This window comes from Leuciscus leuciscus (genome assembly GCF_965113295.1).
Source record: "Leuciscus leuciscus genome assembly, chromosome: 7".
NCBI classification, from domain to species: Eukaryota; Metazoa; Chordata; class Actinopteri; order Cypriniformes; family Leuciscidae; genus Leuciscus; species Leuciscus leuciscus.
The window spans coordinates 37665834-37808453 of NC_138731.1; the positions used below are offsets into that span (position 1 = coordinate 37665834).

Genomic DNA, 142620 nt, shown 5'->3' on the forward strand with positions numbered 1-142620 from the left:
GTGTAATGTATGTTACGTGTGTTTAGTGTTTTGCAAATCACTGTGTGTAGAGTTTTGCAACAAGTGTGAGGTTGACAATGTGCTTATAGTTGTGCAAATATGGGCTGATGTTTTGCTTCTTGAGTGTAAGGTTTTGCTAATAGTGTACTACTTTTAATTTTAGTGTGTAAGCAATCCAAAAAAACTGTAAATGGATAGTTCACCCAAAAATGAAAATTCTGTTTAAAGACTCTACTAAAGTTTGGAATGACATGAGGCTGAGTAATTAATGACAGAATTTTAATTTTTGGGTGAAATAACCCTTTAACCAAGATGACAATGATAAGTCTAGCAATAGAAGGTGAAAGTGCTGGGTGCTTGCTTGTAGCAGACATGCCCACAGGGGGTCAGTGGTGATCATGCTGGGAAAAGGATGCAGTTGTGTGTGGTTCTGCAGTTTATGAGTAGAAGGATGATGAGTCAGATGTGTTGCTCCTTCATTACTGGTTTTTCGCTTTCTATAGTTGTTCCCCCCTTGAAATGTACACTTCATTTTCATTCACCTTAAAAGCCTTTATATGCTGAAATTGTTCTTTGTGTTACAGTTATTTAGTCTCGCCTTTTTGTGTGTGTGTGGTGTGTGTGTGGTGTGTGTGTGGTGTGTGTGTGGTGTGTGTGTGGTGTGTGTGTGGTGTGTGGTGTGTGGTGTGTGTGTGGTGTGTGGTGTGTGTGTGGTGTGTGGTGTGTGTGTGGTGTGTGGTGTGTGTGTGGTGTGTGTGTGGTGTGTGTGTGGTGTGTGTGGTGTGTGTGTGGTGTGTGTGTGGTGTGTGTGTGTGGTGTGTGTGTGGTGTGTGTGTGTGTGGTGTGTGGTGTGTGGTGTGTGTGTGGTGTGTGGTGTGTGTGTGGTGTGTGGTGTGTGTGTGGTGTGTGGTGTGTGTGTGGTGTGTGTGTGGTGTGTGTGTGGTGTGTGTGGTGTGTGTGTGGTGTGTGTGTGGTGTGTGTGTGGTGTGTGTGTGGTGTGTGTGTGTGGTGTGTGTGTGGTGTGTGTGTGGTGTGTGTGTGGTGTGTGTGTGTGGTGTGTGTGTGTGCTTGTTTTTTCTATCCCAGTGGGGACTTCAACCTGAATGCACACTGATTCATGGGGACTCGTCGTGTGTGTGTGTGTGTGTGTGTGTGTGTGTGTGTGTGTGTGTGTGTGTGTGTGTGTGTGTGTGTGTGTGTGTGTGTGTGTGTGTGTGTGTGTGTGTGTGTGTGTGTGTGTGTGTGTGTGTGTGTGTGTGTGTGTGTGTGTGTGTGGAGAACTGGACCAGATGCTGTCTTATGTACTTCTGTGCTCACAATGCACATTTCATTGAAGCTTGTCAAACTACATCCTGAAAGATCGGTGTCAGTTGCCTCACCAGTGCTCAATAGAAGGGCCCTGCATTCCACTATTAGCTCAACTACAAATCTTGTCTGCTTAAATGGTCCAATTACGGCAATTTAAACAGTTTAGCGTCAGGGTTGCATCATTTGTTTTGTCTAATGCATGAGAAATGTCAAGAATGTGAGTGAGCCAAGAGTTTCATGGTGTAAACAGTGTTTCTATGAGTTTCTGAAAAGCAGACTGATTTTAGCTTTTTAGTAATTTGTCATATTGTTCTGTTCTTTCTTTGCAGTGCTTTACAACTAGATAATCACTCCTTATCACCATTAAAACTTTGATAGTTGTGTATGTGTCACTGACAGCCACATGTCTGTTAAAATCACTATGCCACCTCATCAATACTGTATTTTATTTTAGACGTGTATCAATACAGACTTATGGAAGCCTGTTTCCACGACTTCATATATATTTATTTATTTATTTATTCATTTATTTTTCTTGTATTTGATATTTCGCAATGTGACATTAATCCCAATGTGACTTTATATCTCACAAATGCTTTATTTCTCATAATTCACTTTCTCATAATACAACTTGATCACAATTTCAACTTTATTTCTCGTAATAGTGATTTTTATCTCAAAATATGCCCTTTTTTAAAATCTCACATTCACTAGTTTTAGAAACGATACAAACTATAACTTTAGCATTTAAAACTAATTTAAAGAGATTTAAGGGAGTTTTCCTTAATGCAGTTCTAAGTAGAGCTATATAATGTCCAATACAGTGATGTCACGCCATATTTGCTTACTATTTTACATTGTGTACTCTTGGTTTTCAATGCCAGTCTTGCATCCTGAATCTCCAGTATTGTTTCTGAAAAAACAATTGACTGGTGTGTAGGTGTAGTTTTCCAGTTTCTCAGTGTAATTTGGTGTTTGTGCAACTGCCAGAGCCCTTTGTAGGCAGCTTGCACAATAAAGATTTAAGCCATGTGTTTGTGCATCAGAAGCCTCACTGATGGAAATCATGCTCTGGAAACAGGATTCTAATAAGCAGGCAGAGAAAATGAGGGCTGTTTGATAAACGATGCTCCTTAATGCAAAATTAAACGTTATCTTGTTTCTTCATCACTTTTTCAATACAAAACAAATCATTATTAGTATTATAATCAGAAGAGCCATTATTACCACAAGGATTTTAAGGATCTAAGTAAAAACAGCATCTCTGAAACAGCATTAATTCATTCTGTGCTTTCTATTTTTACCTTTTTTGTTTGTTTGTATGTTTAAGAGAGATTTCAACATCCGTTAGTTGAAAACATTTACAAGGTATTTCTTAGCTTTTGGAAAAATGTAGTAGTACAATACATTTTTCATGCATATATCTACGTTAGCAAGTATATATACAGTATTAATATTACATTGTGGAGCTTGACAGTCCCAGTCCCTTTTGACTTTTATTATGTGTATTTATGAGTGGCACACAGAAGAAAGTCTAGCAGGTTTAGAATGAAATAATGACATCATTTTCATTTGTTGCAATTGTTAATGTAGACGACTATTGTTTTAAATGTACATGACATGTAGCTCCTTATGTTTTTGTGTTTGCATCTATTTCAGTATTGTTAGTGATTTAAAGCTACACTGTGTGATATTTTCCCCCATCTAGCGGTGAAATTGTATATGACTACCCAGTGAATATTAGTTTCTGTTCCTTTCAATTTCGAGGGCGTTTTAACTCCAACAGTGGCCGTATTATTCCAAGATTAACATGGCTTCCAGTTCGACTTCGTCCAATTGCGCCTTTAAAACTATCACCTGTGATCCGTCGCAGCACAGATTTATGTTACAAGGTAAACAATACTTTTTCACCATTGACGTGAGGAAAAGTAACGCAAGTTATATTAGAGGTCATTCTGGCGTTATGCACAACCATGCTATGGTTAGACAAGCAACTATAAAACTTCGAATTTACACAAATAGGCTGAATTACCTGTCGAGAAGAAAGCAGGCAACTTCGGCGTCCGTTTTAAAATCTTTGCTCCTCATGAGCTCTTTCCATCTGGGAAAAGTTACTCCAGTATTGATTTTGGTCTTGCTGATTTGCCTGTCGCGTTGACGTTTTAATTCTCTCTTTCGCTTCCTTGGCGACTATGCTACATGTCCTCGAAAATAGGCGTGATCCTCCATCAGCAATCTTTCAAATCTGCCGGCAGTCGCGAGTAATCTCCCCCTCGCATTCGTCTCTGTGTCACTGAGTGTAAAGCGCGAAAGGCGAAGCTTGAATTTACAGGTATGTCCCTCTTTGGCTAATGTAGTTTTAAGATGGAGGGGCAACATGGCGACCGGCATTCGAACCCCTCACCCGTATGTACTTTCAATGGCAGATTATAAACTTACGAGAATACTTTATTACTTGAAAGAAGTAAATATACATTAATGAGCACATATATTTTTGAAAGAACTAGGTGTTTTTTGCTAAGAATCAACTAAAAAAATCACACAGTGTAGCTTTAAGAAGATCCGTTGGTCTGTAAATAATGTGTCTGAGTGGCACATAATAGAATACAACCGCAAAAATCTCATATCCTTGAGTATAAACCATAAAATCGATAATTTAATTATATTATTACCCTGTAACTTTCATGATAACCAGAAATCCCTTCGTGCAGTATTTCTGTGCTCTATTTTGTTCTTTCAGTTTACAATACATCTACATCGTGTTCCTCTGATAAAGTTTCCTAGCCAAAAATTTGCATGCTTCCTCATAAGCAGTGAATGATTCCCATGATGGACGGGAGACACTGACCACATATGTATCTCCCAGACAGAACAAAAGTCCTTCAAGTGCTTTTAGCTACATTTCCTGTACTTGAACATGGTGAACTTTATACAGTCATTTGCTCAACATAGGATCAGAACAGTCTGTGAATGTCTCAATGAATTATAGTGACGGCTACTTTACCACAATGTGATATGCCAGCAAGAATGACTAACGATGTCTACGGGAAGTAATCAGTTTGGTTTAATCATAAAAGGAAGTCACAAATGTGCATGTATTACAGTAGAAACATTTTCCATCTCCATGTTAAACCAGTAGCCTTTCACTTTTCTGTATTGTTTGTGAATGATACCTCAAATTGTGTGGCATGTTGAGGAGAAGTAAGCCATTATTTTTCAAAGTGATCAGACTTACTTTTCTCTCCTGATGGATGTAAAGCAGGTGAAAAAAATCCTACAGACTTACATTGAAGGAGGGACCCGAGTCACATTGTGAACGTGAATTCACCTAGCACAACATGTTCCTGGATCAATATCTTTGTTGATCCTTGAACAACATTCCAATCAACCAATCATATTTGAGGGACAAGTTTACGCTTTATGTCAAGTTTAGACTTACAACCAGGGTTAGGTGCTTCTACATTAGTGTTTTTCACCTATCATTTCCCTCTGATTTTAAGGATAAGCTATGGGTAAGTTTTGGTTTAGGGGTAGGGATATGGTTAAGAATAAAGTTCCGGACAAGAATGGTTTTCCAGGATCAACAAAATATGTCTTACTTGGCAAAATCACAGTGGCCGATTACATTGATAGTTCATAAAATCAGACTAGGGGCTGGACATTTTCAACTAGCAGCCAAATAGCAGAATGATAGGAACGTCTTTGAAACCTCACAGCAAATATGTAAAGATCATGTTAAAACTGCAAACTGTAAAAAGCCGAACCCTCTCAGGGAAGCTCAGTGAAGATGTAGTTTAAGAACAGCCTTGTCATAGTTGCTGAAAGAGGCAAATTATGTGATTTATTTCCCTTGAGCATAACTGAGATGCAGTTATAGTCTGACATTTTTAGAGCAAGCTAAGACAAGCATTCATTCATTTTTCATTTGTTAGATACCATTACACACATTTATCATGGCCACAAATGAATTCAATCATGATTTACTGACGCATCCACTCCTATTTAGAAGGAATACTTCATGCACAGATTTTATCTGAAATGTTCCATATGTTCTTGTTGCCATTTAAAGCCCTGTATTGATTTGATCTGTTGTTTGATTATATAACTGTTACATAGCAGATGGAAAACAGCTTTGAGTTGCAGCTCACTCAACTTTTGTTATGTAATTTAAGGTCTTTATAAATACATTTTCATCTCTTTTCACAGAATTATCCTATTCAAACTCACACACACAGATATCATCACAAGTGAGTGGTATTTTACCATATGATTGCCACAATTAATGTCTTTATGATGTGCAAGAATGTCTAGAGTGCACAATCCAGCCGGTTAAGAGCCTGCAATGCTTTGTCTTATTGTATCATTCTCTATTCAGTTCTTTTCATTTGACAGCAGCCACATCTTCCTATTAACAATGCTGTTTGTTTCGAGTTAAAACCCCTCTTTGAAAGGCAGATTCTGACAGATTGTGTGGGCATTCAAAAAAAGTGCTTGAATATTTCCCCGGATTCTGATAAATACCACCTTCCCCATGTGAAGGGGAGAATCAAAAGAGAGACTGCATTGTAACAACCGACAAATAAGGCAAACCAACAGAGGAGGAGGAAGAGGTAAAGTGAACATCTAATTAGGATAATCAGTTGGATTTGTGAAATGGCTTTTGGCGATATCAAATATAAATAAATGGCGATTATCAAATTTTATAACAAAACAAAAATAGCTTAATTTTAATAAATGTGTTTTTACACTTGAGCAGCTCATTGCATGTGCATTTGGGAACGCAGTGTAAGACTGAAAATATTGGTTGAGGCCTGATTTATGGGACAAAAGGGCCCTGCTGGCTGATTAACATTTGACCTCCCCCAATACAGTCTTTCTTCCTTTCAGAAACTAGGAACTCACACAAGAACATGGTTTAATGTGAATATTCAACATTGACTGTTTTGTTTTTGGTGTCATTTGAAATGTCTCAAAGTGAGTGGTACAGATATCTCATATCCAGATAGATAAAATAAAAGGAAATAAGGTTTATAGAAGTTCATAGAAAACTGGTTTAGAGATAAGGCAACCCCCCTTCTGTGGGATAGAAGCCATTTGAGGGTGGCCTTCCCCATCCCCCTTGTCACCTGGTCAGAGGATAAAGGAAGGTGTTCTGACTCTCTCTGTCTCTTTTCTTCTTGGCTGGGTACGAATGGAGTAGGTGGTCTCTCTTTCTCTCTCTCTCTCTCTCTCTTTCCCTTTCTCTCTCTCTCTCTCTCTATCTCAGGTAGGCTACAAGCTGGGTAAGATTCTTTGGTGTAACCAATGTATAACCATGTTCTAGATATTTGAATTGATTGTGGAATTGATCTCTGATATCTGAAATATTAAATTGTTACATATGATTATTATAACTGATTTTGACATTGTTCATTTAATGGTTAAAGGAATAGTCAAACATTCGTTCACTTTTAGTGAGGCAGATTATTAAAACCTTTAATTTATGGAGTCAGATGAATTAACGAGTGAGTACATGATTAATGTATTGCAAATTTAACCAACCAATACTTTGCATGAGTGAGGACAGAACACGTGACAACCTTCCCCGTGTATTGGCGAACCGGCAGATTGGGCCAATATAGCGGGCCTTACAGCAGCATGCACCAAAATGTTCCCATACTTAAAAAGCGTTTATCAACAGTTTTTTTTCTTTTTCTGTCATAATAAAAGTATGAGGGTTTAGCGTTTGAAAATGAAGAAATTAAGACCGTAATTTTAGACTTGTAATGTAAAATCAATTTATAATTAAATTATTTTTCCTCAATACTCGTATTTTTCTTATTTTGTTGTTATATATTTGTATTTTATTATATTCGTATTTAGTAATAATAATAATAATAATTATTATTATTATATAGCCCTATTGATAAATAATCACAAAATATTGGCCAAAATTTGTACAAACAAGCACAGCAAACTAAACAAAAAAAAAAAAAAAAAAAATTTGTTTTATTGCAATTGCAATTTTTATCAGGAAAAATCACAAATTTCCCCCCCAAATCGTGCAGCCCTATAGTTACTACTCTTAAAGGGACATGGTGATGGGGACATGGTGATGGAGAATGGATATTCTAGATATTCAGTGCTTTTGCATTCTCTCGCAAATGTTTTGCGTTCCCCAGTTAAGCTTTGCATTCCCTCGCAAAATGTATATGCTTTCCCTTGTGAAACTTTTTTTTTCTCGGGGGAACGCAAAAGTTTTGCGAGAGAACAGAAGCATTGAAATTTGCTTCTTTGCTCCCTTTTAATATTTTTCCCATCACCATGTTGTCCCTTTAGTGGCTCTATAAGTTACAGTGCAGTTGTGTGCAAATATAGCAATAATAGATCATTTAAGTTATGAACATCTGAGGTTTAAAAGTGGACATGAGGAGATGAAACTGACAGATTTTTTTAACTGGACTCAACCAGCAGACTAAACTTGATGGGATTCATATGTGCAGACTTTTTGGTATTTATGAGATCTCCAGTTTCTTAATTTTGGATATTCAAGATTTATGGTCATGAATGTGTAAAATAGTGTTTCAGCTTCTTCTTAAGCGAAGTTATATGAAAAGTTATATGCATTATATGTTGTTTTTGTGGTTGCATAGCTTAGTAGTCTTTGATGAAAGTGTTTATTAGAACTTATAATCAAAGTGTGTATGCCATAGTTTGGGAGATACTCCATATCAATTCTCAAATATTTTGTTTTCCTTTAAAACCGTCAGAGTTGTCAGACAAGGAAAGCTGCATAGGGAGGCAGGGTGCCCTTTTATATTCAAAAGTGTCTATTTCCCTCTGTTTTTAGATTAGAAAATGAGTCAGACCAGATCTTTGTTTATTTGTATTTACTTTGAAATCAATCGTTTTTCCTGTCCCCTTTAGGTAGATGATGTTTTGTTTGCAATATTGGCTGTTCCCTCTCCTGAAGTCTTGCTGTTCCATCACTAATTTTGTTTTCATTAGATAATAAATATTATTTGACTTGGAAAAACTGACTGCTCTGGGACTGGAGGAAGGAAACTCCACAATAATTTATTACTCCTCAGCCACAGAATAGGGAGTATGTAATGGCTTAACTCTCCAATGGGATGCTTGGTTTAATTCTTTTTATTTTAAACAAGTTTTGGTGCTTGGATTTATGGATCTGACAGCTCAGAGTTCTTACACTCACCCTCACACTGGCCCCTCTCTTCTACTGGCAAAACACATTTACTGTATGCTGGCAAATGCTGAGAGCTTGTAGTTGGAGGTCTGGGTTTTATTTAGGTCATGTCCAAGACTCCTACATGTGCCTACGCAACTTGAACAGACTCAATAAGACTGTCACTGCTGCCACTATTTATCCTTTTTTCTATAACCACTGACACTCATCCCTTATTGGTTTGTGAAACTGTCAGCCTATTCTAAAGGCTTTTATACAACAGTTATTTCTGGCTTTTTGATTGGCAGTGGCACTAGTTTCTGTAAAGCTCTTTTGAAACTGTCAAAAGTATTACATAAATAAACTGACTTGACTGTTCCCAACCTCTCTAACACTTCAATGTTTTTAATATAGGCTATTAAAATTAATCATATTTATATGTATATATACAGTACACACTCAGCCCTTCAAAAGTTTAGGTTGTAAGAATTTAAAACTTTTTGAAGCCTCTTATGCACAATAAAAATAGTAATATTGTAAAAAAAATCTGCTTTCTTTTTGTGCCTCTGGCAAAGCTGAATTTTCAGCATCATTACTTCAGTCTTCAGTGTCACATGATCCTTCAGAAATCACTTTTGGCTGTACTATACAATCCTGTCGGTAAGTAAATGACAAAGTGAAACCTAGCATGTAAAGAACCTGTAAATTAAATATTTATAAATATTTTACCGGCTGTTCAGTCTTGACATTTAGAGTTATGCTCCAGGAATGCTTGGCTATAGGGTTATGTAATAAAACATACATATATATAAACATACATTTATCTCTGACATATGTTTTGTTGTGCTGTAATTGCGTTCCTCCCAAAGGTCCAAAACGTCATTTTTGTCTCTTGAGTTTTGACATTGACTGCTTGATTCTCAGTATTTAATGTCATGGAAGCAATTTTAAAACTGTAGGTTGTGAGCGACATGTTTCTCATAACATAAAGTAGTTACATTACTGCCAGTAAAACATTTTTCAGTTGTAATCTACACTAAAAGCTTCTAAACAAAAATAGATAGTACCTCCTTAAAAAGCTTCAATGTAGTTTTTAAAAATACATGTGTCAGATAATGAAATGTAATTTTTGCAAGCAGAGCGGTATTAATTAATGTGTCTCAAAACTGGGGATTTCAGATAGCATTAAAAAAGAAGGTGCACAATGACTGCAGTGTGTTGTATCATTTGTATGTTGTCTAGTTAGTATTGGTTTAATACTTGTTTGGGGCAATTCTCAGTATTAAATACTTGCTTATTAGCATGCGTATTACTAGGATATTGCTGTTTATTAGTTCTTATAAAGCACATTTGAATGCTTTATTCTGCATGACCATATTCTACATCCCGTAATCATTCCCAATACCTAAACTTAACAAACTAATATGTTACTAACTATTAATAAGCAGTAAATTAGAAGTTTTATTCAGGCAAAAGTTATAGTTAATAGTGAATACAGTATGTGTTCCCCAAACTAAAGTGTGACCTTAATGTTTATATGTTGATATAAATATTGATCAGTAGTGACTGGTTAGATGTCCTTCATCGAGTGTTGGGAGATGGTCTTTAGGCAAACAGGAAGATGATGCTAATTCCACCCCTCTCATGCTAACTGGGCATTCACCAGGACAATGGCAGGAAACAAGGCAGATGAAATTTGGTTTATGGAGCTCTCCTTTCTATCATGGGAACAACTTCTAAAATGAGCAAGAAGTGTCAATACATTGAATTGGGAGAGACAGTCACTGGCCTTTAATTGACCACATTGACCTCTTGGTTACTTTTAGAGCTGGGAGATCCTCCAGCTGTTACTATGATTCTTGGTCCTTTGGCATTATCCAGTCTTATAATTCACTGATTCCCAACCAAATGTTTCCACAAAAATATTAAGCGGCGCAACTGTTTACAATATTGATAAAAATAAGAAATGTTTCTTGAGCACCAAATCAGCATTAGAATGATTTCTGAAGGATCATGTGACACTGAAGACTGGAGTAATGATGTTGAAAATTCAGCTTTTCATCACAGGAATAAATTGCATTTTAAATAGTAAAATAGTAAAAAAAAAAAACTAACAGAAAACAGTTATTTTAAATAGTAATGATATTTCACAATATTTCACAATATTGATCAAATAAATGCAGTCTTGGTTAGCATAAGATACTTTTTTTGAAAAATCTTAATGACAGTAAGATTGAATGAACAGTAGTGCAAATATATATATATATATATATATATTATATATATATGAAGAGTTCAGATGCAAAAGCCTCTAAATGCCATCTGAAATTTTCTTCTAGAATGATCCTTTTTATCAAGCTCGTATATTTAAATTGTATAATTTCACTTAAATGGCAATGAAGATTACCTATTAATTGTCATTTAAGTGAAATTACTGAATTTAAATACACAAGCTTGATAAAAATGATCATTCTAGAAGAAAATTTCAGATGGCATTTAGAGGCTTTTGCATCTGAACTCTTCATATATACAGTATGTATATGTATATTAGATGTGTGTGTATGTGTATATATATTAGTAGGCCTGTGTGTGTGTGTGTGTGTGTGTGTGTGTGTGTGTGTGTGTGTGTGTGTGTGTGTGTGTGTGTGTGTGTGTGTGTGTGTGTGTGTGTGTGTGTGTGTGTGTGTGTGTGTGTGTGTGTGTGTGTGTGTGTGTGTGTGTGTGTGTGTGTGTGTGTGTGTGTGTGTGTGTGTGTGTGTGTGTGTGTGTGTTAAAAGCAAGTTCATTTCATATGATGCACTTTTAAGTTGTGCCAGAAAATGTTTTTCAGAATGCTACAGTAATCACCCAACACATGAAGGGGAGTATCGTTAAATGTTTTGATCTATAAAATCCATTAAATAGTCATTCCCTATAGCAAATATAAAAGCTCTCTAGAATAGCTTTTTGGCTTATCCTGTAATAATGGGATTACTGTCACTTCATCATTCTTAACTCTTGCATTGATTGACTGCATTGACGTCACATGTTGTAATGGGAGAACTGAATTGCCGCCGTGGTATGATTCCGTCACGCCACGATTCCTTCAGCACCATCCAACTGCAGATCTCCACTGCTTCTTTGCAAGAGCCTGACGCCCCTTTCCTGTTGAGGCCAAGGAGTTCTTTTGTTGTTCACACAGTGCAAAAAATTCAGAACTGGTCTGACTAATGAGTATGTTTATCAATATTGCTGTTTTTCAAAAAACTTCTGTTTAGGCTTACGGTTGATTACATTGCTCTTTAAAGTACCCCTTTATGCTTTTTTAAAGGTTCCTGGTTTTGTTTTGGAGGTCTCCATGGTTTATGTGTGTTCAAGGTCAAAAAACACTTCTCATAATATACATTGCAGCTTCACCTCTTTTCTCACAGTGTCTGAAACGCATATGGTCTCTCTAAACTCCTCCTTTCCGAGAGCCCATACTCTCCTCTGATTGGTCAGATGGCTCAGTCTCAGTCAGAAATGAAACCAAGTTCTAAATCTGAATTTCAGCTCCGGAAGCGTCCTCTGCACTTGTACACATATCCTCATCCTTTGGAAGTACATGCAAAGTAGATTTGCTTTCGCAGCGCAGAAAACAATGTCTCCTTAACGTCGACAATACGAACCAAACTTTTCCATGCCTCCGCTACAACTGCAGTGTTTGAGGGTCAAAGTAGAAGTTGTTCACAGGCAACTAATGAAGACCAAGGCTGTCATTATACTTTTTTTTTTTTACAACCAAATAGGTTCGAGCAGAAAGTAAGACAGTTCAGAATCGGTTCTTTCTTTTGGGAGACAATAATGCAATTTTTTTGTGCACTTTGATCTTTGAAACTTTGCTGACATTTTACATTCACAAATAGCTATATTACACACTATGTGAAAGGTGATATCCGAAAAAGCATATAAGGGCAATTTTACAGAGCTTTAGTGGCAATTACAGCTTTGGCAGAAGAATCCTTCTGGTGGTAGCGTTCGCATTATCTGCGTCAGACTAAGATGGAAGCATGTGATACTTGAGCAAGCTCATCATTGCATGCCTCACTGTCATCAAGGCATCAAGTCACCATGGATACAAACACACCGCAACTAAATACAGTTGTCACTGTATGAGTCCTGAGTCCTTGTCTGTACACACAGAGTTCGCCGTAGGTCACGAGTGAAAGTTGCATTCTAGAACCAAACTCACTTTTAAAAACGATTAATTTACTTTAAATGTGCCATTTTTTTCAATATTGTATGAAGTGCCAGGAAATCTGTAAAGGTTTACAAATAAATATATAAATATAAATAAAAAAGCAGACGTATCAGTCTAGCTAGTATTTGTGTCATCAACACCAAATTCTGTCACTCATAAATAATAAATAAATTAAAAAGAGTAAGCAATAAATATTTAAATATGAACACACACACACACACACACACACACACACACACACACACACACACACACACACACACACACACATACACAGCCTATAGGTACATTACTTTTTTTGCACTGCACATTATAATGTAGTGAAATTCACTTGTAGCATTTAAATATTTTAACATTTATTAGTTATTGGCTATAACATTAAAATAATTGTCTTAAATTTGTCTCCCTCGTTTTAATTGCAGTTGTCACTTTTGAATCTTTGCAGTGTGTTTGTGGCCCATGAGACTCGGTCTGTTTCCAGGTTGTCATCAAACGAGGAGTGTTTGACAGTGATTGATTGTGTCCTTACAACAGGTGAATCAAAACAAGCTTTCAAGGCATGTAATACCCTGTCATTCGGATCTCATTATTTGGCTGCTGTAGATGTCACTGCTGTCTGAAATCCTTGGAGAGCTTTGTAACTTGCTGTGGTATTCCAGAAGAAATAAGTGATGACATCTGGAACTTTTGATAAATATTGACTCTAAAGGTTGTATCAGTGATTTCAGGCCCAAACATAAATGATCACATTCATCTAATCTTTCCTAACGATCCGCTAGCTGCCCGCCCCATAAGCAGGCCGTCAAAAAAACGCGTCTCTGTAGGCAGCCTAGGCTCTGAGATCTGCACACAAAAACAATTGGTTTCACCAACCACTCAAAACCAAAATAAATAGTGTTCCAACCAATTACCGACAGGGGGTGGGTGTTGTGAGGTTTTGCGCTCGTGCACGGCTGCATGCGAAGTCGGAGCTGAAGAAGAAGCCAGCGTCTATCAACGAACAAGAGAAATTGAACATGGCTGAGTCAATCCCCAAGAGGAGGAGGAGGATTAGGGCGAGGGAATACCATCGTGTTTATTCCAAGACACAAATAGTTATCGGGAAGGCTTTTGAAAGGAGGAGAGAACTTCAGCTCCGACTTCGCGTGCAGCCGTGCACGAGCGCAAAACCTCACAACACCCTCCCCCTGTCGGTGATTGGTTGGAACACTATTTATTTTGGTTTTGAGTGGTTGGTGAAACCAATTGTTTTTGTGTGCAGATCTCAGAGCCTAGGCTGCCTACAGAGACGCGTTTTTTTGACGGCCTGCTTATGGGGCGGGCAGCTAGCGGATCGTTAGGAAAGATTAGATGAATGTGATCATTTATGTTTGGGCCTTTTTTGGGCCTGAAATCGCTGATACAACCTTCAATTGTTGCGCATGTTCTGTTTTATTGTTCTAGCTTGTGTGGCCAAACAATGTAATTCTTGGCTGAGGTTAGATTTTGTGCTTTCAAAGCTGGAACCGCAACAGTGACATTTGCAGAGATTAATCTAATTGGACTGGTTATGATGAGCAGAATTAAAATAAAGGTCAGTGTGGTGCATTGACAAAACAGTGGGATTTACAGTCAAGTGGCTTCTCTTCTATGTGTCAAAACCGAAGCTTTGTCATCAAAATGACATAATTAAAAGCTTACTCTAGACAAGGGTCTTGTTTACATAATTTGCATAAATCAGGCTGTTACATAAATTGTTTGCCATGCCCTAATGTAAGGTGCAGACAATAACAATTTTACATATTAACATTGATCAGCGAACATAAGCTCAACCGAACCTGCTTGACGTGCGAGAACAAACCTCGTTGGTTCTTACAGAAGCTCAAACGTGCAGCGTAACACGAGAATGAACCTCATTGGTTCTCACAGAAGCTCAAACGTGCTACACGAGAATGAACCTCATTGGTTCTTTTGTTTACCATAACTGATGTGTGAGTTGATAAATGTTAATATGTGAATAAAAGCCTAAATTCAATCTGCACAGCATATAAAGTGATTGAGTCTCTTCAGGAAATTTTGACTAAAGCACTCAATTCATATTATGGATTATTTTTACGATCTCTTTATGAACTTTTTTAAGTGTCAAGCAATGGAGGGACGGAAATCGAAATCATTAAAAAGAGCTTAATTTGTGTTCTGAAGATGAACGAAAGTCTTAGGTTTGGAACGACATGAGAGTGAGTAATTAATGACAGAATTTTCATTTTTGGGTGAACTAACACTTTAATTTTGAAGCCAAACTAACATACAGTCAGGTCCAAAAAGTTTAAGATCACTAGTAAAAAATTATTATATTAAAGTAAAAATAATTGTAAAAACATAACATTTTTGATGAATTTTTTTTGTTTATTTTTTTATACACTGTACTATCCAATCATGGAAGTTTGATTTAAAAGTTGCACTGAAAATTAGAAATTATGAATTTCTTAATTATTTTTGTAAAATCTATAAAAGGTGTAGATTTTATTTATTTATTATTTAACGTTGTAACTTTTCTTTGTTTAAACTTCATTTCCAGGAGTAGATGAAAAAATGGTCTCAGACTTTGGACGCCACTGTAACGGTATAGAGCTATTGTTCATGTACTGTAGGCTGAGCTACATATTTTTTTCTAGACTCTTCAAACTAAACCCACATGTGTCCAGCCACGAGGCTTCAAGTGTTTTTAGAGGCTATGTTAGTCACTGCTGCTGTGATTCATCCTCTTCACAATGCATCACATGTACTAACCCCTCTTATGCATAATAAGACCAAACATTAATGGACTTGAACACCCACCTGAGGAAAAATTTCACAGGTTTAGTACCAATACACGCACACACCCGTTTGTGTGTGTGTGTGTGTGTGTGTGTGTGTGTGTGTGTGTTCTTTACTTTGTCGAAAATATAAATCTATCTATCCATCTATCCTCTATCATCTATCATCTATCAAATCTATCTATCCTCTCTCTAATCTAAGTCACTTCATTTCTGTCGAACTGTCTCACATCACTATTTACGTTTGCACAACAGTTAGTTCAACCTCCACAACATTTAGTCATTTGTGCACATCATAGTAGCAGTTTCTCATTCCTTCCAACAAATTGCATAAGCTTTTGGACATGCATCAGTTGCTTTCATACAACTCTCTGCTGTTTTATAACATTATCATTTGCTTATGTCATGTCAGTCAAAATTAACTATACTTGTGAATGCTGAATAGTCATTCCATATATAACTAATAGTCCTCATTTCATTGCTTGAGTTATTACATACAAAAATGTTGAACTTGTCAAAATCTGTCAAGCAAATTAAAAAAAAAAAATCACAGCTTTTTTTTTGTGAAAATGTCTGCTAAATTGAACAATTTCTCTCAGGTGAATCTCAGCTTTCACTGATGAGAAGGGGTGTGTGAAGCATTAGTTGCAACCAATGATCTGGATGTGCATGAATGATTACAGTACTATGTATGTTGTATGTTCAGTTCCAATATGTACTGCAATATTGTTTCCAGTTGTGCACAGCTCTACCCAAAGGGAGTTTATGTTTGTTGTAAATAAGGGTGTATTTTTTCTTTTGCACAATGCTGTGAACAAATTAGAATTGCAAAGAGCATATGCAGTAAAAATGTGAAACATACATATTCAGTGTCTTGTACTCAGTTACCTCACTAAATACAGTAATGTGTAACTTTACTGTATTTTTCAAATGGCTGTGCAAATAGTATATAGTGCTGTCTTGAGTATTTTCAGGTAGTGTCACCAAGATCTGACTTTTTTGCATTGGAAAACATTTACAGAGTAAACTGTCATAATGTAAACATGACAAAGCCATTTGACTATCTTGTTCATAAACAATGGTGTCAGGACTTTTCATCTTGATGACACTGACACTTTCATTGACATGAATACTTGCTTTTGAGGAATGAGCTATCCATTTTGAGCAAGTGACACGCTTTTGCAGGTTATCAACTAGGTTTTGCAGTTTGTACTAATTGTTTTGAGAACTGCATTAACTGTTGTGCAAATGTAAATAGTGATGTGAGAAATGCACCAAAGCGATTGAGAAAAAACTGTAATAGTTGCTAGGTAGCAAATGTTCTGGGAAGTTTTTTTTTTCTTTTCTTATAAAGTCCCCTTGTGTCCTTATGCTCTTTTTCCATTTATAATTTTTGGAAATTAGCCAAAATGACATGCATTCCCATGAACACATTTCCACCACAGTTGATGACTGGAAAAATGATCAAAGAACCAAAGCAATATTAAAAGAAAATAAGAATGGAATGGAATGATTTTCTTACCAAAAGGGAACATGAGGTATACTAAATATGCTCTACTTCCCTCTGGCGTGAATGTGTAGACAGCTGTGCACTTTGCTCATTGCTCAACTCTAGGGAATTTGATGTGACTCTCATGCATAATTAATCAAAAACCTTTTAATTAAACTTCATTATTCTGCTTACCAACTATAGTTTATCCAAATATAACCAGGCAATTAGTCCCACTGGATTTGCTTTGTTTGGATTTGGGTTTGCTTTTTGTTATTGCAAGAACATCCTCCCATATCCTCCATCCTCCATAGTAGTCAACATTTGAAGTGGATCAAAACCTTTCAGCAAAGTTATACATGAATTTTGAACAATTTCCGTTCTTGTCTTTGGAAAACTTTGATAAATTTTTTTTGCTCCACTTCAAATGTTTTATATAAAGATAAACTAAGCATTGGCGTTCAACGTGGTTTACTTAATCAAAAAAACTTGTCACCATTATTTTGTCTTATTATAGTAAATGCTGAATGCTCAGTAGGAATCTTCTCTGGAGGGGGTTGTGATGCTTTCTGAAACCCTCAATCAACACAAGTAGGTAAAAAATGTCCTTGCTGGTGATTTTACACAATCACAGGAAAACTGCAATGCCTTTTTCTTTCTGACTACAGACTGAACTGGACAGAAGTTTCCTCTTTCTTGATATGGACCCCCTTCGTATGAAAGACTCTTAGGTAAAAACAAGAAGTGATCACCATACAATACCATGGCAAATATCTTTAAACTGTCTGTACCGTTCCATTTGTAGGATTTGCTAATGTGTGTTATAGGGTTGTTTTTTTAGTGTGTGGTCAAAAGACGCAATCTATGATCAATTACGTGACATGGGTTGTCTTTAAGTTCATTAGGTGCCACTGAAATAACAATCCTTCTATTCAAGGAAGTGAAGTGTTCAACACAACACATTAAGGTTGGCAAAGTCATTCAACAGTATTGTCTAAGCAGATGCTTGTTTACTAAGAAAACTATAGCATAAGAAGGAGTGCAACAGTTGGTATTTTCTCCCATTTATTTTCTCCAGAGACGTATGCCAAACCAACCAGATTACGTCCAGATTACATTAAATTCAACACAAATTCATTTACTAAACGTACTTTTTTTAAATCATAGTCGCGAAATAATTGCTTATTCAAAATAAGTCCTACCTACTCAAGAGAGTATGCGATTTTGGATGCAGCCTAAGTGTTACTGTATGTTTTCAGTAAGGCGAAAGACATGTTAGCGTTAATTGTTCAGTTATGCTGGACATTTGGAAGAGTTTCTGTAATGTTTTAGAATTTTTTGAGTAAAAATGGCGCTTGTGCTTAGGCTGTCGGTAGCTATATAGTTTTGAGTATAATTGCTTCACTCAGTGTGTAATAACTATACTAATGTCAGTATTAACACCAGTCTATTCTTATTTGTTTATTGTATACATTGCATATAATGATGAAAGAAACTGCATTAGCAATAGTGCATGGCAGAATGCTAAAGACATCTGGTTAGTATGGGGCAGGAACCTTAATTTATTAAAGGGACAGTTCACCCCAAAAAGAAAATTCTGTCATCATTTATTCAACCCTCAAGTTGTTCCAAACTTGTTTGAATTTCTTTCTTCTGCTGAACACAAAAGATATTTTGAAGAATATTGACTTGACTTCCATTGTATGGAAAGAAAATACTTCATTAAAATATTTTTAATAATTTAAAAATAAATGACTAAATAATCTGTTGTTCTAGAAAATGGGATTTCTACTATCTAAATCCTGAAAGGGTAGATCTGAAGATAAATCTAAAGTAAGACGTCTTGAAGTAGACCAGAGCGCTAACAACTGCAAATGTGGTGCTGCTACTCAGGGCCAGAAAAGGGAATTCAGGGCATCTGACTGTTTTATAAATATAAAATGTAGTAATTGTTGTAAGGTCTTCTGTACAAGAATTTCCCCTCCTTTTACCCCACTAGGGTCCCAGCTAATACTATCGAAACATAGGTCAAATCACAGAGGACAAGTCATTAAAAATGAGTGTATTCAAGAATTCATGTACTAATCTAGAGCACATCTCTTAGACTTCTGTTTCATTCACCATGTAGGAGAAAAGAAAGAAAGAGAGAGCACTCAAATGTACTTGACAGCTCTCCAGCTCTGTTATGCAAGGATCCCCACAGGCATCCCATTTCTCGCCTCAGCATCCAGACACTGATGTGCATTACGGTCTGAGCAACTAGAGACTATGGCTTAGCTCAGAGAAGCGGCAAAAATCTGATTGTTTTGGCTGATCCGACTCAGATCCATTTGGGTGTTTGTTGTCTAGTGAATCGCGAACAAGTCATTCTTCTGAACCAGTTCTTTTAAATGATTCACATGAACCGATTCGCAATTGCAAAGTGTTCCAAAACAAACCAAACAAAAGGACAATAAGATTCTGAAAGATTCTTTTACTGTTTGAAGGTGCCATAATATTATTACTTTATAGTAACTATAATATTTTGGTGGAAATGTATGGTTATCATTGAAGAAGAGTGACATTGGAACCATAAACTACTCAGCAGTTCACATAATCTTTATCATTTACTCAAAATGTAGGGTGACCATATTCCAGGACATGTCCGGCCGGGATTTCGAGATCGCCCAAAATATCCGGGATACGGCTTTTGCTTTCTCGTCGCCATTCTTTTTGTTTACATGCACACCTTTTGATTCAGTAGGACTGAATTAATTCCGATTGGTGAATCGGAATGTTGTCTTTACATGAACGCTAAACAAGTGATCGGTTGATGTGCGTTCTAGCATTACTAAGAAAATTCCTGTGTTTTCGTCTCGATCGGGATCCGTGTGAAGCAGAATGCATGACATACCATGCAAAGCTGGCACGTACGTGTCAGTGTCAAATAATGTAAAAATGTAAACATAATGAATGGTGACTGTAGAAAGCAAAAGCCGAATCCCGGGCATTTTGGGCGATCTCGAAATCCTGGCCAGATATGTCCTGGTTAAACAGGACGTATGGTCACCCTATCAAAACGGCTATACAATTAAAACAACAATTGACTACAGAAATTAGATGTAAAATGCGAACTGGTATGTAATGAATAATGAATGATAAAATATAATTCTAACAAATCTGTGAATTGGTTATTTTAAACCAGTTCTTTGAGATGAATTGATCTTGATCTTTTCACTGTTAGTCCATACAGGGGATATCAGGATTTTTTTCCTCTCATTGGGATATGACAGCCCATAACGTCATTTGCATAGCATAGCGCAGTACTGTATGCTGTGTCTCATTTTCTCTCGCACTATATTGAATGGTGAATAAGTAACCGGTTTCGGACATAGAGTACTGTATTTATAAATGTGTCAATTTTACAGTAATGCCCCTGCTGCTTATGTTTTCTGAAGGATGATGAGTTCAACGCCGTCATGAGAAGACGTATCATTTCAGTTTTCAATCCTCTTCCTCAATGACTGCTTCCCTCATGTCTCTTGCTGTCACTTATTTCATTACTATGGCAACCGGTGCTGATATACGGGATATTAACCACACCATCTGAACAAGGATCTGAGTTCATCACTTGCAAAATGACAGTGCGGACAGTCACTCTGATTCTAAAGATCTGATTTGATCAGATTTACATCCATTATGAACAAACCCAGAGATGCACTATGATTAAACCAGGAATTTCAAGGTGCTTTTGAATACACTGTCTATGTTAGTAATGCACATTTTTAATGGATTTACTTTGCAGGAAGCATTGGTATGAGTTCATCTCAGTGGGTGGTTGACTGGTTTATTTTCGAGTCAGTGAGGACACATTAATGTAGCTCAGGCTACTCTCAAGGACCTTACAGAAGACTGTTCTTCCTGTGTCTGTTTCCCACAAGCCTTTTAAATGCACAAGGGCATTATAATGTACCTCCTGCACAAAGGCTTCAGGAGCCACACTGAATCTCACATATGAGAGAAGCTCTGGTTACACACACCCAGAGCTATGTGCTGGCTATATCCCGGGATTCTCACTTCCCGTTAGAGAGTGTCAAATACGATACACCTAGCTCTACGCGGGGTCTAACCCCAGCAATCGTCACCAAGCTCGCTGTCTGACGCATGTTGACACCTGTAATAGAACGACTTTCCATATAAATTTGACCGCTGAATGACCCCATCTGCATTACCATTAATGTATAGCTAGGTTTGGTATGAACTGCTATTTATGATACTAAATCTTACTTTTGTGAGATTTCATAAGCATTTAAGAATTTCATGAACATGTATCTATTTACTTATTTACAGTATTTATTCTAAATGTAATCATCTACAGGAGGTGAACAATGAAACTAATAACACAATAGTTTATTAGTATAGTGTAGGGCTCCTTTCGCGGCCAATACAGCATCAGTTCGTCTTGAGAATGACAGATACAAGTCCTGCTCAGTGGCCAGAGGGATTTTGAGCCTTTCAGTATATGATGCTGTTTTCTGACTCGCTCCTCCAAAATACACCAAAGTGGCTCAAAAATGTTAAGTTCTGGTGACTGTGCAGGCCATGGGAGATGTTCAACTTACTTTCATGTTCATCAAACCATTCTGTCACAAGTCTTTCTGTGTGTATTGGTGCATTATCATGCGGATACACGGCACCGCTTCAGGGTACAATGCTTGAACCAGTAGGTGCGCATGGTCCTCCAGAATGGCTCGGTAGTCATTGGTTGTAATGCGCCCATTAAGAACAGTAGAGCCCAAACCATCACTGATCCCCTCCCATGTTTCACTCTGGGCATGCAACAGCTGGGTTGGTAAGCCTATTTGGGGCTTCTCCACACCTTAACTCCCAAGGAGGGGACTCATGAGATAAAATACATGTTTCACATTGTCCACAGCCCAAGCTTTGCATGGTTGGCACCATTGAAACCGACATTTTGCATTGGCACGGGTGATCAAAGGTTTGGCTATAGCAGCCCGACCATGAATTTTGACCCTGCGGAGCTCCAGACGAAAGTTTTGTTGGAAACAGGAGAGTTGAGGTGTGCATTTAATTCTGCAGTGATTTGGGAAGCTGTAGTTTTATGTTTTTTGGATATAATCTGAGTTAGTACCTGGACATCCCTTTCAGATTGGATGTGGTTCGTCCTGTGGTGGTATGCCGATATTACCCTGGATACCGTGGCTCTTGATACACCACAAAGACTTGCTGTCCTGGTCACAGATGAGACGCACACCAACAATTTGTCCTCTTTTGACCTCTGATATGCCTCTCATTATGTTGTGTGGATTAATTCAACCTTTACAGTGCTCTTACTGATGGAATTTCCACTCAGTGAAGATTGGCCAGCAGGCTGCGCATGAATAAGTGTGAAATCTCCAACACTGTTTTGGCCAGTGTTTCAGTTTCATTGTCCAATCCCTGTGTATATTTATATTAATAATTAATTAATTCTCTTCTTTTTTTTTTTACATTCATTAAAAACATTAGCATGGCACAAGTAGTTTTGCTGACCCAATGCAATTGTTTTTGGTTGACCCAGGATTTTCAATGCAATGGATCTGTAATATTGCTAACATTCAGGCTGTCTGAGTTTAATTTGGCTCATGCTGCGCCCAGACAACTACGACAGGATGTTCCCAGAGGCATATGGAATGCTCACTGGGCTCTTTCCCTAACAGCTGTGGCCTAAACACCCCATGGCTCTCCGATAACAGCACCTGTCCTTGTTGTGTCCACTATGGACTCTCCTGGGAAGTGTGTGAGAGAGGCATGATTTCTCAGAATGCATAGGTCAAACATCTGACAACAGCATGAACTCTGTGTTTATTACTTTCAGACTAAACTGGGGGCACAAACGTGGGGCGAACAGTTGTGGATTAATAACACCTCCAGCTCGGTTGCTGTGGGACCCAGTTTCAGTCACATTGAAAATGGCTGAGGTTTAATAATGTGCACTGTCCATGTCTGACGCATTTTCACATCTCTTGACGTCAGCTGTGAAATTACCGTGCCGCACCTCTTATATTTCATCTGTTCATTTGGAAATAGGATCATTTGTGGCAGGTCAGAAAATAGGACTCTCCAAACTGGCATTCTTGTACTCGTGCTGCATTTAGTGTGCATTTGACATGTGTTTGTATTGCAGTAATGTGTACATTGTACATCTCTGCATAATCTCAATTTTGCATTCCCTGACTGAAGATCTCTTGTTGTACCATTTGAAAAGTGTTAAAATTGAGCAGATCACCCAACAGGCAAGGATAAAAACTAATTGAAATTAAAGCTGCAAGCAGCATTTAGCGGGGTTCAAGCATTTAGGGTCTTTAAGCACATAAGGCAGTTTAGTGAGTTGTCTGAGTTTTTGTTTAGGATTTACAGGCTTTTGAGTGTTTTTTGCCATACCCATTTTCTAAATGATCCTGTTATGGCTACCCAATGGGTAAAGTTAAAGTTTTTTATATAATTAATAATCTAGAGCTTCCAGAGAATTGTACTGCACTGGTATATTTCCGATCGGGCGAAAAACCTAGGACTAGTTCGCAAAAGTAGGTTTTTAACATAATCGCAAGTATTTAATGAACAAATTGATTGACAGCAGTAGTTCTTGAGGCAAAGTTGTTCTGTATGAGGAGATCTATCAAATGATATGCATCACGTGATTACATAGCCGTAAAACCTGTTAGCGTCAACTAGTGGCTGATTTTTCAAAATTCTTACAGACCTCTAGGGCCACGAGTCGAACATGCCCACCGAGTTTCGTTCTGATCGGCCTCCGTTAAGAGCAAACTAACAGCTTTGAATTAAAATGGTGAGGTATCCTGTTGTAAACATCAACCATGCCTGTTGACAGTTCTCTTTTGTGGGAAAGGAATGAAAAGTTCTCAAATCCGCAGCACAGCCTCAGACATAACATTTATATCCATGATCTGCCATTTTCACTATTGTCCTTGCTTGCTTCTTCACAATACCTGCAGATCTTCTGCTGATTCGGCTGTGCAGGTCTACATTAACACTGCCTGGCCTAGAACATGGACTGGAAAATGCAAATTTGGGGGGTATAAATACTAGCAATTATGTGAAGTGTCAGTGCAAATGAAGTGATAAACACTGACAAAATATGATTGTGTTATAATAGTTATTGTAATATAAGTGTGTTCCATGTTAACTCAATAATGCATGCTTACACACACACACACACACACACACACACACACACACACACACACACACACACACACACACACACATATACAAATATGTTTTCAACGTCTTTAGGATGTGTTATTGTGAAAAAAATATTTTAATGGTCTAACCATTTCATATATTTCATTGTGATCTATATTATCAGTCAAAAAAAAAATAGCTTTAACCATTTGTTTGTTGACCAAAGCTGAAAGCTGATAAAAAGATTAATACTATGTCTAATACTGCTGCTCCCTCTAGTTGACAACAGTGGAATTACAGCCTCCATCTTACAGTTGAAGTGTTTGAATGAATGAATGGGAATTTGGTTTTTCACTTATATCTCGGGAACCAGAAGGCGAAAAATTCTGAAATTCAGAGCATAGATAGTTCTTGAGGAGCCCTGTTGAATGAGACCATCGCGGTGTTTTTGGGCGATTGGAGCCCGGAAATATGACCGTTCAAAGGCATATCTATTGGGGCTTTTATCTCTGGAATGCCCAGGGCAAATTACACCACATTTGAATCGAAGCTAGCCAAGAACTGGCCCTTTCCAACGAGCTCTCACACAAGGTTCGGGGTGGTCTGGGTCGGGAGTTTCGGCCGTTCAAAATCGGGGGTCCCACGAATTTGCGATTCGTGGGGGGCGCGCTCCCGAGGCCCGCGATGACACGTTTCGATCAAGAGCCCGGAGAGGACCTTACCATCAAAATTTGAGCGCGCAACGACTTTCCGTTTTCGAGTTATGAATGAATTTGTACTGGGGGGGCGTGGCCTAAATGCCGTTTTACTTTCGTTTTCAATTTCCATATCTCAGACAGACAGTGTGACACAATTGTCAATAATAATACTCCAATAGATGAGTTTTGACAAAATGTGATTGTAAATGTTAAAATAATGATTTTATAAAGTCTAAATATGAATGATATAACAATATTAGGAAGTAGTATGATGAAATGGCAGCAGGGGGCAGTAAAATACCACTTATTGGCTTAATATGCCAATGTTATTCATTTTCTTTTTTAACTGTTATTTTTTATACTTTTTCTGATAATTATTGATCTATAGAGTCCAGAGATTTGTACTGCACTGGTTTTTAACATTATTTTATAAACATTATATGATATATATATAGGTTATAGGAAATATATGGTTTTAAAGCTTTTTGACAGTTATAGCGCCACCTATGGTCCGATCTCCATAAAAATTTCCATGCTTCTTTAGCTTGTTATGTCACATATGCTCATCAATTTTTGTGAAGTTCTGAGTTTTCATTTAGGATTTATAGGCTTTTTAGTGTATTCTGCCACGCCCATTTTCTAAATGACCCCATTACAGCCATCCAAATGCAAAATTTCAACTTTTTTTCGATAATTATTGATCTAGAGAGTCCAGGGAATTGTCCTAGACTGGTCTGGTTCTGATTGGGCGAAAAACCAGGGACTAGTTCGCAAAAGTAGGTTTTTAACATGTTTGCGAATATTTAATGAACAGTTTGATTGACAGTAGTGGTTCTTGAGGCAAAGTTGTTCATCATGAGCAGATCTATCAAATGATAGGCATAATGTGACAATAAGTTTAACACCACGTGATTACAGAGCCATAAAACTCGTTAGCGCCAACTAGTGGCCGATTTCTTTCAAAATTCTTACAGACCTCTAGGGCCATGAGTTGAACATGCCCATCGAGTTTTGTTCCGATCGGCCTCCGTTAACCTTGTCTAATAGGTGCTCAACTTCATTGGCCGATGGCGGCCATGTTTTTTTAGATACGCCAATGTCCTCATAGATATACATGGCACCCTGGACCAAGAGACTGCATGCCAATTTTCAAGTCAATTGGACTAACGGTCAGGTGGTTATAGCCCTTTTCATGTATTTTTCATGTTATAACGCCACCTAGTGTTCAATCGTCGCAATTTTTTTACTGTGACCCCAGATTGAACTCATACACATGTGTTCCGAGTTTGGTGAAAATATCTAATTTCGTTCATGAATTATAACCATTTTAGTAAACTGGCTCCGCCTCCTGCGAACGTTTTGACGCCCCTTAGCAACCGTAGATCGAAATTTCAACTTTTTTTCGATAATTATTGATAATCAGACTCCAGAGAACATTTCTGCACTGGTTTGGTTCCGATTGGCCAAAAAAAACCTCTACTAGTTCGCAAAAGTAGGTTTTGGACAAAATTCAAAATGGCGGAAAAATTTGCATACCGGAAATGAAATTGAAGATATACATTTTGTCCGTCTTGAGACAAGGATTACAGTGATATAAGACACTTGAGTCTGTGACAAAGGGTTAAGGAGATTTAAGCAAAACCGTGATTTTTTTTGGTTTTTGGCACTATAGCGCCACCTATGGGCCAATCGGGGTCATACTCTCTGAACCTCTCCTCGATTTTTGTACTACCTTCTGGCCAAGTTTCAAGTCTCTAGCACTTACGGTTTGGGCTGCACGATGCGTTTTACGGCAGAAGAATAATAATAATTAAAGCTGCAAGCAGCATTTAGCGGGGTTCAAGCATTTAGGGTCTTTAAGCACATAAGGCAGTTTAGTGAGTTGTCTGAGTTTTTGTTTAGGATTTACAGGCTTTTGAGTGTTTTTTGCCATACCCATTTTCTAAATGATCCTGTTATGGCTACCCAATGGGTAAAGTTAAAGTTTTTTATATAATTAATAATCTAAAGCTTCCAGAGAATTGTACTGCACTGGTATATTTCCGATCGGGCGAAAAACCTAGGACTAGTTCGCAAAAGTAGGTTTTTAACATAATCGCAAGTATTTAATGAACAAATTGATTGACAGCAGTAGTTCTTGAGGCAAAGTTGTTCTGTATGAGGAGATCTATCAAATGATATGCATCACGTGATTACATAGCCGTAAAACCTGTTAGCGTCAACTAGTGGCTGATTTTTCAAAATTCTTACAGACCTCTAGGGCCACGAGTCGAACATGCCCACCGAGTTTCGTTCTGATCGGCCTCCGTTAAGAGCAAACTAACAGCTTTGAATTAAAATGGTGAGGTATCCTGTTGTAAACATCAACCATGCCTGTTGACAGTTCTCTTTTGTGGGAAAGGAATGAAAAGTTCTCAAATCCGCAGCACAGCCTCAGACATAGCATTTATATCCATGATCTGCCATTTTCACTATTGTCCTTGCTTGCTTCTTCACAATACCTGCAGATGTTCTGCTGATTCGGCTGTGCAGGTCCACATTAACACTGCCTGGCCTAGAACATGGACTGGAAAATGCAAATTTGGGGGGTATAAATACTAGCAATTATGTGAAGTGTCAGTGCAAATGAAGTGATAAACACTGACAAAATATGATTGTGTTATAATAGTTATTGTAATATAAGTGTGTTCCATGTTAACTCAATAATGCATGCTTACACACACACACACACACACACACACACACACACACACACACACACACACACACACACACATACATATACAAATATGTTTTCAATGTCTTTAGGATGTGTTATTGTGAAAAAAATATTTTAATGGTCTAACCATTTCATATATTTCATTGTGATCTATATTATCAGTCAAAAAAAAAAATAGCTTTAACCATTTGTTTGTTGGCCAAAGCTGAAAGCTGATAAAAAGATCAATACTATATCTAATACTGCTGCTCCCTCTAGTTGACAACAGTGGAATTGCAGCCTCCATCTTACAGTTGAAGTGTTTGAATGAATGAATGGGAATTTGGTTTTTCACTTATATCTCGGGAATGCCCAGGGCAAATTACACCACATTTGAATCGAAGCTAGCAGAGAACGGGCCCTTTCCAACGAGCTCTCACACAAGGTTCGGGGTGGTTTGGGTCGGGAGTTGCGGTCGTTCAAAGTCGGCGGTCCGCGGGCTTGCGATGCGCGGGGGGGCGCGCTCCCGAGGCCCGCGATGACACGTTTCGATCAAGAGCGTGGAGAGGACCTTACCATCAAAATTTGAGCACGAAACGACTTTCCGTTTTCAAGTTATGAGTGAATTTGTACTGGGGGGCGTGGCCTAAATGCCGTTTTACTTTCGTTTTCATGTTAAATGTTAAAATAATGATTTTATAAAGTCTAAATATGAATTATATAACAATATTACGGAGTAGTATGATGAAATGACAGCAGGGGGCAGTAAAATACCACTTATTGGCTTAATATGTCATGGTATTCATTTTAAGGCTACGTATTGAAGTGACCCTATTATAGCCATCCAAATGAAGAAGTTATACTTTTTCTGATAATTATTTATCTAGAGAGTCCAGAGAATTGCACTGCACTGGTTTTGAACATTATTATATGAACATTATATGTTCATAGATGGAAAACACTATTTACAGCCAATACAGGCAATTTACCATAGGAAATATATGGTTTTAAAGCCTTTTAACAGTTATAGCGCCACCTATGGTCCGATCTCCATAAAATGTTGCATGCTTGTTAATGATGTTATGTCACATATGCTCATCAATTTTTGTGAAGTTCTGAGTTTTCGTTTAGGATTTATAGGCTTTTTAGTGCATTTTGCCACGCCCATTTTCTTTATGACCCAATATACCCATGCGAAAAATGCAAAAGTTCAACTTTTTTTTGATAATTATTGATCTAGAGAGTCCAGAGAATTGTCCTAGACTGGTCTGGTTCCGATCGGGCGAAAAACCAGGGACAAGTTCGCAAAAGTAGGTTTTTAACATATTCATGAATAATTAATTAATGGTTTGATTGACATTAGTGGTTCTTGAGGCAAAGTTGTTGAGCATGAGCAGATCTATCAAATGATATGCATTTTATGACGATAAGTGTAACACCACGTGATTACAGAGCCAAAAAAACTCGTTAGCGCCAACTAGTGGCCGATTTCTTTCAAAATTCTTACAGACCTCTAGGGCCATGAGTCGAACATGCCCATCGAGTTTCGTTCCGATCGACGTCCGTTAACCTTGTCTTATAGGTGCTCAAACTTCATTGGCCGATGGCGGCCATGTTTTTTGAGATACACCAATGTCCTCATAGGCATACATGGCACCTTGGACCAAGACACTGCATACCAATTTTCAAGTCAATCGGACTAACGGTCAGGTGGTTATGGGCTGTTTTATGTTTTTTTCATGTTATAGCGCTACCATGTGGCCATTCGCCGCGGTTTTTTTACTGTGACCTCAAATTGACCTCTTACACATTTGTACCGAGTTTGGTGAAGATACCTCATTTACTTCTGGAGTTATAGCCGTTTTAGTAAAATAGGCTCCTCCCACAACATACATTTGGGCGCCCCTTAGCGACCGTGAATGGAAATTTCAACTTTTTTTCGATAATTATTGATATTCAGACTCCAGAGAACATTTCTGCACTGGTTTGGTTCCGATCGGGCAAAAAACCAGGGACTAGTTCGCAAAAGTAGGTTTTTGACAAAATTCAAAATGGCGGAAAATCTATCATGGCGGAAATGAAATCGGAGATATACGTTTTGTTCGTCAGGCATCCAGCTTTCCAATGATATAAGACACTTGAGTCTATGACATACGGTCTAGGAGTTATGAGCAGTTTCGCGCTTTTGGTCGCTATAGCGCCACCTATGGGCCATTCGAGGTCATAATTTGATAACCTCTCCTCGATTTTTGTACTACCATATGGCAAAGTTTCAAAGTTCCAGCTCTTACGGTTTGGGCTGCACGATGCGTTTTACGGCAGAAGAAAAATAATAATAAAAATCAGGACAATTACAATAGGGTTTCAGCACTTCGTGCTTGAACCCCTAATAATAAAAATCAGCACAATTACAATAGGGTTTCAGCATTTCATGCTTGAACCCCTAATCACACATCCCCCTGGGAGCCATTCACTTTTTTTCCCCTCTGTAGGGGACATCTGTCTTTTTTCTGAATGTCTTAGAGGGTTTGCCAAGATAACTTCTTAGCGTCCTCTTTTTTGTGGGGTTCCACAATAATGGGAAAATTATTTATTTAAATTTTTTCAAATGTAAAATTATAATCATTATTGTTTATAGCAATGTTATATGATATCCTGTTTATATTGCCTGTATTGCATTGCCTTATTTTTATTAAATAACTGAGTCCGGATCATAACTGAATGTGACGAGAAAAGAAACGTTATGAGTTTTGGACATATTAAGGCCTGTTCACACCAACAACGATGACTATAGGCTATATATATGACTATGATGACAAAGATAATAACGAAAACTATATTAGGGTCCACACCAGCAAATTATATTATTCTGTTTATTCTAAGCTTTTGCCTGTCAGTCACTTTAAATGCTTGAGGTCATTACAGCAGAATGATTGGCTGTCAATGTTTTTATCGTTCAACAGCTGGATAAAATCATTCTGAAAGTGATTCCAATGATATCGTTTCTCTGTGCCGTTATCGTTATAGCTGTGGTGTTATCTCTGCTATTCTTTAATATTGAGAATGATTTTTAGAACAACCGGAATATCGTATCATTATCTTTATAGTTATCGTCCTCAGTGTGAATGGGCCTTTAGACATACAAATAAGAGTGAATGTGTGAATAAATTTTTTTTTATTATAAAATATTATTTGCAAATCATTTAAACTTCACAACTAGGCTACAATAAGACCTAGAACTTGTTTTTACCGTTTTTCTTTTCTTTTCTTTTCTTTTCTTTTCTTTTCTTTTCTTTTCTTTTCTTTTCTTTTCTTTTCTTTTCTTTTCTTTTCTTTTCTTTATTCCCTTCAATCCCTTTTAATCCTTTAATTAATTAATTTATCTAAATATAAAGACCAATAGTACCCCCCAACTTTGGTCCCCCCAATGTTAAAGACATGGTTATGACCTTGTTACAATTGAGTGCAAAGAACATTCCAAACACTTTGTTTGGGGCCTATTTGAGGATATCAGATTAGCATTGCTTGAAAACAGCGTGTTTTTTGAAGCTGAGCAAGTGATATAACTCTACATTATCACATCAAATGCACCACAGTCCATTATTCTCTTGGAAGGATGTCTTAATCAAATGTCTTGTTTACTTTACAGATAACTGGAAATTGTACAAGTAAATAGTCGACTCCCTTGAAATCCTGGAAGCATTCCTGAAGGGGGACCGGTGCCATCTGGAGGGTCTTTAGTGATTGTTTTCATTGAGTAAAGACCCTCCCGTCTGCCCATTTCCTCTGCTATCCGTCTGCCCATTTCCTCTGCTATTAAAGACAGGGCTCGATTAGATAGAACAAACACACGTTTGGCGCCTTTGTTTCTGGAATGGATTTGTGATGCCCTGGTCAATATGCCACAGCAGGTCACAGGCTACGGTAGGCTTCAGGGACCTCAGTGTATGTAATGTGGAGTCAAACATTTTGTCAGAGTTCAGGAGTGACCCTGAATTATTTATACATTTTTGAAAGATTTGTCATGTTTTCTCCTGAAATGGAGTACCACCTACCAATATGAATACGGCTTTTTTTCTTCTTCTTTTTTTTCATTCCTCGGATGTAATTCTCATACAGTTTCTGTATGTTTCTCATGAAGTCGTATATTTAGCTCGGCCATACAGCATGTCAGCAGGTTAATGCAAGCTCAAAGTTTAAAAGTGCAGCTAAATTGCAATTTCCTATGAATGTTCTCACTGTGTCTCTTCAGGGTCTTGTTGGAGTCTCGATGTCTAGTAAAGTGAAAGTTATGGCCTCGATCATATTATTGCCCAATTTTATCCTATGGAAATTAAATAAAGCTTATTTGCACATAAAACACGTAAACTTATTTGCATTTCATTTACCCGTGCATGTTGTTTGGGCAGTCATGATCGTTTTAGGTAAATGTGCTGTCATTTCAACAATATAATCATTTTTGGTGATGTAAGAACTATGTGCAATTAGTAAAATAAACAAATGGAAGAATAGGCTTTTTTATGTGTGTGTTCCATTCGCTGTGCTTCAGTCATGTCTTTCCCTATAGGCACATGAGTGTGTGAGTATGAGAGAGAGTGTTATTCATCCATCTGTGAATTGTAATAAAGCATGTTTTCATCAGATTTTGAAGCTAAATGCAGGTGACACTGGCCTTGGGCAGCCTCCACCCTGTGTTATATTCCATTAGTGTGGCCTTCCTGCTATGTAGGTCATTTGTTCTTGAAACATGGATGTTAATGTTGTTGCCTCTCCATTGTGTGAGATTCAAATAATTTATATCAAGACAACTGAATAGTTTAATTAAGGCGAAAACAGATGAACCCATTTAGAGGTGAGAAATGTTAACTGGAATATATTCACAGGGGGAGCAAAGATGAGTTACTTCAAAGTATGGATTGAAAGCTTTAAGGTGCTTACAAACACTGAAAACACTCTTTTCAGTGTAGCTTGTGTGGATGTTGCTTTACTGTAATGTAGTTTTCTGTTTAATAGGATATTTAATATTTCCATTTATTTGAATTTGTCCTGACAGTGTTAAAAGGAATCCAAGGTAACTTACATGAAGCCAGCTTTACAACACTGCTTCTGGCATATAAAGATATTGACAGGGTAGAGATCAGTGGAAGATACTGTATAGGTCACTTTATATATATATATACATGTGTGTGTGTGTGTGTGTGTGTGTGTGTGTGTGTGTGTGTGTGTGTGTGTGTGTGTGTGTGTGTGTGTGTGTGTGTCAAGGCTTGTGCTAAATGTTCAATTACAAAAGAGAAATCATCAAGCACTGTTAATAAAGAAATTCATATTTCAGCAGCATTCCTTCAGATTTTAACCACTTTTATTCTAAGGCAATGAAGATATTTTAAAAAATTGTAAAAAATAAAATAAAATAAAAAATTATTCTTGAAAAATTAATTCATGCTATATATTCTATAAGTTTAATTGGTGAATCTCACAAAAACATATCTAAAGGTCTATAGAATTATAAAATAATGTCTATTTAATTTATTTTAAATAAATCATAAATAATAAATTATAAAATTATGCCCTTAAAATATATTTTCTAGGTCTATAAAAAATCTTTGCGTTATTTAAAAATATCATGACATTTAAAAACATTTTCCACAAAATTACCATTACCAAAATCATACCAAAATGTCTCTAGATGTATTTATTGCATTGCATAGAAAATACTGCAATACAATGATTTTTTAAAAATCCAACCCATTCATTTATAATTATTTTTTCTTGTCTTGACATTAATTAGAATGAGATTTGTATTTCTAATTGTTTTTTTGTTTGTTTTTTTACATTACAGTAATGAGAATTTGTGTGTGGGTGTCCTTAATTGTAATAAAAAATAATGTTGAAATGTAAAATACATTTTCTTTAAGCAAAATATAATTTCCTTTTTCATTCTTAAAATTTTGGGGTGGAATATGACTGGGTCTTTTGTAAGACTTTTTCTGTGGTTTATTGAAAGATTCTTTTCACTGTTATTGCATTTAATAAAACAGCTTCTATATTTCGTCCCCATAATAAATCAACGTCATTTGCAGTCAGTGCTATGCAAAGTCTCCTGAGAGCTGCTGCTGGTTTTTGATTTATGCCTTTTTCCATCTGACATTTTCTGTATGTCCTTGTCTTTAGCATTGATTTCACAATGTACAATGTACTGTACATATGATATCCACAAAATGCATCGGGAATGTGATCGAACATGGAAAAAACATTACCGCAAACATGATTACGCACATGGAAACATGCTAATTGAACTTAATTGAATTTTATGAATTCTGCTTATGTAAAAACAATTTTCAGCAGTGAAAATCCTGTTCACTTACCATGTTGTGTGCTATTTTTTTATTTCTTCCTTGAAATGCTAAATGTGATAGGATTTTATGAGCTGTTTATACTGCTCTTTTTATTTTATCTTTCATGAAAGACATGAGGTTAGGATGACAATTTTGGGGTGAACTATTCCTTTAAAATTACTAATGTGGCATTTTAATACTCCGACTTTTAACCCCAAACTATAAACATTATATTTCCTCTTATAACCTCTTGGTGAAAAACATAATCTCTTCATGTATTTTCATTCTTCACCTGACAGACCTGTCTCATCATTCCTGCCGTATCTCCCTGAATACAGATGAGCACTATTTATTTAAGACAATGACGTAGGTTACTGTTAAAATTCTTGGATAAAGCAGAACATATGGTGAACACACATTCATGTGGGCAGAGGAATGAATGCTTATCTCCTGTTTGTCAAGTGCTTTTGCATGTTAGCCCACCTGTTTCACCAGCCCTCAGTTTCAGTGGACTTTCCCTCTGATTAGACACCGTTCTATGTGTTGAGAGAGAGGGTTCTTTTAGCTTGAACACTGAACATCATCTTTTCAGTTGGAACGGAATAAATAAAACGCATACTACTCAGGTTCAAGCCAAAGGAAAAGGGCACCAACGTATCACTTTTCAGACTCGTATTATTGACGATGACTTCATGTCTCTAAGGGAGTCCTGTATTAAAAAAACTAACTTTTTTGTATTTCTCAGTGTCATACAACTCTTTCACGATTTGTTTTCCATTCAAGTGTTGTAAAGACTACATCACAATGCTCTCTGGGATTGCCCCGTTTACTTAATTCTGTCCAAGATGGTGGACACCATATGTGACCCTGGATCACAAAACCAGTCACAAGTCGCTCGGGTAAATTTGTGGCAATACCCAACAATACATTGTATGTGGCAAAATTATCGATTTTTCTTTTATGCCAAAAATCATTAGGATATTAAGTAAAGATCATGTTCCATGAAGATATTTTGTAAATTTCCTACCGTGAATATATATAAAAACATTTCTTTTTGTGAGTGGATGCAGCACAATCGCGAACATTAATGGACGATTTTCTCAATGTTTAGATTTTTTTGCACCCTCATATTCCATAATATCTCGGCCAAATATGGTCATATCATAACAAACCATACATCAATATAAATCTTATTTATTCAGCTTTCAAGTGATGTATAAATCTCAATTTCCAAAAATTGACCCATGTGACTGGTTTTGTGGTCCAGGAGCACATATGTTCTCAATTTAATGCTGCACTGTGGCATGTCAAAGGAAACATCTGGCGGCCACTTCTTCCTTTGTAGAACTTTTTTTTTTTGTCTTCAATCCCAGCATGATGCCCTTTAGTTCTCAAAAGTATCCATGACATGCAGTACAGACATTACGCCTGTAAATTTACTCTAGCAGGTAATAATTCAGCTATATCATCTTATTTTTACTTTTTGTGTTCTGTTTCCCATTTTTTAAAAGTAACTCTTTACTTGAAGTGTTCATTTTCATTTATTACATAAAATAATGACATATTAGTTATTTCAGTGCTTACTTACAAATCTTTTTATTTATTTATTTTTCATCAATGGCTACTAAATGAGCAGTTCACAGTCGGTTTATATGTTAAGGCAACTGTATTTTTATACTGCAATGCAGGCAGATATATTATTGTTGAATATTAAATTAAATGTTACATTTAATGTCCCCAACTAAGCAAGCCAAGCCAAAGGCAACAAAGGTGGGAAAAGGCGACCAGTGGAAAGGAACCAAAACTCCATCAGGTGGCAGAATGGAGAACCCAGGCTCTGGTCAATGACCAATGATAATTATGATTCAGGCAGCATTATAGGTCAGAAGTCAGATTGGTTTGGAACAATCAGAATAATATCCAGTTCCATCTGGTTGAAGATCAGAGTCATGCCGGTATGGAGACGGGTTTGTTGAGGATCAGTGCCGATGGCTGTCGTGTCGATGAGGCCTTCACAGGGGAGAGTCTAGTTTACACAATCTCTGCTGACACTTCAGGGATGCGTTGTGGTCGTGTCTAGGTGCAGGTCCTCCATCTAAACGGCCCGGATCCGGCTGACTACATCATGCATTGTGGTCATGTCTAGGCGCAGGTCCACCATCTGGTCTGGATACACTGCAAAGGTGCCACAGAAGCAATTAGAGGTGTGTCAGAGCAGGCATACTTTAGTCTGGCTTTTATGCAGCATTTCATCCTTGCACTGAATTGTGTGCTGGCACAGAACTTGGCTGTGTAAAGAGGCCTATAGATATTTTATTGTATAGTTAATTAATGCTAATTAACACTTTACTAAATAACAATATTTTTTTGCCTCTAACTTGGTAAAGAGACCTTGGGTTTTAGAAAGGCACAAAAAAAAAAAAAAAAAAAAAAAAAAAAAAATATATATATATATATATATATATATATATATATATATATGTGTGTGTTATTATTATTGATTGCAAAATAATGGGCCAAGCCAAAAATGGCTAAACTCTAAGCTTTTAATTGTCTGAACCACAAATTATTGGTCAGAAAATGTAAGCAATTGCACTACTTAAAAAGCCATTGCGGTCTCAGAAAAACATCTGAGATAAATTTTTCAATCACTCATGAACTATTTGAAGCCACCAACACTGACTGTAAAAAGCTGTCTGCAAATTTACCCACACGGCTTAAACATTTAAAGAAAACAAAGGGGAAGGCTATTCTGTGCTAAGTTACTTTATCTACAGTTACTTGTGCAATTCATGCTAATTACCTGACCAGTGATTTGTGATTAAAATGGTGAAGACCATTAAAAGACCACTAAATATTGTGCCATTTTTGGCTTAGCCTTTTTGCCCACGAGTGTAGTTGTTGTGAAACTTTCTCTAACTTTAACAGAGCAGCGTTCATCTAGATGCATTGCCTTTAGCTGTTCCTAGAGAATTGTGGGTTTGTTTTCCTATAAGCCACCTTATCAAAAATGCACTCGACTGATGGCAGTTGAAGAACACGTTTGATGATGAACATGGCTTTGTGAGTGGACGTCATTAGATTGCCCTTGGAGTTTGAGTAAATGAACTTCAATCGTGCTCAGTGTGAATAGTGGATCCTTTTATGTGCCTTTATATTTTGACCAGCGTCTGTTCCACACCCCAGTGCTTTTAATGAAACACGCATTAGTATTCAAACAAGACACTTGAAATAATAATCTATAATTACAGAATAATACGATACACATGATTGCAACTGCCCACATTTTATGAAATAAATGTTACACGAATACACCTTAGGAGAACAAAAGACAAATTACATTCATACAGAAAAGAACATTTGTAGTGGTTGAATTTAGGTGCAGCATAGACATAATACAACTATTCTGATACCAACAAAGTACAACCTTAAAAATACCAGGTCGAAAAACGACAAGCGAATATGTATTTGCAACATATATGAAACATATGAAACCGTCCTGCAGTGAGTGTTTTGTCTTCACTGAAACACAAATTATCACAAACAACATAAAAATAACAAAACATCTTGAGCAACAGTAATTGGCACACATTCATGAAAAAGAAATGACATTCAAGGAAAAAGATATTGCGGAACCTGATGAGACGATAGAGTGGATGTTTGATTGGCTTTTTTTTTTTTACATGCTGTGATTTGCAATATTAATACTGATTTGTTCTGAACCCAGATTGAGTTATGTTAACAAAACAATATTTACATATTTAGGACAAGCACATTCCTGCTTTTGTAGCATTGCCTGTCATCAATTCTGTTTTCATGGTTTAATATGGACAAAAGCAGGAATTAAATGAGTAGTTCACCCAAAAATAATGTGACAAGATCTGGGAATTTTTCCCCCCACTTATTTATGAACCACATCAATTGGCTCATTCATACTCAACACTCTTAATGAATTAAATTTCAGTCTGTTGAATAGATTGAAATGTAAATATTGTAGGAGTTCAGAAAGCTTAGAATATAGTGCATGAGTCAGATATGAATTATATTAATGGTACGTTAGACAGATGTGAACATCATTAGAAAGAGTGGCGTAAGATTCATCAGAAGTTCTCCTTTTGTCAAACAGAAATAACTAACTGCATATTGGATTAAAATGAAGGTGCGTTGGCAAATAATGACAATAAAAATGTTTGGGTGAACTATTCCTTTAAGCATTATGAAAACTTGCTGATTTTCAGAGAAGAACGGCGTTTAGGTAACTCTGTGACATCAAAGGAAATAAACACTGGGCGCATTATTTAAATCATATGGAATGTAATTGAATTTAGGCCGAGTGGGTTAAAGGTAGAATATACCACAGGGTCAAATATCAGGAACCTTTTTTATCTATTTAGATTCACAGATTGCTTCTGAATCCCTGCCTTTGACACTAGAGAGTGATATCTCAAACACTCCAAGCGTATTATAGGAAATATGAGTAGCATACTCTAGGTAGCGGATTATTGTACCTGATTTCATAGGTCACATGACTGAACACTACAAGCATGTTGAGAAATATGATGTCAAACACACTGAAAATGTGGCATGTATATATATATATATATTATTTTTTTTATTTTTTTTATTAAGCATATAAATTAGATTATATTTATAAATATATTTTAAAGGGATGAGCATGTTTTCATACTGTAAGGCTTCACACTGAGTTCTTACTAAAGCTAGAAATGTTGCATAAATTATGGTCCAATCTCCAGTGTCATTTTCAGGGGTCCCTAAAGCAGGTGTTTTTGAATTACTTTACATGTTCTCACAATATTTGTGATCTGTGTCGTCAAATAACAGATATACTTAAATAGCAATCAGAATAAAAAATCGTGCATACTAAAAATACTAAATCTTATTGATGTCTTCCTGAAGTTTCAATTTACTTCTTGTCCAAATAAACAAAGACAACAGCTGGCTATAATTCTGTCTTCAGATTTACATTAAAATAGTTGCCAAATCAGTGTTATAAAAGAAAAGGCGACATTGGCATTTGCACCCTCTTCAATTTTTGTTTCAACAATATATATATATATATATATATATATATATATATATATATATATAGTTGTTTTGTTTGTTTGTTTTTTCAGTAAAATATACATTTCTCAGTGTGCTCATCATTTGGATTAGATTTTTCTTTTTTATCACAAGGACAATCCTATAAGACAAAGAAATGCATTACATACAGTATAAGAGCTGAATATTTACACATAACTCCACTGCAGACAGCAGTCTAACAAACTACAATACTGCGAAGTACAAAGACCAGGCAAATAATGCTTGTATTTGTCCAATGAACATTAAATGAAGGTAGCAAAATGTTTTTCAGTGTAAATTCTTGGAGAAATGCCTTTTCCCCACCCTTCAGAGTATGAGCAGTGAATTATGTACTACATTTGTAGTAGGTCCAAGTCAGCCATGTAACTGTCGCTGTAATAAACAGTTTATATATATACTGCCACGTTCAGTGGCATCAGGCAAAGGGATTCTCTGGTTTTAAGATGGTGCTGTCAATGTCGTTGCAGTTTTTGCCATTCAAGTGTTCTGTGTGGCCATCGATGCTGTAACAGCCCTGGACCTCTGTGATGGAGGACGCCGTGTACGAGGCAGACCTCAGAGCATCGGACTGTGTGATGGTGCTTCCAAACTGGATGCGGTACTGGTTCCAGTGCCGCCTTACAACCGCTTGGACCTGGGGAAGTTTGGACAGATGATCTCAGTGAATATACATCACTTATCATGCAGCTTGAATAACACATTATCTACTTTTTGAGCATTTATAACAAATCACTTTTAACTAGTTTTATAAAATAAAATGGATAATTTAGACATAAAATCTCTAAACACATGGCACCATTTGGGGGAGTGGGTGTCATGACCAAAATCATAGATTAATTTCACTTGTTTTTATCACAATTGAGTTGTATTTTAATGAATATGTAATAATAATGTATTGCTAAAACAGCGAGCATGATTTTGCTTTTATAACCATGTGGTAATGCATATTTTTGAATATTCTAATAAAAAAAATGACTATACAATTACTAGACATCTAATTTGATTTATAAGTTTAATATATAAGTCTGGCATCAGTACTAAAATGCACTGCCATGCAACAAAACTCAAAACTGTAAAACATTTATTATAACATTTATATTTTACAGTGGTATACTGTATAAACTCTTAAAAATAAAGGTTCTTTATTAGCATTTATGGTTCCACAAAGAATCTTTCCATTGCACAAACAGTTGGTTCTTCAGATTATTAAAATACTTTACACTAAGAAAAAATGGTTCTTCTAAGAACTGTTCACTTAAAGGGGCTATATGTAATAATTTTAATGTATTAATCACTGTTTTATTGACAATGTGTGAACGGCTTGTAACAAAACTTAAAAACAAGACCTTCCCTGACTTCCTAGGTTGTCTATGAAAGTCTATAGACAGTTTTTTTATGGGAAGGACTCGAGATTGGGCCTCCCATAAATCCCTATGGGATTTTTTCCGGGAAAATCCAAAGGATGTAACATTTACGCGCACTCCTGAGAGTTTCTTTCAATGACACATGAAATTAATGCTTATACAGTGTTCAGGATAAAGCCAACAGAGCTATTCTGAAATGTCAATGTGTCATGCTAAGAAAAGGGATTATTTCAAACTATAGTCTTAGATCTATATAGCCTACAGTCTCAAATATAGGCTACTTTATCATTACAGTGTAATTTTAATTACCTCATCTATCGACATGATGGCAGTGAATTGCAGAGCTGGTGCAAACTTATCCACATCGCTATGATCTGATGCTTTTTTAACTGATGTTTTCTCACCGCTGTCAGTTATGTTGTGTGTTTATTTGTTATTGAGAGGAAAGCGTGCATTAAATATTAATCTAAACGTCGCTCTCAGCAGCGTGGACGGCATCTGGATGTTCGTTAAAAGTATTTAGCTGTAAAGGTATTTCCAACTTCTTTTTACTTCTGAGCAAAGAACAAAATCGGGACATTGAATCAAGTTCAGTGTCTTGTATGTTACGTGTGCACGAGTGCGAGCACAAGCAATAAGTTGCTGGCTGCAGTTCACTAAACGGCCACTGGTGTCGCTAATAACAAGGGTCTGAATTCTACATATAGCCCCTTTAAGGGTTTTTTGGAAAGCAAAAATGGTTCTTCTATGCCATTGCTGTGAAAACCTCCTTTCGGAACCTTTCGTCATACATTTTGTAAGCAATACAGCAAACACTGTAGCTGATATATCGTCATAACATCAGCCATCAATTCAAGCACACAGGCTGCATTAAAGGGATAGTTCACTTTGAAATTCATTTTTGGTATGTTTTAGCTTACCTCAAGGGCATCCAAGATGTAGGTGTCTTTTTTTCCGCGGTAGTTTCAATTTTGATATTTTTAGGTCAAACCGTTCTTGTCTGTCAGTCATATAATGCAGGTCTATGGTCACGGTCTCAAAACACAAGCACAGAGTCCAAATTAAAACAATTCCCCGTCGTCCAAATTAAACAATTCCCCATCGTAAGTACACATTGATGGCCTGAGACACGAAACGAGCGGTTTGTGTGAGAAAACGAACAGTATTTATATCGTTTTTTACCTCTTATACGCAGACATGTCCGAGTGATCTGATCTGACGTGTACGCAGACTGGTGCATAGATATATACACTAGATGTCACCTTAAAGACATTCGTTCCAATGAACTGCCGTAGACAAAGCGACATCTAGTGTATATATATCTATGCACCAGTCTGCGTACACGTCACACACCAGGATGCGCGAGCGCCCTCAGATCACTTGGACGTGGCTGCGTATAAGAGCTAAAAACTATATAAATACTGTTCGTTTTCTCACACAAACCGCTCGTTTCGTGTCTCAGGCCATCAATGTGTACTTACGATGGGGAATTGTTTAATTTGGACGACGGGGAATTGTTTTAATTTGGACTCTGTGCTTGTGTTTTGAGACCGTGACCATAGACCTGCATTATATGACTGACAGACAAGAACGGTTTGACCTAAAAATATCAAAATTGAAACTACCGCGGAAAAAAAGACACCTACATCTTGGATGCCCTTGAGGTAAGCTAAAACATACCAAAAATGAATTTCAAAGTGAACTATCCCTTTAACTGCCGGACCGGTAATGTCATCCATATTAGCTTCTGCAAGCCTCATTACCACATTGCCTCTAAAACAGCTCAACAAAAAAACTAAATGATTTGGACAGGTTCCCTCTGAGTCAGGCTTCTCATATTGGTACATGTGGACATCTGCCAATATTTTTAGGATTTAGAAATAAACAGCCAATACAGAATCTCCATATCTGAGCTCTGCTTTCAAGGAAAAGGATGTTGCACAATTCCTGCAGCTAAACAGGACATTTTTCATTTTAGTGGGGTAAACTCTTACCTCTCCGTTGAAAAAGCAGAAGATTGTGGCCACCAGCAGTCCCTTAAACATACAATCAGAAATGCATGTCAGCAGTAAATCCGCATAAACTGCTATCTTGCATTACTAAACTATAATCTCCCATATCGCAACCTCTTCACTAATCATTTTCTCGGCTGGTGGTGAGTACTGTTCTCCCTTGTGTTTTGACACATTTTGGCAGAAAGTGCTCTTGATGTGCACAAAGAGTCATCTGGGATGACAAGCCTGTTTTGTTGCATTATTCATTGTGCCGATTCAGCTAGGTCTAGCAGTACCAGCTGTCCAAGGCTTCTCACTTTGCTGTTTTCTGCACAGCAGACTACAAATTAATATTTTCTTGTTGCTGTACACCTACCAATTTCAGAATAAATGTTCAGGAGTCAGACTTTTAAGAGGCAAGTGGCCTGATGTTTTTTTAAATGAATGGTTCACCCCCCAAAAGGGATATTTACTTTTGCTATGCTGTTATTTCTTCAGTAGAGCTTAATGGAAATCAAAATGATATGTGAATATTGACTTACATTTTGGCCTGTACTTTTTATGGGACTTTCATAGTGTTGTTTAATGGAAAAGACCAGTGTTGAAAACTTTTCTTTTGTTTACCACAGAAAAAATAACAGAATATGGTTTAGGAACAATATGAGGATTAGTGATTAAAAGCAGAATATCAAAAGAGACAAGTTTTCCCCTCTGGCTAGTAACAACAGAGCTTCTGTTGCCATTTGCTTTACAAGCTTAATTAAGTAAACTTAATTATAGGCTGCTGAGCTTCTGCCAGTCAAAGAGATAAAGAGAATGGGAAACCCAGTCTTGCAATAATAATAATGTATTATTACATGGTCAAAATGGAACACTCCACAAGTGCAAAATATAAGTAAAAATTGGCACTGGCAAATAATTAAAGTTAGGAACTGCAAAATAATATTTGTTTCAAATATAATTGAGAATTATAGTCTGACCCTTGCTGATATAGGCCATGTACACGTTGTAAAGTTTCAGGAGTGACAACCACATTTAAAGGAACCGTATGTAAGAAATGTATTTCAATTAATCATAAAATGGCCCTGATATGTCACTAGTCATTAAGAAATCATGTTTATTTCAAATACTTATATCACTGACAACAGTAGTCCGGCCAGGATATTGTTATTTAAAAAGTGAAGTTGCAGCCCTCAACTGATGTTGATGTTGTCATCTTGTGTTTTGGCCTGATGCTCCACCCTCCACCTATCTACCAATCACGAAGTCAGTAGTGTTTCGGCATCCGGGTTGCCAGCTCTGCTCTAGTTACCACAGCTGCAGCTACAAACGTGTCGGATAAAAATGCCAGCCTATCTGGCAACTTCGAGTCAGGGGGAGGGGGAGGGGATACACCGCTCTACAGTAATTTGAAAGTGATTGCAGTACCAGTTTCGGCCACAATCTTACATACGGTTCCTTTAAATAAGGGAGTCTACGGAACACGACTCGCTCCCGACATTGTGATGCTTGACAGCATGGTTGCTAACCATTGCAAAGTTCTGGCATCTGCCGTGTTTGGTATCCACTATTTTTGACAAAAGTAATATTACAGCGACCAAAGACTAATTATGTTCTGCAATTTTAACTAAACCACCATTCACAGAGGCGTGAATCTGCTTCGCAGAGGGCGCTTTTGAAGTTTTGCCATTGCCACTTGTTATAAGCGTTTTTGGGCTCGTTGCTTAGGTTTGGTTCATAAAGCGATCAAGTTTATGGGGGCAGGAACAAACGCGCTCGGGCTCGGACCGCAGCAAATGAGTCCAGTGTGAGAGCAGCCTTAGTGTATTATGGGCTTCTTCTTGTTGATTGTTTTTTTCTAGCAACATGAATGAGACAAAGATCATACCAATTTCCCTGTGGTTTTCTTGCACCGCACACATAAGAGAGACACATCTCTGATGCATGTTTAAATATGCCATTAACAACTAATTGTTCAATTCGGTTCCATACATACTGCATAGAATTTTTTTATGCGGTTGTCACTACCTAAATTTTCGGGTGTTAATCCGGTTGTAGAATGCGGTTGTCACTCCTGTAAATTACTGAACTGTGTATGTACAGAACAGGATTAAGCACTAAAAGGTGAACTGACAAACAAATTAAACTTATTTTTGGTTATATAATTGAAAATATATTATAGCCATTAGAGTGTGTACCAAAGATGTACATGTCAGATTGATGTTTATTTGACATATTGATACTATTTGACAGCTTTTTACCTGATAATGCATTAAGATATGCATGATGTAGTCGTAGATTTCAGCGGAAACGCGCCCCCCAGGTTTATAAGGGAGGAGAACGTACTGGATGCCCAAGAGTGGAACCAGAATGAGGGTGGCACGGACAGCTTTCATATACAGACTAGACTCAGCTTGGTGTGTTACTTTCAGTTTGGTGATGAGGACTCGTACGATGTTCAGCAGAAAGAACAAGTTCACCTGGAAGGACAGAAAGATGAGTGGCAAACGCAAAACAAAGACAAAGGATCTCAGCTGGCTGGCAGATCATGTCAGATGTCAGTATTCAAACCGCTTTAGCATGCTGGTGTTCTTTTTGATGTACTGATACATATAAACATTGTGCTTGGCTACTCAAAAATGAATTCAGATTGGTGAATACAATCTTCTGGATGTAATTTGCACAAACAATACACAAAGATTATAATTAATGTTGCACAAAAAGAATGTGTTTTGAAAACGAAAAGGACAAAAACATCCAGATGTCTTACCAGCAGTGCAGCACAGATGGGGCCATGAATAATGTATAGCAGAGAAGTATTTGAGCTGATCCAACAACTGTGTATTAGGAAGGCAAGGGTTAGCCAAATGTTCAATATTGAGTATTATTTTGTGTAAAATTTTGAGTAAAAATCTTTTGTTTTTGAGTGTAGCGTATAAAAGTACAAATAAATGAAATATCAAAAATAAAAAGTATCACTAGCCCAGATGTTCGATTACATTAAGAATTGTAAACATTCAGTTTTCTAAAATGCAATGTTTAAATATGCACTAATTTACATAAATGTCCAGAACAGAAATCTGAACAATGGATAAAGACAGGTATAAAATGATTTGGTCCCACTTTATATTAAGTGGTTTTAATTACTATATACTAACATGGAAATTAATAATTTGATTCAATGGACTTATTGTGTACATACATGTTTTTACATTGTACTTATATTTTAAAAATACCTGCATGTAATTACAGCTGTAATTAATTTATGTAATTACATTTATAATTACACTGTTGACCCTTCCCTTACACATTAACCCACCCTTAAACCTACCCATACCACCACACCTGTCCCTAACCTTACCCGTATCACACCTCAATAACAGCAAAAGTGTTTTACAATATAACATGAACACAATAAGTGCATTGTACTTATTTTTCGATGTAAGTACCGTACATAGTACTTAAAGCCACTTAATATAAAGTGGGACCAATTCTTTTTTTCATTTTGTTTATATAAAGTATTACAGGCAAAGGAAATCTATTTTTGATATCTTTTTTATCACACCATAAATCATAAAATACTGTCAACAGCCAGAAAAACAAATCATAATTTTAGGAATAAAATGTGTAAAAAACACGCAAATGATATATGCACAAACCCCTCAGTAAAAACCTTCAGCATATACATAGGAATAAAACTGGAAGGTTTGGCATATGCACGTGGTGCTACTGAGATTTCTGGATCAGTGTACGAAAAAAACAGAAAGCAGCCTTTAAGATGGGTATTGTAATTGAAATCTACAGACACAAATAGATAAGGTGCAATAACATAAATACTTTAAAGTGTTTTTTTTTGTGTGTGTTTTTTTAATGTTTTTTTTACCATTAGACCTAAACAACTCGTTATGAAAAAAATTGTTATTTTGCTACAGAAAAAGTATACTCACTTATCATTGTAGTAATAACTTCTGGCTACAGCATGTATTATAGCGGGTATTAGTGGGAAACCTGTTGTTTAAAAAAAAGATATGGTTTAAAAGAAGTTAGGCTTAGTTTATTCAATCAATGCTGTGAATAAAATTCTTTGATTTATTTGAAAACTCACCCCATCCAAGAAGGTAGTACCACATTAAATGCTGTTTTTCAGCAAACACTGCCACAACAATGAGAGTGTGCAAGTAAATCCCTTCACAAAGCATCCAGAAGTAGTTGCATCCAAAGATGTACAAATGGATAAATTGTGATACTTTGCAGCTGACCTGAATAATAGTAGCACAGACATTTAAGGACGATTAGTAAAGCAGATTGATGACATACTGTAATGCCTTTAAATGATCAAAGGAAAATACTGCCTTCATTTATCCACCCTTTTGTCCCATAACCCTGCTATGGCAAGAGATGCAAATTTCTTAAAAATTTTTCCTTTTGAGTTCCACAGGGGGGAAAAAATTTAAGCATACAGGTTTGGGATGACATGAGGGTGAGTAAAAAAAATGACAATATTTTATTTTATTTATAGAAGTTACTGTCAGTACACACTTACTGGGTTTTGCTGAACTAATTCCTGGTTGTTTGCCACTGCTGTTAACCATATGATAGTGATGATGGAGTTTAATACAAAGGAGAAAAAAAGGTTTTTGTGCAGGGTAATTCTCTGGCAGCTCAAACTCCTATAAGCACAAAAAAGACAGCAAAATAACATGAAATAATTGTGATGAGCATTAAACAGGAATACAATAGTGAGAGAGACATTTGCACTTACTTGAAATGGAAGAATATGCCTAGCGAGACGAACAAAGACGTTAAAGAGAGCCCATGACCTATTAACGCCAAGTAGAACAAGTTCATTGCGGTCTGCAATCACACAAACAATAGAGTCATGAAGTGTTTATACTACAAGCCCATTAAAATGTGTGTTTATATTCATCTCAAGTGACTATTGTGTTTATGCTCATACCCTTCGTCCTTCAGTAGTGTGCAAATTACATCTGGTGAAATTTGTCCATGTGCGGTTACTCTCAGGATGCAAGAACCACTGCCCACTTTCTGTACATATTTTGCTGACCATTTCTGCAGAAGTAGAAGTAGATCAAAATATGTTACAGCGAGAAGCATCAATATTAACAAGATATGGAGTCCAGACACAGTGAAAAGCTTTATTCATTGGTAAAATGAAGTTTTTCACCATGTCTGAACTCCATATCTTGATAATATTGGCTTCTCTTAATAACATTTTGAGGTATGGCATGTCATATTCCTCCTGTCTTATTTACAGTATGTGGTGTGCTTTATTGATTTAATATTTTACTCCAGTTATTTACCTTTTTATTGTGTTAGGGTGTTATATATCATTATTCTTATTCTAAAATATAATATAATTTTTTCTCCTCTTGCTTTCTTCTTTTCTCCAGTGTTCGTTTGGTTCTGTGAAAGTGGTTAAAATGTTTGTTTTTTTAAATAAAGCAACACTCAGCCTCCAAAAAAAGACCAAAATAATGGCTAAAGTACTATTTTACTGTTTTTTTTCTGAGCACTTTTTAAGATAAGTGTTGGAAATTATTAAAGTAACTTAATAACTTCACTGCAAAATCTTAATATTCTTAATATTGAAAACATGCTCTTTCTTTCACATCATCTTTCTTCATGGCAGAAAATGTGTCTTATAAAAGTTTTAATAGCCATTTAGCCTATGATTTTAGCATGATTTGACCGTAAGGTCTAAAGGAGCTGGGATAAATCTAAGATGACGTAAGAGTATTAGGCAGGTGAGCAGAAAGTGGCAAGTGCTCAGACTGAACTTTATACAGGTTAAATGAACCTTATACCGATCTCTAACATTCACCTGTAGGGTCAAAGTCCTGGAAATAGTCAGGGCAGTGTTGCTCAGAGGTGATGCCAGCCTCTGTATCGTCCCAACACAACCATCCATCCCAGGTCCTGCTGCACACCGGGCCAGCTGAATATAGAAAAAAGCCCAAAACATTTATTAGTTTCTATGGAGACTGGGAAACCGTAACTTCCTGTTATCATTATCACTATTCTTAGTTATATCCGCCTGTTCCAAAATCTAGTCCCCCATGCGCTTTTGGTGTGCCGCAGCCTATGGAGAGTTTTCCAAATCCGTTATTGTTGTGACTTGTTTAGGATGCTAAGTAGGCAGACCACTAGGTTTTGGAACAGAGCAAATATTTCACAGCTGTCCTGTCCCCCAATGGGACCAAATGCACTCTCCCTAACAATGAATATGAGTCACCTGAGGCTTTTTTTCTGTGTTCTTGCTGTACTAATTAGACAAGAATGTACTGTATGTCACAGTTTGCAATGTATATGAGGGGCTTCCTGAAAATGTTATTGAATTATTACTTTTATTATATATTACACATTTAGCATGACACATTTAGCTTGACATATAGTTATGGCTATATGGCTAGGCTGGACTGGCTTGAAGCTGCTGTATGTCTTGCAGAAATGAATTTCTGCAAAGTAGTGTTTTAACATAAATAAAAAAAAATCATCCCTATCAGGATACAGGATCTTGTCAAAACTCTAATATGTACAGTGTCTATACCTTTACTTGGTATGACGTCTTGATTGTTGTCCTTCATGATCTTCTGATAGCACTCGAACTGTGCAGTCACAATCTGGTTTCTGGTAACACTGATGTCATGGTACACATTTTGAGGATGTTCTTGCTGGCTTTCGTTCACCTCAGGACTGGCTAGAACAATGAACTACAAACAGCAGGCACATTAAAAAAGTAATATGTGAGAACAGGCTAATTTCACAAGCTTCTTTTATGAGATGTAAATGATAGGTACATGTAAAATACTGCCTTATGTGGTTGTTTCTTCAATTATAGACACTATAGAGTTTCATGCTTTGTGGAAACTTTTACCATGTTTTTTAAATGTATAGATTGTATTGTTTTTCCTGCCCCAGACTCTAAAAACAACTGTTGTTGAAACATATGCTAAATAACTAATCTAATCTGTCCAAGGGCCAGATTTACTAACAGCTAGTGTCAGCTGTTAGCAAACCCTCTTTTGGCATTAAAAACTACTGTCAGGATTTACTAAACACACGCAGTGAAAAATGTGCACTCTTTTTTTAAGTAAAGACTGAAAGAGTTGATGGAAGCTTAATGGACATGACGTTGAAATAATGTGACGGTGGTGTGGTTTGTTTATAGCCTACGTTTAGCTTTTTACTTCAACAAAACTTGTAAGAATCATAAACTTTGTTGGTCACAGAGCTTATTTTCTGCAATAATATAAAAGCCACTGGAAAAATCCTATTGCGTTTTTTTGCCGAGGGAACCAGGCTGATGCTTACTTCCGGGTTAGCCAACAAAATACGTAATCACTGTAGCACTTTATATTTTAAAGGTACAGATATCTTATAGATGTTTATAAGAATCATGTGGCAAATAATCTTTCACCTCAGTGACAGATCCCAGCAGAAACAGACAAATCGTCCAGTCGCTAGCTTTCATCTTCTTTGGCATTTCCAGTGACCCACTATCGATCTGCAAGGAAGGTAACGTCAATAAAACACTGTGCACAGTTCTAAGGGCTCTTATACTGTTACTGACACAAACTGAAGTACTTGTCTTCTTTTCTAGCCTTTTGCAAACATACATGTAGACCCACACTTACCACGCATAAACATGCAGACATATGTACAGAAAACTCTATTGTCTCTGATGGTTACTTCAGTTGTTTTTTGTGGCATTGATAAAGAACATGTGGAAGTTAGGCTTGTACAATGTAACTTGTAATTATATGTTCATACTATATAAACACTTTTTTTCAATGTTTTTGTGTTGATGCAAATTATTCGTGAAATCAGAGCTGTATTAATTCACTGAAAACTGATTCACATCACTTGCCCTGTGTCTAATGGGCAAATTAGTCTAACGAGTCTAATAAAATCATTGCAATATTTACAATGTTGCTTAATTAAATCGCCAGCAAAACCATTGAAAATAGCTTGAATATTCACTACTGAGCCCTACGTAGAAGGGTTATTTTTCAGTTTGTCAGGTCACATACTGTACATGCACTTTAACTTAGATTTTGGGGTTTCTTTAAAACCCAGTGAAGAACGGTTTAGAAGAACAGGCTCTCACAATACACTTATCTATTGCTAAAAAAGAGTTGCTAATGTGGAGCAAAGATCCCTGATATTACTAAATAATGTCCCCTGACTGCTAACATTGGAAGGTATGGCATGTCTTCAAATCTGTTTGGACTTGCGCTACTCATTGGGTCACACTCTTGCAGGAGAGTGGGGAAAGCAAAAGGGGGTATTTCAAATTAGAAACAGATGGTGAAAACCAGTCGTAATGTTGCTCACAATGCAGCATATCATGAAACTGCACTGGCAGATCCCAAGGACCACTGCTTGTAGCTGCGTCATTGGCTGTAGCTGAAATAATGGTGTTTACTTTTCCATTCGAGGGAATAAACATGCAGGTTAGAGCCTTTGTGAGCCATTCTGCAGGCTGGTTGCACTGATACTGATATCCGCACTATGTTATCTTCTGTGGATATCTGCACTACTTGAACAAACAGCTATTTTTCCCCTGCCAGTGCAGCCTTTTGAGTACAACCAGATGGGAGGAAAATGTATGTGTCTTATGGTCATTTTAACTGATTGAGTTTGAAACAGATAAATCAACTAAGTACTCGGGGGGCGAGATAAGGTGGAGCAAGTTCAGTCTGTGCTTCTCTATAAGATGTGTCAACATAAATATAGTTACAAATTTTGAATGCAATAACATCCTGTATGTACTGTACAATCTCTAAACTTCATACAGTTTTCAGAGCTTTACTACCCTTGACTTACACTGTCTACATTGCTGATGCAAGTTGCCATCTTTCTGTAACCAATGATGAGATCACAAGGTTTAACTAAAATGCCACCATAACAATCAAATCTAATAATTTAGAAGAAGCATCCCATTTATGTATTCATCACCCACTTTTATCAGTGGGAAATATTGAAAAAATCATGCAATCAGTGTGTTTAAATAATCAATCAATCACTGATTAACACGGTTAATTTCTACAGGAAATTTAACTTGATGAATAAGGAAACAGCACTTCCGTATTTTTATTTTCTTGTAGTAACAGTAGTAGTGCTAGAGGTCTATTATTACAGTATGTATGTGGGTGTGGGAAATAAAATCTGAATTATTATTACTATTATGAATTATTGCCATTTGTTTGTTCCCTAGTTTTAGGTTAATCTTGGCCACATAGTACTAATGTGTTCCCTTGTTTTATGTAAACTATAATGCAAACTCTTATGATAACTATTAGTGTCCACACCAATGGCCAGTAATGTTCTGTTTATTCTAGCTTGCATTGTAGTTTTGTTTTAATAACATAAATCCAATGCACACTTTTAAAGTTGGATGGAATATGACTGGCTATCACTGACTATGTTAACATGCACACTCATAATGCGATTATAATGAGAGGTGATATTGCAATTGAACTCCCTCATATAAACACAAAACTTTGATCAAATTGATGCGATTAAGCTCATAATCATAGCAACCATAATGGTAGTAAAATATGTGGCGTATGCTGATTTTAATCGCAATAAACAGACATGTAAACACTTTAATTGCATCTGTTTCACTGTGAGCAAAGTGTGCATTTTCTTGTGATGACGTTGTCATGCGTAGATTCATAAACTTGGCAGTAAAGAAGACCACATTTTTGGGGTGCTTAAGAAACTGAATTCATGGTGACAACGTTGCGTGACATGAATATAATGCAGTATATTGATGGTCGAAAAACAACGAAATGAAGACACTTGTAGGCACGTCACCGAAAAAAATTCAATTCATCCATAAAAAAAGTGTTTTGCATTTGACACAAGTACATTAAGGGCCCTATCTTGCACCCAGCGCAATTGACTTTGTACACCGACGCATGTATCATTCCTATTTTGCACCCGCGCACAGCGGACTTTTCCCTCCACAGAAGCACGTCGGTAAGTTAGGAAATACACTTGCGCTCCCGGGGGCGGTTCAGCGCAAAGAGGAGGCGTGTTCCGGCGCAAATGTTCCTTCATGCTATTTTGCAGGTTTAGAAAACAATTGCGCCACTAACCAGGAAAAAATAGTTTAAAGTCAGTGGCGCATTGTGCATGTTATTCATATGCTATTTTAAGGGCGCATGCTTGGCCATAATCAATGTAGCGTGTGCACAACGCGCATACACTTTGATTCTCTCATCTACACAGAAGCAGCAGTTTTCATTTTTGCAAATCATACATTATTACGATAGATAGATAGATAGATAGATAGATAGATAGATAGATAGATAGATAGATAGATAGATAGATAGATAATTTATTATAAAAGCATACATCTAGCTTACACATTTACCCAAATTATCATACGCCTGTTTAACCAAAGTTAATTTGGGTGGGTTTCTCCATCCCCAATGTACCTGACGAGAACGTCGGTCTCCTCGGCTGTGAACCGCTCCTGGCGCGCGCCTGACAAATCCGCCGTTATAATAGGAATCCGCTTTAGAACAAGCACACCTGCTCTTAAAGGGAATGTGAGATGTCGCTCTGATTGGTTTATTTCACGTTACGCCCAAAACCACACCTATGAATAATGAAGCTACTTCAGACCAACCCCTTTTAGATTTGCGCCGGGCGCGAGAGGCATTTATCCCGCCGGGAAAATAGCAACAGCGCCCAAAACCCGCCCACAAAGTTACTTGCGCTTTGCGCTTGACACTTGCGTTTCAGATCGTTAAAATAGGGCCCTAAAACTGGGGCCAGTAACACGCTCACTGAATGTGAGTTGAGCTGTGTGAATTATGGCGGTAAAAAAATAACCACAATTCTTAGCGAAAATCATGATAATGAAAATTGCATGTAAACGGGAGTGAAGACGTTTACTCGTCTCATCTAAACATCTTACTGTGATTAAGTTCTTTCTCTGATTATTGGAAATAATCACATTATTGGTGCACATGTAAACGTAGTCAGTGTTAGTCACTTTATGGATATTATTATCGTTCTTTATTCTGTCTAACGCAAAACGTTTCTGGAAAGTTCGCTTTGGCAAGCTGTTTCCAACTACGGAAACGAACTCCAGACAGACGTTGTCTGACAAAATTATGTCACACCAGTTCATCTTCGATTTCGCTTGAAGTATATAGGTGTCTTAACTTTTGCTCTGATCTAAATACATTTGTGTTGTAGTCATTGTACAAGTTAAATAGTTCCCCCTTTTGAAATTCTTCATGTGCCACATCAAGTGTAGAGCACTTGAGAATGAGCAGGAAATAATCAAGGGCTAAGTGCACACACACTCCTCTGAGTAATGACCGATTATCTCCATCCTTATTCTTCCAAATGGAAATCCAATAAGCTTCCTTAAATTACACTTGTTGGGGCTATTAGTCATAAGCGAAATTAATACCATTTATACCAGTTTGATACCAGTCTAATAAATGACTGAGCGTTTCAAACTGCTGTGTGTGTGTTACCTTATTAGTGTTGCAATCGATAGACAAAAAGGTAACTTTGTAGGTCAGGCAATCTCCCTTAATACCTCATTGGTATAAAGACTTTGACATGTGTGTTCCTTAATTCAGCAGAGCAGATCATCGTACATTTATTAATCACATGTGAAGTCTGTTTTATTTATATGAAAAAACAATAGTGGCACAGGACTGTATACAGTAGATTCAATTCAAGTACGAGTCCAGTGTGATTTACTATTATTTATATTATTTATTATCCACTATTATTTATCCTACAGCAAAGACAATATACACTACAATTCAAAACTTTGGGGTCAGTAAGATTTTTTTTTTTTTTTTAGAAATCACTTATTCAGCTGTATTCAGCAAGCATGCATTAAATTGATTAAAAGTGACAGTAAAGACTTTTTCAAATAAATGCTGTTCTTTTGAGCTTTTTATTAATCAAAGAATACTGGAAAGAAATGTATCACAGTTTTCACAAACATATTAAACAGCACAACTGTTTTCAACATTGATAGATGAACATTTATAAAATAAAATAAAAGCAGCCTTGGTGAGGGAAAACCAAAACAAAACACAATATTGACCATTAAAATTTTGAAGGGTAGTGTATATATTAAAGTGCTCTAAACACTGTGTAGGCTACTTGTGTATAGATTTGTAAGAAATCTTTCTTTCTGCTTATCGCACGCTCGTTTTGAAGTTGAAGCTTGTAAACATCCTACAGTGACCAAGGGATGTTTACTTGCAGTCCAAGTTCCTTCTAAGCATTCACAATTACCTTTTCCTATTTTCAGAATAATTCCAGCTCGCTCAAAAGTCCCACAATGTGATCTGTGGAGATTAGACTTATCGCTCAGATACATGCTCGGCACAGACCCAGTGGCACGTCTGTTGATGTAAATATGAATGAATTTGTATTAATCTCATTTCCATTAGAGATGTAAATGTAAACATTGCAACTGTGCACTCAAGATAAACACTCCGTAAAATATATTGAATTGAAATCCTAGAAAATTATGTCATTATTTACTTATCCTAATGTTATTCAAACTCAGTTGCTGCTATTTTTGTACATGGAAAACCAAAGGTGAGTTTTTAAAGAAAAGTGAGAAAAACAATCTTCAGAATTTCTCCTTTTGCTTATACTTCTTTCTTCAGACAAATTATTCCTGTCTAGAAGCAAAGGATTTTTTTTATACGTGACATGAAGGGTTTTAAGATAAGTTTGACAATTGACTGCATTTCAAATATAATTGATCTAGAAACACATAACCATAAAGCATTTTCTTTCCTGAGAAGTGTTATTTTAGTATTACTTATATACTATTTGTTGATTATTATTTTAATATATTGTATTTATTAATATTTTGAATCAAGTATTATTTTTATATTTTTTTATATTTTCAATTTCATTTTAATTTTAGATTTAGTAATTTTGTTTTCTGCGTTCATAATTGTAATTTTTTTGTATTAGTTATTCGTTTAAAAAAATATATATTCCTGCTTCTTTAGTACTTTTATTTCAGTTAGTTTCCAAGGCCTTTTTACGTTTAAACTTTATTCTTTAAGTTTATAGCTTATCTGATATTTATATTATTTCAACTTTTTTAAAATTAATTAATAGTTAAAATTAGTTAACAATAACAACAGTGCTCCTAAATGCAACACATTCTTTCTTGTAACTGGCAACTCTTGCAACAAAAACCTGATTACATAACAGCCCAAAAAGCCCATAGGTGCAGTTCACTCCTTTACACACTTACTCCACACCCTTTTGTCAAGGCACCTCAAACCCTTAGATGATTCTTTCATGTCATTCCACTGTTTTTTCTGTTAGTTGTAGCTGATGTGTATTAACTGAATATGAAGCCAGCATTGGCTCACTGCCTTGGGTACAACCAGATATTGAGCTTTACAAAGCAAGTCATAATGAAGTCATGCAGATGCTGGAGAACACGGCTGGTGATTCTGTCGGAGTAAAAGCTGTTCTGAATTGTCTTGGAAGGTTTAAGTGGGTGGGATGTAGCACAAGATATTAGAAAAATGCCAAGCTTTTACTTCCTCTGATACCCGTGCCCTTCCACATCCCTGAACAACTATCCCTCACATATAACAACTTATATGACAACTTAGAACATTTTTGTTAATGTTGCAAGTGAAATTTATGTAATCCGGATCATATATTTCATATATCATATTTTTTTTTTTCTTTGCTTAGATTTGTTCATGGTTTTAAAGTATGTTGGCATGTTGCACGACCTGTTCATGGCAACTGTATAATTTTATTAGCTTTTATTAGTGTAATAGATGAATTTGCTTCAAAATATTGTAGAGTTAGATTTTTTTTTTTTCATCCCTGGTCTTTGAAGTCAACAACAAAAGTCATTTGAAGTATTTTTACGTTGTTAAAGATAAGAAGCCATATGTTGCTATTCTAACTATCCACAATTATATAGTAAATATTTCAAAAGTTTGCGGTCGGTAAAATACATTTTGAAAGAAGTCTCTTATGCTTAACAAGGCTGGCTACATGTATTTGATCAAAAATGCAGTAAAAATATTTTAATATATGTAATATTTTGAAATATTATATATTTTTTAAATAAATGTTTTCTATTTTAATACATTAAATAGAATTCCTGTGATGCGAAGCTGAATTTTCAGCATCATTACTCCCATCTTCAGTGTCACATGATCCTTCAGAAATCATTCTAATGCTGATTTGATGCACAAGATTATCATCATGTTGAAAAACAGTTGTGCTGCTTAATGTTTTTGTGGAAACCGTGATAAAAAAAAAAAAAGACCGGATTCTTCAATGAGAAAGTTCAAAAGAACTGTATTTAAATATGTATTTTGTAACAATGGAAAAGTCTTCACTGTTACTTTTGATCAATTTAATTCTTGCTGAATAAAAGGTTTCATTTCTTTACAGAAAGATATATTACTGAGTCTGACCCCAAAATTTTGAATGGTATATAGCGCATAATTTTTATTATTTGCATTTAGCATTTTTTTTAAGGATAGATCTGAGATCCATTTTTGAGAACTACTGTTGCAATATAATGCAGACACAAGCTTGTCATATTTGTTTTCTATGAATTCAACACAGTAAGGTTATTTCAATGTCACATCATGATGGTTTCAACAATAGCAGCTAATGCAGTGACAATTTGAGGGATTATGTTTACTTGAGCATCAGGTTCGTCTAGATAGCAACGGGATATTACAAAAGAGGGTGTGAAGTCCTACACTGTAACTCAATCTGAGGAATATACAGTACCAGTACTGTAACTTAAAATAGAACTAGGGAGTATTTAAAAAAGCCTATAAAAAGTAGTACAGCATTAAGCAAAAAAGTATGAATGTTTTATTTAGACTGACACCAGCATCTGTCAAATCAGGGCAGCAAATTGCTTTTATGAAACACAGCACGTAACTACCTGGAAACATCTGCCAAATGTTGATTCTTGGTAATGTGAGCTGACCCTCCCTTTCCTGCCCCAGCGTAACACAGCTGAACATGCAAAACTGCAGGGGGTGACCATTATCCTCTAGTGTGGCTACTGATACAAACAGCCCAAGGAGAACAGAAATAAAACAGGGTAGCAAAGCTGTTCATATTTTAAGCTATTTCAGGGCTAAATCCATCCCCTGAGTTTTTCCACTGTTTTTCATAACTTGCTCTTAAGTGTCTGGATACAGATGCCTGTTATGATGGATCATTTGAAAACTATCATTTTGGAAATGCAGGGGCGAATTAAATAGCTCAACCAGCTAATTGCTAAATAACTGATTTGCAGAATTTCTTTGGTGAACTGAATGTTAAACAACTCATAAAATGCATGTGAATGAAGTGGTTTCAGCTGGCACAATTTAGATATTCAAGTGTTCCGCTAACAGCGTATTGTAACTTTTAGGGCCCTATTTTAACGATCTGAAACGGAAGTATATAACAAAGTAACTTTGTGGGCGGGTTTTGGGCGCTGTTGCTATTATACCGCCGGGATAAATGACTCTTGCGCCCGACGCAAATCTAAAATGGGTTGGTCTGAAGTAGCTTCATTATTCATAGGTGTGGTTTGGGCGTAACGTGAAATAAACCAAACAGAGCAACATCTCACATTCCCTTTAAGAGCAGGCACGCTTGTTCCATGGCGGTTTGCTATTATAACTGCAGATGGAAGCAGGAGCAGTTCACAGCCGAGGAGACCGACGTTCTCGTCAGGGCCGTAAAACACAGAGAAGTGTAAACCCACCCAAATTAGCTGAATTTTTTCACATCTTCATGAACACAACAATGATTTCCCTCGTGGGTTAATATTTTTCCTTGTAATAATGTATGGTTTTCTAAAAAAGAGAACTGCTGCATCTGTGTGTATGAGATAAGCAAAGTGCATTGTGGACACGCTACATTGATTATGGCCAAGCATGCGCCCTTAAAATAGCACATGAATAACATGCGCAACGCGCCACTGACTTTAGACTAGGTTTTTCCTGGTCAGTGGCGGAATAGTTTTCTAAACCTGCAAAATAGCACCAGGGAACGTTTGCGTCGGAACACGCCTCCTCTTTGCACTGAACCGCCCCAGGGAGTGCAAGTTCATTTCCTAATTTACCGACGTGCGTCTGTGGAGGGAAAGGTCCGCTGTGTGCGGGTGCATAATAGGAATGATATATGCGTCAGTGTACAAAGTCAATTGCACTGGGTGCCCTTAGTGTTTAACATTGGTAGTGTTTGGAAAGTTACTTTTAAAAGTAATGCGTTACAATATTGCGTTATTCCTTAAAAAAGTAACTAATTGCGTTGCTTAGTTACTTTTTATGGAACGTAATGCAAGTTACTATTAAGTTTTAAGTTGCCTTTTCTCACCTGGGATTTTTAATAACAAACAAACAAACAAATAAACAAAAGTTCTCGCAAATGTAAAGGCCCATTCACATTAATAGTGATATGAATAAGCCTCAGACTGAAGGAAATACTCAACCTACTTTCAAAAGTGTATAAAAAAGAGATAGCTCCAGATCCGGTGATTGCCATTTTTGGGGTGATTTCAGTACCTTCTTTCAGTAAATTTGAAAAACAGGGTATTTCTTTATTTATGGTTCTTGCAAAAAGACTGATTCTTCAGAGGTGGAAACTGGATATTGTTCCAACATTCGAAGTGCTGCAAAGTGAGCTAGTGAACATTATTCATATTGAGAAGTTACGATTTATCAATAACGACAAGCTAGAAATATTTACGAAAATATGGAAGCCTGTATTAGATTACTTTGGAATGTGATAAATATATACTGGGTCTTATACTTCATCACATATTTGTAACTCTTAATTTACTCATCTGATGTTAACACTGTGATCTGTCTGGAACTCCTATATCCTATGTATCAGAAATACTAATCTGTAACTAGAGTTGCTTCACTTTTATGTCTTTGGTATACCGTGCTAATGTTTCCATTTTGGACCTCTGTTCAGTAAAACAATATAAAAAAAATAAATAAAAAAAGACTGAAGGAAATACAAATTCTAGCCTGTACAGTAGAGGGTGCAGCTCAAACAAACCTCTCAGCTCTGCTGCCATTCTGTATAACGGAAGAATAGGATGGAGGAGAAGAAAGTTCAGGCCTGTGTTCCAAATCACTTCATATACACTCATTCACTATCCCCTACATTACTCCTATTCACATAGTGAATGAAAAGGAGTGAGTGAACTCAGACACTGAGTGCACCGGAAGGGCTTCCGCTTTTGCATAGTCTGTGCTTGCTGTTTAATAATCATTTGAAACTCAGCAAACTGGCAGCTCCAGTAGTAATGAAAAGATTTATCTTGAACTCTGTCATGGAAACTAGCATGTATAAACCTAAATAAACAATTTAATAAATCAATTAAAAAGGAATTTATACCTTTATGATATTACGCTGCACCCACATTGGACCATTGGTTTGGAAAATGGATGGATGATTCAGCTATGAGTTATGATCCACTGTGTATACTTCACAGTGAATTATGGGTCATCTCTAGCCGTTGAGCATACATCGGATGTACACTCGTTATTGCAGTGCATTGTGGGATTGAATGAGTGCACTCGATAATGTCCACTATGGTTTTGGACACCACTACAAATGGCTTGTCCCCTCAAATAGTGCCCTATTTAAGGGTATAGGAGGCGATTTCGGACACAACCCAGCACTCTTACTTCAGCAATAAAAACAAAATATGAAACACAAATGTGATGTTTACCTAAAGTAATTTTTGCTTAGTACGGTTGAATTGGGGCATCGAAGGTCAGCAGCAAAGATATTGGTTAATAATGTGAGATTAAATACATTAAGGGCCCTATTTTAACGATCTGAAACGCAAGTGTCAAAGCGCAAAGCGCAAGTAACTTTGTGGGCGGGTCTCGGCGCTGTTGCTATTTTCCCCGCGGGATAAATGACTCTTGCGCCAGGCGCAAATCTAAAATGGGTTGGTCTGAAGTAGCTTCATTATTCATAGGTGTGGTTTGGGCGTAACGTGAAATAAACCAATCAGAGCGACATCTCACATTCCCTTTAAGAGCAAACGCGCTTTTTCCATAGCGGATTGCTATTGTAACGGCGGATTTGCCAGGCGCGCGCCAGGAGCGGTTCACAGCCAAGGAGAGCAACGCTCTCGTCACGGCCGTAAAAGAGAGAAGTTACATTGAAATGGAGAAACCCACCCAAATTAACTTCGGTTAAACAGGCGTATGATAATTTGGGTAAATGTGTAAGCTAGATGTATGCTTTTATAATAAATTGTCTATCTATCTATCTATCTATCTATCTATCTATCTATCTATCTATCTATCTATCTATCTATCTATCTATCTATCTATCGTAATGTATGATTTGCAAAAATGAAAACTGCTGCTTCTGTGTAGATGAGAGAATCAAAGTGTATGCGCGTTGTGCACACGCTACATTGATTATGGCCAAGCATGCGCCCTTAAAATAGCATATGAATAACATGCGCAACGCGCCACTGACTTTAAACAATTTTTTCCTGGTTAGTGGCGCAATTGTTTTCTAAACCTGCAAAATAGCAAGAAGAAATGTTTGCGCCGGAACACGCCTCCTCTTTGCGCTGAACCGCCCCCGGGAGCGCAAGTGTATTTCCTAACTTACCGACGTGCTTCTGTGGAGGGAAAAGTCCGCTTTGCGCGGGTGCAAAATAAGAATGATACATGCGTCGGTGTACAAAGTCACTTGCGCTGGGTGCAAGATAGGGCCCTAAGTATATTTGTGTTGTTTAAAATTTAATAATTGCAGCAGGTTTGAGTAATTCTGTTTGCCTTTTTTTATTCATTTTGAGGAATACTGAATCTGTTTTTGTGCAAATGAGAAGAGTAAATGCATGCTCACATTTACTCTAGAACTAAAATAACCATCATGTTTACAGCACACCTCTGTATCTGATTTCTCTCAACATGGGGACAGAAGAGGTGTCAGTCAATAAATGGAAAAACAAATTGATTCAGATATTTTGTTGAAAGTTTAAAAGTAATGTGTTACTTTACTTGGGAAAAGTAATCTGATTAAGTAACTCCCGTTACTTGTAATGTTTTAATTGCACAAATAAATAAATAAATTATACAAATATTCAAGTGCATTTCAGTGCATTTAACACTTGGTTGAGCTGTTTAGTGAATCAGTCCCTGCATTTCCAAAATTATAATAAATAATTTTTCCATCAGTACTTTTTTTGTGTTTTTACTTGATTTGCAGAATTTCTTCGGTGGATTGGATGCTAAACAACACAGAAAATACATGTAAATAAATAAAAAGTGGTATCAGCTGTCAGGATTCAGATATTCAACATCTTGTGAAAATATAGCTGTTAAAAACACACTTCTCTCTAGTTTACAGAAAATGCATTATTTAAAGCATGCAGCGCAGATGCCCATATGCAAGATAATAACATAGCAGCTCTTGCAACGAAGAAAGATTTTGTTTAATGAAGCAACCAGGACTAAAACAACTGATTAAGCATATTCTGCAGGAACAGGCTTGTTCAAATAAATCAAAAGGACAGAACAGGCTTCCTTTTATTTCACATGGCTTTTTTTATAGAATGCATAAACAAATTGAGGAGACAATTAAGACTTTCTCAAACCACAGACACAGAACCTTCTGTGATTCTGAATCCAGCAACCAAAATTATTCTATTTACTTCATTGCATGGAAACCTGTCCAATCACACGCAGATGTATCTCCTATATTTTAGACAGCTGAAAAAGCTCAGGGGGGAAGCATTAAAGAAGCATTGTGTTCATAGAAGTTCCCCAAAGATATCCTGCTGTGTATAGACAGCTAGTTCTGTGTCTAGCATCTAAAACCACTTCCTCTGCAGACCATTCTCCGGGACCGTGAGTTTTGCCTCTGCGCTCCCAGGATTCCTCTGAGCCATGAAAATAAAACTCGGAACCGGATCATATTCACCCCTATTTTTAAACCCGCAGACCATTCGCCTGTACCCTCCAGGACTAGAGAAGGTATGTGAAAGGTCCTGAACTTGAACTTTAGGAGACTTTGCTGCTTACAGGAGAGAACGGCATTGGAGGGTTTGCACTGCGGTCCAATGAGTTATGAAACTCAGGTAACACTTTCGGCAAGATCTGTGAGGAGCAAACAAAAGTGAGAGACTAAGGGAAGGAGGTGAGTGTTAAAATTAGAAGAGGAAGATCCAGTTCCACTTGGTGCTCCTAAATCATTCAGAGAAAAATGAAATCCCACTTTTAAAGGAAGTGATTGGCAGACACATGATAACCTAAGACTGACCCACTTGGAAGTGGGTGGGCTTTGACTCATCCTCATGCATTCCCAGGATCCCCCGCACTCCGAGTGGTGGCAGAGGCCAATAAATCTTAAAGCCTCTGCCCGCCAACGGCAGTTTGTTTAGTGTATATCAGCGTTAAACACTCATTCTAAATCTCTGTATATATTTCCACTGTTCGGCAACCCACACAAGCCCTTCATCTCTAGGGTCCATTTTTAAAAATACTACAGCCTCATTCACTCTGTGTCATCAGCTACATGTATAGCCATGATTAATTACACTGTAGGACAAACCTGGCTGCCAGTATCCATAGGAATATTCACGCAATGCTGTTATTTGTAGGCCTTTATATAACGAACCGTTACTAATATCTAGAGTGGAGGTGGCCGACAGCTGATATAATGGCAAAATACAAAGTGGTTCAAAAATCTGAAATTTGTTATATATTAATAATCAATCATTTGATATATTAATAATTATATTTTACATTACCCAAACTGAAACCGTTATGTATTTCCAGATCTAAATTATATAAGTACAATAGACCCCACTGTTTATATATATATATATATATATATATATATATATATATATATATATATATATATATATATATATATATATATATATATATATATATATATAACTGATTTGGAATAGAAATATTTTGTAGCATTTATAAATGTCTTTACTGTCACTTTTGAACAATTTAATGCATCCTTGCTGAATAAATATATTATTATTATTATTATTATTATTATTAAATCTTTCTTTCCCCAAACTTTTGAATGGTAGAGTATCACAGTTATTTAAAATTTCAATAATATTCACAATATTACTGTTTTTACTGTATTTTTTATTAAATAAATGCAGTTTGGTGAGCATAAGATACTTTCTTTTGAACGGTAAAACTATCTGTGTATTAAAGAGATACATGGTACAGAATAATTACTCTAGGTATAACCTTATGAAATCTTACAAATAAACATCACTGACTTTGATGCTTTGATGTTTGATGATGGAAATAACAGCTAGAGAGCGGTTTGCTATAAAAGGCTGGCCAGACTTCAACGCACATAAAATCAAATTAATCTAGAGAGAGGAAATGAAATGGTCCTATTAGCCTGAGTCCAGTTTAATGCCTGAAACAAGACACTGAGTCCCTGACTGTAATAAATCTTGTTTTTGTTGCATTAATTCAAAGCATCTAATCATGAACTCTGACACCACTGCTAATAAAAAATGCAAGACATATCATGGCCTGTCTCACGGTGGAGATGGAGAAAATATTTATTTTGCAAAATGCTCAGGGTTGTTTTGAGCTCACATGCATCTAATTATGTGGCCAGTGTGCACAAATTCTATTCATCCAACCAGTGGGACTGTAAAGTCGATTGCTCAAGACGAGCACACTTTTTCACTAATAGCAAAGGATTGTGAAAGCTATATTTGCGCTAAAACATTTTTCTGCTCTCCACGTTTCCATTAAGGGGTGAACCATGGTAATGGCACAGTAACTGAATGCAATGTCGCCAGGGCAGAAACACAGCTTTGTTCCACTGACATTAAATCCTCCTCGAAAGCAGCACTCAACCCTGACAAACACATGCATGCTTTGGGGCTCTGCATTGAGAAGCACATAAAAGGCTCTCAAACAGCGAGGCTAAATAATTGATTACCTTTTAAAAGCACAATCTATGCTCTTTAAGATATTCTGTGAGGGGATTAATTGGCTTTTCGTGATCTAAGTCGCAAATCCTCTTTCATTGGGTCCCTTTGCCAGCTAGCATCCCCAGAGACGAACAGTCACTAACCTTTTAATTTTGCAACCTGAATCTGTAGAACAAATTGTTCTTACCTCAGCACTATGAATAAGGTCTGATTTCAAAAATAAGTGATATTAGAAAATGCTTGTCCATGTAAAACTCACAGCCATAATGCTTGAATGTGATTGTCAGAGCTTTGCTATGCCATTGTTAAAGTGTTCTGAGTGGTTTTACCATGCTTCTGTGCAGTTACTAGAGTATTCAGAGTGGTTACTATGGCATTGCTAGGTGACTGCTAGTGTATTCTGGTTGATCTATGAAAGCTGCATGGTGGATTTGGAACAAACTATGCAGGATTAGTTACACTCAAAAGTTTAATTTTTACCATAAGAAGTTTGTTCAAATCCCTAAGCACAAGTATGAGCACTGTGCAGTACTAACTGATGTTTGTATTCACAATTATTTTGAGATTAAAGAGCCAAGCAACAGGGATGAGACAGAATTTTACATGAAATATCTTAGGAAGATATGCATGTCAAACTGAGACTGTCTCAACAGTGTCATTGCATCATATGAGCTAAATCTGAAAAGATTTTAGCGTTCTATGCCCCATCAGCTCCACAGTATTTCATCACAAATAAGTGGCTGCTTATGTAACCATGTGGCCAAAAAACACAAATACCAAGGCTATCTGTTGGCTATTAATTATCAAAATTTTCCTCCTTGTCAGGCCCCTTCTGTCAGAAGTGTGGTTAGGTGTCAACAGACCTTGGTATTTCCAGTTACTTCATGATACTAGTATTTTATCTTTTCTGTTCCTGGCACTGATGGGTAGGTTATAAGGTCTTGGAATAATGATAAAGTAGCCTACAACAAGAAGAGCTATACAGTTCTAAGATTGCATGGAAAATAAATAGGTCTATGTTTAGAATGCCCAACAAACTGATTTCTAATCGCATTAATCTTAGGCTTTATAATTAATGTTCACACACACACACACACACACACACACACACACACACACACACACACACACACACACACATATAATAGTGCTGCCAAATCGATTAATCAAGACATATAACATTAAAAGTTATATACAACATATTGTATACGTCTATGTGTACAGTATATACAGTAGGCTATACATCAGTATATATCAAGCGGATTTTGGCATATTTAGATCTTCAATATTGTGTAATAGTAATGATATTTTTCACTTTTTGTCGACAATGTTGGATAAGTCTTGGATTTGTTAAGTAATCTGGCAGTTAATTAAATGGAACAACTATAATGCTTGGCATGCTGGTATTAACAAGCAGTAGCCTATCGGGTACAGTCATTCTTCATTATAGAATATTATAGTTTGTACCTATAAATAAAAAATACATTAAAATGATGAAAAATTTGTTGGTGCAATCCAGTTTCGGTCATACACATACACATACACATGCACAGATGTGTCCACACTCACATATTGCATCTCTTTAACTTGAGTTATAAAATTACCGGAACACAAGAGCCAATATCTGAATGATATTTCAGTCCAATAGACAAATCCGCTGTTTATTTCTCAGTTTGAAGCTCTTATTAATTCATAAGAAGTCTTTCAGCAATTGTTAACAAGACAGCCCGCTTGACTGGAGAGGCTCCAGCAGCACTAAATGAATTCCCTGTCCATATATATAATTCACAAGTCGTTCGTCCGTATCAAGCATTTTCTTACCTGTAGATTAAATCCAAGGTGATCAGGAGAGTTTCGGATAAAAAACGAGCGTGCCTTCTTGTTATTTAAAACCATAAACAGTCATTACTTTCCTTTGCGACGTCACGGTGACATGAACGATGTACAATATCAGAGCGCGAGATGAAAGAGCGCACGAGACGCGCAGCGTGTGAATGACGACGGCTGTCAGGCTGGAAGATATTCAGTGTAGTGGCTTCCTGTTACATCATCACTGCTTATCCCCCGCCTCGATGGCACATTGAGCATTCCATACACTGTTTGCTTTATCCAATTTTAAATCACAAGATATAACATAATATCTATTATTAGTGTATCCAAACAATTCTAGCTTCTTAAAAACTAATAATCTTTTTAGCTTTATTATTTGCTGATACCTTTTTTCTTAATGTACTTTACAATTTATGTTGCAATTTAAAGTTGTATGTCTATTTGATGATGGGATATTTGAGGACACAGTAATTTAGGTAACACTTTATTTTTAGTGTCATCCTTGTTACATGTTACGTGTACTTACTATAGTAATAACAGTAAATTAATCATAATTACATGCAGCTAACTAAAGCAAATGCCATTCCTAACCTTAACTCTAAAGTAAGTAGCTACATGTTGTTACTTAATATCACTCAGTACTTAAATGCATAATTACACTGGAACAAGGACACCTTAACATAAAGTTAAACCTTCATTTAAATTGAAAGATTGTTTATTTTTATTTTAAAGTAAAAAGGTAGACCCTCTAGGAAAGATGACTGACCCCCATCTTATGACATTTTCACAGAAAAAAAAAATATGTACACAATAAGTACATTAAATCAAATGCTTTAAATTTGAATAAACTAGTCAACTCTAAGAAACATAATGAAAGATCATTCAAATATAATTGTTTTAAAAAAAAGTTCAGGTTAAAGGAATATTAACAACTGGTAGTGGGTTCCAAAATGTCTTCTCAAGAGTAACAGCTCCATCTTGTGTAGGATCTTAAGCATTTTTTTTTTTTTTTTTACAAGTCTATCATCAAGTTCTACAATACTTTTCACAAAAAAATCACTAGCACTCTATTGGTAGTTATGCAGCTATAGAGAGGTGAGATGTTCTTACTGATGATCTGTTAGTCACATCTAGTATATTTTATCATAAAATGTAACGTTTTTTTAATGCTTGACTCAACTCTCAATGGGTTTATCACTGTGTCCTGGATAAAAGGCAGTTATTTCCCTCAAGTCATTACATACAAACAATGGCATAAGTTCAAGAACACAGTGCAAGGGCAGCAAAAGTAAAAATTTTGGAGTGTTTACTGTATACACATTATAAAAAGACAAAGAATTTGTATGTTTGAACATTGAGAACAATTTTACAAAAAAGAAGAAAGGATTTAGAATCCTCACCAAATATTTATAATTGCCATAAATACTCAAGTGTTAAATAGATCCATAAGCGGCATTGTGAAAGAATTATATGAGTAATTATAATGTATGTTGATAAGTAATTTAGTATGTAAATTTGTCCTTTCTTCCCCATAAAACAAAATAGAGTGGAAAATAATGTTTTACACTTAAAATACATAGAACGTCTTCATATATGAAGCCAAGATTAAAATCCATTAACTGTAATAATTATATACATGATAATAATGTGTGGGTCAGCAAGATACAATCACATGCTGCTGTCTCTTATTTTCTCGACCACTATACCAAAGCTGCACAATGTGGATAAAAGAGTGGTTTAGCATTTGGTATCATGAAAATATATCATGAAAATATATGTCCTAGACAGATCGCAATAAGATATTTGAGTTCCTTGTCTTTATCCGTATTTGCTTTCTCCGACCGTGATCTGAAAGAGAAAACATTGAACATAGAGAATCAGCAATACACATTAATCTTGCTTTACTTTTCTTGAGGTCTTTGTTTTCACTCTGTCTCTTTGAGCATGCATCATCATCATCATTGACACTAAACTATGCAGTTATTCTCAATTAAAATATTAAAGGTGCAGTAAGCGATTGCTGGTAAATGCTGTTGATATTTGAAATCACCAAAACAAGCACGCCCCTACCCAAATGGATCACACCCGTATCATGATGCCCCCCCATAATAATAATGCAAATGAAAAACCAAGTGGAGATGACAAACGAGTATATTCAAGCAAAAGACAGCATATCTTAGTTCTGTGAAACACAGCAAAACCAACATTACTCATGTGTCTAGAAGAAATAAAGCAACCTCGGCATCCGTTTTCAGGCTTTCCCGCTCCTTAAGGTCTCTCCAGTGCTGGAAAGCATCCGATGTTTATGCGGATCCTACCTCTTGCCTGATCGTAACCCTTCTTTTTAAAGTTATATTCGCCTGGCCTTTTCCTCTTTTGTATTTTCTCTGGCTTCTCCATCTGCTAATCTCTGTCTTGTGCACTGAGCTCTCTCTCATACACATCATGATACACATCATGAGTGTATACGCCCCTTACTGCTGATTGGCTACAAGTGTGTTTTGGTGCTCGGGTCCGATCCACTTTTTAACAGCGTTTTTCATCGCTTACAGCACCTTTAAACCCTCAAAACACAAAAACAAGGTCTGCATTAAACACACCTTTCGTGCACATCTTCATGCAGTGTCTCTTGTGGACAAAGTTGTTTTTGTTGCCTCCACAGCCAGTGTAGCGAAAAGCCTGGCATCTCCCAGTCCTGGGGTTGTACACGAATCTCCTCTCAGAGCCGTCGCAATCGCCCCGATCAACTGGACTCATGCAGATTTCTGGAGGACTGAACTCTGAAATGCAATAACAATATATTGACATTATCACTAGCTGTTTAAAATACACTCTCATGCATGTTCCACTGAGACAATACCCATAATAATATCACATAAAAGTAGTACAGGTATAGTGCTATATAAATAAAGGTGACTTGACTTAGCTGTTTGTGAATGTAAAAGGTCTGAAAAGTTTCAAAGATCAAAGTGCACAACAACAAAAAGTTATTGTCTCCCAAAAGAAAGAACCGATTCGGAACTGCCTAAAACGAGTCGTCAGTATTTCCAGTCTTCCTGCTCGAACCTACGTAGGTTTGTAACAAATCTGGTCTTCATTAGTTGACCATGAACAATGTCTACTTTGACCCGTCCTCAAACACTGTAGTTGTAGCGGAGGCCTGGAATAGTTTGGTTCGTGTTGTCGACTTGTCGAGAAGACACTTTTCTCCTCTACGAAAGCAAATCCTCTTATGGACTTCCAAAAGGTTGAGGACTCGTACTCGAATTGATACTGTATAAAACTGATGCTATTGTTACTATTCATATCACTGTGTATACAAGCGCTGAGGAAGCTGAAATTCAGATATGGTTAAGGGGGGTTTCGTTTCCTGTAAGCTTTAGACCAATCACAACAGACTGACCAATCAGAGCAGAGTAGGCTCTCGGAAAGGAGGGGTTTAGAGAGAGACCGGATCCTTTATCAAACTGTTTCAGACACTGTGAGAAAAGAGGTGATGCTGCAATCTATATTATGAGAAAATTATTTTTATTTTTTACCTTGAATGCATGTAAACGATGTAGGAGACCTCAAAAATAAAAATAGAAACTTTTAGAATAGCATAATAAGGGCACTTTAATGAATTATTATTATACATCGCACTGCACTTCTGCTACACAATAGACATTCACAGCAGCGGCATCTTTGATTTTTAACGGGAATGAAAGTGAGGCTGTGAGGGATAGACTTCCATCTCTTCAGTGGGTTGTACTGTTATTTAATGCGTCTTTGGAGTGTTCTGCTGACGAAACACTGCACAAATATTTTTCCAAGAAATTTCAGTAGACAAAAAACTCCAGACAACATGAGCTGTGGAAAATTATAAGTTATCTAGGAGCTTTATACAGCAGTTTACAGCGGATGAAGTCTATCGCTCACAGCCTCGCTTTCATACCTGTCATGGTGCTGCTCTGAATAAGGTCTATTGAACAATTAACTATCCACTTTTAATAATAATAATAATAATAATAATAATGTTAATGTTAATAATAATGCTTTGTTTATAAAGCCCCTTTCCCGAGCTTACACTGTACAGAGTAGCAATACTAAAAATGTTCATGTCCCTTTGCAGCCAAGGACCAATTACAGTAACTGTATTATTTGCAATGTACACTATTGTGCATACTATAAGTAAACCTCACATCTGATCTATATTGTATCTTATTTTTTGTTTATAGAGTATGTTTTGTTCCACCGTAGAGGATGTAAAGTGGGACACTATGATCATTTGTTATTGATGTTGTTTAAAATATGATCCAAGTTGTTACATCTATATTATTTTATATTATATTATTACATTATTTAATGACTAATTTAAAGTTATTATTTCAAAACATGATAATAAATGTTTAAACATAAGTGTACTACTTCCTGTATTTATTCTAGCTGGAATGACATTAAACTATATTTGACTTGATATACATGATCCACTAGATGGCAGTAAAATCTAAGCATCATCCTTCAATGGCGCCACAGAGAATTTGGCCATCTAATGCTGCATCCCAATTAGCCTACTTATTCTACACCCTAAATGTATGTACTCTTTTTGTGAAGAAAAAGTACACACTTTTCAGTGTGTAGCAGAACAGTACACCAGCTTTGGGACATACTGTAATATCACGTCATACAATTGTGTCTTTAACAGAAAGCTCTGTCACGTGGTTGCGTGCATCCTGTCACATAAACTGGCCTGTCAATCATTTTGTCACAGTTAACATTCTCCACATTTCATTCATTTAATTTCCTACCATATTGGAGAGAAATGCAGTAGCATGTTGATCTGCAGTCATGGGTCTTTCATGTGGAGAACTCTCCTCATTTTTTGCATTATGATGCATTTAAAAGTTAAAAACCAAACATATCTTTATAAAAGTTCACATTGTTGTTCCAGATGAAATATAACATTATAACATTAAATAAATATTTTTATCAGGTTAAATGTTGATTATTAGTCACTCTAACCCCTTTATCTAAACCTCTCTACTTAACCGTGAGTGGCGCACATCCAACATGCCAAGTTTGTAGTTTTTTAACACTTTTTATTTGTTTGTAGTTCTGCACCAAATCCTCTTACAAAGTGCAATGGGCTGTGGGCAATATTAGCCTTTAGAGTGTGCATGGATCCACACTTCAAAAATCTACTGGAAAAGTAGACCATCCGGGGACTTCTGTCATACACTTTTCAACATACTATGCTTTGGGACACACTTATTCTAATCTCACATACTATTTAGGATGGATAGTATGCACATTGGGACGCAGGGTGAGTCATCTTTTAACCCATAATCAATTACTGTAATTAATTAGCAGTAACTTTTAACTCAAAAAGTAAATTGCAAATAATAAATTAGTAAAACAGACCACTGACAGAATGGTTCATCTTAATTCACTTACTATACTTCATTAACCGCTGTGATTAAAGAGGTAAATGTGGAGTAGAATGAATAGCTACCATCAACACGTTGTAACCATGTAAATCTGAAATTCAGTTTTTAAAAAAATATTAATATTAGGATTAGTATTATATCACATATTTGACTGTGATTTGTATGTCTAAGTGTGTGCTATCTCTGTGCCAGACTGAGATGTCATGAGCCCTGGAGCTGAGGAGCAGAGAGCAGCTCTTAACTGTCAAAATAAGCAGAAGGAGGCAGAAAAAATGGCTGCTACGCTGCCCTCCGGACTCAAACAGACTGTCTGACATGAAAACACAGCTGTCTAGAACCCTCTGCTTTCACATCCACAGCTAATGTGTGTGTGTGTGTGTGTGTGTGTGTGTGTGTGTGTGTGATTCTCACCTGCTTCCTGAGCAGCTGGTTGGGACACTTTTTGCAGTGGCAAATGGGATGCATCCAAAGGAGAATACTCTAAAAATAACCAAATACTTAGTGAATCACAAAAAAAGATTTATATAAAAGGTATTCATATAAAAGGTTATATTGTTCTCATTTGTAAGTCGCTTTGGGTAAAAGCGTCTGCTAAATGATTAAATGACTAAATTTAAGTAAATGTATCAATGGTATTTCTACAAAACAATAACGTTTTTGTGTGATGCTGCATCTGTGCCTAAAAGGTACTAAAAATGACTTAGTGCACCTTTAAATACAGATCATTGTAATATACAGTATAAATAAAAAGGTTTTCTGACATAAACAAGCAGGTTGTGTCTCATCTCACCATGTTTAGTGAGAGGTTCTGTCTTGGGTTTTGCTTCCTCTTCTTCTGGTTTTAATGGAGAATTTTGTTCCATGCGGTTTGAGCTAGCTAAAAGGAGGAAACAAAGTGAAAACATCTCATTTGATGTCCTTTTGTTACAGAGGAGTCTTTCTCAGGTTGCACAAACACGCACCATTAAAGGGATAGTTCACGCAAAAATGAAAATTCTGTCATAATTTACTCAACCTCATGTTGTTCTAAACCCGTACTACTTTCGTTCATCTTCAAAACACAAATGAAGATATTTTTTAATAAAATCTGAGCAATTTCTGTCTCTCAATTGACAGCTACACAACTACCATTTTGACGCTTCAAAAAGTTCATAAAGACATCGTAAAACGAATCCATATGAATTGAGCGGTTCAGTCCAAATTTTCTTAAGAGACTCGATCACTTTATGAACAGATTATATTTAGGCTTTTATTCACATATAAACATTAATGAACTCACACATCAGTAATGGTAAATGAAAGCTCAATCATGACATGCTTGACATGCAAGAACCAATGAGGTTCATTCTCATGTGTTACGCAGCACGTTTGAGCTTCCGAAAAAACCAATGAGGTTCATTTTCGCACGTCATGCATGTTCGTTTGAGCTACTGTTTATGTTCGCTGATCAATCTTTATATGTGAATAAAAGCCTAAATTCAATCTGTTCATCAAGCGATCAAGTCTCTTAAAAAATTTGGACTAAACCGCTCAATTCATATGGATTAGTTATAAGATCTCTTTATGAACTTTTTGAAGCGCCAAAATGGTAGTTGCGTAGCTGTCAATGGTGAGACAGAAATCGCTAAGATTTTATCAAAAATATCTTCATTTGTGTTTCGAAGATGAAGGAAAGTCTTATGGGTTTGGAACAACATGAGGGTGGGTAATTAATTAAAATTTTTGGGTGAACTAACCCTTTAATACGTTTCCTGTCTGTCTGTTTATCCAGGTTTAGTGCTTCTATATATAAACATATATGCTTATAAACAACTAATTATTCAGCTCTTGGCACAATTTAATTCGAGAAAGTATAATTATTATTTGCACACTTCTTTAAAAACTTAAATTATATGTAAGATCTCTCTGTAAACATCCTTTGCATTCTCTTCACATGACTTTTAATTTTGTTCAGTGTTTTTCAACATAAGGCAAGTAGTGAAGTGTTTTTGTGGTTATATATTAGTCGGTTTCATTTTCGCGGCTCTTTTACGACATTTAGGACACCTAGAGATTAAAGGTGCAGTAAGCGATTTCTCTGAAGCGCTGTTGAAAGTGGATCAGACCGAGCATCACAACACACTTGTAGCCAATCAGCAGTAGGGGGCGTATACACTCATGATGGGGGAGGAGAGAGAGTGAGAGTGAGCGTCATTCATCTGCTTTTTTTCATGAAACATTATTTTGCCTCACTTCAGCTATCATAAAGAGACATCTAATCTTGTATTGCATGTTCGTGCATTTTGGGGGCTTTAAATATGATATGTATGGTATGTGGAACAGTTATCTAAACAAAAATCCAATTGTGGTAAACAAATAAACATTTATTGCGTCCACCCTTTGGCCGCCTTATAGTTTTATTAAAGGGTTTTTTGTTTGGCAATTGTTTTCCCACCTTTTCTGACTATAAACAAGCTGCTGCCCCTTTAAGACATCTGTGTAAACGCCCTGTTCACAAGTGAAATAAGATACAGTGCTGTGCTGCTCTGACACACAAGCTGTTTGTTTGCTGTCTGGTCTAATATACTGTAGTTTTTAACAGTATGTATCCTTCAAGGACAATTTAATTCCTAAAGATAACATTTTCAACAGTGAATTTGACTGTTGAAATTACTGCTAAAAATAGACTGCAACAAGCTGGAAAATGAAGGTTAGAATAAGTGCTGTAACCTTTGTCATGCAGATGACTTTAATTACAGGGCTTGTACAAAAGCAATATGTTATTACTGAAAATTGCAGAGAAGAGAAATGTTTTGTTGCTGGTACATACGTAGACATCTCTCATGGCATTCTTTTATGGTCTTGAAGTTGTTGGCATTTCCAAAGCAGCCACCATAAAAGAATCGTTTGCATTCTTGGCCCTTGAAATCAAAAAAATAGCGAGGCACCAGTCCTCTGCATGGCCCCGGTTCATCCTCCAGATGACATGGACTCTTGTCCTCTAAAAAACAACGACAGCAAAAAGATGGGAGAGCCATAAATCATGTGCTCCTTTTCATCACCTTCAGTCTTAGAAAATATTATGGGTTTTTTTCTTCTTCTTTGGAATACCACATAAAATATCATGAGAAATTATCACAGCAGTCTCTGTGACTGATAAACACGAGTTGTAATAACAACACTTTCTGGCTGCAAAAAGCCATGCATTGACAAAATAATTATTTTTGCAAGCAAAATAGAAATTGTAAACACTTCATTATATTACAGTAGCTATTTTACCAGTGCCTGATTGTTCATGGTCTCTTCATTGAAATTAATATTTGTTCCTATTTGCTAGATTTAATTTCACAGCTCTGGATAGTCGCTTATAGCACTTTCAAAATTAAAAGTGCGAGAAACTGCCTGCACTAAACATTTAAAAAAAAAAATTATGCAAACAATTTATGCATTTTAAATCCCATTATTTTTATGCAAAATGGATTTTACAATGAGAACACAGAAATTAGCACAACAGAGAAACTATGGCATATTAATATAGATATTGAGTGTTTCATGATTAATCTAGACAAATATTGGAATTGATTATTAAAGCAGCGGCTTTCATCAGAAGCAGTTTGACTGTTTCCTTAACAGATCCCCTGGCCATAAGCCACAGACAGGCTGGAGGCATGGAGTGATTGATATATTTTCTCTCCATCTAGCACATATACCCTGTTGATAAATTAATGGCTGGATTCCAAAGTTCAACAGATTAAAAGAATCACTTAATTTCCTGCCACGTTTTTGCCCTGTAATGCAGAATTTATTTATGGATGTTGCTAATTAAAATAATTCACTTAAGTGGCAATTCATCATGGAGAAAGGCAGCTTTAATCCAATCAACTGGGAGAAATCGTCAGGGTATTTTGTTGTTCTCTCTTCTTTCGGATAGATCGAATTTACAAGCAACGATGAGTTGCACAAACTTAATCATAAACATCACATAGTGTGGATGCCACTATGTGGATGCAGCACAGTCATGTGGGTCTCCAAAAACGATTCACTTTATAATCATAGATATAACAGGCATTCCACCACACCATATACTTTTATGGGAACAGGGAAGAGTTCTCAATGACTCAATACATGCACGCACGCACGCACGCACGCACGCACACACACATTAGTGTTCTGTAGAAGAAATAAAGTCTACATGTTTGAAACATTAGAGTGAGTAAATAATGTAAAAAATGACAAAATAAATTTTTAGGTAAACTATCCCTTTAAGATACTATTGTTGTTGTCAGATTTTATTTGCACCATTACTGTGTTGCCAAGATGGTCAAAAGGTGGATTATCCCAGTCAGTTAAATACTGCAAGTTTCTGTAGATAAAACTTGCAAGCTAAATAACAAGTAACACACATCAAGTAACACATGCACCTTATGCAATTTCTACACCGTGTTGTACATGATGAAGTGGGAGAATTCATCAGTCAGCAGCTAAACTCACTGCATTAGATACTGACTGTGTTCTGATACACTCTAAACAAAAATGGTGCTAAATAGCACTAAAAGTGGTTCATTGGCTTGTAATCATAGGGGAACCACTTTAAGTGCCATATAGCACCTACCTTTGTCAAATGGTGCTATGTAGAACCATAAGAGGTGCCATATAGCACATTAACCACCCCAAAGAACCGCTAAAGAACCGCTGAAGAACCAAACTGGGCTTAACAGGTTCTTTAAATGGTAGTGGTGCTATATAGCACCTTAACCACCGCAAAGAACCCCTGAAGAACCAAACTGGGCTTAACAGGTTCTTTAAATGGTAGTGGTGCTATATAGCACCTTAACCACCGCAAAGAACCCCTGAAGAACCAAACTGGGCTTAACAGGTTCTTTAAATGGTAGTGGTGCTATATAGCACCTTAACCACCGCAAAGAACCCCTGAAGAACCATTTTTTTTTAGTGTGTACTCTACGTCCCAGACAGTCGTCCTAACCGAGAGCGGTGGAGGAATGCTAATTAAGCTTTGCAAATTACCACTCACGTACAGCATTAATCAAAAGTTCACATTCATAAGGACACTTAACAAACTGAATGAAGGTAACTGTATATTAATGTTACAAATGGATTATGCAATTTTAAACAGTCATAGTCAATATTCTAGCACAGAGAAGTGCAGATGGGCTGCATCTAAAACACTTATCAAAATGAATAATTCAAAACTGCTGTTCTCCTGAGCAGCCTCTTGGGTGCTATTTAGGAAAGGAGACTGTATTGATGCCTGGCTAGTGTCTCTCACTGTGTGTGCCGTTTACTCACAAGGACATTACTTATGTGTAATATGTTTAACTGAGTGCCCATTAACAAAGATGTCAGCAAGACAGGTAATTTCAAGTAGGTTCTGCACCAGCTAACCAACTATCATTGAGATGAATATAAATGCTATGGAAGGCATAATATACCTCCTTGGCTCAAGCAAACAGATTGCAATTCCATTTACAGAAATTACACACTTTATATTTCAAAAGAAATGTGTAATGATACTGATTCAGTCTCCGAGGAAAAACATTCAGAAAATTATGTTTCTCTCCTCGTATGTCTCTTTCTTTGTCTCATACTTGAAATGCAAAAGACAAAACAAGCCACTCTTTAAAGAGCATTGATGATTTGATTCACTAGATGGAGACATTCATCAAATTTTTCACAGTGGTTTATTATTTGATGTTGGTTCCATATACTCAGTGATTCTCTTTGAATCCGAATTTTAAAAAGTGAGAAGAGCTTAAATGCAAACAGTGTGGACTCATTTAATTGTTCCCTTTTTATTTAGAAGATGCTTTTATCCAAAGCGACTTGCAAATTAGGAGCATCACAAGCAAGAGGAGTTACAATGCAGAAAAAGCAGAGAAAAGGGAAAGGAAGAGGAGATTTTTTAGTGTTATGGTTAGGTATATACACTCTTAAAAATAAAGGTTCTTTATTGGCATCAATGGCTCTATGAAAACCTTTAACATCATGGCACCTTTCCATTCCAAAAGGTTCTTTATAGTGGATAAAGGTTCTTTAGATTATTAAACCTAAAATGGTTCTTTTAAGAACTTTCACTGAAAAGTTCTTTGGAGAACCAAAAATGGTTCTTCTACGGCATCGCTGGAAAACCACCTTTTTGGAACCTTTATTTTTGAAAGTGTAAAGAAGAGTTAGTGATGGTGCTGCTAACATCAGAGCTTCGACCAAGAAGAGTGTGACATTAATCCTCTTTGGTTCACTGAAAACCAGATGTTATGTGAAGGGTTGTTATGTTAAAGGGTTAAAATGTTCTCTCTATTACCAGGAAAAGCAAGTTTGGTGGCCACAGAAATTAAAAACTGACTTGGCAGAGCTGAAAATAAACAGGAGCATGTGGTGAAGAGAGCAGGAGAAATGAATCCAAACACAGCAGTCAATTTCCTCTTCTGCCTCTATGGGGGATCTTTGGCAATACTTCGCAGGCATTTACGAGTGATCGTGTCCTTGGAGGTGTTTGTCCAAATCAGCTGCAAAGTTTCGGTTTTCCCCACTCTGTGATGGGACTGAGGCTTGTTTAGTAGTCACATGACAGAGTCTGTTTTGTGCTGATTATTACGATGATCTCTCACAGGAGGCAACGTTGCAGGGGCCCGTCCAATTCACAATGACCCCAAGTGGAAAGCGTAATGAGATATGACTCACCCAACCAACCAAAGTGCTTTAAATAATCCAATGTGTCTTGGCTTTACTGTGAACCGCACATTTGTCCTCTTTTTAATTGGAAAAGCACCAAGAATTCTTTATTATTCTAGCAGAAATAATCAGATTGTTTAAATGGTATCTCCCTCATCTCAGCCTTGGCTTGTTGCCATGAACTAGACTCTTTGTTCTCGAGTAATCTTCATTTCTGCCTTTATATACTAATTTAATGCCAATATTGAAGATGAAACATAATTTGATATTTGGTTTGTTTGCTTTTCCTTGCATTAGAATGCTTTGTATTCATCAAAGCACTGCTTTGAAGGACTACGAAAATGCATTACTCCATGTATGGCTTCCCAACATACACATATATGAATATATGTGACATACACAATGTCTTTCTTTGAAAGCATTTGTTCTGAACAAAACAACTGCTTTCCTTGTGGTATAAGTCTCAGAATTTTTTTTTTTAAGCATCTGTCATTCCCTCTACAAAATAATATAGTTCAAGTAATAATCATGACACTTCTATACTAAACCATAATTGCAGTACTGCACCAATGCATTACATTATTGTTTTTTTATGGGATGTTAATGAGTCGCTGGGAATGACTCCCTCATGGTGAACTCTTCACTGTTCCCATAAAAGTATATGTTGTGGTGGAATACCTGTTATATTATATAGTGAATAGTTCCGGTTTTGGATGCTGATTGGTCAATACAGCATTCCAGATGTAGTAAAGTACAGATATGACATGCAACACCCACATGACTGTGCTGCACCCATAGACTAATGTACTGTTATTGTTACATGTCAGGGATTACACTGGGGTCCATAAAGATGATAACAACGCTTCATTTTTTTCATATAAACTTACTATAAAGAAAATATTTGTAAGGAAAAAACAATGACATTCTGAAATTCATATTAAATCATCTTTTCAGTCAAGTTGTTATGCTGATAGCAAAAAAGATCAAATGTTAGTAGTATGTACTGTATATACTACTATAGTATTTAGCTTTTATTTTATTATACTTTCAGTTTTAATTTTAGTTAATATTTTAGTAATTTTATGTGCTTTTGTCATTTTCATTAGAGTTTTTATGTCTATATAGCTTTAATACATTTTTATTTAATATAGATTTAGTCATTTTAGTATGTAAACTTATTTCAATTAGTTTCTGAGGAATTTCATCATTTAATATTTAAAAAGATATAATATAATATTTTTAGTTAACAGTAACAACACTGTTAGAAAAATGGGTAACACTGTATTTCAGTGTCCTTGTTACGTGTTACAAGTACTTACTGTAATAATAACAGTAAATTATGCATAATTACATGCAACTAACCCCAAACCCAATCCTATTCCTAACCTTAACCCTTATAGTAAGTACATGTTGTTAATTAATATTACTCAGTAATTGTAAATGTATATAAAATAAAGTGTAACCAAAACAAATGCAAAACAGAAGCACTTTCACTAGTACTTTAAGACTTTTGGTACTATTGTATATTGAGTTAATGGATTAAGTTATTCAAAATAATGCCTTTCCTTAATATTTTTCTGTAGTAGGTGTTTCATAAAAGCAATAAAGCCCTCAAAGCTGTGCTATGTTGTGATTATATACTCTGCTGAGCATTGCTCTTTATCTTTGACTCACTCACAATATTGCACAGCCTCTCATAACTTATTTCTATATTAGTAATATGTGCTTTTACTTAACCCAAGATACGCTTATCTGGAATGCTGTTTATTGCATAGGTGTGTGGAATACTGTCATGACACATGAGTCTGGGTCAGTTCATCCAATTTACAGAGCGAAAATGAAATAGGACTAACACATTCTGAAAGATGCATTGATTCTGAAAAGGTTATTTTTTGCCATTTCCTAGAAAAAAAACACATTGACATTTGTATTGATTTGGATGGTTATTCGTCATTGAAAAGTTAGGTGAAGATTGCCTTACCTTTCACATGACACATATCCTGGCACTCCTGCAGAGTCTCGAAATTGTTTGCATTGCCTTGACAGCCTCCATATTCAAAGGGCTCACAGCGACCTGTGTCAATGTCGAAGTAGAACCTCTCCTTCATTGCCCTGCACGGCCCTTCGTCTTTCTTGAGGGCGCATGAGTGATGGAATATGTGGAGTTCAGACCTCACTCCATCTGCTGAGGGTGGAAGGAAGCCAGAAGTTATAATTTGCTCGGTACATAATTTACAAAACTCTGCGTGCTAAATTTAAGCCATCTATAATCTTTCTCCTAAGGCTTAGTAAGGGGTAAAAGAGCTTTCTGGCATTGGAAAGTAACCATACACCTACTTTTAATAGAGTCGGCACCCTTGCTTAAAGAGATCTCATTGACATGAAAGTCTTTAGATTTTTAGGGATATCACAGCTTTGCCCTTGGTGTTTAATGCTTGGGTTAATCAGGATGAACCTCCTACACCATTCCACTCTCAAGCCAACGAGGATGATAAAGCACTCTTTCTTGAATATAAATTTGGACGGTTTAAATAAAAAATATATATATTTTAATCCCAGAAATAGGTTCTTAATCCCTATCCCTACCAAGAATCAACCATATTAGTGTGTTCTAAGAGAGCGTGCTATGTAAAGTGAACTCAGTGGTCCTTCCTGTTCACACAACAAGGACTGAATCCAAAGTGCACAAACTAAAGTAACAGATGGTCTTGGACTTGAGTGACAACATCCTGCGGGCGGCTGGATTACTTATCCTGTCACATCCTGATGTTCATCTCCTCACTGCTCTTAAAATCCTCTCTCAACCCTGCCCTCGGGTTGGTGAGAGTTCTGCTGAGGTATTCCACAGACTCTGGATAAAATTCTTGCCTGCACAAAAGCAGGAAACACCCCCCCATTGCGTGATGGGTTTGCCATTGTAGAACATAACAAAGGCATACATTTTCTTATTTGCATTATTATCTAATGCAGACAAAGAAAAAAACACTAAGCCACTCATAGAAAGTGCTCACATGAGTTTTCACTGATGGGTCTATTTGCCCACACAAATTTAAAGAATGATGAATGATATATATTGGCCACCATATCGGTATCGGCCGTTATATATGTTCATTTTAAATGTTACCGTTATCTGTCCGACAAGACAATTTGGCCGATATACTGAAGCCAATAAATAAGGGATTATTTCCTTAGCCTCTATACATAGCTCACATACACTTCCATTCAAAAGTTTGGGTCTTTAGACTTTTTTAAATAAGATTTTGTAATGTTTTTCTTTTGATTGTTGTGTAAGGCTAAGTATTTATCAAGTTAACTAGAGAACTCCCTTGTCATCAAACACTCGCTGAAGCAAACTTGTCATCAAACACATGATTCAGATAGTTAGGTTCCGTAAACTTGATGACGAGTATCAATGTTGAAAACAGCTGTGCTGCTTAATATTTTTGTGGAAAAAAAAAGAAAGAAAAAATTATATATATATATATATATATATATATATATATATATATTAGGATTCTTTGATGAATGGAAAGTTGAAAAGGACAGTATTCATTTGAAATAGAAATCTTATGTAACAGTCACTTACTTAATATTTTGTTAATAAATGTTTTGTTACTGCCACTTTTTGAACAATTTATAGCATCATTGCGGAATAAAAAGTATTAATGTATTTTAAAAAACATAGTGATTTAATCTTTGAAGATTTTTCACAGAATTTGGGGTTTTGCTAAATCTGAGCACAGTTGAGACAAGATACTTTTTTACTCAAGAGGGGGAAAAAAGAGAAGCAAGAGATGCAACTTAAGTCTAGAAATAGATTTCAATTATGATTTCCTAGGAGCTACTAAATACTGAGATAAAAAAATATATTTTTTCTTCATAAAAGAAAATTTTCTTATCATCACAGCTTGAGAAACTATTTATTATTTATTATGTTATTACTTATATATATATATATATATTATCATAAACCATTATGAAAAAAATAATGGTAAAAAATGCTGAACAAAATAATTACATCAATTATGTGAGCCGGAATTCCAGAGGACCTGTTTCTTGTTGTTGTTGTTTTTTTTGTTCTCCATTCCCATTGATACAACAACTTTTTAAGACAACTGCAAAAAATGTTGCTGCCTTAAATTTTTAAGTACAATCAACTTGGATGTTCAAGTCATTTCAACTTAAATTGCATTAAACTGACTTTTAAAAATGAGTTGATTCTTGTATAACTTATAAAATAAAGTTGAAAATTGCTTGACTTATTTTGATGAGTTAAAGCAATGTAAAAACATATGTTGTCATAACTTATTGATCATATAATTTTTTACAGGTTGTATAGGTTGTATTTTAAATGTACCAATTAAACATGCATTCCAGTGTATCATAAAAAGGTTTATTCAAAACAATAGCTGGCCCTGCAGAATTCCTCCCAAAAGTTATGTTAATAATGGTAAAAACATGGCTGGCTGTTAAATTTTCAACCGCCAGCTGCTTTTTTAGGCCAGCATGAATTGTCTGTTCTGCTTGGCTTCAGCCTCAACACACCTCAATTTGGATAGTGGTCAGAACAACCTAAACTGGTTCTTTGCCAAACTCATTGCCAATGCTGAGCTTGGGCAGGTTGCCCCATGTTGAGACTCAGCCCTTTCTTGTTTTTATGCCTGTTTGAATGAGGGGTGTTGATTTTATCACAAGCTGGAATTCAGCACATCGGTCAGTATCTGAAAAGAGTAAAACATTCAGGAACTCTCGGTCTGAAGAAAAGCACAATGCATGTAAATATCTGTTTACAGGTGTCAACGTGTCATGTTTGCTCAGGGTTTGCTGTTAGTTACCTTTGCAACAACGCAGTGATTAATAATACCGTCAGCAGCGTATCTACAGTAATGCAATGCCACTATGAGGATGAGTGGCAAGGTATTTGTCATTTGTAAATAAGTAACCAGTGAGTCAGTTTTAAATTCAGACCCTTTTCTTTATGTGACATAATAATACTTTCCTCATCTCTGATTTGTCAGAAAAATAACACTGGTACAGATGTGTTAGACACTATAGTCAAAGAAAGAGATGTTTCATAGCCAGAGGATATGATTTTAACAGTCTGAGTCATGCTTCTTATTTAGTCAGCAAATAGAGTTCAAAGTCTAAGGGAACAGTCACTCAGGTGGCAACAATCACTAACACACAGGAAACTAAAGGGCCATCCTTCTACAGTACATATACATTATATAGATATTTGACATCAAGTTACAAAATTCTGTTGATTTTGTCTTTAATAAAATGGAACTAAATCAAGACCTTGTGCTTGTTAACTTGGTGTAAGGTCAAACTGTAAGGAAAAGGAAAGGCAAGGCAGTCTGGTTCCCGTGATAAATAGCAACATCGGCCTTTCACAAAATCAAACTGTTGCTCCTTAAAAGGTCCAATTGTGTAATTTCGGTGTCACCAAACTGAAGTGCATTTAACAAATGTTTAAAGGGGGCATGACATGGATTATTTTATTTAATTTTTTTTTTGGCTAACGTCATATGAAATATGAAAACGTGCATATGAAAAAGTATTAATGTCCCCTCACTATTGCACATATTAACATTAAAACTGTCATTTACAGACAAAGCATTATGAAATTGTTTACTAATGGTTTGCGATGTACTGCAGCTGATGTCAGATCCAGTAGAGTTAGCTGCTTCATCTTTAAACAAAAGTTTCTTTGCCAACTCTCCATTATACTGTTCATCATTTACAAAACAATCTGCAAATGCCCCATTTGATTGAAGATTACTAGGGCACATAAAAAATAAAAAATAAATGTGCATAGATAAATCATTTATTTTAAAAAACACTGAAATATTCCATAAAAAATAAGAATTGTCAATTTTGATTTAATGGTGACTTTAAACGAGCAAACATTCCTTTACTCTTCTATTTGTCATATGAGCATTTGGTGCGATGTTGTGAAACTATTTGTCTATTTGTGTCTTGCTCTAGATGCAGTCATATTCAAATGCATTTCGCAGATCCGTCAAAATGTCACAAATCCCACAATATCCAAACGAGCCGTTTTTGGATCTTGGTTAAATAATTACTTTGTTTTTAATGAGGACGTTTTAAGCTTTGAAACAGAATGTTTTAATGGTGCAAAAACAACTTATACTGCATGTCAAAAGATCAAGAAAAATGTGATTTCTCATGTCATGAAATCTTTAGGCCACAGTGCATGACAGTGAAGTTAATTATATTATTTGTTACAATTATTTATTTATTTTCACATAAATGCTGTTCTTTTGAAGTTTCTATTTATCAATGCATTTCTGAAAAAAGGTATCAATTTTATACAACTGTTTTCAACATTGATAATAATAAATGTTTCTTGCAGCAAATTATTGTAAAATATATCAAAATAGAAAACCGATGTTTTAAGTTGTGATAATATTTCACAATATTCCAATTTTTACCGTTTTTTTTGGGATCAGATAAACTTAGTGAGCATAAGAGATTTCTTGGGTGTTGTCTGGTTATCTTGATAAATATTACAACACAACCTTGCACAACAATCAAACTCTTGCTCAAGGTCAAATGTGTAATTTCTGTCACTGAACTGAACTGCAACAATAATGACTGAGTTCTAACTGGTTTCCAGAAGCCCTTTTGTGCACCACAGGTTGAGCTGGAAAGTGCCACAGAGCTAAAATGGTTACCCTTTTTAAATAGCTTACAAATACATTTTAAATAATTTACTTACTTGTCTCTGTAAGTTAAAGTGGGATTAAAGCATTTTAACATGAAAAAAAAAAAGAAAAACGATATGGGTGTTTTGATTTGCACTGACTTGTAACCTAGCTTTGACTTTTTTCACTTTGCTGTTGTCAGGTGTCCTGACTTGATCCACGTTTCGGCCTGTTTGCCAGTGACATTGCAGATCGTCTTTGTCTACAAAATCCTTTGGTTATATTTGCAACACCTTAAAATCCCAGATAGGTCCGAACTTGTTTATTCTACTACCGTTCAGAGATAACAACAATGGGTGACCTAGTAAACCATGCCGTGTCGGATCCCATGAAACTCTTGTGGGACAGAAAATCCGCCTAGCTATCACCTCGTGCAATTATCTGAGGTCTGCAGTTCAGGGCTCGCTGAAGCAAATAATCCCGTACACCCCATTAATTATTGTCAGGTCTGCAACTGACTGCATGAGAGGATTCTGGCTCTTTAAATGAGTGTGTGGCCACCGGTCTGCTCGACCATATGGGACACCTGATGTAGACATACGTAAAACATAAGGCTGCAGAGGGAAAGATATCCAACAGCATTGCATGGTATGCTGTATAGCTAGTTAACCGCCTGAAGTAAAAGGCTTATCTGGTTTCTCTCTGTCTCTGCAGTAAGTCTGTACACAACACAGAACATGTGAAATTGAGAGCACTGATTAACCACCACAAGGCTGTTGATGTAAATGTGCCAGGCAGGAATACATGCATGGCTTCTGGATGTTTAGAGGCCTCATGTTAAATACTAACTTGAAAAATACAAAGATATTTAAGCTCATTGTTTGTTCAACCTACGGATATGTTTGGGAAGATTTTTAAAAGCCATTTTAAATTTTGCCATATCGCCCACCAGTGCTAGTTTTGATCCGAATGAGTTAATGCAACAGATCAAACAAGGTCTTGATAAACTGGGAGACCTTTTGACTGTTTTCTACACAATAATTATCACCATGGGAACAGAGTCATGAAACGAGTTGATACTCTTGGGCACAGAATGTTTGACTAAGTCAAAGAAAGAATTAGGACATGCCTTCTGGCACTTTCATGTACAAGGCTAATAAGATGTTGCATGATAAAAGCATGCATTTCGGAATCAATATCAGACATTTTAAAAAGGGGACAGATAAATGAATGGGGGAAATCACAATATGATAATTTAAGGAAAGGAAGTCATGCCCTTTATTTAAAATGCCACATTGCCTTATTGGTAAAGTATTAGCTGCTCAATAACAAGCATGCACATTATCTGGACCAACCTACATAATTTGGGGTTATTTTAGGTAAACAAAAAAACAAAATGATACCATTTTGTAAAATATGATACCATGTTTTGAAATATGAAGCATAAGCTTAACCAACAGTTTCTGAGATTTCTGTCTTTCCACATTCAAGTAGATAGGACCTGTACTTGCATGCCTATTGCGATAGAAAATAGCTGCCAGGGGGTGTTGTTAACATAGCTGCCAAATTCACTGACTTGCCTTAAAGGAACTTTGGATATTTTTTCATATTCTTTCAAATTTGATACAGATGGCTGTAGGCAGACATTAACACATATACTCACACACATGCTTTTAAAGGTTTATAAATGAGATGACATAATGCACTAAAACGCAACATCCTTCGATCATTTTTCAATCAGTGATTAGCTGACTTTGGCATGGGTAAAAAAAAATTAAATCCTGCCACAAAGAAGTCTAATAATTCAGTGTAAGAAAAACACAAGAGAAGATATGACAGCAAAGGTTTGTTGATAATATTGATAGAACAGCCCACATGAGTGATTCTGACATTAATCTTGTGTTTTGCATGCAAAACCCATTCAGCATTAAAGCTACTCAACCATGCTACTGTGTATCGCTATGAGTGACAAACAGCCCAGAGGGCATTTGCAATAAGTTAGTCTTGATAAGTGATCTTAAGCAGTTCCTTTATGATCAGCCAAGAAGACAAAGAACAATGTCAGAACGTGCCTTGACACAACCCTATTGCTGAGCTGGTTTGTAATGAAAGCAAACCAATGATGTCATCTCACGAGGACTCATTGTGGAAATTTTGATACATGGCATACATGATGAGCAGGCCCAGACAGAATCGGCAGACTTTTATTTATTTTTTATGTGCTGATTTTAAAGGGAAATTATTTTGAATTCTTTATCAAAATTAACCCAATATGCACAGTGTGGGCATGTGAGTAACCGGATGCATGATGAACTTAGTTCTGTGGAAATGTACTGAACTTTCTGTGGAGTTCTGTGGGCACAAATTCCATGTGGGCCTGATGATAATTCTCACTGAACTGCTGTCTTAGGGCCCCTACACACAAGGGAAGCATTTGTTGAATAGGACCTGTTAAATATGTTTTAATGGCAGAGCGGTGTAAAGTATCTAAGTGATACTTACTCTTAGTAGTATGTCACTACTTATTTTGGGGAATCTGTACTTTACTTGAGTTCTGTTACTTAAAACCAAATATGTTTACTCATTTTACTCCAATCTTAAAAGTAACAAAGCACATATGTCGTACACAGTGCTGGGTAGTGACTGATTATATGAATAAGGATTATGTAATCAGATTCCAAACATGTTGTACTTGTAATTACATTGTTTTAAAATGCTTATAATTGGATTACAGTTACTTTTTTATAGATGACATGATTACATGTTATTCATGCGATGCAATGGCATTAAATTATTCATAATCTCTAATTCTTCTCTTTACTTTTTAATTCTGCTTTCCAAATTAATTTCCTATTGTGTGTCACACTGTTTAGCTTTGACTATATTCACAATATAAAATGGCCATGTAAATGTCATGTAAATAAACTTGTGACGCTTCTAAATTTGGGCACAAAAGCACCTCTCAGTTACACCATGTATGAGATTAATAATTATGCAAATTACTAACCACTGCTGATATATAGCTGTGAAACATGCAGTGACCTTCACAAATTATTGATCTAGACTAAAGTCGGTACATAAATATTTAAAACCTGGAAAACGTTAAATGTGTAATGTCATTGCTGTTTTCATGTTTATTATTGTTTTTTCATGCAGGGATTCCTGAGATTTTAAGTACATTTTTCAATCATTTAACACAGTTCTCTGGTGTTGGATAATGGTCACATTGACATTTTTTCTTCAAAAAATGCATTTATTTTATATTTCATAGCTTTTGATAAACTCATAATGCCCCTGTGCAGTTCTTTTATTAACCCCAGTTTGGGAAACCCTCCCATAATGTAATGCTTAATGCATTTCATTTTGTTGATAACAAAGTATTTTCTTTCTCTTTGTTTTCTGTTTATATATGGCACACAATAAACTAAGTGATGAACAAGTTAGGTCAAAAGTCATCTAAAAGTAATGTTTTCTTTTTATATATGATACACAATAATCCCATTCAAAACTAAGTGATGAACGAGGTCAAAAGTAATCTAAAGGTAATCAGAAAACAGTACCTAAAATGCATAATCTAGATTACATTACTACTAACTACAATTTTCAGTAACAGACTACAATTTGTAAGTAATCTACCACTGGTCATACATCACTATGACTTAAATCTCTCCCAAATGATTTGATAATAAAAATGTCATTTTTCTTTATCATAATGTGACTAAATAAATTAAATTAGCCTTTTATTTAAACAGCCAAGTACTACAGAGCCCCTAAAGGGACATGGTTGTGGAAAATATTTGGGATGGGAGAATTTTTTTTTTTTTTTTTATTCCCACGCAAACCCTTTGCATTCCCTCGCAAAACCTGTTGTGAGTTCAGACAGACACTTCCTGTTTAATGTCCCGCTGGCAGTGTTTCAGCAGTACGATTTCTTTAACTTAACATCGCACATCCTGCGATGTGACTATCGTGGATGCCCACATTACGATGTCGATGCTGAAACGATAATATCGTGCAGGCCTATTTGTCATTTTTGTAAAAACCCTTGCGTTCTCCCTCTACGCTCTTGTGATACACTATTGAAATCAATGTATTTACAGGATTCTGTGACGCGGTATAAAAGTGTGCAGGCGCCTTTAATCTCATCCATCTTTTTACAACCCACACAAGGTTACTCTACATGTCTTGGCCTTTGAACACTGTTTGAGCAATACAGCTCCCATATGAACAAATTTGAGAATAATGATTTTTTAACCATGTAAGTCTATATTTAATGACATCAGTCTTGCATGGATTCATCTGGAGCAAATGTGTAAGCAACGCCAGATGCAATTACAGTCTCTGTCGTAGTCCAATCAAAAGAGCACGCTTCTCCTCCTGATGTTTCACTGGAACTTCAGATATGGCACTTACAGACCATTCAAAAGTCCCTTAAGGGAGGAGCTTTCTGCAATTCTGCGAAGAGTCTCAAAAAAACACTGAAATAAACCATTTGTCTCGAAAAAGGGTCAGACCTCAGGAAAAAGATAGAGCTATCGGCTCAGAAAAGCCTTCCTCTAATGACTCATTCAATGAGGCATGACTAATAGCTGTATATTTAACCCAGAAAGAAAAAAAATTAGCGAGGATTAAGCGTCTAGCAGATTAGGATGGCTTTGCAGGGTTCAGTAAAATTTCATGATGAAAATTAATTTCCAAAAAATACACAGAGCCAACGACAACTCTGTGAGGCTGAAAGTGTTTCTTAAATATAAACAAATACAAAACCCTTCAGAATGTGTTAATTTACATAGGCTAACCTATGTCATATAGGCTAATATTCAAAACAATGTCAGTTATGTAATTAGCATAACGAGAATTCATTATTTGTTTGTTCATTGAAACAGTTACTAATAAATCAGTGGTTCACACACTGTCGAGCCATATCAGAAGCCTGATCTCTTCATCGCACCATTCTTGAGAATGGAGGTCGCATTTGGCTGTCTCTTTATGTGAGCTTCACAGCCGATACTAGAGTACAGCCCATTATTCACAGAAAGGAACATCTCTTACACACCCTTCTACATTTTTCAGGTCTAAAAAGCATACATGTCAGAAGAATGTTTAAAAGGAAATTGAACTACTATTTCTATGAACTATGCCTGGTGACAACAGGGGGAAAAGATTAAATATATATAAAAAAATAAACACAGTATGTACTATTAAAAAAATAAAAACAAAATCACCAATAATCCCAATTTTTCCAAAGTAATAAAAACAACAACTATGTATTGGTAACTAGCCATGTTTTGGATAAATCACAGTTACATTTTGTCTTAGGATATTATTCTGGTACTTAATCAAGTTTATATATGGACTTCTTAAACCATATTTAATCACACTGTAGGCTTCAAAGGAAAGCAGCATCACTTTAAAGCAAGTAGAAGTAAAATCTGCCCAAACATGAAGTAAGTACAATGTCAAGCAGTCAGATTTTTATAACATTACCATATGCACATGCCCGAGTTTTGCAGCATGCATATTTCATTCCACCATACGTACACCAATCTATTTTTAAAGATCATTTAATTAAAACAAATCCTTTCATCATAACAGCAACAGTGTTGAGTTGAGATTGTGACCTCCAAGCATCCAGAGACGCTAAAGAGATTTATGGAGGATTGAGAGCCAGCATATTGATTGGTGCAGTTAAGCAGATCTAAAAGTTCACAATGCATGGACTGCAGCCAAGAAGAACAAAACATTTCTTCGGCATAAGCGGTTTCCACGTGCAAACTATTAAAGAGCTATGGCACCAATGGGTGGGTGTTAAGTAAATATTAAATTAATAACAAATTAATCACATTTTACTGATGTTATATAGGCTACCAACCATAATGACATCTATTGTCTCTCTACCTAAAATCTAAGAATTGCATATATTGAAACATGCAATTCTTCATATATTTCATATATTTTAGTCAGGGTCTAAAATTAAAAAAGGGCTTGGGACAAATTTTTTTAAATAAATATAAAATAAAAGTTTCCTGTAATGAGTTCATCTTATCTAGCAGATGTGCTATGATATCTTGTGTATTATTTACATAGATTTTTTTTTTTTTTTCATTGATTTGTTTTTTTAGATAACAGCCATGATTGTTTAGACTATTTCACTGATTTAAAAGAAATATAAATGGATGGGGCAAATGGATGGCATTCTTTGTGCTTATAGCCTATAGAAAATAAGAAATGAATGTCTTATAAATAAAACGCCCACTGAAAATGTATTCGTTTTGATAAAAAAAAAAAATATATTAAGAGGAACTGATTGATGAAATCTTTGCATTTAATGATATTTGTTGGTGTCAACAATTTAAAAAAGTCAAGTAATACACTAGTAGGCTACAGTAGCCATTTCTAAAGCACTAATTTTGTTCTTTTATTTTTTAATCAGATTTCCTACACTTAAACTAAACTAAGAACATATACAATTACATTTAGCTATTTCCTCTTATAATATAATCAAACATTACATAATTGCAATAACAAAAAAAACAAAACAAAAACATAGCCATTCAAATCTACAAGACATCAACTGATCCTTTGTTTGCATTGCAGGGATTAAATACACCTACCAATAATAAGTTAAATATTAAATTCCAATTCCCAAAAGTTAAAATGTCATCTTCCCATGTTTATCACAGCAGACAGAACAAAAGTGGCACAAAATGCACTTTTTAATGTCAAATCCTTTCAATCCTCGAGTTTCATCTCCTTTAGAAATTGTGGTTGTAAATACACACAGCCTTTGTTGACAAAAATAAATCCTGAAGATTATTTTGGATTTAACCATCAAAGTTTAGCTGAAAGTTTTGAGCCACCAGAGCGCTTGAACTCTCAATGGCGGGACACCTTAAGAAACCTAGTATTATTTAGTATGCAATCCTGCAATCTTTATAATCCGTGATCTAAAATATAAACTGTATAGCCTATGTCACATTAGATTCAAAGCTGCTTTGTGTCTCTATAAACACTTTAAAAAGTGAATATTGCGTGATTTGACTTTCATTTCCTTAATGGTCGTGTGAGGGTAAAGTTACAAGTTCTGGCAGCAAATACATTATAACTAACACTTGAATCATTATTGTATTAAATCGACAAATATATAGCACAGTTGGGTCTTCTATTCTTAATATGCTTGTAGAACTTCTAGAAGTGCTCCATAAAGCGGAATATTCCCTCCAACTTTGGCAAAATGAACTTTAAAATTATAATCATGAAAAATAAAATAATAACTCACACTCACCCCTTGCAAATTTCGTCAAACATACTCCAATAAGAGGCAGCAGAAGCAGCAGTCTACATGACAAGCTCAGTAATGGAGCCATTCCAGCAGGAGAGGCAATCACACGCGCTCAGAGAAATGTGGACTAGTAAGTATGCTGTAGTTTAGTTTGTGGCTCGAAAAAGTCAACTAGCCTACTCCAAGTCTTCATTGACTGCGCGGTGATAATATCACCCACTTCCGGGTGACCGTTCGTTCTGGTAAAGTGTTCTAAAGAATTTCATGATTCTGATTCCCTTGAACTATTCCGGTTCCATTTACGATTCTTTTAGTAGCCTACTTTTGAAGAAAAAATATGTGTAAGAAAGTAATGCAATTTCTTATTGTATTTAGCCTACTTCCCGCAGTAGTCTGTTGCTACATTCATTTTAGAGTTCAGAATAGCCTAAATAACACATCAGTAGCCTAATATAAATAATTCAAACGGTTATTTTACAGACTTTTTAATGACTGATCATATGCAGTCAAATTGTTCCTAACTATAGGATATACAAAAACAAACAATGTGATAGTCATTTATTCACGTTTTTAATAAAAAGACTGATTACAGCTAAATTAACGTGTATAGGCTATCTTTAAGTTATCATGTAGAATAATTTATTCAAGTGTTGTGAGCCGTTAGTTCTTGGCAGGGTTCGAAATGAGGGGGGTCTGTGGGGGGTCCCGGACCCTCCATAAGTCATTGACCCCCCATAATAATTTATTTTTGGATTTTGGGGGGTCCCCGACAAATATATTTTAACATTAAAAATGTTTGTGAAAATTATAGGTCTTTAGTGACGTTTTATAGCCTATTTATAACAGTAATTAATTTATTTCCTAGCGAGAGGCAGCAATCAGGGCAGCTATTAGCCGAGTGAGTTCCTATAGGCTACACCGTCACAGATTGTTGTTGTGGTACTGTAGCTGAACCTATGAGCTGAACGCGGCAAAACGAAACCTCACAAAGAGTGAAATCCTGAATGAATGTGAGTGCTTCGATTATGTTTATATCTCCATAATTGCTTATAGTAAAATAATAGGAAGCCAAAAATGATCTGCCAGCTAACAGCAGACTATGGAAGCTTGTTTCCGCCACAGAGTGAAAAATAAAAAAGGTAATTGCGACTTTTTAATCTCACAATTCTGACTTTTTTTTCTCAAAATTGCGAGTTTACATCTCACAATTCTGACTTTTTGTCTCAGAATTACGTGATATAAAGTCACAATTGCAGGTTATAAAGTCAGAATTGCGTGATATAATGTCGCAAACTCGCAATTGTGTGTTAAGTAAAAATTGCGTGATATAAAGTCAATTGCGTGTTATAAAGTCAGAATTATGAGATATAAACTCGCAATTGCGAGAAATATACTTGAAATTCGGAATTTTTTTCTCAGAATTGCATGTTTATATCTCGCAATTCTGACTTTATAATACGCAATTGTTATAAAGTCAGAATTGTGAGATATAAACTGATCTGAGGTAAAAAAAAGAAAAAGAAAATTCTGAGAAAAGATGTCAGAATTGCGAGATATAAACTCGCAATTATGTGTTATAAAGTCCGAATTGCGTGATATAAAGTGGCAATTGCGAGAAAAAAAGTCAGAATTCTGACTTTATAAGATGTAATTGCGACTTTATTTCTCGCATTTCTGACTTTGTATCTCGCAATTCTGCCTTTATAACACGCAATTGCGACTTTATTTCACACAATTCTGACTTTATATCTCGCAATTCTGCCTTTATATCTCGCAATTCTGACTTTATATCTCGCAATTCTGACTTTATATCTCGCTAATGCGACTTTATTTCACGCAATTCTGACTTTATATCTCGCTATTGCGACTTTATTTCACGCAATTCTGACTTTATATCTCGCAATTCTGACTTTATATCTCGCAATTCTGACTTTATAACACGCAATTGCGACTTTATTTCATGCAATTCTGACTTTATATCTCGCAATTCTGACTTTATATGTCAGTGATTACGAAAGATAACCAGGACTTAATTCAAGTCTGTGAGTTGATTAAAGTGAATGTGATTTGAGCATGAATGAGTATATATATGAGAGCTTGGTAAGCTATCTAGGGAGCTAATATTATTTTTCTTAATTTAGAATCCTGCATCATGGAGAGAAAAAGAGGAAAAAGAACTTGTAACTTTGTTGCTCCAGAGTTAGAGGTTTACCTGTTAGATTATAGCCACTTCTCCAGACACCACTACAATACTAGGCCTAGCCCAAACCATGAAAAACATCCCATGACCATTATCCCACCTTCAACATTGGTCCATATAATTTTGTAGTCTTCAGAATTTTTTATAATTTAATTTTAGGGGACCCCTCAAGCGTCCTAAGTCATTTTGAACCCTGGTTCTTGGTTCATTTCGAGTCATTATAATTTAATAACTCATTAATAAATTATCAACAATAATATAACTTCCGGTTATTTAAAAAAAAAAAAAAAAGTATTCTCTAAAAAGAGCCAGATCTTAAGAGTCATTCTTTCGGGAATCGAACTACACTGGTCACGTCGTATGTTTTGATCCACTTAAAAATATCCGACTCAAAAGAGACATTCGTTTGGGAATCGAACTACGCTAGTTGCGCTGTAAGTTTTGACTCACTCAAATGAACAAGTTCATAAGAGTCATTTGTTAAGGAATCAGTCCTCACTGGTTCCTTAGATTTTGATTAACTAAAATGAATCAGCTCATAAGCTGATTACCCCCCCCCCCCACACACACACACACCCAGCATGGTGATAACCCTGAGGCCATGACACTCAGCTTACAGGAACTGGATTTGTATTCTTTAGTGACTCACTGCTTTTGCTTGGCCTTTTGAATAGATGGTCTGTATCTGTTTTTAGGGGAATTATGATTTAGAGGAAGTATTAAACCTAAATGAAAAAAGTGTTGTACAACACAGGGTCACAATAAAACAAGTAAAAACATATGATGTAATATATAACAGCTCTAATATGTCTGGGCCTTCCTCATATGGGCAAATTATTCCAGAGTTCCAGGGCAACAACCGCAATAATATGGTCTCCCCTGCTCTTCGACCTTACTCTTGAAATCACCAAAAGCAAATGGTCGGCAGACCTGAGTGCTCTTGATGAAGCATATACGGCTGTATTAAAGATACAATATGTAATTTTTTTCGGCGCTAGGGGTCGCTAACCTCTTACAATAACAAAGGCGTAGGTTGATGACGCAAAATTTCCTGCGGAATTATGGAACTTGTCGTCAAGCTGATGGATCTAATAATGTTTATGGATGAGTGAATACATTGATGTTTTTATCATGACTGTGGTTTGAAGCAGGGCGCGATTGCTAATAAGAGAAAGATATCAGCGCCACACGCGCGTCCCGCGAGCCTCGTGGATATAAAGGAATAAGGACATTTCATTTCACCAAACTACCCGCAAGTGCTGAATTAATACTCACACAGGTCAGTTTATTAGACAAATTAAACTTGTGAGGTAACGCAGCACTGTTTCTACACTATCACACTAAACTGAATTTGAGTGTGTTGAAAGTTATAATGTTATTCTATATAGTGTTAGTTTGGCTGTATGAAACTAGCAGTAAGCTAGAACAACATTAGAATAACATACTGATCATATTCTAACATTTCATCATGTTGAGCTGTATAACATTGATTAGTTTTATGTACATTTGCTCACCTGTCTAATAAAGTACATGTAAGAGCTCTGTCAAGTCGAAGTTAGTTGCAGACGTGGAGCTCTCGGCATCTCGAAAACGCCACGCTGATATTGATCCTTGCTTTAGTTCTCCTTTTTTCCCAAAGTCTGCTTGCCATGATCCATAATGTTTGAACGAAACAACAACAACAGCGTGAGCGTGCCGCTAAACATAAGGCTGTTGTCCACGTCTGTCGCCATGGATACTATGGCAGTACAAGCGGAAACCAGGGATAACGCGGATATTACGTCAGTGACAGGCGACAAGTGAACAGGGATTCCGGGACGGCCAATTATTTAAAATTGGAATTTCTCTGAAATTAAAAATCTTTGGGAACTTTTGGGATATTGTAAGTACACAACTGCAGGAAAAATATCACACTGTTCAAGTGATTTTGGGATATTTTATTATAAAATTCTTACATATTGTACCTTTAAACCTGAGAGATATTTTGAAACACAGACTCTAAAATCTTAAAATCAACCCTAACATAAACTGGAGGCCAATGGAGGGAGGGCAGTATGGGTGAACTGTTTTCACATTTGGTTTTAAAGTGCCCAAATCCATATGCTGGGCTTCACAGGCATCCCTAGGTCCAAAAGCAATTATTTAAATTTCTAAAAATTAAGGCCATCAAGGCTTAAATATCCTCAAACCACTTCAACAATGGTTTTAGAGAGTTTGTATCTTTCCATTTCAATGGCAGATAAAGTTGCGTATCATCTAACAATGAAACGAGATGCCTTAATTTTTAAGAATAGACCCTAAAAAGTATAGGTGCAAATGTTGCAGTGATAAGACAATCACTTAAAGAACTCTAATGGATTTTTATGGGCCAACGTATTTATTCAGCAATGGGAGAAAAATAATGTGAAGATTCAAGATTGGAGACACTTTAAAGGGATAGTTCACTCAAAAATGAAAATTTTGTCATTAATTACTCACCTTCACGTCATTCCTAACCCATAATACTTTCGTTCATCTTTGGAACTCAAACGAAGATATTTTTAATAAAATCTTAAATCTCTCCTCCATTGACAGTCTGTGCAACTTTGACGCTTCAAAAAGTTCATAAAAAGATCGTAAAACTAATCCATATGAATTGAGTGGTTTGGACCAAATTTCTGGAGTGACTCGATCACTTTATACAATGAACAAATTGATTCAGGCTTTTATTCACATATAAACGTTGATCAGCGAACATAATCAGAAGCTCAACCGAACCTGCTTGAATGAACCTCATTGGTTCTCGCACATCAAGCAAACATGCATGAGCTTTCGTTTACCATAACTGATGTGTGAGTTGATGAATGTTTATATGTGAATAATGACATGAAGGTGAGTAAATAATGACAGAATTTAATTATAAAGGCATGAAAAAAAAATACATTAACTTTTCTTTATCTACATGCACAATTACAGTTTATACACAGACACAACAAACCTGTGCAGTGTCCTGATTGTGTTTTCTTTAGAGTTTACGTCCCGTTCAGGGCTAATATGAGTTTGTAGATTTGGATTAGTACAACCACAAGTTCTGTGTGACTTTGCAAAATGGGGGAAAAATGTGATTCTGATTTGTGTGTAGTTAAGGCATGAGGTTGAAAGTGTTATTCTGCTCTGTGTGATGCATTATTTGAACAGTCGGGAGTGTATTTTCTTTTGGTTGCCAGATCTTTTTTTGTCTGCCTGTCTCTGGCTGTGTTCCTTTTTTAGTTCCTAGAGGTCTGGTCTTCAAGGTTTTCTATTTTGTCAGATAAATAGACAGACTGCATTGCAATTCAGTCTGTTTATTTGTTGTTTCTTTCTCAATTTTGTGTTTTCATTTTGGTGATAGAGTTTTTGTACTCTGGCTGATCCTGGCATGTTTTGATTTGCGACCTTAATACCAACCTTTTTCCATTTAAATTTAAAAATAAATAAATGTATATGACTAATCAACCATACTTAGTTTGGATACATCAACAGAAGTTATTTCTACTGGTCAGATTAAGCCTTGCTTTTTTCATCAGCCTCAAAAAATGCTTATCAAAATATTCCATCTCGATTCAGACCCTTATCCCACATGAAATATTATACTACTATCATAACATCTCAATGCAAAAATGAAAAATTTACAGACATGAGCTTGATTTATACGTTATGGTCTCAGGTGCCTCTCATTACATCAGCAGGAAAGTATTAAATGTTCCACCACCGTCACTCAGGATATTATAGAGCAAAATAACAACATTACTGTTATAATTACACTGCCCTAGATAGTTACTGTATTCAGATAGACAGACAGACAGACAGACAGACAGACAGACAGACAGACAGACAGACAGATGTTTTTAGTGGAAGTGACCTCCTCATCAGATGTTATTGAGATGTGGTTATTCCGCTGAGAGACGTAAAACATTCTGGATGGTGCATATAGTCTGGATAATGTTTTTGTGGATGCGCCCTCGTTCATCTCAGATGGGTCCCACAGATTGGTGTTTACGTGAAAGCAGGTTTGAAAATATGATTGGGGCAGGCGTGCTCTCATTCCCCTGTGCTGTGCTGGCCGATGTTGCCTGGAAACAGATGGAGAATCACAGTCCATCATGCATTTATGGTGGCGATTACCTTGAATATAAGCCTGCAAGGCCACATTCAATTAGTCTGCAACCACAATAACTTGAAGTTTACTCCAAGAGATGCACCAGGTAAATTGACACTTGTAGACATACTGCTGAGAATTAGTCAGTAAGAAAATGAAGCCTTTTTGACTGAAATTGCACCATTAAAAAAATTTGTCCTGTGATTCCATCCAAATTACTTGCATTGTATTTGCCACTATCCTCACTATCCCTTTTCACATCATCAGTGTTGGGGTAACGCAAGTTACGTAATCAGATTACTTTTTCCAAGTAACTAGTAAAGTAATGCAGTACTTTTAAATGTACAAAACAGCTGAGGTACTTTTTCAAATAAGTAACTCAAGTTACTTTGTTTTCCCATTTATTGACTGACACCGCTCCTGTCCCCATGTTGAGAGAAATCAGGAGTAAGTGCAGAAGCGTTGTGTGCGCTGTGTAAACAGGATGGTTTTTGTAGTTCTAGACTAAATGTAAGCAGGCATTTTCTCGTCTCACTTGCACAAAAACAGATTCAGTATTCCTCAAAATGAATAAAAACTGTGAATCCAGAATTGCTGTTTGAGCTGCACCCTCTACTGTTCAGACATGAATTTGCATTTCCTTCAGCCTGAGGCTTATTCATTTCACTTTTGGTATAAAAGGGCCTTTACATTTGCCAGACATACATATATATATATATATATATATATATATATATATATATATATATATATATATATATATACAGTATATATATATATATATATATATATATATATATATATATATATATATATATAAACAAGCAAACTCAGCCCAGGCGAGAAAAAAATTAAAAAAGTAACATAGTAATGCAATTTGTTACTTTTTAGGGAGTAATACAATCTTGTAACACATTACTTTTAAAAGTAACTTTTCCCAACATTGCACACTAATCATCATATAAAAGCTATGGCAACCTCTCAGTCTCCCAAATCCTTAAAAGCCTTTCAATGTGGCAATACACTCTCCACTAATAAAAAACTTTACAGTTTTACAGTGAAAACAGAAGATCATACACTTGAAATAATATTTCAATTCACAAAAATTAATTTCATTTAAAAGTGGAATATTGTGATTAATAGTTTTTTAAATGGGTGCTATTTGATATTGAATGAGAGAATCACCTCTGAGTGTCTGAAGGTCATTATATTATTTGTGTTAGTTATAATAAGCTTCCTCTGCAGTCATTTAATGTCACAGTATACCTGTGGGCAACTTGGGTTACATCTCATTATGCAATGCATTGACATTTACAAAAAAGTCTGAGCACAGAGACTGGAATGTTTTTAGTTTGGTAAAAATGGTAAAGTGACTATAAGGAAGGTTAAATAACTTGCTGACTTACTGTCGATGAACATCGTTTAGAGACAGATGCAAACATTTGACCTGTAATTTAATTGTCAGGTTGACCTTTTATGCTTGCTGATATAAAGGAATAGTTCACCCAATTAATAAAAATATAATAATTTGGCTATAAAAAATTTAATAAAAATGTTGACGTGGCTCTTTTCCATTCAGTGAGAGTCAAAGTTAACCTGAGCTTGTCTCACTTTGACATGAGGAAATCATTTGTATTTTTGGTTAATTTATTCCTTTACAATCCTCATGAATATTACATGATAAATAGGGCTGTCGCGGTGAAGGATTTTCCCTTGCGGTAATTTTGAGTGGCTCAATAGCGCGATATGCAAAATTTATTTATTTATTTTGATTTATTTATAGCCTATTTATTTGTTTCTATATAAATAAGTGTTACGATGTGGTCAGCATGCACAAAAACGAGTACATTTTCAGTAGCCAATGTAACCGACACTAAACAGCGTCTCTGCGCATTGAAAGGCTGTCACTCAGCGCGCAGTTACATTGTTACAGCAACGGACTATCTTTGAGTGAGTCATTAAACCATTCATTCAACGAACACGTTCAAAAACGCTGATTCATTAAAAGATAGTAATGAAAGAAGGTGTTCATTATTTTCAATGCCACTTTTCAAGGCTCAGCTGACCAGCAATGTGGCATGAATGCAAGCTGATGCTTCACTTAATAGAGATGGCATTGATTCAATGACTCGCTTGATTTTTGTTTCCCGCGGCTGACCAGCGCTGTCGCTGATGCCATTCGTCATGGTAAATACCCTTAAACGTTAAAAGGATGACATGACAAATATTTCGCTTTCCTTGGACACGGCAACCTTTTCACGAATATATAGCCTATGACTTTGACCTCAATGACAGACGCAGGTAATCGCACGCGCTCAGTCGATCTCTCTCATTCACTGTCTGTTAAGGCTTAAGCGCAAATCCACGAAGCCTCTGTACAAATCACCATGATAAAAACAGTCTTGTTATCATTATTAACTTATTTAACATTCAATACACATGCAGCACGAAGTTCAAAACAAGAAGGATATAGCCTTATGAAAAAAGAAAACCCATGAATACCGCGGTTGCTGCGGTTACTTGCATCCCTCTGGTTGGCTTGTCAGTAGCGCGGTAGGCTACTACAATATTGCAGTTATCGTGACAGCCCTAGGTAAACCCTCTTGATTTTGTCTTAGTCAATATTTCATCCCTGTCTAAAGATAATCAGCATTTCCTACAGAACATTAATCCAATGACAAAAGAGGGTCTGTGAAAATAGTGTGAGAACTGACTATCTCTGAAGTGTTGTCTCTGTTAATGCAAAATAGTGCAGCTAACAGTTTCAGGATGCCACGCAATCCGACTCAACAGCAGCTCAGTACACAGAGATAGAGGACAGAGTGTCAGATCAAGTTATCCACTTATCTATCTTACGGAAAACAAACTGCTTCAGGTCACCTTGAACAATGGTTTGCACAAAGCAAAGTATCGTTTTTCCATTTGGCCCTCGGATACACTTAGGGTCCTGTGATTTCCTTAAAGTAAAAATTGAAAGAGAGCGTTAACTGATTAATATGTATTTGGGTCTTGTGTTCATGTTATGTAAAAAGCCTGTAGGGTTTAATTCGTTGCCAATTATCCTATACAGGAAGTTGAGAACAAAGGCTTGCTGCCATAATAGTGATTCTAGCTTAAAAATCACTGATGAATCTGAGAGGATGGCTTGAAGACACATATTGGACGAGAGACTTATAGACCAGTTATGTGTAAAAAATAAATAAAAATGTTTGCAGTTAATAAAGAGACATAATTATATTGTAGAGTGTAAAACCAAGCTATTTTTCTACTATTATGTTAATGTTTTTACATTAGCTTTTATGCTGAATAACTATATAATACTCAAAATGAGAAATTGTGTTTGGAAAACACAGTATAGCATCTGTTTTCAAATACAATCTGCTTAAGTGTACACACGAGACTCGTTTGATGCATGCATTTGCTTTATATAGCTGTTTTAATGTATTCATATTTGTTTGTAACATACTGTATATTTAGCCCTGTTTTCACATTGCTAAATAAACAGTAATTTCTCAGTAGAGACCTCAAGAGAGTCTGCATGTGCTTTACACAAATGTGTGAAGTCTCAAAGACTGCAGACACAGGCATTAATTAATCAAGGATAGAGACCATAAAAAGAAAGATCAAGGGAATTGTGCCCGAAGTAAAGGCTATACCTCAATATGAGTTTGTAACCATCTTTTTTATTGGTAAGTTATACACAATATTGAAGGATATTGTTTAAACATTTTATGTAACATGTATTTCTGTATTTTATTTTATCACTAAATACCATAAATCTGCCTGTACTGCCAGTATCATTTCAAATCATTTTCTAAATTGGAATTGTCCAAGTTACATTTGAAATTGTGACTGATAATGTGGAAACCAGAAACCTTTAGCCTGTAACTTTAAGCCTAATTCTTTCCACTGAATAAAGACTGTTCTTGTGAAATTTCCTGGTAGAGCAAAAGTCAAGCCAGGATATGTGTGGTCATCAAGCACAAAACAGTATCCCTGTGGTTTACAAGGCTATTCCATTTTCAACAGCATCGTTTGAGGATGTAATCAGCGGTGAAATCATTCATAACATGCAGGATCGTTTTGCATATAAAAAAGGCAAGCATTTTTTTTGATGTAGGCTAATATAATTTCAGAGGGGTTGATGAACAGATCAAATCAACTATTCTTCAAAAAAAGGAGAGGGGGGTAGATTCATTTTTGGAAATCAGTAGATGTCCATTATAGGCATAAGCCTGCTTTCCCACATACAGTACATTATTTAATGGTAGAAAAGAGGTCGCTGCGCTTCCTCGTGCCTTTGCGTTCTGAAATGTGCAGAGAACAACGGATAACAACAGAAGTGTTTGTGTTATAGCGGAGCGATAGTTTACTGAAGAGAATAAACGTACCAGTCTATAAAGTTTTTTCCTTTGTTATTGTCTGCCAGGTGAATATCATAAGCCTGATTATGTAGAAAATAATAGCACACCTCACCTAAACAAGCTATATGAATTAATGTTTAATTTATGTCCACAGGACAAATTGAGGTTTAATATTTAGACTTAAAGACTTGTTCAATGTCACTTTGTTGAGTTTGAGCAATATTAATAATGAAGATGGTCTTTGCATCACCACTAATTCTGATTTTCATTTACTGATACCACAATTTAATTTGTTTCCCTATGATAAAACCTGAAACTGATATGTTTTGACTGGAAGTTGACGAATCAAACTAATAATGAATTGGCATTGTGCAATTTTAACTTTATAATGCATACTGTTCTTTTTCTGGTGCATAGATGAACGCCAAGTACTGTCCTTATAATTGCAGGATTCAAATTTAAGAAAGCAAATGAATCAGGGGGTAAAACAAACAACAATTCCAGCATAGTGTCAAAGACCAGCTGGAGTTTAGACCTCATGAGGGACGAAAGTAAATAAGCACACTAACTCTGGCCAAATACAATAAATGGCACATTTATATCTAGTTTCTTCTTACTTGGAAACAAATATTGACATTGAAGCTGCTCTTTTTAAACAAACAGATTTAAGGATCATATTAAGTTGCACATTTCATTGTATTCATTATATTTCTTGACAGGTTTACATTGCTTTAAATCTTAGGGGGTGACATAGTTTAGTTTGGGAACACCCTGGCCTAAATTATAAAATAATTCTATAACTTTTCCTTCCCAGAAAAGGAGGCTGTGTGATTCATCTTTAGTAAGTGATCCAATGCTTCTTTTCCAATGAGTACTTTTCCTCAGTTGATCATCTCTCCTTGAGTACAATATCAGAGTATGTTAATATTTAAATGGTTCTGCATGGATAAAATAAATAATTTGTCTGAATAATGTTTTTTTTCTCTCCATTAAATTCTCTCTGTTCAGCAGACTGCCACTTCGACAGGGCCCACCCAGACAACTCAAAGACTGCATTCCACAGAGGACAGGATGATTGTGGTATTTCCCTGCTTAAATTCAGTTACCCACTGAAGTGAGACTCCCATAAGGTATCTAATGAAGCAAATAACTGATTCAGGGTTGGTTTTGAAGAGGCAGGAGGGAAGAAAAACATAGCGATGAGGCTGGAACCCACAAGACAGTGCCGTCGACTCTCATTTAGATGTGTCACTGGAGACTGTGCCAAAAGTGCTTTTCAACATTTGCTTAGAATAATCACAAAAAATCTCAGAGCTCAACTTTTACTTTGAGAAAGAGGCAGCGAAGACAAGGCATGCATGCCAGGACCAAAACAAATCTGGAATACTAGATCACCAAGTCATGAACTTTATCCGGAGTATGGAATAGTAATTAAAATTAACAGATTAAATCACCCCAAAATTTAAATTCTGTCATTATTTAATCACCCTCACGTTGTTCTAAACCTGTATGAATTTTTAATTTTTTTTCATGGAACTGAAACTCTCTGGTGAACTCTGGTGTGAATTATATTCCTAGTCATACAATAGATTAATGTAAAATTTAAATCATTATTCCTTCATTATCTCTACCACTAGAGGGCTGTTAACTGTTAGGACCGGTTCCGAGTTACAGTTTTTTTTTATTCGCTTTGGTACTATTTTAACAAGTTAGGTGTACATTTTCAAAACTCTTAGTGCTAATATCACAACAGATCATCAAAAGTGCACTTTTTTCAAACATTTCATCATGTTTTCAATTGTGTAAGTACAATACACAAAATCACAAAGTATCCTTTTCACAACACAAAATAAGTGTTTCGTCTACATAAATGTTTCATTCACAGTCACTGCCTTTCATAAAGCTCTTACTATCAAACCTTTGATTTGCATCTCTTCTTGTTCAGTTTAATACATTTGTCTATTATTTAATCCAACTGATCTTAATGGTTAATCAATGAATCATTTGGTACACCTATAGATTTCTATAGATATTGATTATACAGTTTCTATAGAACTTGTTTGCAATTTCCGATATGGATAACCAAATTAATTATTTTTACATAAGTGATTTATAGATAATAACCAACGCTATGTTCAAAGTGTATGCACACGCAAGTGTGTGTGTGAGAGAAAGATACAGAGACATTTGCCATTTGTGCAAATACTGTAAAGCAGAATAGAGTATAAGGGAGAGGAAACAGTCAATGACTGTAACACATCAGATTGATCAGAGATGCATCAGTAGAAGGGAGACGGCTTTTACATTACAGTCTGTATGCCATGTGATGCTGTAAACATGGTAGAGACATTGTAGTTACATTACTGTAACTCAACCTTCATCTGTAAAGGTCCACTACAGTATATTCAGTCAAATAGTCAAAATAATTTACTGTATTCATTGCCAGCAAACTCTGTTCTAGCACAGAACCTCATGGCTGTGCTTCATCACACCTTTTGATAACACACTGGATAGATACTATTACAAACATTATGGATTCAATTACATAAGTTAGGTTATGCACGTGTATTTTCTAATGTGGCATAGCCTGTATTACTGTAATTAATTCAGCAACAACTGTGATTTGAAACATGTATCTTGCATTGTTTGCTGTTGAATGAACTGATTGTTAAAATGACTAAATTGAAAGAAGATCATACTGTTGTGTTTCTGTGATTAAAGCAAATGTTCTCATTACATATTACAATAATCTTGTGTTTGAAACAATGATTATGTGGACTGAAAAGTGTATAACTGTAATGAAAGCATGAGATCAGGTTTTGAAAGAATGACTAGCTGTGTTACAAGTGTGATAAGTTTGGATTTTTGTACTAAGAGTTTTGAAAATGTACACCTTACTTGTGAAAATAGTACCAAAGCGAATAAAAAAAACTGTAATGAGTTGAACTCAAGAACCAAATCATGTTCATGATGCACAAATGGTTCATTCGGACCAGCTTTGTATTTTAACTGGATCAAATAATTTTTTCATTGATAAAATCAGACTCAAAATTCATCTTCAGATATCACTACTTTTCTTATGAACCTCATTCTCTTATTTTAGTGCATAGCAGTTTGGAACGACATGAGGGTGAGTAAATAAAAATGATGTAATTTTACATCTTTTCATCAAACAGCCATAGGTTTTAGTTTGTTTGCTCTGATTAGCTTTTCAGTGTTATTATTTTGCATCATTGCACTAAACACTGTAAAATATGAAATGGTCAATAAGTTATGACAACATATATTTTTACATTGCTTTAACTCATCAAAATTAGTTAGCCATTTTCAACTTAGTTCCAACTCATTTGTCTAAGTCAGTTTAATGTGATATAAGTTGAAATACTTAAACAGTTGATTGTACTTAAAAGTATAAGGCAGCAACTTTTTTTTTACAGTGCAGTTATTTTTTAGAATTAGTGCATTTAGGCTATGATCAATTAGGTGACTGGAAGTTTTAGCATTCACAGCAAGATCAAGTTCAATACGGTTTTCTTGACATGACACAAAACCAAAAAAAGCCCATTTACACACTTTAACTGAAACTCTTTATCTTACAGATAAGCATTTTTTTTTCCCATAAACCAGACATCTCGTTCTGCCAGTATATGTGCTGGGCCTTTAAGGGAAAGTCCAGAAAGGTCACAAACTCCTGACTGAAAAGTCAATGCCGGGAAGCAGTTCCAGCAGGCCAGAACAAAACCATCCTTGTGAGTTCAAATAAACTATGCCAAAAGAATTACAAAGAAGATTTTCCTTGAACAAATTTACTGTTTCTATGACACTGCTATCTCTTATTTCAGTTGTTGGAGAAAAGCCCAAGATTCCGTAGGTTAAGCAATCCAGTGTTCTGGAACATTCAGTCCAAGCCTTCATTATCTGCAAAACACAACTGTCAAACTCTGGAAAGAGAAATAGTTGTAAGGAGAGAGGTGAGACTGCCTTTAGATAGTAGATCGATTTGAATTGAACACATTTTCCTTATGGCACATTATGTTCTAATGGACAAAAAATAGTATCAAATGTTAGCTGATATAATGAAGAGTTCAGATGCAAAAGCCTCTAAGTGCCATCTGAAATTTTCTTCTAGAATATTAATTTTTATCAAGCTTGTATATTTAAGTTCAGTAATTTCACTTAACTGGCAATGAAAATTACCTATTAATTGTCATTTAAGGGAAATTACTAAACTTAAATATACGAGCTTGATAAAAATGATCATTCTAGAAGAAAATTTCAGATGGCACTTAGAGGCTTTTGTATCTGAACTCTTCATATATATATTCATATACATATTAAGGTCTGGTTAGATTAGATGATATGCAAACAATCATTTCTCGTAATCAACAAGTTGGATGCAGGAGAACTGGGCAGGAATAAAGATCTCAGCCATTTTGACAAGGGCCACATTGTTTTGTCAAGGTGACTGGGTCAGAGTGTCTTTGAAACAGCAAGGCTTGTGGGTTGCTCCTGGTCAGCAGTGGAGAGAATTTACCAACAGTGGTCCGAGGAGCGACAAACCAGCAACTGGGTTTTGGGCGCCCAAGGCTCATCATCGATGCACAAGGGCAACAAAGGCTATCCCATCTGGTCTAAGCTGTTATGAATGTGTATACAATTAAAATTAATATAACATATTCATGTCAATTGTTTATGGTATTCTGTCAATCCACTAGGAATAACCCATTTTCAACTACAACTGATTACTGTTTTTGCCGCCTTCATCTTTTGAAGCTTCACCGAGAATGTTTTTCCTTTTTGCCTCTAAAGGCTTCAGGTAGCGTTCAGTTCAGCCACAGTCATAATCACCAGAGAGCAGCTTCAGCATCTTATTACTTAGCTGTTTCGAGGTTGTGGACTTCTGTGATGAGTGATGCGGTGTCCTATAACTCAATTAGAGGATACACAGTCTAAAGATTTTTTTTCTTCGAGAATAATTTTCTATTAATCTGAACAAATACATTGTGAGCTGTCAGACTAGAGAATCCTCATTTAATACCTGAAAAAAAAAACAAAAAAAAACGGACAGGCCCTATAATGAGATTCTCACTCTGTGCTTTTGCAGTCTCAAACCAAACAGCACAGGGTGCCGCTAAGTAACTCTCTAAAAGCATGTAAAAGGATCAAGAGAAATGTGATTAAGTTGGTTCAATATGAATGGATGCTCTAGATGCCATATATGACTGTTTTGCAATTGGCTTGGCTTGCAATTTCATTTTTCACTAATGTTACCTGAATTAACAATGGTATGACCCTGAATGGTCCTTTGTTTTATTGAAATTTCATTTTCAAAATATGGGAACAAATGATTTTTCAGAAAAACAAAAACATTTTAAATATTCAAGATGCATCATATAAATGGCAGTATTCTGTCACAATGTACCATATATCTGTTCCAAGGAAAATATTATCTGTTCTAATTATTGTTGTAGGCCTATTATCGGGTATAGGCAGGACTTAAATCAGACATAGGCCTATGTCACAACTAAATAAAAAGTCCATTTTTAGATTGTGACTATTGTCACGACTTGGCAGACGAACGTAGATTTGAATGGGAGACAAGGTTTAATCCAACAAGCAGGTGAACAGAATGTTACAGCATAGGCGCGTTTCGATTACAGATTTGTGCAAAACTTTTGCGATTTTTTTCTAAATGTCGACAAAAAACTATTGCGAAATGACAGCGTTTCCATTAACCGATGTTATGCGACTAAAACTTCATTTTTTCCTCTCGCGATAAGTAAAGTCATTCCAAAAACCATGGCAACGGACGTTGGCTCTGGGTAGGTTTATGCATAGATATCATATAATAAAGGATAGATGTCTCGTCCGCGCTGCTGGCCAATGGAGGTCGACGTCCGCACACGGCGGCCATCTTGCCACAGGGAGCTCGCTCACTCGTAACATTGTGTTAAAGGGGTGGTTCGGGATTTTTGACATCGGACCTCATTTTTAAGTCAGCCTGGTTGTTATTCATCAGTGGAGACATTTTTTTTTTTTAATTATCCAGTCCTTATATTTGGATAGTTAGCCGATGATAGGCTAGCGCGAGTCAATGGTATATGTGTTAGCCAGCCATTAAAAACCGTTTTACCCACTCCACAGTGCACCAAACGCAAATCCATTATAACACTAGACTATCGATGTATATGTCCGTTGAGAGAATAATGTTAGAAATCAAACTAATTTTTTTTTTTTAAATGTCTCCACTGATGAATAACAACCAGGCTGACTTAAAAATGAGGTCCGATGTCAAAAATCCCGAACCACCCCTTTAATGGTGCATGTACTTTTTAAATAACCATAACTTGCTAAATTTTCTACCGATTTTCAAACGTTTGGTTTGTTATAAACGTCAGAGATGTAGTTATGACACTGCATACTTATCAATAAATATAATATTATATATTTAAACATGTTCAAGCATCCAGAATTATAGCCACGTTAATAAAGTTTGTAAGAAACCAAACCGTTTGTAAATCCGTCAAGATTTCAGCGAGATACTTGGATTTGTTTGCGTGCTGATCACTCACCTTACTTCAGATACCACAGAGCTCGCCAGAAAGCTTCCCTGTGACAAGATGGCCGCCGGTGTGATGCCGTTCGAGACTCCGCCTTAAGACATCTAGCCTTATATGGATATCTATGGGTTTATGTAGCCTACTAATCCCAGCCACTGCACTAGCCATCATTATTCATCGAAGGAGATGTATGTGTGTTTTCCAAGCATTAATGGTAAGAAACGACCCTTATACTTGTGAGCGACACATAGGCCTATGAGGTGTTTCTGGGTGTTTCTCCCTCATATCTGCTTCGATATTGTCGTGTCTTTTAAATAATGACTCTGGATTCGAACTGTATGAACGTGTTTACTTTACTTTCTTTAGGCAACGTTAAACATACATAACAACTCACTGGCGCTTCCTCGTCGCCACTCTCGTGACATCATCAACATTGCGTCAACCTAGAACACCATAGCAACAACACCACATCTCCCCTTTCTAGAGATCAAAGGGTAGACTACCTTTGTCTCAACAGACCTTAGAGGATTATTCTGCCTCTTTTGCTGGAAGGTCTGCTCCTATCTAATACTTAAACAAACCAAGTAATTATAACATTTGTCTTCATATTTAGAACAATCTTTTTTTTCTAGTATGTACATTAAGTGGCAATGAATTTGTAACTATAATGCAATAGTAAACCACACACTTGTTTACAGGTTCAACCTTGCAGGTTTCACGACCCGTCTCCCACACCTAGTCCTAGGTGTAGACACCAAATCAGGAATGTCCTGCTCCTCTGATTCCTGAGTGACAGGGTGCGACTCAGTGAATGTATCTGAGGACTGATCTTGTGTATCACTTTTATCATCCTTAGCTGACGCTTGCATAGATACCAGATGGTGGCGATTACGTCTCACAGTCCCATGCTGCGTATTCACAAGGTAAGACCGTGGAGCAAAGTGACTGGCAACAATCGTTCCTGATTCTTTAGCATCAGACACCCAGACTTCTTCTCCTGGCTTTAGTGTGCTGAGTTTTCTAGCTCTGTGATGTTTATTGAAGCGCTCTGCATCTGCACTCTTTCTTCCCTTCTCTTTTCTGAAAATTGCATCCATATCAGGGAGTGCTGGATCTAGCAATGATGAGAGTGTGGGCACAGTTGTTCGCAGCCTTCTTCCCATAAGAAGCTGAGCTGGGCTGTACCCATTCTGCAAGGGAGTAGCACGATACGCTAGGAGAGCAAGGTAAGGGTCATTAGCTTTCTTGAAAAGAGCTTTTATTGTCTTGACCGCACGTTCAGCCTCTCCATTGCTCTGGGGAAACTTTGGGCTGCTAGTAACGTGGACAAATCCATACGAAGCAGCAAAGGATGCAAATGAGTGCCCAGAGAATTGTGGCCCGTTGTCTGTAATTAGCGTCTCTGGAACTCCATGCCGTGCGAATATGGACTTCATGTGGACAATGACGTCAGTAGACCTGCTGGGTGATAACTGAGCAATCTCCACATACCTGGAATAGTAATCCACCACAAGCAGGTACGTTTTAGTTCCCAGCATGAATAAATCAGCCCCTAACCTTTGCCAGGGTCTGTCTGGAAACTGAGTGGGCATGAGTGGTTCTTTTGGGTTTATTCTCTCCTTGAGGCATGTCCTGCAGTTGAGCACCATTTCCTTCAGCTGATTACTTAACCCTGGCCACCATACTGATTGTCTTGCCCGCTCTCTGCATTTTACAAGTCCTAAGTGCCCCTCATGCAACTTGCTAAGGACACCATTTCTCATGGCGGCTGGAATGACCAGCCTTGTGCCTCTCAGCAACAGGTCGTCCTGCACAGTTAAGAGAGCCCGTTCTGCCCAGTAACGCTTCAGTATTGGATCTCTCCGGCTGTGCTCTGTCCACCCTTCAACACACAGTTTCATCACACTGGAACATACATTGTCATTCTTTAAGTCTTCTCTCAGCTGTCCCAGGTAGGTTGTGCTTGCTGGCAAATTCCCCATGATAGAGTCAACATAAATGTTAGTGTCCTCCCAAAACTCTCTCTCTTCATGAAGCTCACACTGCTTTACCGGAGCACGTGATAGAGTGTCAGCTACCCACAAATCCTTTCCTGGCACGTGAATAATGGAGTAGGAGTAACGCATCAGTCGCATTTTGAACCTCTGGATACGAGGAGGGAGAGCATCCAGAACTTGTGATCCTAAGAGACTCAGTAATGGCTTGTGGACAGTTTCCAATGCGAAATGTTTGCCAATGAGAAAGTCCTTGAATCTTTCGCATGCCCATGTGAGCCCCAAGGCTTCTTTCTCCACTTGCGCATATCTCTGCTCAGTCTGAGTAAGAGATCTTGACGCATAAGCTATTGGCTTCCAACCTTCTGGCCACCTCTGCAGTAGGACGGCTCCCAGTCCGTAGGACGAAGCATCCACTGACACTTTACAGTCTCTATTCGCGTCATAGATAGCAAGAACAGGGGGGGACGACAATACGTCTTTCAGAGCCTGGAACGCATTGGCTTGTTCAATGCCCCAAATCCAGCAGTTCTTTTTCGACAGCAGGTCACGTAGAGCTTTGTCTTTATCCGCCAGTTGGGGAATAAACTTCCCAAGCTGATTTACCATCCCCAGGAAGCTCCGCAATTCACTCACATTTGAGGGCTCCGTCATGTCCCTGATGGCTGCTGTTTTCATTGGGTCTGGGCTAATGCCATCGGCAGAAATAATGTGCCCTAAAAAGTGTACTGTCCGCTTTGACAACTCACACTTCTCGACATTAAGGGTCATGCCTGCCTTTTGCATTTTCCTCAGTACTGCATGCAAACGGGTGTCATGTTCCTCCCTTGTTCTCCCCCACACCAGAACATCTTCAATATGACACACCGTGCCTTCCAGTCCTTCAGTGACCTCTGTAGCCATTCTATTCTGGAAGTGTTCTGGCGCAGATGATATTCCGAAAGGAAGCCGTTTGAAGAAGTAACGGCCAAATGGGGTTATGAACGTTGTGTAGCGCGCAGAATCCTCTGACAATGGTATCTGCCAGAATCCCATATTGGCATCTAACTTACTGAAGATCTGCGCTCCAGCAAGCATTCCTAACGTCTGTTCTACTGATGGCAGGATGTATTTTTCCCGGCGAACTGACTCATTTAACTTGGAGAGGTCTACGCATATCCGAACAGCACCTGACTTCTTTGGGACCACCACCATGCCGGCACACCAGTCTGTTGGTTCCTCCACCCTGCTGATTACCCCCAATGTCTCCATACGGCCCAGCTCTTCTTTAACTTTATTCATTAAAGGTAACGGGATACGTCTTGGGGTTTTAAGAGAGAATGGAGAAGCCCCCGGTTTGAGCCTGATAACATATGGCTGTCGTACTTCTCCCAGACCGCTGCACAATTTTGGATGATGTGCCTTTAATATTTCCATATCAATGTTATCTAATCGTGCCACAAGCTCGAGCTTTGCAATAGCCGGTCTGCCCAGAAGTGCAGTGTGCAGATTTCTGATTATGTACACATCTTCCTCAGACTGTTTTTCACCTCTCTTCAACAGCAGACTAGTAACTCCAACAACATCTAAGGGAACTTGCCCTGGACCAAGCAATGGCCTTGTTGCATCCTTGAGGGTAGGTAGGTCTTTATTAAAAATCTCCTCAAACACCTCTACTGGAATGACAGTGACATCGGCGCCGGTATCAATCTTAAACGGCACACGTTTGTGTCTAATGTCTAAGTCCACCATCCATGGTTCACCAGTACCTGTGATGCTGCCAAGAAATATAGGGTCCCCCTCGCACACTTCACGCACAGTTTTAGATGATGTGCACACCCGCTTGTAGTGGCCTTTTTTCCCACAGGAGTGACATTTTACGTCATTTGCTGGACAGTCACGCTTTGCGTGTGCTGGGGAGCTACCACACTTATGGCACTGGTTGCTATTCATCTTACTGGAGTGTGCTATATGTGATTTTTGTTTAGGACCATTTCCTTTTTGGGGTCTCCCCACGTTATACTTTCCTTTGTACACTCTGTCGACAGAGCCCGCATCTGTAGCCACAGTGTCTGTCACACTTCTCAGCGCAGCTTGCTGTCGTTTCACCTCCTCACTTTGCCGCGCCATTGCGATTGCTTTTTCCAAGGTCAGCTCATGATCCAGCTGCATACGCTCAGAAAGCCGTTTGTCCGCCAACCCCACGACGAGCCGGTCCCGAATAAGCTCGTCATGTAATGCTAAATAATTACAATGTTCAGCCAGAGCATACAAAGCTGTCACAAATGAATCAACAGTCTCATTTTCATCCTGTTTACGCATATTGAAACGTGCCCGTTCGTAAATTACATTTCTTCTCCCAACGAAATGTGCCTCAAAACCTGCTTTCACTGCGTCATACTTTGTTTTGTCTGCGTCTGCCAGTGGTAACCCACGGAGAATATCATCCGCCTCATCTCCCATGCAGTAAATGAAAGTATTCACCTGATTTTCATCCGAGTTTTCTTGCAAGTTGCTCGCCAATCGGAACCGTTCAAACCTCCGGATCCATTTTGCCCATTCTTGTGGTTTAGAGAAGTCGAACGGCTCGGGCGGCCGTATGCTGAATGTAGCGCTCGGTCCCGCTGCTCTCGGTGCAGCGACCGCATTATCTCCGCCATCCATTTCAGCTCGCCCGTTCCTCCCACGTATCCGGGCCTCGCGAGCAAAGCTAAATCAGGTAACACGTCAAACTACAGCACTTCTGACACCATGTCGTGTCTTTTAAATAATGACTCTGGATTCGAACTGTATGAACGTGTTTACTTTACTTTCTTTAGGCAACGTTAAACATACATAACAACTCACTGGCGCTTCCTCGTCGCCACTCTCGTGACATCATCAACATTGCGTCAACCTAGAACACCATAGCAACAACACCACAGATATCAATTGTATTGTATATCAATCTATATCTTGATTGTGGCATTTATTTGAGGTTTAGAATCCATTATTCCTGTAATTATTTTGTCTTATGAATTTAATAGAACTCTGTCTCGTATTCTGTCCAAACACACCGCGTCATCTAGGCTACGTCAGGTGACCTATAAATGCGCAAACTGTTTCCATTGCAGTTTTGCGAAATATTTCTTTTTCGAATTGCCTGAAAAACCACCTCATGCGAGCGTAAACACTTTTTTGCGATAAATGGGAGTTTTTGCGAAAATTACGTGTTTCCATTAAGCGTATTTTCAATTCGCAATTTCAATTTGCGCAATTTGAAGGGTAATGGAAACGGCTAATGACATACACACACAATAACCGACAAGGGACTGAACTGAACAGGGAGAATACAGAATAAACGAGTTAACTAGACACAGGTGGAGGAAGATGAACTAATCAGGGACTAACAAGAACAGGTGCATACAAGACAGAACATATTGTGACAACTTTATTTGAGGAGACATGTTGGATAGATGATCACACCATTTCATTTAGTCATATTGGCTATGACTCACCAATTTTGAATACGTTTATTGATATGTGCTTGTCTAATGAATTAATCTGCAAAACAAATTTATTTGGTTGTCTGCAGTTAATTTTTAAATCAATATTCATGCCTTTCCGAATGAGGTTATGGGCCACTGTGCTCTTCCATAATGAAATGAAATGCTTTGACTATATTGGTTTGCTATTTTTCTTTAATTATTTAAATTTATCAGGTGTCTGAAACACTGTAATTGTTTTTGTTTTTTTTACGTTTTGTTTTTTTAGATGAATAAATACTGTAACAAATGTATTGCTCATTGTTAGTTCATGTTAGTTAGTATACTAATGTTAACTAATGAACCTTATTGTAAAGTGTTACCGAATTTGTCAATTTTGTGTTACAACCCTATATATATATATATATATATATATATATATATATACAGTGAGGAAAATAAGTATTTGAACACCCTGCTATTTTGCAAGTTCTCCCACTTAGAAATCATGGAGGGGTCTGAAATTGTCATCGTAGGTGCATGTCCACTGTGAGAGACATAATCTAAAAAAAAAAATCCAGAAATCACAATGTATGATTTTTTAACTATTTATTTGTATGATACAGCTGCAAATAAGTATTTGAACACCTGAGAAAATCAATGTTAATATTTGGTACAGTAGTCTTTGTTTGCAATTACAGAGGTCAAACGTTTCCTGTAGTTTTTCACCAGGTTTGCACACACTGCAGGATTTTGGCCCACTCCTCCACACAGATCTTCTCTAGATCAGTCAGGTTTCTGGGCTGTCGCTGAGAAACATGGAGTTTGAGCTCCCTCCAAAGATTCTTTATTGGGTTTAGGTCTGGAGACTGGCTAGGCCACGCCAGAACCTTGGTATGCTTCTTACAGAGCCACTCCTTCGTTATCCTGGCTGTGTGCTTCGGGTCATTGTCATGTTGGAAGACCCAGCCTCAACCCATCTTCAATGCTCTAACTGAGGGAAGGAGGTTGTTCCCCAAAATCTCGCAATACATGGCCCCGGTCATCCTCTCCTTAATACAGTGCAGTCGCCCTGTCCCATGTGCAGAAAAACACCCCCAAAGCATGATGCTACCACCCCCATGCTTCACAGTAGGGATGGTGTTCTTGGGATGGTACTCATCATTCTTCTTCCCCCAAACACGGTTAGTGGAATTATGACCAAAAAGTTCTATTTTGGTCTCATCTGACCACATGACTTTCTCCCATGACTCCTCTGGATCATCCAAATGGTCATTGGCAAACTTAAGACAGGCCTTGACATGTGGTGGTTTAAGCAGGGGAACCTTCCGTGCCATGCATGATTTCAAACCATGACGTCTTAGTGTTTTACCAACAGTAACCTTGGAAACGGTGGTCCCAGCTCTTTTCAGGTCATTGACCAGCTCCTCCCGTGTAGTTCTGGGCTGATTTCTCACCTTTCTTAGGATCATTGAGACCCCACGAGGTGAGATCTTGCATGGAGCCCCAGTCCGAGGGAGATTGACAGTCATGTTTAGCTTCTTCCATTTTCTAATGATTGCTCCAACAGTGGACCTTTTTTCACCAAGCTGCTTGGCAATTTCCCCGTAGCCCTTTCCAGCCTTGTGGAGGTGTACAATTTTGTCTCTAGTGTCTTTGGACAGCTCTTTGGTCTTGGCCATGTTAGTAGTTGGATTCTTACTGATTGTATGGGGTGACAGGTGTCTTTATGCAGCTAACGACCTCAAACAGGTGCATCTAATTTAGGATAATAAATGGAGTGGAGGTGGACATTTTAAAGGCAGACTAACAGGTCTTTGAGGGTCAGAATTCTAGCTGATAGACAGGTGTTCAAATACTTATTTGCAGCTGTATCATACAAATAAATAGTTAAAAAATTATATATTGTGATTTCTGGATTTTTTTTATTTAGATTATGTCTCTCACAGTGGACATGCACCTACGATGACAATTTCAGACCCCGCCATGATTTCCAAGTGGGAGAACTTGCAAAATAGCAGGGTGTTCAAATACTTATTTTCCTCACTGTATATTAAAGGGGTCATGAATTGAGAAAAAAAGTTTCCTTTGTTCCTTCACATTATATATATATGTGTATATATATATATATATATATATATATATATACACAGTAGGCCTATATGAAGTGCCATCTGAAATTTTCTTCTAGAATGATCATTTTTATCAAGCTCGTATTTATTTAAGTTCAGTAATTTTACTTAAATGACCATTAATAGGTAATCTTCATTGCCATTTAAGTGAAATTACTGAACTTAAATACAATTTTGATAAAAATTATCATTCTAGAAGAAAATTTCAGATGCCACTTAGAGGCCACAGATGCCACTTATATATATATATATATATATATATATATATATATATATATATATATATATATATATATATATATATATATATGAGGTAGTTGTACTATATCCTGTAAGTTAAAATATCCTGTAAGTTTCAGAACTCAAAACTTCCTTGTTAGTCCAAAAACAGCTTTTATTGAAACCAAGCTCCTTAGCGACTCGTTTCGGATTGTGTCTCAGTATGACGTCAGTGCGACGAAAGACCTCCTCTTCAGAAGAATATCAGTGTCTACTTCTACATCAGTGTCTCTTTAGTTCCACCCACCGATTCTTGCATGCCATGTAGTAAATACGGGAGAGCACACAGGATTACTCCAGCAACAAAACAATAAAGATGCCTCTGAAGATTGCAAGACATTTTGCAGTGGCAAGTTGTGGAAAAACAGTCCTTGCATTGCCTTCCTTGTGATCCTAACATTAAGAAAGCATTAATGAAGGTAATTTCAAATGAATTTCCAAATCACACCTGTTCATTTGTTCGCTTCATTTTCTGCGGGATTAGTTTTTTGAGCAAAACAGAGTTTGACGCAGTGTCACTATTGCTTTGTCTGTTACAGATTGTTTGATACATGTATACATATTACTTTCACTTCACTGAAAATGATGAATTTAAGGACTGTGAAACAAACAATGGCACGTTCATTCATAATTCGTATTCACAAAACACTGTAAGTTATCTTGTCAACTATAAGTGTGTTTACTCCAAGTACTACTTAAACTTTATTTGCTACAACCAAGACTTATAAAGCATGTAAAACATTGTTCAACTATGTAACGAGATAAACACCTTTCTGTAGCATCTTATCTTTCTGTATCGTAAGTTGTCTTTTATGATTAGTAATAATGTCAAGATGTTAATAAATATATTTTCCCACAGATTTTATTGGAGAAGCTGAACTGAATTCATTTTTTTATGACCCAATTACAGAAGGCAATTGAACTGGAATCCAAAAGGTCTTTTATCTAAATACATCCAGGAGGGGATTAATCCTAGTTTTGGTGCTAAAGCCTGTTTTTTTGAAGTTGAAATCAAGGTATTAAGGTCTTCCTTTTAGCTTAAAGGTGTTGATAGGTGCTCTTTCCTTTTAAGGGGCTTCTTATCAGAATCTGTCATGGCCTTTTCTCTATTTTTTTATCTCATCACGTACCAGGCTCACCTTGATAATAATATCACTCCCATCAAACACTTAGATTATTGTCATTTCTAGGATAAAGTTTGTCAAGCCTATAAAAAATGAAGGGAATTGCATTGAAGGCAATAAGTTATTAGCACAGTTAACTGCTTCTCTATCAGACTACAAAGTGTGAAGAGTTGGATGCGGATAATAAATGAAGACTGAATTCAATTTCGGGTGAAAAAAAAAAAATTTAACTTGAACCCCATGCATTGTGAGTGAATCTCTCCATCACTTGTGACATTCTGTCAAGGTTAAGAATTTTGTTTACCAGTCAACTTAATAATGTCACCGTTCTCATCTTTTCTATCATTTTGTTGTCACCCAATTTATAAAACTGGAGATGAAGTTAGTAATTCGACAAGAATCAGACAGACCTCTCCATCTTTGCAGACTGGATATCAGAGGCCCTATAAGACTCTCACATTCATTCTACATCTGTTTTTTATAAAATCTTGTTTAGTTTTGCTGTACTGGACATTTATGCTTGATCTGACATATTTTGACATCTAGTAAATTTGAAGTCAATATGGAACAGCATTTTCAATTCCCAATTTACGTAATATGTGTTTTATGTACAACCCTTGAAATTTCTGTACACTCCTAGAGTTGTTTAACTATTGTATTTTTTGGGGGGGGCTTTTATCTAAACTATGCAGCAAGATGATGACCTATTGGCATATTCTCGTTCATTTTATCTCAAGGATGGCATAGAATTTAAATAGCAAAAGGTTAATGGTATTATAATGACTTTCTCAAACAGGTTATTGATTAAATGCTCATTAATGTTTGGATGTTTCCCAGCTGATGCAGCATATAATGTAATGCTCTAGACTTTGCCTTATGGCCATATGATCCTACTATTCACATCTGATATCCAGTCCAGCAGTTTTGTTGCTGTAACCTTTTACTGCTGATAGATTTTTTTTTTCTCCTTTCATTGGTCTACCACAGTATTAAAAATATGACTCTCTGTGTGGGAGCTGAAGCACTCACAGTTAATTGTGTGATTAATGCATGACAATATGTTGAACGTGGACTACTTGCAATATATAAAACAAGTCGTTATCAGTGAGACTGGTGTGTTTAGAATCAGAGATTTGCAGTGCTGCAGAGTCCACATTTTTTCTGTTATGTTAGGCTCTCTCCATTGATTTATATTGTTTTGTACACTAAGTTAATTAAGTTTTTTTTTTATCCCCAAACCCTAAACTTTCACATAAAACATTTTAGATTTACATAAACACTTTACTTAATATGTTTATTTAGCATTTTAATTATAGTCCCCAAAATGCAGGTGGTTTTAGTATCCTTGGGGAGCATTCTGGTCATTTGATTTAAAATAAACCAGCTTTTATTTGGCTGATACAACTAGAGTCTTCAACTCTTTTGAGTCAATGTGATATTCAAAAGCAATAAAAAAAAAAAGTTTGTGTAAAACTTTTTTAATTGAGGAAATAAATTAAGCATCGCGTTAGTTCAGGCAGACCACATCAGCCAAGCTCGAATCAGCTGATAGCCAGCTGTTCCTGACATGTTCCAATCCAGTGTCGACATCTATCACAGCGGCACATATACACTCCCATTCCTTCAGCATTTCCTCCATAGCATCGCTGCTCGCATTTAAACTCCCACCTCCAACCCCAACTCCACCCAACCAAAACTTTAATCATTCAGACTATTTTGTTTTTCCCATACAGTTCAATACATTGCAAGCTTTTCTATCATGTATTTGTATTTTCACAACACATATAATTGAGAATTGCAATTATGTATGCATATACTGGTTCTGTTCTGTACCCCAGGGGGATTTGACTTGCTGCCCTCCCCGCTCTGTCCAGGCATAGCTGCATGGACAGGCGTGGGAGTTTTGCCCATGCAGAACAGAACCATACCGCCAACACTAAATGTATGCTATAATTGTAATAATGTATATACTTGGCGATGTGGTCCTGACTGAATTACTGAGTTCACATTCAATTACTTTGGTTATGTCATGTTTCTGTAGACCTTTTGCGCAGAGGACTGGCATCTATTGTCTGTCTACAGAGACACTGATTGCAGATTATAAGAGTTAAAATTGCAGGGTTGTTCTTCTTCTTGGCATGTATCTTCTCGAGAACGTAACTATTATTTCAACAACATTCAATAAAGTCATTAATTACTAAAGATTTTTGAAATTAAATGAACACCTAATGCTCACTGCATGATAAATGGATTTATCTACTGAGATAGAACATCTAGTTGAAGTACAGTATAATGTATTGTGTAAAGACTTGCCAGTGAAAACTACCGTAAGTACAGGCGATTTGCCCTTCCCACCCTGAAATCAAAGAATCTGCAAAATTCTAAACATATTTTATAAAAACAAATACAAATTATGCTCTGCCATCATCTGTGTTTCAGTGACTGAACGGAACCATTATGAAACCTGGCAGGCTCCACGGCTTGCTGGCACTTTGAAGCTAGACGTTTTGGTCAATGGGTTTTGCACTGGTAAGAACTTTCTGTGCCAAATTCATAATTGATAGCAAAGAGGCTCATTTCACATGTTAAATGGAAGTCTTAAATCTTTTGCAAGGTTAAAAAAGCAGTACACAAGACCTTGACAAAAAAGACTGTAAAAGGCAAAATACAAGAGAGAGAATGCAATAAGTATAAAAGGTGCTGTAATCCTACTATCTGATAGATATCATTTAAATTGATGTCCTGAGATATCACACTCATCTATAGACTCTTCTAATACTGGAGAAAGCTATCAGTTAGCATTCCCATTGAGAGGGCCTGCAAAATGGCTGGAATCAGTTACTGCACTTCTACGCAATTAAAAATTGTCAGAGCGTTATTTCAGGTCACCAGATTGCTTACTATAAGCGCTTATGTGAAAATCCTAATTAATGTTTTCAGCAGTACTCTTTTGGAGTTGCCCTCTAGAGAGAGCCAAGACCGGATGGATATATATCATTATCTTCTGCCGATGCAAATGCCTTTCATTTGTTTTCAGTTTGGGACAAAGGCTCTGTTTGTCATTATATTTAAGTTAGATATAAGTCACTTAGACTGCGCTCCTGCCTCTGAGGATGGAGTTCCACATTTCACTCTGCGGGACGTCTGCATCGACTTGTTAGCCTGACGTCGTCATACTCAAATTCTAGTCAGAATAATACTGCTCCATTGGGATGTGATTAAGGGGCGTTTTTCAACCGAACCAGGAAAGTAAGTTACGTATGTTCTTCATTAATCTTTCCGATCGACAAATGCCTTGATCGCGGTTCTCTGTTCCTCTTTTAAAATGAATGCACTGTCGATATGTTCTATAACAGAGGCGATGGTGGAATCTAGACATCTCAGTTTTCCAGCGGCAGTCATCTTTGTTGTAAACGAATTCAACCCAAGCGCTCTTTGGTGACGTGGATGATCACGTCACTGTTGATCATCTGTCTATCATCGTATAAAGCCCGCCCTGACAATTTGATTGGTCCGAACAGCTCTGGTTCGAGCATTTGCTCCACAACGGATCAAGTGCAGACCGAACTTCCCGACCTCAAATGTTGTGGGCAGGGCTAAATTCGGCTGGCATCCAGGCTGACTTGTAGCAACATTAGTCAAAATGGACAGTTGGGCTGCAGGGCATAAACAAGAAAGTCTGCTGTCAGATTCAGCAATCATTTATAACAAAGTGCAGAACAGTGGTTTTAACTGGTGGGGAATGACCCAAAAAGAGTCAGAGTCAGAATTAGAGGTCTGTTCTGCAGACATGAAGGAATAAATGCAAAAGTGAAATGCTACCAAACATTGTGCATTTAGGATAACAAAGCTTGTCAATTTGTCTGTTTAATGTTAATCATTTTTCATATTTTTGGACTTTTGAATTTTGTTTACTTTTATATGATAAACTGTATTGAGCTTGATGTCAATATAAAGTCCTGAAGAAAAACAGTTGAGAACTAATGATCAAAACATTGAGGTTCCATTCAATTGCTTTCATGTAACAGTGCATTAAAATTTAACCTCTGAAATAAAAAAATAAAAAATTAAATATTGCTGTCTTGTCAGAGCCGATAGCTTCGTGGGCATCACTCTGACGTAGGTTGGTTGTGCTTTGGGCCTGAGTTCGAGTCCCAGCTCATGGTCCTTTCCTGATCACATTTCCCTCACTTTGCTTTCTGTCAGTCCTCTACTACACTATCCTATCTCAATAAAGCAAATAAATAAATATTGCTGTCTTAAAAATATTATATTGCTTTAAATGCACAATGCATTATGTATAAACTTATTGGCTGCATAGGCATTTATGCACACAGGTTAACAGTTTGCAAGCTTACTTGCTGGAGTTTTGTTTCCCAAAAGGCATTAGGTCCTTCTCCAAACATTTGTGATTAAACAAATTTGGATTTGGTGGCATCAGGTGGCATCATATAACAGAATAAGGATGATTTATGTCATTTCAAGTGTAAGACAGCCCAACCTGATCTCACTGGAAAATGTAACTATATTACGAGGTGGCGCTTTCCTATGAATTCATAACATACCTGTCAATAGGGCGTAATTTATGAATGAGTTTGTATGAATTCATATAAAATTAGCTACCAAATTGTCCAAACATAGTAGTCTAAATAGTTACAATTGCCATTAGATTGTGTTGGACAGCAGTGTTAGGGAAAGTTACTCTAAAAAAGTAATGCTTTACATATTGTGTTAGTACATTAAAAAAGAGTAAATAATTTCATTAGTTACTTTTCATGGAAAGTAATGTGTTACGTTTCTTTTGTGTTACTTGGGCTGGGCTCAATTTTTTGTTTTTTAATAAGTTCTATTTTTGGCAAATGTGAAGGTGCTTTATTACGATCCGTCTAGGTTAAATCGTAACAAAAGGAAATATACATGACTCCCACACCCAGTCGTCAGACCAAAAGATACCAATGAGTCCAAAATTCAAGAAAAACGATAAACGTTTTAATAAGATGAAGAAGATAAACATAAAATTTACCTTAAACCAGTGGGCGTATAATCTTCACGAAGACCCAAGGCCCAAAGTAACAAACAAAACAGATAATAAAACAAAATATCAAACCAACTTCCCTCAAAGTATCCAAATCAAAATCCAGTAAATTACCCTAAACACACTAACAAAACAGAACGAACGTGATTTCAAAGAAAAGGGCAGGTCAACCCTACAAAACACCATCACTGAAAATAAAAGACATAACAGAATCTATATCAGGTACAATAATGGTCTGACGGCTAGAGAGGAGACAGGAGAAGGGCAACCGGCCCGGAATCGCAACAGCTCAACTTCAGAGAGTGGAAGGGATAGTTTTAAACCGGCGTCAATCAAAGGAGTGGAGCCATACCACAGCTGATCAGGGTATCCTGCTTAGAACAAACAGCAATACAAAAAACACACACAGAAATAACAATAACGGAGAATACAAACAATATATGAATCAAAACATATTATACGAAAATTACACATAATTCCGTAACAGCTTTCACACCAAAAGTGAAATGAATAAGCCTCAGACTGAAGGAAATACAAATTCATGTCTGTACAGTAGAGGGTGCAGCTCAAACAAACCTTTCAGCTCTGCTGCCATTCTGGATTGCAGAAGAATAGGATGCAGGAGAAGAAAGTTCAACACGATGGCTGCATCCGAAATTGCACACTCTCTTGAATAGGTACTTATTTAAAATGAGTATCACTTCAGGACCGCTTAAAAAATACTACCATCGTCATGTTGTCATTATTATAATGTGACCTACACTGCCATTCATAATATGCCCTCATGGGGTAGTAAAGTGTCCATTGAATGCACACTTTGCCTACTCTTTTATGAGTACTGTGAATTCGGACATACTTATTTTGTCACATACTGTTTTTCGCATACTATATATTAGGGAAGTATGCGATTTCGGATCCAGCCTCTTACTTCAGAAAATTCATTTTTGCTTATTAGTATGTTTGAATTGGATCATTGAAGGTCAGCAGCAAAGAAGACATTGGTTAATAAAGTGAGATTTAATACATAAACTGTCTTTGTGTTATTTAACATTAATTACTGCAGGTTTGCATAATATTCTGATTTCGCATTTGTTTTAATTAATTTTGAGGAACACTGAATCTGTTTTTGTGCTAGTGTGAGATGAGTAAATACATGCTCACATTTTGAACTAATTAGTAATCTGATTATGTAAATCGCATTACTTGCCATGCGTTACCCCCAATGTTGAACAACCATGCAAAAACATGGCAGAGATAAACATTGTTAGAAGTAGATGTTAGTGACAGGTCCAATGTGAGATATTTCGCTGCACAGGGAACAGTCACTCTTATTTATTTATTTCATATCATCTTTAAAACATCCATATCTCTGTGGGGTATGACAGAGACTTCATCTTTATATTGAAGTCAAAGACAGGTTCTATTTTAATAAATGTCTCTGGAGAGTTCATACCGGTGTCTCTTGGGAGGGTGTATAGCTATGAACACTCAAAGGAGCTGGGAAATGTGTGCACAAACATATACATGAGACTAATCTACTTAAATGAGGGTAGGGGCATATTTTTCTGCACTTTTAGCACCGCTTACAATCATCACGGTAGTTTGCACAAGATAATAGTACTTTCAGCATTATGAGTGATTTGATATTGAGCTTGCTGAAACATATATCTCTCCATCTTTTGACACTTTAGAAGCCAAAAAATAATCAATCTTACTACCATACGAATTTTTATGAAAATGCTATGTTTTTTTTTTTAGCAGACAGTTGGCCGATTGTCTTTAGAGTACAAAATAGGGCTTAAAACTCTTAAACAACAAATGGTCAGTGAAAAGAGGTGCTTAAAATGTAGGTCATTATGCTCAGAAGGTCAAACTACATATTATATGAGCTGGGTTTTTTGTATATTTTTACCAATACATTTTAATTCATTTTAGATTATCTCTAAATACAGTTTTAAATAATTATGTTATATTTTATAGAAGTAAACATTCAATTCAACTCTGTAGCAGAATGTGAATAGTTTATGTTACTGTCGAGTAGCTACTTTTTAATCAAAAGTTCTATGATCATATAGCATCTCTTTCATAAAAAATTTATTTTCACCACAGGGGGTCTTTAACACATTAAAACTAAATCAAACAGGTACATTTATGGCGCTTTTCCATTACCAGTACCAGCTCGACTCGACTCGACTCGACTCGGCTCAGCTCGCTTTTCGCTCCGTTTTCCATTGCAGATAGTACCTCCACAATAGTACCTGGTCGTCATAGCGACGCCGCAGGAAACTGCCGTGACTTAATCTTTTACGCGAGACGTGCGAGACACACCTGCTACCCACACACACAGGACAATGGAGGAAATCAAGTGTAGGCTGTTTTTGGATGTTTTTGCTGTTTTTTATTCAGGATACTCCGTCTGGCGCGTGCAATGATGACGCAGTGAATAGTGACGATTCTCTCTGACCAATCAGCAGTCTGCCGTGTTTTCACGTCACATTTTAGTATCGCCTCAGCTCGCTCAGAACCTCGCCGGAGGTGGTACGAAAAAAAGTACCTGGAAGCAGGTACAGGTACAACTTTTACACAGTGGAAAACCAAACAGAGCCGAGCCGAGTCGAGTCGAGGCGAGCCGAGGCGAGCTGGTACTGTGTAGTGGAAAAGCGCCATTATACTAACTACCACCAAAAAAAGACACACATTACCATATAGAAAACAGAACTAAAGTGACTGAAATCTGTGAATCTCTTTTTAATCAGTCACTGGACCGTCCAAACAAGCTGATTCACTACGATGAAAAGGACTTTTAATGCTACATATGAGACATATGACTGTTTAAGCTCCATCCACACAGAATAGAAAAAACATCCATTAAGCCACTACATCCACACCTCTCATAATGGGAGTGGGGAAACGGATTCCGACAGCTAGTTTGTTTGCCATGGGATTCTATTCCCCCCATTTTCTACAAAGAGGTTCTAATATGTATCTAACGGATCCTGGTTAAGCTCCATCCACACACAGAATAGAATAAACATCAATTAAGCCACTATATCAACACCTCTCATGATGGGAGTGGGGGAACGGATTTCAACAGCTGGATTGTTTGCAGTCGGATTCTGTTCCTCCCATGTTTCTTACACAGTGAGGTTCTAATATTTATCAATCTGACACTGATTAGTTGGCCCTTATAGCCTAGTGGTCAGTGTACTGATATTTAACAATGTTGGACTTTGGGGTACCCGAGTTCAAATCCCGGCTTGTCGATTTTTCTTGATCCCATACGGTTCTATCATAATAAAAGGCAAAAACTCCCAAAAATTATTCTTTAAACTGATGCCAGTTATTAAGCTCCATCCACACAAAATAGAATAAGCCTTTTTTAAGTCAATACATCAACACCTCTCAGAATGGGAGTGGGGGAACGGATTCTGACAGCTGGATTGTTCGCCGTCGAATTCTGTTCCCCCCATGTTTCTTACACAAAGAGGTTCTCATATGTATCAAACTGATGCTGGTTAAGCTCCATCCACACAAATAATAGAATAAACATCCATTAAGCCTCTAGATCAACACCTCTCAGAATGGGAGATTTCGACAGATGGATTGTTTGCCGTCGGATTCTGTTCCCCCCATGTTTCTTACACTTCTATTATTTATCAGACTAATGTTGGATAATTGACCCCTATAGCCCAGTGGTCAGTGCACTGACATTTAGCAATGTTGGGCTTTGAGGGACCCGGAATCTAATCCTGGCTCGTGTTTTTTTCTTGATCCCATACTGAATACTCATTATAAAAGGCAAAAAAAAAAAAAAAATGGATTCAAACAGCAGATTCGTTTGCCGTCGGATTCTGTTCCCACCATTTTTCTTACACAACGAGATTTTAATATGCATCAAACTGATACTGGTTAAGATGAACCGATTCCTTAAAATGAATCAGACTTTCCAACGCTACAGTACATATAAGAGAGATAAGATGATGAACCAAATCATAGAAGGACTCGGACTTTCCAGTGCTGCACATGAGAGAGAGGACCACTTAAGACGAACCAATTCACTAGAATTTTTTCGGAACTGACAACGTCAATGCGGTGTTTTTAATATGCTGTTTGGATACTGAAGGCAACTGTCTGACTCTGAGATGGAGAACGGAACATGGTTTAACATTAGCAATACATTATTAGCTGTTTGATAACGTAGTCAAGCAAAAGCTAATCATATTAATTACCGTTATGTGTCCGACGTTTTAGAGAGCGATACATAAAAAGTATTACAATTCTGATACATCAACTTGTAGAGGAGCCTGTATGAGTGAGTGGAGGCAGGGCTAATTTGCATATTCATGAATCCGCATATACTAAACGAAGCAAGTGTGTAGTTACATTCAAGCTATTGTAAGGTATGAATAGAAAAAAATCACAGGAAAAAAACATTTAAATATGCCATTTTGGTGAACAAAGATGAGTTTTAAGGGATACAACTATTGACTGTATTTATTCTGGGAAATACAAAAAAATGTATGCTGTTATCAAAAGCAAAAAATGCTTGCTATTTCTGATAATTAGTAAATTCTTAATCTTGGAATTACATTTATTACATTTATTTGTTTGATTAATTATTATTTGATTCATTTTCCAACAATTTACATGGGTCTCAGATCTGTAGAGAGAGGTAATGCAGGGCACTTTTCTTGATAAAGGAAGAGACGTTCATGGAGGTGTGAGTAATATTACACAGTTCTGTGATTTCTTTACACCAGTCACTTTTGTCTGATTATGTGACATCTATTTGCAAGAATTATATAATTGGTTTGGTTGAGCGGGGAGCTCTTTCACAACAATCCTACCCGTCGCTTGCATTGTTCTGCTATTAGCCAGAGCAAAGCTTGGAGAGATTATAGCACTAGTGTTTTAAAACAGGCGTGTAATTGGCTATTTCCAGTATAAAGAACTCTCTTGCCCAGGGGATGCTTCGACCTCTATAACAGCCATTTTCTATACGTGAAGGGAATGGGAAGCCTTTGTGGGGTTTTTTGCATCAGTCCCTGAGAAAACATGCCACCTGCACATGAACTGTTAAATGTTTTCCTGAGAAGATCACATTCTGGCATATTTTGGTGCTGGTTCCTAGCATGCTCAAAGAAACATAAAGGTGATGAAACGATTCTGTAGTCATCAAGAGAAAATCGACCTTGTTGGTTCCCTAAGTGAGCCTTGGAAAATTAGATTGCTGAAATGATATCATGAAAGCTGCCACAACAACTTCTCCTTGGCAGTTTACCAAAGCCTCCGCAGATATAGCCTACTCCTAGTGGGCTTCAAACATTGTATCGATTTTTTTTTAAGAAGGAATATATCTGGGAGAATTAATGTTCAGTAAAGGATACATGAAGCCCATTGTAATAACCAGATGAATGGCACTTGTTTTCAATGTATGAGAAGACAGTAAAGCTCTTTGATGCTTTTCACCAGTATATAGGCCAGCTCTGAATGAGACAACAGCCTTCTATAGGCTTACACATACTATTTTTGACTGTACATTGACACTTGTGAGAGAGCTGTTTTTACCATGGCAGTGCTGCTTTTTAAAATATTGTTGCTGATGGGTGGAAACCTTGTAGGCCTATCTCACAAACCGCTACATTTCAGGAAATGGAAAAAACAATGTATTTCTTAAATAATAATTGTGTCAAAGTTGATATTGTGGCTTTATATATAGTCAGATCTCATGTGTCATTATATCATTAACATTTAAAAAATCAACACAAAATCAAGCTCAAATGGACTTACGAGGACATGCATTTATTGTCCGTAATCATAACGGCCAAATCTAGGGTGATCAGACGTCTCGAAAAATTCGGGACAGTCCCGAAATCTAAGCTGTTGTTCCGAATCCCAAATCTGTCCCAAAAATTATACTAAAGCAAAATCTTGAGTAGCCTAGTTATTGTCTGATAAAACATTAAAAACTGTCCGTGGAGGTTGAGTCGCCAGCCCCCGCCGGCTGCTCATTGGCTGCAGCATCTTTTTTTCTTTTTTTTTGTGCACACAGTGCCGCGACCAATCAATCACTCCTTTACGATTGGCTGCCTGCACATTCACTGTCCTCACGGCTGCTGCAACCATAGACAGTAAAAGAAATGGACACAGCGACCCCATTGGATTCAACGGAGAAAAGTGAAGTCAATTAGAAGCTCTCACTTCCTGATGGTCGAGCGTACTGCGCAGACTCAAACTGAGCTTGACGACGTAGATGTGACGTGAGCAACCTGTCTGTCTTCTAGTAGCTGTGCCAAGAGAAATCTGAATCATTCCCTTCCGAAACTTGCAGAGACGGAGAGCGTGAGTAGGTGGTGTCCATGAGCTTGGAGCAGGAGAAACTTTTGCCAAGTATTCTGATTAATTATTTTGTCATTTTGCCTCCACGTCCCCCCAATTGCCCGCAAGCTTCTCCTCCTGTCCATACGGTAATTTCTCTACTGTGCGACAGAGATTCGCGTGGTTATGACGCAATCGTTAGCCTATTTTTACAAAAACTGCTTCTACGGGGCCATAATGTAAGATACAAGGTAATGGAGCCTTTTATACATTTTCGTGTTTCTTTAGAAATAAATAATGGACAAATGGAGTCTTTAAACGCCTCAGATGTAAAGTTATTCGCTGTCAAAGTGACGCCAAAATGAATGGGAGTCAATGGAATGCTAACAGCAGGTGAGGGTCTGCTAATCAATGGCGGCGCCCGGGGAAGCTTCAGTTTTTTCCGAAACATTGGCCCCCTGGCTGCAACGAGGACAGTGAATGTGCAGGCAGCCAGTCATAAAGGAGTGATTGATTGGTCGCGGCACTGTGTGCAAAAAAATACTTCGGCTTGATGTCAGGTTACACAAACAAATCATCTACACAATTATTTAGTTTTCTTATGACCGACAATTTAGTTGTATTAATAATTTTGGCATAAGGCTATAGCCTGAAAGATCTGATTTATGCACTGTTACAACAGTCATTGTTTTTGTTTTGTTTTAGTTTCTTGAACATTTTTATAAAACATAGACCTTTATTTGTATTAAAAGGGCTTATGTCTGCTATTGTAGGCTCATTTTGTAAATGTAAGAAACTAATTTAAACACACAAACTGGGTGCCGGTGAGACGTAGGCTACATGCTCGGCCAGATTCGGCTCAAAGTCGTGCATATGCGGAGCCGCGCGCGCAGTTACAAAAAACGGCAAGCGAAATGTGGCCTTGCGCACCCAACGCGCACGACCGCCCACACCGCGATGACGTCATTTTTGCCGCGCTCACCTTCGCGCTCGTGCAGATGCGGCGAGTATAACCAAGCTTCAGGCATTTTAGAAAAAATATACTTTAAGTGAAAATTCTGTTTATTTGCACTTTAGGCCTACTTAAAATATATATTGTAGGTACATTACAATAGGCTATATTGTACAAAGTATAGCTAAGTAATATTTGTTTATTAATGTGCATTTGTTATTAAGGACAAAGTGTGCAATTTGTATTATTTGGAATTTAAGCCAATGGTATTACTGAGCATAGCCTATACTTTTTACTCAAATATAATACACTTATGGTATAGGCTATGGCTTGTTTTGGTATGGTATGTTTCGAAGACACTTGTAATGAATTTGTAATGAACTTGTAACACAAATAAAGTACACTTTAATATCGCTGTGTTGCAGTGACATATAGCCTATAGGCGTATTTATTAAGTCCATGTATATATTATAACAGATAGTGAGGGCTTTAAAATTGCAGTAGCCATAAGCTAAAATTAACGTGCTTGTGCTTCTAAAAACGCAAACAAAATGGAAAAGAGCGCAGACGTGTCGAGACGAGTTTTCAAAAGTTGAACTTTTAACTTGACACAGCGTTTTAAAACATGGCGCGAGAAATTGAAAAAAACAGAAGAGATGCAATAACGGTCAAAGACGCTTGTTTAATGCATTAATCTATATGTTTAGATCTAAAGGGGGTCGTCTTTAAAATTCGAACACATATTCTCTCATTCACACTGCCAGTGATTTTCCGGAATCAGAGAGTGTGTTCACACACAAGCCGTAAAATTCCCATAAAGACAGACACGTGACATCGCCGTGACGTAATGTCTCAGCAGCGTCTTAAGTTTGCTTATGAGATGCGATTTCTCTCTCGAGAAACCACGCTTGTGCATTTTTTTCTCTGATTCGATCATGAACTAGCGCATTACTTACCGTTTTACAGCTGGCGAACGATCCCGGCTTCAGCCTCATTACACGGCATTGATGACGGCTTTTGTTCACACAGCGCGCGTTCAGGGACTGAACACGGCAATTACTAGGTCCCCAACCCGGCATCGATGCCGACATCAATCCCGGGTCGTGTTTGCGTTCACACAGAGGGCGTTCTGGCAATTTCGCGCTGTGTGAAAGGGGCTTTAGAGTGTACACACACCGGCGGCGCCATTCGGCGTCTGTCCGCGGCGCCCAGCAACAGCTCGGGACCTTGTTCAAAATCCTGCCGCGCCACAGAGCGCCATTTACATAGTTTTATATTACATTTACATTTATTTGTCTCAAATCGTAGTTATGTATACTGTCTTCACCCAGTGCTGCAATATTTAGTTTTACATTCATTTACAGAAATCAGCTGCTTGAATGAAAATTGCTGATGTTATCGGATTTCCAGGTGATATTTTCAATTCACTCAGTTAACGGACGCTCTGAGGTAAAGTGTTCAGACTGCAGACTTAGCAACGATTGTATTTAATTGTACAGTGCAATCATAACATAGTACAGACATTATCTTAATTCCATAATGTCCTTAAACATAACAATATTGCTGGCCATAAACTGAGAAAGTACGCGTCCGGTGTGCGATACCTCGAGTTGTCCTAGACGCGGCGCGGCGCTGCGCTTCTCGTCCGGTGTGCAACCCACTTAAAACAACCTTTTCTCTTTAATTTTTTTCATCACTAGGCTAGCTAGGGCGAACAAAGTGCAAGAATTTTTAAATCTATATTATTTGACGTTTAACGTATGTGAATTTTCTAAAAGATCAGGGTAGATAGGCCTACTCACCAATAGCGGATTACAAGAAGACAGTGGGCCCTATTTTGCACCCAGCGCAATTGACTTTGTACACCGACTCATGTATCATTGCTATTTTGCACCCGCGCACAGCGGACTTTTCCCTCCACAGACGCACGTCGGTAAACTAGCAAATGCATTTGCTCTCCCGGGGGCGGTTCAGCGCAAAGAGGAGGCGTGTTTCGGCGCAAACGTTCACTGATGCTATTTTGCAGCTTTAGAAAACAATTCCGCCAAAGACCAGGAAAAACCTAGTTTAAAGTCAGTGGCGCGTTGCGCATGTTATTCATATGCTATTTTAAGGGCGCATGCTTGGCCATAATCAATGTAGCGTGTGCACAACGCGCATACACTTTGATTCTCTCATCTACACAGAAGCAGCAGTTTTCATTTTTGCAAATCATACATTATTACGATAGATAGATAGATAGATAGATAGATAGATAGATAGATAGATAGATAGATAGATAGATAGATAGATAGATAGATAAACAATTTATTATAAAAGCATAGGCCTACATCTAGCTTACACATTTACCCAAATTATCATTCGCCTGTTTAACCGAAGTTAATTTGGGTGTGTTTCTCCATCCCCAATGTAACTTCTCTCTCTTTTACGACCGTGACGAGAGCGTTGCTCTCCTCGGCTGTGAACCGCTCCTGGCGCGCGCCTTACAAATCCGCCGTTACAATAGCAATCCGCCATGGAAAAAGCGCGTCTGCTCTTAAAGGGAATGTGAGATGTCGCTCTGATTGGTTTATTTCACGTTACGCCCAAACCACACCTATGAATAATGAAGCTACTTCAGACCAACCCATTTTAGATTTGCGTCGGGCGCAAGAGTCATTTATCCCGCCGGTATAATAGCAACAGCGCCCAAGACCCACCCACAAAGTTACTTGCGTTTTGCGCTTGATACTTGCGTTTCAGATCGTTAAAATAGGGCCCAATGTCTGTTATCTTATGAACTACAAATATTTTAACTTGTTGTATTTTTCTTTTTTTAAATGACGCAATATTGATGTATACGCGCAGTAAGCTAGTAGGAGGACAGTCTGACGGGTATATGAAATGTCAGGACACTGGCAGGAGAACCAGCGCCATTTCTTTTTAAAAGAATGGTTGATCACAAGTGAATTAAAATGTTACTTTTAAATGTTAATATCTAAAATGTTGTAAACAATTTAAATGCAGGTGATATTGTATGCATGAATAAAAACTATGAAATATGTTGTATTTATAACAAAATAAAGGACATATCGTAAACAGTGTTTATTTTACAAATGTTCACAAGAATTGAGTAAACCTGGAAATATTAACCCATGTGTGAAGTAAAATAAGATAGTATTCCTGTAAAAAGTAGCTGAGCTAGCATAAATAAACCCATTATCCATGGGTTAAATAAACAACACTACATGGTCAAAATAGCCCACAATTAAACAAATATTGTCAATATTTCACCCAGCACTGGGTTGCAAAACAAGCAGGGTTATTTTAAACCCAGTGGTTTTTAGAGTGTGTGGAGAACGGAAGTGAATGAGTAGGCCTAAACAAGATGGATGAAGTTCACTGTTACTGTCTCGTGTTTTATTGCTGCTTACCAACCCCTGACAGATACCACAGTGTGTTTATTCTGTAAAAATACCTGTCCCAGTTGTTTTGATTTTCATATTTCAGTTTATGCATGCTTTGAGTCATTCTACTGCCTCCCACTGCAGAATGAGTAACTCAGAATCCCAGTATGTCCATTTATAACTGGGGTTGAGTTGGGTCGTATGTATATTACATCACATAATACCAACACAGACTAACATTAAACTGTATGTTCTGAAACCCTTTTACCTTTTATTACTTTAAGGATAATTTCTGCTTATGCTAGAACCCCCAGTACAACCCTCAGTGTTTTTTATTTATTTATCAGTCTTAATAAGCACCTGCAAAAGTTCAAAGTCAGGCAAATCACAGAACCGTGTACTCTCACATTTCAACCCCATTATGTTGATCATTAGCCTCATAACAGCAACATTTCAAACTCCTAACTAGCCTGACATTTGTCTATGCCGAAGTGCTCTTGTTGTGGTTTGCTGTGGGTATAAGCAATAGTGAGGTGTGAAATTCTGAGCCACTTTGAGTAAACTGTGATCGCCTTATCAGTGGACCCTTTTTAATGGGATTTTCTGCTCTGCCCGCCAGTGCCGTTTTGCTGCTTGTTGTCTGGGTGTCTCAACTCCTAGTAACATGCAAAGTTTGTTCCTTGAGAAAGAAAAGATTAAAGCAAACAGCACATAGTTCAGATGGGGTCTTGGTCCTCACTGTATCTCTCTGCATAAATAGACATGTATTATGTTTTAGGCAACATATACGGTTAGAAATATCCTATTCTCCATGTCAGTATGAAGAAGTTTCATTAATAATGTTACAGCAGATAAAGGAATAATGCATACAAATGTATTATTCTTCACTTACAGATTTTTGTGACTGTGCAATTTAATTTATCTTTACAAGAAAAAGAAGAGGTTTAATGAGCACACGGAGCACTAAGATGCCAGAGGAGAACTGGCCCCCGACTGAGCCTGGGTTCTCCCAAGGTTTTTTTTTCTCCATTAGGTCACCTGATGGAGTTTTAGGACACCATTAGGTCACTTGATGGAGTTTTTCGGTTCCTTGCCACTGTTGCCTTTGGCTTGCTCAGTTGGGGATATTTTGGGGATATTTAATTTAATTTTATCAATCAATAAATTCCTCTTGAAACAAACTTTGTTGTATTATTTAAATGTAATACTGTGAAGCTGCTTTGATACAATCTGTATTGTGAAAAGCGCTATACAAATAAACTTGACTTGACTTGACTTGACTTAAGATAATGTAGTACATTGTTAACCCGTCTCATGGCAGGGAGCTCATTTTAATTCATCACTGGCTAAATAGTACGACTAAAAAACTTTTCCTGTTTGAAATAAAATACACTTCTGAAAATAAGATGTGCGACATGCAGTATAAATAAAACAAAGATTATTGGAGTACGTTTTATGAGACAATACTATTTAGGTCTTTCTGTTTTATATGTGAAATTAAATTTCACATTTAATTCAATGTGTTACCTGCCATTTCTTTGTTTGTTTTTTTGTGAAATTTACTTGCACATTCTGAGTGAAATGGTTTCAAAGTAAATCCTATTCTTTTTCAGAGTGATTCAATATTGAATATATTATTTTCATGTGACACATACTGTTTATTTGTTTAGGTTTTCATATATATTTCAAACCATTATATTCTGTCAGATTGGATGGACCAGATTTTCTTTTAAAAAACATTATATAGCTTTATTTTTTTTTATTTTTATTTTTTTCTGTTTTGTGTAAAATTGTGATGCTTTTTAAAGGTAGGTTAGACAATTAGGAATAGGCTAGTAACCTAGTATGCAATAGCAAGCTTTGAAAGCATGAGATCCCACCCTCCCTTCAGAGCGTCTCCAAAGCCACGCCTCCAAAACACATGCAGAGTTTGGAAAGAATCATGAGAAGAGAGACAGCGTTAAATTACCTCATGTCTCAAAAGACATAACATTACAAAAAATAATTAACGTAAACAACGCTCTTGTCCCACCTGACCGCCGCTCAGTTACTGTGTGTCAACAACTCTGCACAGGCTTAGGCCTACTGAATGCGCTGATGGTATGTCTGCCCAAGGAGGGTGCGTGGAGGTATGGTAATTACATATGTTGATAGGCAGTAGTAGGACATCATATCATTGCATTCGAACCGAATGCAATGATTAGACGAACATTTTTGGGGTTTGAGACTTCCCACAGTCTACAGAAGATAATGTACATGTTTTAATATTTAGACCACTTATATTATGATTTCTATCAGGACAGGATGTGAAGAGTTTCAACCAGTATAACAAAAATAGGCTACCTTTTTTGTATAACCCATACCTTTCAGTCACTGGAGATTATCCAGTTTCTTCTAAGGAGAAACCTCTACACATTATGTTATTTAATTTATATTAAACATTTTTGCTGTAAATTTAGGAGCAGAAACGCAGTATTAGTACTTATTCGTTGCAAAATGTAGTTGCACAAAATCACTATTTTGTGCAACTACTTGCCATAAAACATGCAGTAAAAATCCATTATGGGGAAAAAATGTCCCCACAAAGATTCCAGGAGAAAAACAGCTTATAAATGTAATGTTTTTTGAAAATGTAAAAATACAGAAAGTTTTCTGTAATGGGTAGGTTTTGGGGTAGGGTTAGTGTAAAGGGATAGAATATACAGTTTGTACAGTATAGAAATCATTATGTCTATGGAAAGTCCCCATAAAACATGAAACGTGTGTGTGTGTGTGTATGTTATACAATTAGTTCAAAGTTAGATTCTAAGTTAAATTAGATTCTAAATTAGTTTCTTTGTTTGGATGAATTGCTGCCAATTTTCAGAATACACAAAGTTATAAGTTTAATGACTGATCAAACAAGACTCTTCCCAATACATTAAGAGATTCTTTTCAATGTAAATGGGGTTGTTTTGATGTGCATATTTAGCTTGCATTGCCATGATTACCTATCCTTTTACATCTGGGTGTTCATTAGATCTCAGTCAGTTCATGAAAAGATATAGAGACTGAAAATGATTATAATTCTTGCTGAAGTCATGTGTAGTCAGGACCACTGGCCTGTAAAAGCGATTATCTTAGTAATTGTGTTTACAGTATTCACAGATAAATATAAACTTGTAAGTCTTTACTGTGATGAGGCTTTGCGTTTCAGTGCACCATAAATGTAAATCATGGTGTTCAATGAGCCTTATAAAATGTGCCGCCTAATGCCATGACCAGCCCATAATAAGTGGACGTAATATGTATTATGAAAAGATTAATGGCCATGTAAAGCTTTAGTTGGTCTTGATATAGAATGGAATAATGGAATAATACAACTGATTTTCTTATTTTTCTCATCCTTTTGTTTTAGCAGTTCCTTCCATTTTTTATACACCAAATATCCGCAAATCACTAGCCTTAGCCTACTACACAATTTTTACATTCAAATTTTCACATTTACATGCACACAATGCTATAATTTTAGTCTTCATTTTTTCCCTTAGTAAAGCCTTAGTTCCTGAGATTATATGTCTCTGCTCTGAAGGAAAGGATTTCATGACTTACAGCTATCTGATAACTAGGGTATGTATGAGCTTTTTCATTAGAGAGAGTCAATTATCTTTAAAAGGCTTGTTGTGTAAAATGAGATGGAACAACAACCTCTTGTCTGATAGCTTTTAGATTCTTAGATCTCTGTACATCAGCACCCTTTTTCGAGAAGAACGTCTCTCTCTGACAGCATGGGGCATAGTCATTCAAATTCATTCCTTATAAGAAATGCCTCCTGTATTAGAAATATACTGGACAAGCAAAACATAAAAAAGTGAGAGAGAGTCTTTATTACAAACTGCAATACCAAGTTCATGGTGATAAATACTGTCACTTGGACATTTGCCATTCTTCATCTTCAATTGGCCTGTATTTCGGTCTTTTGACGCAGGCCACAACAACTTCACCAGGCTTTTCGGTCCCTGGGCAGACCCATCGAGTCTCTGCCGATGTCTTGTCTGAGCGAGTCCCGCCATCGGGTTGCGGGGCGGCCGAGTGGTCTTTTGATGTCGAGTGGCAGCCATTCGGTCACGGTCCGCATTCATCGCCCATCCGAACTCCTGGCCACATGTCCGTCCCAGCGCTTCTTGGCCTGTTCGGCGTGGTTGACGGCGTCCTTGACCTTGCTCGTCTTCCTCAGTAGCTCGTTGCTGATGTGGTCTGTCCTCTTGACGCCGACCATCCCCTGCTCAAGGGCGCGTTCGGTCACTGCCAGCTTCTGCCTGTCAGCCGTGGTCAGCAACCAGGTCTTGGCCCCGAAAAGCATGGCCGGAAGGACGGTGCTGTTGAACAGGTGGGTGCGCAGGGGGGCGTCAGCCTTGTTGGTGACCACCTCTGCTATGGACGCATAGCTGACCCAGGCGGCCCTCCGTCGACGTGCCTGCTCGCAGTTGTTCTTGTGCCCAGCACTCAGCTCCTGGCTGAGGTAGACGTAGCTGTCGACCTGCTCGATCTCCTTCTGGCCGATGTGAATGTTGCAGCTGCATGTCGGCCACTGACTCGCTGATTAGGACGATGTCTTCGGCGAAGTGCAGATGGCTGAGCCACTGGCCGTTAACGCTGATACCCTTGTTGTCCCAGTCGAGCTGTCGAAAGACGTGCTCCAGACATGCCGTGAACAGCATGGGCGAGATGGGGTCGCCCTGCTTGACGCCTCTGGTGTCGGGGATGTACAGTGGCTGGTCGAACAGGGTGATGTTGGTGGCGCATCTGCTGTTCAGCTCCTTCAAAAGGGCCATGTACTCATGTACAACTGTTGTTGGGGGGCGAGCAGTACGGCATTGATCTCCACGCTGTCCGCTGTCGAAGGCCTTCTCGTAGTCTACAAAGGCCAGCACTTGGATGTGGGCCATCGTGCTGTAGCCAGACAGGAAGCCAGCCTGTTCGGGTGGCTGTTGTTCGTCCAACTGCCTGGCTAGTCGGTTGTACAGCACCTTGGTGAAGACCTTGTACGCGGTTGGCAGGAGCCAGATGGGCCGATAATTGCTCAGCTGTTCGAGGTCACCCTTCTTGTTTAGCAGCACTGTTTTGGCCGTCTTCCATTGATCCGGTGTTCGTCTCTGCACCATGTAGCGGCTGAAACGGCTGGCCAATGCTGCTCAGAGCGTTGGTCCGCCCTCCTTGAGCAGCTCGACCTCGATTCCGTTCAGCCCTTGCGCCCGGTCTTTCTGGATGTTCTGGATGGCGTGGCTGACCTCACTGGTCAACACTGACGGGATGGGATGGCTGGTATGGCGTCGTGCTGCATTTCGGGCGGGTCGACTGGTGTCTTGCTGGCGAATAGGTCCTTGTAGAAACGGCTGCACTCAGCCTCGATGCCCAGCCGGGTTCTTGACGTCCGTCCGTCTGGTGTCTTTAGCGCTGGCACCTGATTGCGCTTCAACGTTTACCATTAAATATTTAAAACAATAATATCTTATTCTAAACCTAAAGTAATATTGACAAACTTTATATCATTTGAAAGCTTACAATTCATGGTTTCATGCCAAGAGTTCAAAATATAACATCCATTCTAGTTTTCATTGAAAAAAAGGTCTGAAATTTTTTTTAAGTGGTGTTTTTTATATGCGTTAAGACAAACCATGTGCAAATTCATAAGTCAACACCATTGTTGAGTATTTTCTCTTTAAATCTTTAAAGCAGTTATCTAAAGACAGTCTCAAAAACGCGGTTTGAAATCTACCTTGTAACCAATCACATCAACCTGTGATCGTCAATGAACGGAGCTCTGAGCTGGTGTGAGTGAGTGGAGGCTGGGTTTATTGAAATGATTCAATTATTATTAAAATTATTGACTATGCAGGGGGACTTTAAATATAAAGAAAAGACGTTATATTCTAACATCCGTGTTCTTTTTAAAAGTCTTTTATGTGTTTGTTAGAGGTTGAATTCAGATCAAATACTTCTAAACTGTCCACACTACGTCTAAATAGAATGTCTACTTCATAAATTGCATGAAAATTATGGAACTATTTTGGTTCAGATCATAGGCGTAATTTGCGGGTGGGACGGGTGGGATGTCCCCACCACTTTTTCTCAGGGTCGATCTTGTCCCCATCACTTTTTGAAACATTTCGAGGCACGGATGTACCTAATACAAATAAATAAAACATCTCCAGTTAACTAGCAGAGCATTTATTTAGTTAATTATTAAATAAGATACGATGTAGCACTAAAATGTGTTGTTTTTGAAATCATACAGAGTGCTCGTTGCAGTGTTCTCGTGGCTTGCGCACGGTCTTCACACGCACGCTTCAATCTGTCACTTAATGCCGTTGCGGAGACTCTCTATTCGTTCCAGTGAAATGACGAAACAAAATGCACAAATGTGTCCCTGCTTGATATTGTAACCACTGATGAACATATTTGGTTTTGATAAAAAAAATAAAAAAATATATAAGTTTGGCAAAAGTTCTAACCACCATACCATTACAGTACACAAGCATATTCTGTGGATCTATGGATTTATTCACATGAAAAATCTCGGCACTAACAATATATTATAATAGTAGATCTAATATCGTAATGTTATTTTTTCCTAAAATTGTTATTGTACATAATAGCCTATATCTGATTTATTTTTATTTATGAAAATTTGGAACACAACTTGTTCAGATTTTTGGATTTGTTTTTCTTGCAGTTTTAGAGTCGAACATGTTTTGTAAAATACGGTATAGGCTATGTACCCATGAAGAGACGACTCGACGCCTGTGACGCCGGCGATATGTTATGCCCTAAATTAATACATGATTAACTAACTGTATTTTTCTATGAACATTTCTGAAATGCACTTTCTGTAAAGCTGCTTTGAAACAATATGTATTGTGAAAAGCGCTATACAAATAAATTTGAATTGAATTTAATTGAATGTTAGGCTATATAAAATATTAAAATGTATATTTTTACATTTTATATTTTAATAAGTTTAAACTTCTATTACTTTTTTATTTTCACTTTAATAATTTATTTTATACACTTCTACAATAATCTGCCAAGTGTCTTCTTTGAAAAGAGACCAAAGTCCTTAAGTGCTCAAAAGTAGCCTAGATTTATACCCCCAAAAAATGGGACTGACATTTAAATGACGATTAAAGTGCCTACCAAAGTACTCAAATTCAGTATGTTTTTCAAAACCCCATGGCCATATCAACAACCGTATTAAATGTTACCTATAGAGGAATTATTGATATAATGTAAGACACTCAGGGTAGCCTTCCAAAGGCCAAATCGTTTTTTAAAATGTGATTTTCAAATTCCATTCCATTTCAATGTCAGTCAGCCCAACATTTTGGTCCACCTGTGCTTTTTATTTTTCTCTTGATTGATTACTCTAACACAGTTTAGCCATTTAATTAATGGTATAAGGTATGCGAATGAGATCTTTCTTTTGATTAAGAAATGCTGCATTTTCATTCGATTCACTCTTCGTCTTGATTGTCGTCTGTGAACTAGAAACTTTTCAGTTAAAAAAAGAGTTTCAACTTGATTAAGTATATTATCTTGGAATAAATTAGTTCAAATTATAGCATTTCATACCATGAATCCATTCAGGTTCAAGTTTTTGAGAACAATATTATAAATTTCACTGAAAAGACGTGATTACATGAAAGTCATTTTGGTACTTTTTGGCTTCATATATCCATGGTTTGCCACTGAATATTGTAATCAGTGTGATTAAAGCATAGTGTTTCTCTTGTACATTTTTACAATGATAGTAATAAATCTACAGCTCCAACATTTTATGTTCAGTCGTAGCTAGCCAAAGCTAATGTCTAAAACCTCCCTTATACTTTGTCCCTGCACCACTTGGCTGGCACTGTGCTCAAAAAATCAGCGTGATCTCTTTGTGAGAGCTCCTTTTGTGATGCTAAAGCAGCCATTCTTATTCTCCCTGGATTCCTCACCTGGCACACATCAGTTTTCATTGACAGTTGATGAGAGGCCTTTTTATAGCACTGATGGCCTTTTTTATTATAATAATCTGAATGTAGGCCTATCACTTGCACACATAATATCCCTATTGAACTGTTTTATAAATTATAATGAATGGAAAATGAACAGGTGAATTCAAAAATGTAATGCACATCAGTCAAAGACACTTAGTCAACATAAAAACCGAGCCTTTACTTTTTTAATGCACATTCGTTGGGATACTGACGCGATAACGCAATAAAAATTATTCCATCTACGTTAATCAGAGTTTAAACACCTGAGACGTGTATGATGCTACATTTGGTTTTTTTCTTAGAATGGGTGGCTCACTGGATAGTCGCACCCACAACAAAAACCATTGCACTGTAGTACCGCTCCTATGTATATTGTAGAGACTGATTGTGGAAGTTTAAAAGCAGATATTTTTACAACTCCCTTAAGTTCTGCAAGGAAAACTATAAAAAGCAGGAAATCTGGTGATGCCTCA

The 142620-nt window shown here is 36.9% G+C and overlaps 2 protein-coding genes and 1 long non-coding RNA gene across 6 annotated transcripts; 1 reads left to right on the forward strand and 2 right to left on the reverse strand.

The window, feature by feature from the left end:
- Nucleotides 1-37162: 37162 nt before the first annotated feature.
- calcrla (calcitonin receptor-like a) lies at nucleotides 37163-66331 on the reverse strand. Its single transcript, XM_082176690.1, has 13 exons — nucleotides 66169-66331; nucleotides 49792-49878; nucleotides 48922-49084; nucleotides 48196-48309; nucleotides 47311-47423; nucleotides 47116-47207; nucleotides 46897-47023; nucleotides 46459-46612; nucleotides 46301-46361; nucleotides 45124-45190; nucleotides 44615-44833; nucleotides 42354-42395; nucleotides 37163-39629 (listed from the first exon to the last, which is right to left on the reverse strand). Exons 1-13 carry the CDS (start codon nucleotides 66241-66243, stop codon nucleotides 39411-39413), a joined length of 1533 nt encoding a protein of 510 aa, XP_082032816.1. The 5' UTR covers nucleotides 66244-66331; the 3' UTR covers nucleotides 37163-39410.
- A 1135-nt stretch (nucleotides 66332-67466) lies between these two features.
- Nucleotides 67467-92380, reverse strand: tfpia (tissue factor pathway inhibitor a). 4 transcript variants are annotated; one of them, XM_082176709.1, is made up of 7 exons: nucleotides 92226-92380; nucleotides 80254-80457; nucleotides 74413-74583; nucleotides 72394-72480; nucleotides 72015-72083; nucleotides 68778-68957; nucleotides 67467-68025 (listed from the first exon to the last, which is right to left on the reverse strand). In XM_082176709.1, the coding sequence occupies exons 1-7, from the start codon at nucleotides 92305-92307 to the stop codon at nucleotides 67958-67960; spliced, it is 861 nt and encodes a 286-aa protein (XP_082032835.1). In that variant the 5' UTR covers nucleotides 92308-92380; the 3' UTR covers nucleotides 67467-67957. The 4 variants fall into 4 exon arrangements, with proteins under 4 accessions (XP_082032835.1, XP_082032836.1, XP_082032833.1 ...); XM_082176710.1 differs by having other exon boundaries at nucleotides 80254-80454; nucleotides 92226-92368; XM_082176707.1 differs by having other exon boundaries at nucleotides 92220-92362.
- A 14139-nt stretch (nucleotides 92381-106519) lies between these two features.
- LOC309503854 lies at nucleotides 106520-108830 on the forward strand. The gene is made up of 3 exons (XR_014207895.1): nucleotides 106520-106652; nucleotides 106746-106874; nucleotides 107365-108830. It is a non-coding gene; the product is annotated as an uncharacterized lncRNA (long non-coding RNA).
- Nucleotides 108831-142620: the final 33790 nt, after the last annotated feature.

Excerpts from the sequence above, each read along its gene's own strand:
- tfpia (XM_082176707.1), bottom strand. The coding sequence starts at position 92,307 with ATGGCTCCATTACTGAGCTTGTCATGTAGACTGCTGCTTCTGCTGCCT. Across the intron at positions 68,958-72,014 it reads ACCAGCTGCTCAGGAAGCAG|AGTTCAGTCCTCCAGAAATC; the intron begins GTGAGAATCACA and ends ATTGCATTTCAG. Across the intron at positions 68,026-68,777 it reads CATGAAGATGTGCACGAAAG|ATCACGGTCGGAGAAAGCAA; the intron begins GTGTGTTTAATG and ends TTTCTCTTTCAG.
- calcrla (XM_082176690.1), bottom strand. The coding sequence starts at position 66,243 with ATGGTTTTAAATAACAAGAAGGCACGCTCGTTTTTTATCCGAAACTCT. Across the intron at positions 47,208-47,310 it reads ACACTACTGAAGGACGAAGG|ACCGCAATGAACTTGTTCTA; the intron begins GTATGAGCATAA and ends GTGTGATTGCAG. Across the intron at positions 47,024-47,115 it reads GGCATATTCTTCCATTTCAA|GAGTTTGAGCTGCCAGAGAA; the intron begins GTAAGTGCAAAT and ends TTGTGCTTATAG.